Source organism: Glycine max, chromosome 16 (assembly GCF_000004515.6).
Source record: "Glycine max cultivar Williams 82 chromosome 16, Glycine_max_v4.0, whole genome shotgun sequence".
NCBI lineage: Eukaryota > Viridiplantae > Streptophyta > Magnoliopsida > Fabales > Fabaceae > Glycine > Glycine max.
The window spans coordinates 27,100,086-27,244,264 of record NC_038252.2 but is presented as its reverse complement, the minus strand read 5'-3'; the positions used below and the strand labels follow the sequence as shown (position 1 = coordinate 27,244,264).

At 33.4% G+C, this 144,179-nt stretch overlaps 6 protein-coding genes and 1 long non-coding RNA gene across 19 annotated transcripts; 3 read left to right on the top strand and 4 right to left on the bottom strand.

The window, feature by feature from the left end:
* Positions 1 to 16,678: 16,678 nt before the first annotated feature.
* On the bottom strand, positions 16,679 to 23,091 carry LOC100782154 (prolyl 4-hydroxylase subunit alpha-1-like). Of its 5 annotated transcripts, XM_006598670.4 has the most exons (8): positions 22,735 to 23,086; positions 22,562 to 22,649; positions 20,598 to 20,695; positions 20,395 to 20,492; positions 17,911 to 18,040; positions 17,624 to 17,811; positions 17,422 to 17,511; positions 16,679 to 16,975 (listed from the first exon to the last, which is right to left on the bottom strand). In XM_006598670.4, the coding sequence occupies exons 1-7, from the start codon at positions 22,944 to 22,946 to the stop codon at positions 17,438 to 17,440; spliced, it is 888 nt and encodes a 295-aa protein (XP_006598733.1). In that variant the 5' UTR covers positions 22,947 to 23,086; the 3' UTR covers positions 16,679 to 16,975; positions 17,422 to 17,437. The 5 variants fall into 5 exon arrangements, with proteins under 5 accessions (XP_006598733.1, XP_014623910.1, XP_006598732.1 ...); XM_014768424.3 differs by lacking the exon at positions 16,679 to 16,975 and having other exon boundaries at positions 17,249 to 17,511; positions 17,911 to 18,004; positions 22,735 to 23,091; XM_006598669.4 differs by lacking the exon at positions 16,679 to 16,975 and having other exon boundaries at positions 17,249 to 17,511; positions 22,735 to 23,084.
* Positions 23,092 to 48,707: 25,616 nt separating this feature from the next.
* Positions 48,708 to 51,934, bottom strand: LOC112999771 (uncharacterized). 3 transcript variants are annotated; one of them, XM_041010452.1, is made up of 7 exons: positions 51,726 to 51,934; positions 51,174 to 51,434; positions 50,193 to 50,283; positions 49,480 to 49,531; positions 49,215 to 49,385; positions 49,074 to 49,139; positions 48,708 to 48,989 (listed from the first exon to the last, which is right to left on the bottom strand). In XM_041010452.1, exons 3-7 carry the CDS (start codon positions 50,252 to 50,254, stop codon positions 48,822 to 48,824), a joined length of 519 nt encoding a protein of 172 aa, XP_040866386.1. In that variant the 5' UTR covers positions 50,255 to 50,283; positions 51,174 to 51,434; positions 51,726 to 51,934; the 3' UTR covers positions 48,708 to 48,821. The 3 variants fall into 3 exon arrangements, with proteins under 3 accessions (XP_040866386.1, XP_040866385.1, XP_040866387.1); XM_041010451.1 differs by having other exon boundaries at positions 50,193 to 51,434; XM_041010453.1 differs by having other exon boundaries at positions 50,193 to 51,434; positions 51,733 to 51,934.
* Positions 51,935 to 54,153: 2,219 nt separating this feature from the next.
* On the bottom strand, positions 54,154 to 57,392 carry LOC100499944 (RNA-binding (RRM/RBD/RNP motifs) family protein). 5 transcript variants are annotated; one of them, XM_014768412.2, is made up of 10 exons: positions 57,256 to 57,392; positions 57,152 to 57,171; positions 56,548 to 56,664; positions 56,263 to 56,286; positions 56,127 to 56,150; positions 55,754 to 55,853; positions 55,494 to 55,643; positions 54,921 to 54,990; positions 54,605 to 54,815; positions 54,188 to 54,518 (listed from the first exon to the last, which is right to left on the bottom strand). In XM_014768412.2, exons 1-10 carry the CDS (start codon positions 57,256 to 57,258, stop codon positions 54,494 to 54,496), a joined length of 744 nt encoding a protein of 247 aa, XP_014623898.1. In that variant the 5' UTR covers positions 57,259 to 57,392; the 3' UTR covers positions 54,188 to 54,493. The 5 variants fall into 5 exon arrangements, 2 of the variants coding, with proteins under 2 accessions (NP_001237888.2, XP_014623898.1); NR_147698.1 differs by lacking the exon at positions 54,188 to 54,518 and adding an exon at positions 55,209 to 55,403 and having other exon boundaries at positions 54,559 to 54,815; positions 57,256 to 57,313; XR_005888905.1 differs by lacking the exon at positions 54,188 to 54,518 and adding an exon at positions 55,234 to 55,403 and having other exon boundaries at positions 54,743 to 54,815.
* Positions 57,393 to 98,405: 41,013 nt separating this feature from the next.
* On the top strand, positions 98,406 to 100,961 carry LOC102665616 (uncharacterized). The gene is made up of 3 exons (XR_001385466.3): positions 98,406 to 98,660; positions 98,746 to 98,865; positions 99,186 to 100,961. It is a non-coding gene; the product is annotated as an uncharacterized lncRNA (long non-coding RNA).
* Positions 100,962 to 101,359: 398 nt separating this feature from the next.
* On the top strand, positions 101,360 to 104,143 carry LOC100788736 (uncharacterized). 3 transcript variants are annotated; one of them, XR_005888983.1, is made up of 3 exons: positions 101,360 to 102,428; positions 103,115 to 103,228; positions 103,696 to 104,143. XR_005888983.1 is itself a non-coding variant. In XM_006599236.4 (2 exons), the coding sequence occupies exons 1-2, from the start codon at positions 102,138 to 102,140 to the stop codon at positions 102,749 to 102,751; spliced, it is 333 nt and encodes a 110-aa protein (XP_006599299.1). In that variant the 5' UTR covers positions 101,360 to 102,137; the 3' UTR covers positions 102,752 to 102,956. The 3 variants fall into 3 exon arrangements, 2 of the variants coding, with proteins under 2 accessions (XP_006599299.1, XP_040866249.1); XM_006599236.4 differs by lacking the exons at positions 103,115 to 103,228; positions 103,696 to 104,143 and adding an exon at positions 102,710 to 102,956; XM_041010315.1 differs by lacking the exons at positions 103,115 to 103,228; positions 103,696 to 104,143 and adding an exon at positions 102,812 to 102,956 and having other exon boundaries at positions 101,363 to 102,428.
* A 26,805-nt stretch (positions 104,144 to 130,948) lies between these two features.
* On the bottom strand, positions 130,949 to 131,836 carry IQD56 (protein IQ-DOMAIN 56). Its single transcript, XM_003548775.5, has 2 exons — positions 131,540 to 131,836; positions 130,949 to 131,270 (listed from the first exon to the last, which is right to left on the bottom strand). The coding sequence occupies exons 1-2, from the start codon at positions 131,762 to 131,764 to the stop codon at positions 131,070 to 131,072; spliced, it is 426 nt and encodes a 141-aa protein (XP_003548823.1). The 5' UTR covers positions 131,765 to 131,836; the 3' UTR covers positions 130,949 to 131,069.
* Positions 131,837 to 134,626: 2,790 nt separating this feature from the next.
* Positions 134,627 to 136,679, top strand: LOC100527004 (uncharacterized). The gene is given in 5 exon segments (NM_001250234.1): positions 134,627 to 134,715; positions 134,874 to 134,934; positions 135,032 to 135,208; positions 135,456 to 135,654; positions 136,408 to 136,679. Coding segments are annotated over 4 exon segments (624 nt in total). The 5' UTR covers positions 134,627 to 134,715; positions 134,874 to 134,875; the 3' UTR covers positions 136,597 to 136,679.
* The last annotated feature ends 7,500 nt before the right edge of the window (positions 136,680 to 144,179 follow it).

The window sequence follows — 144,179 nt, the reverse complement described above, 5'->3', positions numbered from 1 at the left end:
GTGCTTATACAGGTTAAAAATAAAAATAATTTACTTTTAATGCTTCTGCGTTTTGTTTCCTTCAATTTCATACTATTTTATGTCTTCTACGTTTTTGCTGCTTTAATGTCAATCAACATTTATTATTTTCGTCAATGTCAATCAGCATTTATTATTTTCGTCAATGTCAATCAACATTTATTATTTCCAATGAATTAATATTTCAAAAAAAAAAAAAATGCGCCGCTGCAGTTACTTTTGAACATCCAATCCCATTTTGAATTCAAATGTGTGACTGTTAGAGTGAAAGCCTTACATCTAATAACAATAATAAAATAAAAATAATAAAAACAAAAATATTTTTTTGTAATTAATAATAATAATTTATAATAATATATTATTATAATAATAAAAATGATTAGACTAATATTGTCAATTCATGATTGGAGACAAAAACAAAGCCTTCTAGACCGTGGTTCAACATTTATAATTAATGATAATAATTTATAATAACAATCATATATAATAATTTATTATTATAATAATAAAAATGGGTTATATTATTTTAGATACAATCATAGATTAATAGAATTTTATAACCATTCGATATTAATACGATTATATTATCTCACTTACGAGTACTTGATATGTTTCCAGATTTGTTGAAATTAATTTGAATGAAAAGTTATACTAAAATAAAGTTAATTTAAATATGTTGCAGTGTAAATTTCAATGGTTATGAAAATAGTGATAAATTTAAATCTAAAGATGGACTGCAATCATGCATTCATCTTTTTTGTAACCAAATCTGTTTGAGTCAGTTAATTTAAATAAGTTTATAGTGTTTGCAGTAAGGGAATTTTAATAATTATAAAAATACAGATAAATTTCCATGTAAAGATGAAGTGTAATCATATATCCAACAAATTCTATTTTTTTTTCTTTCTAAATTATATGTATCTTTTATAGAAGAGAAAACTTTCATTTTAAATATTAAACGTTACATATTTTATTGACGTTTAATTAATAAACATATTTTATTCGTATTTTTGTTAATTTTTATTTCAAATTAATAGATACTTAACAATCAATTTTAAATATTACAGTATCAATTTTAATATATTATTAAAATAGCTTTAATTTTGTATTTTTTTTGCCGTAATCATTGTCAATTTATTGACATTTAATTAATAAGCATATTTTATTCTTATTTTTGTTAATTTTCATTTCAAATTAATAGATACTTAACAATCAATTTTAAATATTATGTTAGGATATAGAAATAATCATAATTTTCAAATTAATAACCATATTCTGTTAGGATATGAAAATAATTATAATTTAGTTGATGATTTATTCCTAATTAGTAGGTATTTAACAATTAATTTTAAATATTACAGTATCAATTTTAACATATTATTAAAACAACTTCAATTTTGTATTTGTTTTTGCCGTAATCATTGTCAATTTATTAACGTTTAATTAATAAGCATATTTTATTCATATATTTGTTAATTTTCATTTCAAATTAATAGGTTCTTAACAATCAATTTTAAATATTATGTTACGATATAGAAATAATCATATTTTTCAAATTAATGACCATATTCTGTTAGGATATGGAAATAAACATAATTTAGACGTTGACTTATTTCTAATTACTAGGTACTTAACAATCAATTTTTTTTAAAATATTACACTATCAATTTTAACATATTATTCAAATCAGCTTCAATTTTATATTTGTTTTTAACATAATCATTGTCAATTTATTAACGTTTAATTAATAAGCATATTTATTTGTATTTTTGTTAGTTTTCATTTCAAATTAATAGGTACTTAACAATGAAATTTAAATATTATGATTGGATATGGAAATGATCATAATTTTCGAATTAATAAGCATATTCTGTTACGTTTATGCTATGTAATTTTTGTGTGTATTGCTTTTTTTAATTTATGGTGGAGGGGATTCAATCAAAAGGAAAAAAAATGCAGTCAACAATTTGAAGGCACGGGCTCACACTACTAATATTTGATTGTAGTCATGTGATTCCCAAAGGTTCTTTAATGTGCCTTCTTCTCACATTTTTTTTATTAATTTTGTAAGATTTTGGTTACCATCTCTAATGTTCTACGAATTTTAATTGTAGATTAAACGTGGATGGAAGGTTTATGCTCTATAATTTGTGTGTGTATTGTTTTCTTTAATTTATGATGGACGAGATTCGATCAAAAAGAAGAGAAAAAAAAGCAGTCAACAATATGAAGGTACGGGCTAACACTATTAATATTTGATTGTAGTCATGTGCATCCCAGAGGTTCTTTCATGTGCCTTCTTCTCACATTTTTATTAATGTTGTAAGATTTTGGTTACCATTTGTAATGTTCTATGAATTTTAATTGTAGATTAAACGTGGGCGAAAGGTTTATGCTCTATAATTTTTGTGTGTGTATTATTTTCTTTAATTTATGATGGAGGGGATTCAATCAAAAAGAACAGAAAAAAAAAATGCAGTCAACAATTTGAAGGCACGGTCTAACACTACTAATATCTGATTGTAGTCATGTGCATCCCAGAGGTTCTTTCATGCGCCTTCTTCTCACATTTTTATTAATGTTGTACGATTTCGGTTACCATCTGTAATGTTCTATGAATTTTAATTGTAGATTAAACATGGACGAAAGGTTTATGCTCAGTAATTTTTATGTGTGTATTGCTTTCTTTAATTTATGATGGAGGAGATTCAATCAAAAAGAAGACAAAAAAAAAAAATACAGTCAACAATTTGAAGGCACGGTCTAGCACTAGTAGTCATGTGCATCCTAGAGATTATTTCATGTGCCTTCTTCTCATATTTTTGTTAATGTTGTAAGTTCAATACCTTTGGGTATCAAACAAATTTTTAATTTCTTTTTAATTTTGACTAAACAATTTATGATTTGTTTTGATTAATTATAAACTTATTTCGTTGACTTATATTTTTTTCTCAAATCTTTTTTCTGCCTCTGTTTCATGATTTAGTGTTCTTGATCTTTCATGACTTAGTGAGGTACATATTATCCAATTATGTAATTGTTTGATTCACATCTTTTTATTGTGCATCATTTCTTTTATTCTAAACAATATATAATATTAACATGTTACCTTAAAATCATACTTTATTACCTACATGTAACTCAATATCAATTATTCCAACTTTTCAATACTCAAATATGAGTATGAGCCCGGGCGTCGACACGGGCAAAAGGCTAGTGGTTTATAAAATGTTGGCCTATTGTTTGGCTGGTTTATGAATCTTCTATATATGCCCTTATGCATTACGAAGTTGTAAAATGAAATGAATTAAACTCCTCTTATAAGTTAAAATCAATTTACACACTTTAACTTTTACAGAAACTTTCTTATTTAACTTCTCGAAAATGTAAGGTGAGGTGAGGTATGTAAGTTCATCTTAACTTATAAATAAAAGAAGTTTGATTCTTTTTTTTGTGTGTGCTTCACTTGATGTTGTTGCCCTTAATTTATTATGGCTTGATGTTTGGAAATGAAATGATCTTTCGAAGGAGAAGCTCTCCATAAATGCATAGTTGCTCATTCCTGCATTTGCATTGTGATAGATAAGATTCAAAGAATATCACGAGTGAGCAACAACCATGGCTTAATAGTAAGATATTTTCTAATGTTAGAACATGAGAAGACTTGTTTTCATAAAATTGTAGTTTTAAAGGACTACATTGAATGGTTGAAAATGCTCTTTCGCTGTTGTGAGTTACAGTGCTTATAGTCATTGTTATCTTCTGATTTGGGCTATTTCATCATGTGTTATCTACTTGGAACCATGTTTTTCCATGTCTACTCTGGTGTGAAAGAAATAGGTGGTGTTTATGTGAATCCTTAATTAGTAATTTGTCGTGATGTGAAACTAAAACTTGTCATCTTTTCTAGCTTTAGTTATAATTTATAATTATAAATGCATTAAACATGGATCTTGTCTTGTTTTAGTGTTCAACATGCTTTTTGGGAAAAAACAAGGATTTATTTTAACAATACGAAGTGCACGCTAAGCCCAGACTTGCATGCTAAGCCCAATTAACGTAATTAGAATTCTAGAGTTATCATTGGGCTTAGTGCGCCTGTTCAACTTAGTGAGAATTGTAGGTGAAATTTTTCTTGCAAATTAGCAACCAGGCACGCTTAGCAAGAATGTGTGGCTCGCTTAGCCTATACTTGTACGATTAGCCCAAATAGAGATATTTTTTAACTTAGCGCAACGTGCAGGCTTAGCATAGCTATCAAAACAACATATGCGCGTTTAGTGCACACAGACAAAATCAGACAACATCCATCAACATACTCCGATGGATTTGTGTCATCGGAAATACCCTTTTTTTGTATAGTATTAATGATAGAATCATATGCTTTCATCATGTTTAGTACTTTTAGCATTTATCATACTACTTGCTGTTTGGAAAAACTTTTTATGATATTAACTTTTTTTTCTTTTCAGGAAAGTGATGAAAGATGTTAGTTTTTCACCAGAAGAAATTTGTCGTATTCCTTCATGAATTGATCAAACTTTTTCACCTTCACCAAATGATCAGACTCTTTCACCTATTCAAGTTGATCCTACTCCTTCTCCTTCACCTATTAATTTTGATCCTACTCCTTCACCTCATGAAGATGAAGTTAATAATGTGGAGGCGCAAAGAGGAATATGTAGGTTGAAAAGTAAGATTTGGCAGCATTTTAAAAAATTAAAGTCAATGGTGTGGACAAGGTTGAATGCAAGTATTGTAAGAAACTTCTTGGTGGGAAATCAAAAAATTGAACCAAGTATTTGTGGCAGCATAATGAGATTTGTGTTCAATACAAGATTTTATGAGAGAGATGAAGGGCCACACATTTCTTACACCTAAGGTCGTGCAAGGAAAGCAAATGTTGGGTGCGAGAACTTATGAAGCAAAGAGTGCAAGTGGAGAGCTCAAAAAAGCAATTATTATGCATGAGTATGCACTATCAATTGTGGATCACCTTGGCTTTATGAGATACTTTGGTGCCCTTCAACCTGTGTTTTAGGTTCCTACTAGAAACATAATTAAGAAGGATATAATGAAAATCTATGAGAATGAATGAGCAACATCTTTGAAGTTGTTGGATAGTCTTGATGGAAGAGTGGCCATTACATCAAACATGTGGACTTCAACCAATTAGAAGAAGGGGTGTATGACTATTACAGCTCATTACGTTGATGGCTGTTGGAACTTATGATGTGATCCTTACTAGGATTGGATCGTTTGATACAAGTTACAGAGTTTCTGATGACGCCACTTCCAGAGAGGGAAGATAAGTCAGGGTTGACGCCATAAGGATTACCTTGATAAGTCCGATATTGGTTCAGCGAGGAACCCAAAAAGAAGTTCTCACAAAATTCTATCAAATGCCAAAAGTCCTTCTATTGAAAAAAAAAAATTCATACATATAGTGTATCTAAATGAAAAAATAGAAATAGACATGAGCCTTCAAATCAGTTTGGGCCAAAATTACAACGAAAAAAATTATAAAATAAAAAAAGAACATATTTGGCATGGGCCTTCAAATTAGTCTAGGCCTTCAACAACAATTAATATTCTTAGTAGTGCCTCTGTCTCTGGGTTTTCATCCTTCTTCACTTGGGCCTTGTTAAGTATGTCTGCTATCATTTGTTAGAGGGTATCCACTGATTGTTTGGTCTTACTCCTGGTCATAGGTCCTTGTATTTGGGAAATTTTAGGATTCTCATCAACTTACAAAGTCAAATTTTGAGGTAATAAAATCATTTGAAATTTTTATATTATTAGGCCTTTATATTTTATAAAATGATTGAATATGATTATATATATATATATATATATATATATATATATATATATATATATATATATATATATATATATATTGTTTTTTATATTATATCTCTCTTTTTTATGTTAGGTTCATTTATGTTCTTGCTCCTCATACAAGTGATAGATTTTGCAATGTATTGACTAATTGTTTGATGGATTAGAACATTGACACAAAATTGTCCACTATCACCCTAGATAATTGTACCACAAATGATGTTATAATTGATAAAATTAAGGATAAATTTCACTTAGGTAGTTTTCTTAAGGATGGGTCTTTACTTCACATGCGTTGTTGTGCACACATCCTTAATTTGATAGTAAAAGATGGGTTGGAAGTGATGAAATAAGGTGTAGAAAAGATTCAGGATAGTGTGGCATATTGGACAATAACAACTAAGAGGAAGGGAAAATTTGAGGAAACAACTAAACAATTGAGAATCCCTTACACTAAGAATTTGGCCTTAGATTGTCCAACTAGGTGGAACTCAACTTACAAAATGCTTGAAATTGTCATAGGGTATAAGGATGTATTTTGTTGATTAAAGCAACAAGAGTCTCAATATACTTGTTTTCCAAGTACTTTACAATGGAAGTTTGCAAAGGATGTGTGTGGGAGATTGAAGTTGTTCAATACTATCACTGAATTGTTTTCTTCTACTAAACATCCAAGTGCTAATTTGTATTTTCCAAATATATGTGAGATTAAGTTGCCAATCAAATGATGGATTACCTCTTCTAACCCAATTATTCAACAAATGGAAAAAATATGATGATCAAATTTGATAAATATTGGGGTGTGATTCATAATGTGATGAGAGTTGCCACTATTTTAGATCCTAGGTACAAGATGGAGTTGCTTGAGTATTATCATGAAAAATTCAACAATTGTGTTATGACTTAGTTTCTGATTACCAAATGAAAATGAACAAAGACTCTTTTGGTAGTATTGTTGGTGATGTTACTGGTAGTGAAGTTGTTGGTGATGCATTATCTAAGTTTGATAATTATAAGAAAAAAAGGGCTAGAAGTTCTTATGTTAAATTAGAGTTAGACCACTATTTAGAAGAAAAGGTTTTACCAAGAGTTGTTGAATTTGATATTTTAATGTGGTGGAAGTTTAATGGTGTCAAGTATCCAACACTTCAAGCAATCGCTAAGGATATATTAGCTATTTCGGTATCTACCGTAGCTTCAGAATCCGCATTTAGCACCGGTGGTCAAATATTTAGCCCACATCGTAGTCGACTTTAATGAACTACTTTAAAGGCTTTAATGTGTGCTAGAAGTTGGTCGTGGAGTGCTGAAAATATTGGTAAAGTTTTATTCATATAGGTTGTTAAATTGATATTTGTGTTTATTTAACAAACAAATACTTGTAATGTATTTTTATAGGTTCTATGAGCTATAAAGTTATTGCTAAATGTGTTACTTTAATGAAAGATATGGTTTCAGATGATGAAGGTAAACAATGTTCTGAATTTCTAATTTTGTTATTGTATAATAGAAACTTTTGTTATAATTTTTTCTTCTTCTTTTATGCAAGTGCAATGATGGGTGCATGTGTCACTAATTTGGAGGAATGATCAAAATTTATTTGCTGAACAATGTAAATTGTTTCTTTTTTTTATTATTATGTAACTTGAAGGAATGAAACATCTTTAAGTTTTCTCTTTTCTCTAAATTAGAACTTGAAGGACAACCAACATAGTATATAAGTATCTCTATTTTTTGCTAAATAGAATCATATGCTACTTTTTTTGGGACAACATATATTTAGATGATATTGTATTTTGGGATAAATTAAATATGCAAGTCCTTAATTCCTTATGTAATACCCAAATTTTATGATTTTAATTGAATTGATTGATTTGGTTTTGTAATTTTTAAATTATGATCCCATATTTTGAATTTTGGCCCCATTTTTGAATAACAAAAGTTATAGTATTTTTCTTTTTTTTTTTAATTTTAATCAATACTAGCAAGGGGTGGGGAGGGATAGGGATGGGTGTGTACTTTTTAACCCCGACGGGGATCAGGGGTGAGGTTGAGAATCGATTACAAAGTTGGGGGCAGGGGTGGGAAATGCAATACCCCCCTACCTCGACCCATTGCCATGCCTATTTAAAATGGAAGTCAGGAGCAGGGGTGAGAAAACTACAAATTTATTTCAAAAGAAAGAAAAGCTTACAAAGATTTTTTCTCAGAGCTTCTCTCCCTAACTTCTCTCCGAACTATCAGTGTAAAAGGGTGTCTCATAGTGTAGTCAAGGACTCCTTTTATAGACTTGAAATTTATTGTAGCTATAGTTCAAGTAAATGTAACCTAAACTATTTCTACAGAAACAATTTACAAACAAAATTTAATCTTCTCCTAAATTAATACCAAAGCAGTCATCTTTGTTCTGGTAAAAATCATCAGAAGAACTTGTTGAATTACCGTCTTCTTTATTTGATGAAGACTCTCCTTCTTCTTGGTTTTGAAGTAATTGAAGAACTTCTTTTAAGTTCTTGGTCAGATGTTCCTTTGACTTGATCCTGCTAGGAAAGCGACTAGCTTGGATTTCTTATCAAGAAACATTGAAGTCTCTTAATCAACTGGTTTAAGGAATTTTGGGTGAACTTTAAACTATATTCTGACCTTATTTGGTTCTGCTTTTGATGTGTCAAATTGATTCCACCACTTGAAAAATGCATGTCTTTGCAAGGATGGAAGTTGCTTGTTGTTTTCTGTTTTGTTGTACATGTATTGCCAGGAAAAAATCTAGGAAAGCGCAAAACTAGAAAAATATTTTAAGTTTGATGGAATTCGTGATTCTTCAAAGTTAAAAAGCATGTTGAATTGTGAAAATCCATGTTGAACCTGCTCGGGAAAAATCTCTGGGATTGGTCCAAAAAGTCCCACCACTGAAGGAACCAATTTGGAAAATTGTATATCGTGTTAGTCTTGAAGTAGATTAACCACGAGTGCTTGTATTTGTTGTTTTGATGGCAAAAAATTTTGGTCCAAGCATCCATATAGTCCCAATAGGTATAACTGATTGGATCAAAAGGTATAAAATTTTTTTGTATTCATTTAGTTGGATCCAAAATGTCTAGGTTGTAAAACTTTAAAATTTGGATTGTAGAATGAGTGTTTAAAAGGGTTTTTGGGTCTTTGAAATGTTTAATAGATACTGAGTTTGAATCTATTAAAATGAATTCATAAAGGTTCTTGTTTTGTTGTTGTTGTTGGTTTGAAATGGAATCCAGTAGGAAACCTTTTGTGGCTTTAAAGGGATTCTTGTCCCAATATTCTGGCTCCATCTGCAAAACAGTTGAAAATTTGTTTTTGAAATATAATGTTAGAAGGTTTTGGGGCTGGTGTTGCTTGGGGTTATTATTGTTTTCTTTTGGAGTATTGCAAATAACTTTTGAATGCTTTGGTTTTTGGATTAAGGTTTTAATCAATTTCAGATTCATCATCTATTCAGAGAAGTTTTCTTTGGAGTTTGTAGGCAATTTCTTGAAGGGCCAAAGTGTTTCATTGGGAAGGCATAGTCAGCCTTGGTTTGTTTGAGTTTGGTTTTTGAAGTTCCTGAGTGGATGACTCAGATTTGATTTCAACAAGTTGGGTAAATGACCCTTCTGTTGTTTGATTTCTGGGTGATGACCCAGGATCTTTGAGGGTGAAACTTTTTTGGGATGGCTCTGGTAGAGCCAATTTGAAACCTTTTCCACTACTTCTTCCTCCTCACAAGGAGGCACCAGATGCCTTAGGTGGCATGACAATTTTTCTATAAGAATTCATAGATAAGATTGTGAGGTAGAGAGTTTGAAGTGCCCTTGAGATACTCTATCTCGAAATCAAAAACACTTAAAATTGTTTTCCATCTTGCAAAAATCTATTTTGAGGCAAGATGATTTACATCTTTTTGTAAAATTTCTTTGGTTGATTTACAATCAACCTTGATAACAAAATTTTGATTTAACAAATTAGATTGAAATTTTGAAATGCACAAAACAATTGCTAAAACTTCTTTTTTAATAGTTGAATATTTTTGTTGTGCAGGACTCCAATGTTTTGATATATATGCAATGACATTTTCTTGGGTATTGACTCTTTGTTTGAGGATACCACCATAACCTATGTCGGATGCATCTGTTTCAACAATTTTGAATGCCTACGGAATTGGGAGATACAAACATTTTATGGATTGAACTTTGAGCTTAATATCCTTAACGACCTGGGTGTGAATATCATACCAAGGAGGAGGATTTTTTCTTAGCCTATCATGTAGTGGTTTGACAATGTTGTTCAAGTATGGTACAAATTCACCAACATAATTTAAACACCCTAGAAATCTTTGTAACTGGATTTTATCTAAGATTTGGTTTGGGAATTTGTTGGCAGACTTTATTGACCTGTCTATTGGTATAATTGTTCCCTAGTGAATATTGTGACCAAGGAATCAGATCTTTGTTTGAAAGAGATTGATTTTGGTTTGAAACTGCAAGACCATTTGGTTTGATGATATTAATAAAGGTATGTAGGTCTTTAAAATGTTGGTCAATGGTTTGAGAGAAAATTAAGACATCATCAATATAAACAATGAAAAATTTTGAATATGGATTGAAGATATCATTCATGATTTTTTGGAATTTTGAAGGGGCATTCTTCAGACTGAATGATATAATATTCCATTCATATTGCCCGAAAGGAACCGTGAAGGCAGTCTTGTACCTTACGGATTAAACAGTATACATATATCCTTACGGATAGAAAAGAAGTAGGATACACAAAATCAATATGAATTAGAGAGAAGGTCTTAATTTTGGTTGATCTATGGTATCAGAGCCTAATAGGAAAGTAGGAATGTAATCCGTAAGGATATATGTATACTAATTTTATGGATTTGGAAGTATGAACAATAAATGTTTTGTATAGTATGTGTTTGAACAGTATTCGTAGAAGTACAACAGTCTGATATTTTAGTTGAATGATATTGTAGTAGTAAGTCTCGTGGTTGAGAAAGAGCAGTAAGGCTAAGGTGTATTGTTTAAATAAAGTATTAAGACATAATATACTAGTGGCTATGGGAGTGAGGTTCAAATGTATTGAATATAAAAAAGTTAATTTTTTTTCCAGATCTAGGAAATTTAGTAACATATACCCTTATGTAAATCTTTCTATGGAATCAAATGAAGGCAAAGATACTGGAGCATGAATTTTATCATGTCTCGTCTTTTGCGTTTGCTTTCCCGTATTTCTTTCCGTTCTAGTTCTTCATCGTCATCCTCAACCTCAGACCCAAGAAACTTAAATATGCTCACTGAGCAAGACAATCAGACCCACGAGGTCACCCTAAGCACAATCTCTTCGACGAAGAAGTCCGCTTCGAGGATATAAACCAAAACATGGATGACTAGAACATCCCAGAAATCCCTCAAGATACATTACATGTTCCCGAGGCAATTAAAAACAAACACAGTTTTGATTATGTAATTAGGACTATAGAAAATAACATTCCTCTAGGAAAAGACATAGGGGAAAAATTTCATTTATTATCCAAAAATTCAATTTTTGAGCATAACAGAAAATACAAATATCTACACATAGGATGTGTCCAGGTGGCAATCAAACCATTAATTGACATGGGCATAGATGCCACAGTTTTGATGTGTCTTAGAGATATTAGGAACAATAAATTTGAAGATTCTTTAATAGGGACATAGAAACTAGCCTAGGACAAGGACCAGTCTATTTCAATTGTTATCCAAACAAAACAGTGAGTCTGATGGATCAAAACATCCTTGACTCTCTATTCCTTAACATCCACTTTCATGGCCTAGACATAAAAAATGGTTCAATTCTAGCAGCCTTGATTTACAGAATCCGGTACAAAGTCATGAACACTTGTGCATCGAGAGTTCTTCTCAAACCATAAAAAGGAGAGACAACTTTGTTTATCACTTATATGACAAAGGCTAATGTTTCCCTCCCCAAAATTATAAAATGGGATGAGGTAACTCTTACTGAAAAATGGGTCATGGACAAGGTTACACCTTCAGTCCCCAAACCTTCCCTTACCATAGAGCAAATTAAACAAGATAATTCTGGCAAGATGGAAATAACCTGCAATAGGAGAAATTGATGTTGGGTAGTACAAATCAACATCGATTTTTAATCAAAATTGATGTTGTAGGTATACCTCAACATTGGTTTTTGTAAAAACCGATGTTAATTTGTATAGATTTCACTTTCATTTTTTGTTATTTCTTACTATACAACATCATTTTTTAAAAACCGATGTTGTCATTTTTATGTTAACATTAGTTTTGTAAAATATGACACCATTTTTTGGTCTCCTTGTGTTGCTCATTGCTTGAATCTCCTTTTGAAGGACATTGCTAGGTCGCCTCATGTTACAGACCTTGCCTCAAAGGTTTCCAAGATAACTGTGTTTGTATATAATCACATGGTACTCTTATCTTCATTAAGGAAAATAGAAGGTTGGACATAAATTGTACGTCCAAGAGTGACTTGGTTTGCTACTACTTTTCTTACACTAAAAAGTATTAATGATCACAAGCATGACTTGCAAGCCTTGGTAGTGGACAAAAATTTTGGAATGATTATTTTATGATAACAAAGCTTGTGGCTTACCTTATTCGTTTACTAAGAATTGTAGACGAAGATGAAAAACCCTTTCTTTCTTATGTTTATGAAGGCATGCAAAGGGAAATAAATGCTATAAATGAGATGTTTAAGAAAGAAATAGATGCATAAACCTTATGCATATATTATTAAGGCTCAATGGGATAAGCATTTAAAGCTCAAACTTCATGCAACAACTTATTGGTTTAATCATGCATTCAGGTACAATGAGAAGTTTAATAATAAGAGAAGGGTCATCGATTCAGTTGTTGATTTACTTGAAAAAAGAGGTTTGTGTGAGAACCTGACTCAAGTCATTAGTGAGATGGAGATGTATCAAGATCGACAAGAAAGTTTTGATCGACCAAGTGCTCTTCCTATAAGCAACACAATCCGGCCTAGTAAGCACTAACTTGTATTTATATTTTATACTTAAATAGTTTTTGTATATTTTATGTTTTATGATCATATAACTAATTAGTAATTACATTTCTTGATGATCAATGGTGGTCATTATTTGGAAGTAGTGCTCCAATTTTGAAAAAGTTGGTGGTTCGTATCCTTAGTCAAACTTCTTTTTGGATGTGAGAGAAATTAGAGTGTCTTTGAACACATCCATAGTAAGAGAAGAAATAGAATAGAACAACAAAGATTAAATGATCTGATTTATGTTACTTATAATTTGCCTTTGAAGAATAGGTATAAACATTTCTTTATGTTGTGATGCTTCATTATAAACATGTTCTTTATTAATTATTACTTTCTTTTAAGTATAATTGAATTTTGCTTTTATATTGTGATGCTTGATTATAGGAATCACTACAAAAAGACATGTTATGTCCTATTGACTTTGAAGCAATTGACTAAATTGATTTTTGGGTAACTAAGGAAGAAGCATCTCCTGAGCTTGATATTAATGACCTTGAGAATGCTTTGTATCATGAGAATGCAATTACACTTGGTGCATCAAATGCCAATAATGAAGGTTATTGACTTATTGTTATTTGCTTAAATTTATTAAACATGTTTCATTTGTTAAATATTGTTTTGGAGTTAAAATCTTATTGTTTGTTATTTAAATAGGTGATAAAAATCTTGACAATATGGACTTTCAAGTTGAAAGTGGTGATCATGGTGGTGGTTCGATCGGTGTAGAATCTAATGTTATTCCAACCTTATCAGAGTGTGATGGAATCAATCTAGGTGATTATTATGATTTATGATTGAAAATTATATCAACTACTTTTACTTGTAGTTGATTTTTTTTAGAGTTGTAGTTGCTCATGAATTTTATTTGATAATGTTGATCTTAAATATTATGATTTATTGGATTTGGTTTGTAGTTTTGTTATATCTTATGACTTGAGTTATGAGAGTTATAAGTTATTATGAAACTTTTAAGTTAGGTTTGTTTTTAATTTTTTAAATTTATGCATATACTGTTATTTTTTATTTAATATGACTTAGTGAATTATATTAAAAATAAAAATATATATATTAGTTTATTGAAACTGGTTCAACTATGATTAAATCATTGAACTTTGAACCAATGTCTTTAGTAATTTAGTTACCGATCCGATTTTAGAAATCTTGATAATTTATGTATCATTTGATATTTAATAATATATTTTTTATAATATTAGTACATCTTTTTAATATCTAAAAATAAAATATTCATCTTGATTATAAAACAAAAAAAATAAATTATTTAATACTTATTATAATTTCCACATTAAAAATCAATATAATTATAATATAAATTTGTTCAATTTGACTTGATTTTTTATAATAAGATTCAAAAATCAAATCAAATTATAAAAAATATACAATTTTTTAGATTTTTTTAGTTAAATATTTTTATTATTATTTTAAATCAATTTATCGATTTACAAAGAATTTATTTGGAATTTAAAGACCCTTACTAGCATATAACTACCAAGACATTTCAAATAACATGCATGGGTTACTGGGAATGAGACGTTTCAAATAACACACATAAGTTACTAGGCATGCCAATTTTATATAATCCATTTGATATCTACCTATGAGAGAATAGTCCTACATCTTTGCAAAATGATACCAACTTCTGACAAATGGGTCTTGTTGCTAGAGTCATTATCAATCACGTGTTTGCAGTCCATTAAAGTTTCTCATTAATTACATAGATTCATTCCACTAAATTTTATAAAATTTAAAAACAATTTAATATTTATGAAATAAATTAAATTTAATGTATAATATATTTTTTAAAATATAAAAAAATCTGTAAAACTACATATATCTAAATCTACAAACAAATATTTATAATAAAATAATTAAAATTTGTATAATTTTATGAAAAAAAATAAAGGAGGAAAGGGTCGTAACCCACTCTTAAATTCCGTAAATTTGTCCCTATCTGTGAATATCAGTATATTTTTTTATATCAAAACTTATGATATTTTCTAAAATTTAAGTTACATAACAATTTGAAAATATCATATAGTTCTTAAAATTTTGAAATTTAAATAACATAATAATTTACCAACACAATTAATATATATTTTTAAAAATTCAGGACACTATAAAGATATGTAGAATAATTTTAAAATTTCAAATTCCTTAGAATAATAAAATAATAATTTATAAATAACAAAATATTTCTAAAAATTAACACGCTACTTCACTTTTCATTAATTAGACACTATTGCTAGTTTGGGGTTATTAGAGCTTTTCAGTGTCTGTCTGGTTTAGGGTTAGGATAAAATTAATTTTGAAAAAGTTGAGTGAGAAGTTGTATTAAATGGTGTGTTTTACATCAGAAAATAGAAAAGTTGATTTTGAAAGGCAAAACAAAGGCTTGAAAGATATTGAAACTTTTAACAAGGCTTTGTTATTTACTCCAATGGAACGAATTGGAGAGGCTCTGACAAGTCTATCTAGGTGGTCGTCGGTGAGTAGGTATCGTGGAAAAGTGGCGTGTGGCAGATGTGGCGGCGCATGCCCTTCTCCCTGAGTCGCCGTGTAAAGGCGCCCCCTTGGCCAACCACCAGCCTCAACCGTGGCAGTGGAAACAAAGCTCTCAAACAAGGTTGAGAAAGACACTTATTTTATTAATATGTTTCACACGAAATTAAATTGATTATTTTATATTTATGTATTTGAAAATATAAAAATATATAATATAAGAAAAATAATATTTTTATTAAAAATGGCATGGTTACATTATGGAGTAACATAGTTTTAAGATTTTTTTAATAAATCTTAAAATGATATATCAAGTCTTTTATTTAATTTACTATTATATTATTATTTATTTTGTTCAATTTATTCTAAAGTATTTATTCAATATAAATATTTATACATAGGGATGACAAGAGAATGTGAAAAGTTTGACTCTCCTTATTTCCTTTCTTGTAAAAGATAGAATAGACAAGCGGACCAAAAATTCATCAAATTTTTAATAATTTTAATTTTATTTATATATTCATAATTTAATTTAATTATATATTTTTCTTATGGAAGAAAATGATTTAGTTTGATTATTATCTATTGACAAAATATCATATCATATTAAATATTATATGTAGTTTTTTATTAATATACTAATATTTAGTTTTATTCATTTATAATTTGAGATTTTGTGTGTTTCTTATTTTGTTAAAAATATAAATAATTTAAGTCTATTATTATAAATCAATTACACGTTAATATGCCATTATGAGCTAAAAATCAATTAAATATAAACTTATGAATATAATACATAAAAAAGAAACTAACAACTAATATAATAATACTTTTTAATAAGATTAAACATCTTTATTTAAACAAAAGAAATCTTGAAATAAAATAATAATTTTAATTTAATCATAAAAGTTTAAATAATTTTTAAAAAAAATTATTACATGACTATATATTTTTTATTTATTTTTTAGCCTATTTTAGTTGTGGATCCTGTACCATCCACCTTCGAACCGATCCTGGGAATAATTGTTCGTAATAAAGAAAATGATGAAATAAAGGAAACAAGGAAGAAAATACAAAAAAAAAAAAACACTCTTAGAGTGTGTTTGGATAAAAAAATTTTAAATTATGAGAAATTTTAAATTCTAAGAATTTTAAATATTTCAATTGAAATTCTTTTATTTTCAAAATTTTATGTTTGAATAAAAAAAATTAAAATTGTGAGAGTGAAAGAAAATAAATGTAAAGATGAGAAAATATATGATTGGTGTGCTTCCAAAGACAAGAATAATATGCGGCATAGGAAGTCGTAGGAGAATCGCGACAAGATGGCCTACACCACCACACTCGACCACAACATTTAGTCAACGACACAAGGCATGACTCAGTCCCTTCGCGCCGGCGAGCACCTCCGTCGCATGATAGATAGCAACGGCTGCTCCCTTGACTTGCGGATGCATTTCTATGTGTCCCCCTATGCCCACACTCGATCAATGCTCCACGAGTTCAAACGGTTGAAGAAGAGGATCGTCGCCTGAGGGAAGAGTCGCAAGTTCGAGAATAAGATTTCAGAAACTTTCGGGTGGAAGAGAAGATGAAAATTATAAAGAAAATATGCAAATGTTTTAGAAAATTCTTTCGTTAAGAAGAAAATTTCAATTTCTCACCTTTTATAAGGAAATTGAAATTTCACATTTTTAGTTGTTTAAAATCCTATTTTAAAATTCCAAAAATTTAAATTCTTCATAAAAAAATATCAAAACAATGAATTTTAAATTATAAAAATTTAAATTCTTTAATAAATTACTTTCATCAATTAAAATTCTTTATTCAAACGCACTCTTAACATATTTTTGGCATGTACAACCGTCTCAATTAACAGTAATGTGAAACATTGTAAAATAAACATTGTTGTCTAACCTTAACTGCAAAGTTATATTTATGTTAATACAGTAAGAACAAGTAATGGGAGATAGATACCTATAGTAATGCCTATTTAAGTTTCGTATTCGTTGGCATGCATCCATTTGGTACATGACCACTTATTACCCTTAATCACTGGACAAGCACCTGAAAATTATCATAAAAATAGATATGCTTGTTAATTTATCTACTCTAAAATCGAAACCTTCTAAACATAGCACAACTAAGAAATAATAAATAAATAAAAAGAGCAACTAACGATGAAGAGTCAATGGGTCTAAAGTTGCATCAGGCTTCATGCTCCAGAAAAGTAAAGCATCACCCATTTTTGGCTTAATTGAAAGTCCTGTTTGTCCACATTCAGAAAGCTCATTCCACCAAGGCACAGAGCTAAAATTTGCATTCGCAATTGGGAACACTGTCTCACCCCCTCCTTCAACATTTGAACTGTATCATTAGAATACAAAAATTGGACTGCATGAGCATTTGTTTTCATATCCAACACAAATTGAGGTTAACAAATAAGAGGCAACTGAAGTCACTTACAGGTACATCAACATTGTTGCTATCCGTTGACCCCCATTCACAAGGCTAAATTCTTCCTCAAAGTAGTCGACATGAGGTTCATAATATTGTCCTACTGCATAACGGATAACATGAAGTGGTTCACCATGCTCTGCATATCGTGGGATACAACTTATATAGTGGTTTTTAAGTGTATAATGAAAAATAACATAGTATCTAAGCATCATCCAAAAGGCAAAGAGAACTAAACAAGTTCCATCTTGTTTGCTTGGTGGAAAATTAGTTTTAAAATATCTCTTATCTTTTGCACTTCATATATAAATGGAGTAAATAGTCAGACAACACGACGGTCCATTGCTTTAAACAAAGCAAAGGCAAAACGTCCAAGAATGACAATGTCTAGGTTTGATACAAATTCAAACATATCTCATTGAAAAAAGAAGCATAATCTAGAATTTTACATATCCATTCAATTAATATTTCAATTTCATAAAGCAAATTAGTAGCTAAAAAAATATTGATCTCATCACTGATGTGATTTCAAGGATTTTTTTTGCATGATTTTTGTTTCCTTTTCATAAAGGGAAGAAAAGCCTAGAAATGCACAAAGAATTTTAAGCCGAATAATGAAGCACATAGACAACTTGAACTCCAAATAATTCACAGAAGTTAGTATCATGCTGACAAAAATATTCATTAAAGACAAATGCATAATTCACAAACTAAAGTGATTGATTGACCATTTAAGCAATTAAAAATATTTTAAATTGCAATCATTAATTTTATGAATTCTAATGTTACCTTAAATATCACCCAATTATTAAGAAATTGTCATCCAATTATATGTTACCTGATTCGTAGCATTTCATATTCCATTTGCATTGCATTTCATTTAGTTTTATTTGTACATTGTGGCGTTTAGGACTTAGTTTTAGTTAATTTCTCTACTTTTCTATCTTTGATGGAATTGGTTGCGCTTTAGGTGTTACTGTATTTTTAGGTACCAATTTCAGAGTAGAAGGCCACTTTTTGCAACTTAGTGAGGCATTTCGAGAAATTGAGATGGATCATTGGAGTTTGTAGATGCCTTGAGAAGTCTTACAATTTTGAGATACAGTTAACACCTATTACTCACATTGTTGGAGTACGCAATATGGATCACAACCGTGACTAGTGCCAAACTTTTATTCTATCCTAATCGTCGGCTTGCGAAAACATGGATCATGGTCGTGAGATATGGATAACAATTGTGACGGGTGACTTACGTGAATTTTAATTATTTTTAAGATTTGTATTTGTATTTAGGCCTGAACATTTTAGCCCATTAACTTTAAATACCCTACTGAACATTAGGATAGATCGAGTTTCACATTGTGATGCTTGATGGCTAGGAAGAGAGCTAGAATCTTGATCCTCTTCATCTTCTGTTTTGTTATCTTCTTGAGTATTCCTTTTTGTTTCTAGGGTTGGGCATAGCGTATGAACATCTGATGAATTAATTTTTTGCTATCCTTGTGTTGTTCTTGTTCTCTTTGATTCCTTTCTATTGCTTTATTTATGTTGAATGAAATTGGCCTGCATTAATCATAGGGATTTGGGGAAGTACTGTGAGAGCTGAACCCATGATTTCGGAACTAAAGGAAGGAACTTAGGTGTAGAACCAGGAGAGTAGATTAAGCTCCTAGAGGAACTTAGGTGTTTACAGGATCTAATTAAACATGGTCTTCATGAGAGTAGGAATCAATTTGGTTAGATACACTGTATGTCCCGAGAAAGAATGAATGTTATCTTAAGTTAATTTATCTTTAATAGGAACTCCCAAGAGTGCAAGGGTAATTTAATTAATTATTATTTTCATAGCATGAAATCCGATCCAAGAAAATTTTAACAACTTGAATTTTAATCGTTATAAATCGCTTTCATTCTCTATTATTGATCTTACATTTCACAATTTCCCACAAGCAATTCTTATTTAAAATATTTTTCATTAATTCATTTTAATTTTATTTAAATTTGTAATTTCACTTAACAAAGTACACTGTCCCTGTGAAAAGAACGATATTGTTACTGAACGATACCGTGCACTAGCAATTTTTCGACATCATTGAAACATAAGAGGGTCTCATACCTTAAATATAAAACTCTTTTGGTGACGTTGCAAATAGTGTAAAAAAATTCTATATATCAATCAAAGTTAAACTTATTATATTAAATTATTGTATTTTTAATGTAAATATGAAAGTTTAAAAATTTATTCCCTAAAGTATATATTATTCTTAATTTTATTAGGGTTACAACCCAAATTTTATGACTTTTCTAAATCACAAGGGGGAACCAGGGAGGTTCATGAAACTTTGGGTACAGGAGGCAAGGATGGCCTTCTTGGCACTCATTATTTACTTTAATACATAAGTGAAGCAAAAAAAATTAACAAAAGCAATGAATCCTTAGTTTTATCAACAATTAAAACTCGTGAAAAACTGGCAAAAGGCAGAAAGTACATACCTATGGGTATAAAAGTAACATCAGCTATTCTCTTCTCAATATTCCTCACAATTTTATCTTTTCCTCTTTCCACAACATATTCGGTGCTTGTCCGATAGCTGAATGCAAAAGAAAAAAGTAAATATAATTAGATACTTATTTTCAATATTGAATGAACTCAAAGGACACTTGACAGAAAAGTATAAAGGAGGAAATTATCCAACCTGGTTTCTATACCCTCTCCAGATTCATTATCAATAACTAGTGACTTTAGCATGTTTGGTGTGGCCGTATTAATTAGATATTCACATTCCTCCTTGGTCTGTGAAGATTAATCAGCCAAATTTCAGTATTTCAAGATGGAGACACTGAAATATTAGTACTACAATTGAGCACACAGGCCTTAAACACAGTATAACCATTTAGAATAACACCGCGTTTCAATAACTTAGAGAAGTGAGCCTAGGTAGTCCATTTTTTCTAATATTTCCTAAACCATGACTATAAATAAGTAAAAAACTTCACCTTTGGTGATCACGGCGCGGGCTTGCAAGTGGAAAAGGATAAACAGAACATTTGTAATGAAAATTCTTGATGCTTGTTTTGTATAAGAAAAATGTGGGAATGCTCAAAGTGAAACACTATTTGTACTTCACTTCATAATTTTTTTATTACTCCTCCAATACGATAAAAGTGAGTTGGGGGGAGGATAATGCCATATACTCTATCCTGTGGAAGCTCAAAATACCTACAAAAGTCACAATTTTCGTGTGGTGGTTACTCATGGATCAGTTGCCAACCAAGTCCATTTTGATTAAGAGGGATGTCATGTTATCTAACCATGACAGTTTCTGTCCTTTTTGTTTGTACAGGAGGAGAATGCCAACCATGTCTTCTTTTCCTGCCCAAAAATGATGGAGGTTTCATTAGAGTATCGGTTGGAGGTGGTGATTACGGTGATCCCGCCACAAGCTACTCAATATTTTTGGCAACATGCATGCAAAACTGGATAGTCCTATGTTGACCATCGGAGGCTCCTTGTGTGGTGTTCGTGGTATCTTAGAAATCAATGTGTCTTTCATGATAAATCTTTTGATAAGGAAGCTTTGAAGCAACACTATTTATTCACTGTGTGGTCTTGGCTGAAAGGGAAAGATAAATCTTTTTTAATTCGTCTTTTATGCCGTGGAACATCAACCCAGTCTTATGCATGAAAGATAGCTGAGTTGTGTTTCCCAAACTGGTGATTATTGTGGTATACAAATTATATTATTGATGTAAGGGGTGGTTAGTATCTATCTAAGACCGTGCAGGAATGTAGGTGGCACTAAATAGCTACTAACCTCACTTTTGGTGCTGCTTGTTTTTTTTATATGGGTTTGGTACCCCTTTACCTAAATCAATATCATTGCTTATCCCCCCCAAAAAAAAAACTATAAAAAAGTGAGTTTAAAAAGATTTCAAACTCCCTTATTGAGCATCGATAAATAAACACCCAAACCTTCCGTACTATCTGCCATATCACTCCATTTTTACTCTCCTTCACACTTTCCACCTCACAATTTTCTAGAAACTCAGACAAACTAGACCCACATCCCTGCTTAACAAGTCTAACATGTACAAATCCAATGACAAGCACAAGATCATTAACAATGACAAATTCTTGCCTGAGCAAAGTACCTATAGGAACAACCAATCAAAAGCTCTATATATCATTTAGATAACCTCCACATAGACTTCATTATTGTTGTTTTCAGAGCAAAACTTAGGTGCAATTTTTTAAATGTTTTTAGTATTATTTTTCATTTAAAATTAGATTTTCACTTCAATTACATACAATCGAATTTATAAAATTGACTTCTGTTAAAGAGAGAAGAAGAAAGAAAAGAATACCGAATTCAAATCCCTCTCATAAAAAAGTTAATAAATTAATCATTAATATTTATCGATAAAAAAAATATATACTAATCTTTTATACAAACATTTATAATTTATAATGCAATTCTAATCAAAGAACAAACAACGTAAAGTGACAAACTATATCTAATTTTTGTCTTTATTATTATACTTTCTCTTCTAATCTATCGTATCCGTTTTATGGAGATACAAAACCCATTACACCATTGAAATTGGATTACAATTAAAGCTAAATAGGGAGCCACAGGCATGAAAGGAAAAAAAAACTGACCAGAAAGTTATGATAGAGAAAAGCTCTCGGCTCCCAGGACATTACTTCTACCCACCGCTTTACCCGGTTGTTTTCACCTTCGCTGCTGCTTCAGCTCAAAAAGAAATAAAAAAGATCAGAGAAAGCGAACGAAATGGAAGTGAATGAGGCAGAGAGAAACAGAGTTCACATACACGTGAGTGTTGCGAGGGACGGAGTTGAGATCGTTGGGTTTGGAGAGAGCAGAGGAGGAGTTGACATGGGGAGTGGAGAGAATGCGGAGAGCAAGTGGAATGAGAATGAGAAACGAGCACGTCAGAAGCAGCAGCAGCGTCAGCGTCCCCGGCCACGACACCCTCCACCATGATTTCCGAAGCCACACCTGAGACTGCTTCGCTTTCACCATTTGTGTTGGTGATCGTGAAACAATTGTGCAATGCGAGAGGAAGAGAACAATGTTCAACTGGTGAGACTTGAAATTGAATTGAATGAAGGAAACAGAAGAAGAGAAAGACTTTTTTTATTGGTTTTTGTTTGGCCTCTGTTCTGTGGGCTCTGCTTCCGTTTGCGTGCCTGGTTTTCCTTTTCCTTGTTGGAATATTATTATTAATTGGAAGAATAAACATTTCTACGCTTCGAATGGACCTTTTGTATCAAGACGTACGGGACCCCTTATGTACGCACGGGTCGCTCCGCGGCTATAATTATATTTATGTCGTTATAACACTCAACAATACTATGATGTATAACTAATTGAGAACAAAAATGAATATGAGTAAAAAATTTATGATCAACACATAGTAAAACAACTATTATATAAGAGACGGTTAATTAACAAAGTCATAATGTTCGAGAGATTGTTTGTAACACAAGCACGCCCATAAAATAAAGTGTCAATTTACAAATATTAACAAAAATCAAAATAATATTAAACTTAATTCATAAATATGATCAAAATAAAACATAGTTAATTATTAGATCAGGGAATTCGAAGACAATTTTCATGCCAACTTTGAAGGATTATGTTTCACAAAAATATTTTCATCCAACTCCAATTTTAGTTGTCTTTCTTTAGTGATTAGACACAATCCGACATTCTGCAATGTCCTCCAAATTCAAATAAGTCTAGCCTTTGGTTTTCAGAAAATAATACATGATGTTTGGAACATCTTGATATTAAGAATAACTTTATGTGAGAAATAGATGAAATTTAAAACTTGGCAGATAAAGATTGGTTGAATGAATAAGTAAATTGGAAAGTAACTTACCATGCTTGTAGTAAGAGAGAAGCACGTTGAAAGTGACGGGATTTGGCACTTGATGTTATAATGAGTGTCATCTTGCGAATGATTTTGGATGACTATTGCTCTTGAATATGGTCAGAAAGAATACACTCTGACCATCCATAATGGGTTAACGACATTTGATGATCTCCAGTCAGGTGATAGAAATCCATCGGTGCTGTCCACCCTACTACAATGGTTGGGTTGTCTAAATCTTGATTGTAGAGAACGATATGCAAAATTTCATCCTTGTCAAGCAAATGCCAGTAACGGTCAAGCACGTCTTTCCACCTCACAACAAATGACCTATTAACTTCACGGTAAGTCTATATTTGGAATAGGTAAAACATTAGAATGAGAATAATTGGTTAGTCAGTTGTACAAAATAACTAAAAAATGATATGTTAATTAAATCAAAATGAACATGACCTGACCCTTGGCATTAACAGTGTTTAAAATATCCTCTGATGCAACCGTGACCTTCAGCATGATCTTGGCCATTTTGTAGCACTGTTCGTGTTCTTCATTTGTTAATTATGACAAAATTCACATTCAAGCATGATCTTCGGTATTTATTTAAATAGAGATTATTATGCAATGATATAACAAAATTAACATTCAATTAGTAGTCATGATGAACACCCGTTCATTCTTAGCGTCACATAAGCATGTACATCACACACCTATTTTGCATGTTCAATGTGGCCAAAGTTATGCATACCATGAATTGAAACATAATGATAACATAACAATGTCAAATGCAATTTAATTAACAATCATAATTTGTTGAAAATGCAATTTCAAATGGTAAAAGAACAATGTGGCCAACTTTCTATTTTTTGTTTCATAGTGTTATGATTATAAAAAATATATGCTCCATTAACTATGAAATGAATGATGGTAGTGCCTTCGTACAATGTATTAGTAGACAATGCTAATACCAATCTGACAAAATAATCTTGTGGCATGATGAAACTCCTTTGATACACAGAGCTATAACTACCTACACAATGTTCATATAAACCAATTGGGTAAAATAGAAACTATTTTTTGACAAACATTGATTTTCTAATAACTGTTAGGCCATTCAATTAGCCTGGCTAACATAATTTGCACTTGGCTACTCCTAATGGTTTTTTTCCTAAATTCAAACGTTGTAAAAATTAGCATGTCTCTATGTCACTGTTCATACTGTTTTCGTTATCGACAATTGGTATTAGGCGATTACCAAAGAAAGTGCATGCAGAGAACATTAATTTTTCTAATAATTGTTAGGCCATTCAATTAGCCTGGCTAACATAATTTGCGCTTGGCTACTCCTAATGGTTTTTTCCTAAATTCAAACTCGGTAAAAATTAGCATGTCTTTGTGTCACTATTCATACCGTTTTCATTATCGACAGTTGGTATTAGGCTATAACCAAAGAAAGCGCATATAGAGAACATTAATCCTAACATAATATTGGGTCTGTGAGTGGCAATACAAATGCATTTAGTATAACGCAGGGGTTTGGACATTCTTACCAGACAGGGTGGCTAGAAGCGTTTCTAGTGCATTGTTGAATCTAATACGTATTATGAATTCGTAAAGTCATTATGAATTTGCAATACGTATGGGTCGATAGCGATTTTGTGCTGATTGGGCATTACATGAGTGTGAAAAAAATAATTTGTACATAAGTTCTGGCAATTTTGGATATTAATATGACAAATTTAGAATTACTTAATAAGGAGCTGCTATGATTTATTTGGAACATTGCTTAATGAAGAGCTTGATATAGAATGGAAATGTGAAAGAGACAAACACATGTAGTCTTAAAATGAAACCAAATAAACCATATCTAAAATCTCATGTTGCAAGGTTAGGATAATCAAGTTGTGACAACTTTTGTATTCAATGAAATTGTGAAAAAAGTATATGTCATTTCAACTGTTAGAACCTTACCAACTATCATACATTTTGTGTAAAAAGTATATGAAACTCATGGATATGAAACTCATGGTTACACAATTATGATGCTCTTACCAACTGTTGAAAAAATGTATTATGATTGAAAATTAAAGGCTGCATCATTACACTGTCATACCATTTAACCACAACAAAGAATTTAATACAAAGTAGACTAAACTTGAGTTATACAACATTTGTTTAAGACACTAACTATAAACATTGCATTAACTATAGATGCATTCAGTGTAAAATTGAAACCTCATGCTTGAACAACATTAATTGATTAAAATATTAGTTCAATTTACTTATTCATGCAACAGTCAAGTATTTATTCAATGAGTAACACTGTCAAATACAATTTTGCACACAGTAACTAAGAAACACATGTAGTTTTAAACTGAAGCTGCAATAAATGAACCATATATAAAGAACTCATGCTGCAAGGTTAGCAAGATGAAGTTGAGGTCAATTTTGTTATGTATCAAATTGTGAAAAAAGTAGATGTCATGAAGCTGTTACATTTCATGATCTGTTAATAACCCTATAGTTAATTGCACATGATGTTAATCTGATTGCTATGGAAATGTATTTATATCAACATAATTGGTCATCATATACACAACAGAGGTATAGCCATGCTAATTTACTGGGTTACATGAAGTTTGTTATGTTCAAATATCACATATGCAAATTGATGATACCTTGTAGATAACATGACTCAAAATTAAAATCAGCACCATTACACAATTATAGCTTTTAACCATAAGAAATGATTTAATACAAACCGAAAAAGAAAGAAACCAACAAAGAATATGGTGCACAGAGCATCAACAGATATATACAAAGAACCTTACCAAGTGAAGTCAATTTCTTCAAGCAACACGGGTGGACAACCTCTATACAGCGGAGAATGAAAATGCAGGATTTTGGTTAGGTTGTGAAACATGCAACTGAAATGCAGAAATGAGAAATTCCTTACCAACTGAAGTGATAAACTAAAACATTTCATGAGAGAGTCTAAGTATAAAGATTGCTTGAGGTATAGATGCATTTAGTGTAAAACTAAAACCTGTTGGTTGAATGATGTTGCTGCATCAAAACATTAGTTGATTTTAATTAGTTACACAACAGTGATGTTTTAATTCAATTAGGAACAACAAACTCTTACCCACAACAAAGTAATTTAATACAAAGTACACTACACTTGAGTTACACAACATCTGTTTAAGACACTAACTATAATCATTGCATTAAGTATAGATGCATTCAATGTAAAATTGAAACCTCATGTTTGATAAGCATTTATTCATGAAAATATCAGTTCAATTTACATATTCATGCAGCAATCAAGTAATTATTTAATGAGTAACACTAACGATACAATTTTGCACATAGTAACTAAGAAACACATGTATTCCTGATGTCTTCAATGAATGTAGAAACTTTGGTGTAATTGCTTCAAAAGATTCAATTGTTGCAGCATTTGTCATGTCAATTGAGTCACAGCTGAAATACTCCTTTTCTTCACCTGGGATAATGTTTAAGATATAGTCATTGATTTGGTCTACAACCTCATTTGTTGCAGCAAGTATAACTCTGGATTTGAGAAATTCCTCATCTTTATACTTCTTCTAGATATCTAGGTAGGTATGGTTTACAATTTCTTCAATAGGATTGGTGAAGCTTGTTATTAAAAGATCAGGTGGAATTTCTATCTCATAACAACCATCATCACCTTTGCCTAGTTTCCCATCACCAACATCTATCAGCCACTGGGAAAAGCTCTTGATTTCTTGTGCATTTGTCAATGTGAGGTTCGACTGCAAACACATATTTTTTGTCAACTTCAAGACAGTATAGTAGTCCTACAGGTATGAGGAATCTATAGTAGCATGCACTATGTCTAATCTACTTCCTCTAGGAATGACAGGAAGAATTTTCCTGAAATCACCTCGAAATACTACAACTTTTCCTCCAAATGGAACATTGTCAGAATTAGACATACACATGATGTCATTCAATGTCTTATCTAATGCCTCAAAATAATACCTATGAGTCATATGAGCCTCATCCCGTATAATCAATTTTGTTGCCTTTAACAATTCAGCCTGTTCTATACCTAGGTATATATTACACGTTCAGTTTCGTAATGTAGGCACAGGAATAACAAATTTTGAATGTGCAGTTCTGCCATTTGGTAATAACAACGAGGCTATCCCACTTGATGCAACAAGTAACATAATATCACCTTTTGAATGTAGTGCTGTCTTCCACATAAAGGTCTTCCCAGTACCTTCATAGCCATACAGGAAAAACATTCCACCAGTGCCTCTATTGACAACATTAATGATAGTATCAAAGATATGCTTCTGTTCATCTGTATTTGCATATGAAAAAAGAAAGGTAGCTACTCCATGAGCCATCATTGTTTATATTGTATTAATACTACATAGTCAATTAAAAAGTACACCAGTATTTGCTAACCTGTTAGAGAAGAAAAGTATGTTTCAAGATTTGTAACTCTTTAGTTTCCAGCTGCAAATCTTTGGACACAAAAAAGAAATAGAGTATTTAAGTTCTGAACAATAATTGTAACTAAAAAAAGAAGTCATGGTTTAATATATGTTATCGGGTATGTTTCTTATCCTTCTCTGCTAATGAAGGATACCATCAATTAGGCACTCCCTTGTTTCAGACCATACATGATTTGGTCTCTCAATGTTGTTTGATAACAACATTGTTACAAAGAGTCTTCAAGGAATTGGCCAAAATCCCAATGGAATGCTTCTCTTAAAGCCTCAATATAATCCTTATCATCAACCAAGAAACCCATAGCAAAGCAAGCTTCTCTAAATGTAGAATACAATTGACCATTGATTGTACAAATTTGTTCATAAGTTATTGGTCCTTTAACCATAGTCAACATTATCCTAAGATAATACAATCCTCCAGTACTTGGAGGCACCCATTTAAGCCTTCCAATTGTATAACCTCCTTTACATGGCTTTCAACATCTTTTATTGGCAATGTATGTAAATTTTGTTATGAATTGCAGATTTGTAAGATGTTTTGCTTGCTGGAAAATGCCATTAGCTTGCAGCCAAGAGTTAAACATGGACTTTTTAACAATTGGCTTGGATAGCAAGGCATCAATGTCATCACTATCTTCAAATATGACTGAATTCTCACCAGGCAAATAAAAGTACAACCTTTCAACAACAGGTGATCTCTTGTGAATCTGGAATGAAAATATTCTCCAGCAAGCTTCACAAGGAGAAATATATCTACCATCAAGATAATGCTTAATTTCATTAACAGATTGTTCAGTTGTTCCATCTTCATTTTCAACAGGCACAAGAGCTGCGGTTATGCGATCATAACCTTTATTAATGTACTTCAATAAATACTTGATAAACATTGATTGATGGCACCATTCTATGTTGAGGTGAGCCTGATATTTCAACAACAGGTATGGATTGTAAGGTACCACGTATCTATTGTCTAGTGCTACACCATTTCTGTCAATATATTTACCATCATTACGCCTTTTATAAATAGGATAGTCGTCTTGGTTAACAATAGTCTCAGCTTGCTATTTTTTGGGAAATATCTAGAACACTTTCCATCTTTCATGCATGATGACTGCCTTTTTGCATTACCACATGGACCATGCATCATATGTTTCTTGACACACTCATAGAGTTGTGGTTGTTCAATAGAATCTGGTATCTCAACTGATATGATACGATCAATATCTACAGGAGATGGATACTTACTGCCAGCATCCAGAAACAACAAGATATGAGCATATGGCAAACCTTTCTATTGGAATTCAATTGTGTAAATATCTGCAATTGGAAGATGGATAGGTTAATCAAAAGTATACATGCAATGATCAGTTTAGCACTAAGAGCATTAAGAATGGATAACTTACATGCAAGCATATTTCCTAAAAATTTTCTGTCATTTCAGTTGGACATTAATTGTTCTAGCTTCAGTTTAAAAACTCTTGTTAGAATGTTTGGCTGATCTTATGCAGATAAATTAAGAGCTGAAATAGATCGTTGAATCTCAAGCCAGTATGAATTGCAAGTGAATGTTAAGAAAAAATCTGGAAATCCAATAGTGCTACAAATGGTCATTCTGTCAAAGTACAATTGATCCATGTATCTACGTCTACCAACAAAAGATGAAGCCAAGACAATACGCTTTCCACAATTGGCATGCTAATTTTCAATTGGGTGTTGTGAGTTTTTTAGAGTATTATATTGAACACAATGTAGCTGCTACTGATAGGTTTTGGTAAACAATAATTGTTCTGCTTCCATCATTTTATAACCATCAACAATGAATTGCTGAAACAATCTTCTAGACCTCAGTAAAGTTTGTGCTTCATCTTTTTTAGAATGCAACCTAAAACACAAGAACTCTTTGATAGTTAGTCTGTTTCTCTTCCTTTCATAAGAATCATCCATATCTCTATGATTGATATCATTACGGTACCCATCTTCACCATAAGGAAACAATAGAGGATATTGCAATCCAAGATAACCTGGATGAAGCTCATTGATTCTTTGTGATCGTCCACTTTGCTTTTCAAGTATTATGTCTCGATTTATAGGTTGATTTGCAACACCAACAATACTTGTAATCACCTCTAAAACTGTGGGCAAATTATAAATCCTTCCATCCTTTTTCCTGTCTGCAATCAATTGTAGGTTAAGATTCTCTGTCTAATAGTTATCATATCTTTCTTTCGCCATCCTAAAAGACTTAGCAAAGTGTCATACCCTAATTTCGTCTGGGGATTATCATTCATGGATATTTTGATTCTCGCTAGCCGAATTGAGTTGTTCGACACCAATTACTGCGCAAAACGAAAGATCATTCGATGTTTTGGTCAAGGATGCGGAAAATACCCAAGGGGAGGGACAAAAAGGTCATTTCAGGCATTTTTCTGGGCCCTAGCTCACCCAAGCTACTTTTTGGCTCGCCCGGGCCCCCAAATAACTTAGGGCTGAAGTAACAAGCTTGCATGAACGAGCAAGGTTACTTCAGAGTGAAGCATCAACTCGCTTGGGCAAGCTGCAAGTCCACCAAGTCTCCCTTTTTGCTATAAATAGGCATGAGGGAGGCTGAGTAAAGGGTTCCAAGGTTTAACATTGAAGGATATTGAGAGAAGAGGGAAAGAAGAGAAAACAAGGCTGAGGCGCTACCGAATTGCAACCGTAATCGACTTCTACATCATTCTTCATTCGGTGTTCTTCGTTCGTCATTCAGTTAGTATTTGTTTTAAGGATTTGGATACGGTCTATGCACCCTTAGGGGTCCTTGTTGTTGCTTTGCGCACCTTCATCTCATTCTTCTACCATTAGTAATATCTTTTCTTCTTGTAAAGTAAATTTCAACTGATCATTTGTGCTATAAATTTTCTTTCAAAGGGATAGAAAGTTAATGAACAAAACCAAGATAAAATCAACACATTACTGACTTTTTCTCCATTAAAGTCACTTGAGATCGTTTCAAGGTTCAACGCCTTAATGACTCTCTCCTCTTTTCAAATTTAAAAGATCATTTCAAGGTCCAACGCCTTAATGATTCTCTCTGCTTTTCAAAATTTAAAACATTGTTTCAAGATCGAATGCCTTAAACGACTTTTGTTCGCAATTAAAATCAATCTTTCAAAAAACATAAAATCAATTTAACACACAAACTTTCAAACTTAAAGAACTACATAGGTATGAATTCCTCATCGCGCCTGAGGATACATAGAAGCAAGGGCAACACCCTTGCTGACCTTAAAAAATATAAAAAGGGAAAATACACAATTTTGAAATCATGTTTTGCACACTTGATTAAAGGTTGTTGTCCCTTGTGATGGGCGCGTGGGGTGCTAATACCTTTCCTATGCCTAAATAACTCCCGAACCCTCATTTTCAAAATTCGCATACCTTTGTCTTTTTTGTTTTTCGAACGTTTTCCTTGAATAAACGTTGGTGGAAACTACCACGCGTTTTTCTTTTTGGAAGATGCTCCTTTGGCTTTTTGCCTCATACTCCCGTCGAAGGGTAGGTTGCGACACAAAGACATTGTATTCATCAAGCATATCTTTTAACTTCGACACAAGCTCTAAATCAAGTAGATTTTGCCTTGCACAACTAAAAAAAATGTCATCAGTAATATAAACTAAATAATTTGGTCCATCATTTACCTGTGTGACAACTGAATAAAAAACGGCATTTAGCCATTCAAAGCAAACAAAGTCAAAAAAACACAGTTTACCTACTTGCACCAATTCTGTTTTCAATTTCATTTTTTGTATCATATATATACAGTTGGGAAAATTGTGGTGGTTTCCCAGCCATTGGTAACAGGCTTCCAATCAAATGGCATGATTGTCCATGAATTTTGTAAATTGTTGGACCTTTTCCTTTGAGCAGACTTGTATATATCTTAGCCCCAGGAGAGTGAAATGTAAACATCATATTATAAGCCCTGATATATTGTTGGTAATTTCTATTTTTGTGTGATTCATCATCACATAGTAGTTGTTGCAAAAGCATTGGAGGATTCTTGAGAAAAGGAAGTTGTAAATTTCCCATGTTGCAACAAAGACTATATTTGGGATTAGTTTGCTTTCTATTTTTCCTCGTCCTTTCTTGATACCACATAGCAACTTGGCAATATGGACATATTTGAGAAGGGTCGCCTAGATTAACATATCCTACAAAATAAATGTTATTTAGGTTAACACAGATTACATTATGGTTAAATTTCACTAAGCCAATGCTATCAGTAAAACCTATGCTAATGTCATCAACAGTATTATCAACACAATCTGATAGTTCATTCTCATAATCTGGTACAACATCATCTATTTTTGCATAACCACAAACAGTTACACCAATATCTGTATTACTTTATGTGCAATTCATTTGATATAGTATTTCAAATTATTGTCACATGCATCTTCTGCATTCTTATGTAAACATGATTCATTAGTATGATGAAGTGAATTATTTGCGTGTTGAGCTCCAAAGGAATGATCAAGGATTTCATTATCCATGTGTCCAGTAGAGGCTGAAGATGCAGCCACAAAGTCATCGTACAAATTACTATGAATGCTAAATATGTTATTGATAGTTTTCCACTCTCTGGTTGACACATGTTGACTGATTGGCTGAGAATTAGTGGTATCTGCTAATGCCATTTGAAAAGTTTGTTAACTGTTGCCACTTGTTCCAGTTGCATTAATAGTTCCTGTGACATTCATAATAAAAGCTCAGTGTTCACAACATATGTAGTAATACACCTTATAACAACAGTACAACTTGAGGATATTAGTGTACAAACGTAGAACCTATATTTTCATTGAATATGTGTGCCTTTTTGGCTTTATTATTCTGACTTCTTCATATATGTTTTCCTTGCAATATTAGCTTTCTTTTTAATCTTGCAGATTTAGCATAACCTATTGTGATAGAACCCTCTTCTTCCATGAATGGTTAACTAAAAATGAAAGTGCTTGAATAATGGCCTGAAGATATCTTAGCACAATATGATAAAATGAAAATGTTAATTCATATTTGAAGATTGCCAAATTTTCTCGAAGTTATATTGCTTTAAGAATGAACTGAAGATATGATATTCAAAATCACGGTTACATCAACTCTAACTCACCTAGTAGTTGTGACATACTGATTTTAAAAAAAATTGGCGGGAAAAATGATAACGACATGGACTAATTATATAATATTTTAGCCTAAAAATTTGGCAGCAAAAAGATATCACATGTTAGCCTAAAATGAAATGATTTGTGTGTAGAATGAAAGGTATGAATTAAGTATGTTTACCTGGGAATTAGTGGAACAATGACTTCAATTTTGTAATGCCTTGTGTCATTATATTCTACCAATCGATGCCCATTTTCTATTTCCCATCGAGGCATATTATCCATGAATCCAGATTTTGGCCCAAACTACACACAAATCTTCCTTTACAGTGAAAAACACCATATGTATATATTAGTGAAGACCACAATAATAACTTCAACAATCCAACTAAATGGTTATATATGAAAGATTAAAAACACTTACCATCCAAATAAGTGCAAATCTGCAATCCTTTTATGGGCATTAAGAATTAGGAATTTGAAATAAACATCTTTTGGAATTGGTCCAAGATTAATCACATACACTTTTTCAGGCCTGACTCTATTATAGAACATGTAATTTTAATCTTACACAAATGCATCTTTCACCAATGACAAAAGCAATACACATTTGGCGAAAATTGCAACTGTAGTAGATACACATTAAACGAATGTATACCTTATTGCAAAATTGGACATGGTTGGTAAGTTTGGATTCAATATTATGATGCTCACATTAGGCACCGTTTCAATATACATTTCACATGTTTCATTAGAACGACATTCCACATTAATAAATTTACAAATGTATGTTGTATCATCAAGCGAGAATGACATTCAACATTAATATTAATGCCTACCATGAGTCAATGCAACACATACTTGCAGTTTGCTATGTTGAATTTCCAAGAAATGAGCATCAACATTGCCATCTCTCACTAAGTCTATTATAACTTTGACATATTCATAACAAAAAACACATTCAATAGTATGCCTGCACAATAATACAAAATTGAACATTAGACACTATGTATTAAAAGAATGTAATTTGAAGAAAAGTGAATCATACTCTCCATCAGTGATGTGAGCAAATATCCTTTGAATAATGGTGCCATTTTTTAGAAAGTTTTGCACTGATGATATTGCTGAAATCCACTCAGCTATGTCTTCATTACATAAAATACCCAACAAATGTTATCACAAACTTGCTCATAACATTATAACCAAATAAATCCTATTAGAATAACACAACTACTATACCTATGCAATATGCAGGAATTTCGGATGATTTACTAGACTTCTAATGGAAGTGGTTTCAAGCAACATAGTTGATTCAATGTTTCAGGTCCCATTGATGTAACAACAGAGAATCTTGTTATTTCAAGCATATGTTCATGATTTGCCAAGCATAAATGAGCACAGTTCCTTCGTACACTAACATTGTGCAAGATATAGAGCTTTTCTTCTTCCATATTTAAACTAAGGAGATTCCAAATATCTTCTCTTACAAATGTTTCAATCAATTCACCCTTAAATAATATAAAAATTGAACATTCTGTAAGGCAAACAAAGTTTTCCATAGGTATTGTTCAAATAAGATGTAAACAAAATAAGTTGATACCTGGCTATCAAACAAAACCACTAACGTTGTAAATTGTTTTCCATATCTTATTCACTTGAGCCTTCACAGCCCAATAGGTATTAGAAGGAGCAATAGACTTCATTGGGATTAGCATGTATCCTAAAATTGTCATCACCTTAGCACAACCGTATCACGAACATAGGTGTCTTGGGTTTGTAATGAAATCAACTGCTATTATTGGCAATGTATGAGAAAATGACCTCTGCTCTGTTCTTGCTGCAATTCAATTTCCTTCGGCCAAACACTGTCTAATGCCGATATTGTTAACCTGTCATTTCATGTGCACAAAAATTAGTAGGCTCTAGTATTAGCAATTGTGTGCAATCTACACCCATTTGGATAAAAGATCTTCGTCTGCAAGAGGGTTCTAAACCATCACGTCTATCACACTATTAGAAAATACACTTTCAACATCGGTTATTTACGACATTCTACATTGGTTTTAAAACCAATGTTAAAAGTACCGATGTTGAATGTATTATTGTTAACATCGATTTTTAAAAACCGATGTTAACATAAAAATGCTAACATTAGTTTTCTAAATAACCGATGTTATATATAAAGAACTACAACAAAATAAGTGTATACATGATGAACGTTGACATCGGTTTCGATATAAAACCGATGTTAACTAATAGATTAACATCGGTTTTCTAGAAAAACCGATACCGATGTGAATGTCCATCATCTATATACTTATTTTGCTGTAGTTAGTTATATATAACATCGGTTATTTATAAATAATTGATGTTAACGTTTGTATATTAACATTGGTTATGTATAAATAACCGATGTTATTAGAAATAACGAACATCGGTTTATTGAATAATCGATGTTAAGGTGTATGTTGACATCGTTTTTTCTAAATAATAGATGTTGTTTACTATATTAACATCGGTTTTTATTAATAACCGATGTTGTTTTCAAGTTTTTTATATATAAACTTTTTGTTTTTACAATAAACCCAAAATTGTACCTGTAAAATGCAATTTCAAACCCAATTCACAGCAAATAAACATTTTATTCTGCTTTCAAGCAATTTTAATCACAATAAACAATGAATAATTGATTTATTATTAACAACTATCAACAAATGAATTCGATATTCTAATAACATAGGAAATGGCAAAAATGTTAAACCAAAGTAAACTAAGCTAAACTTAATGTCCCTAAATCCTAGCTCTGAGCTCTAACTCGGAGATAATATTGTGCCCACTTGATCTAAAGTGCCTTTAATCTCTCTAGCTCCAATGGTCTAGGATCGTTAAAATACTGCATGATGAAATAAATGATAAGTTAATAATGTAATACAAATTATAAAAAAAATCGAATTTGTTTGAAATAAACGTATCGTTTCCCAGTTATTCCTGAAACTTCCTAATATGATGGTGGACATCCAGTGCATGACATAATAGTTGCACTCAGTGCTTCCTTTTTGTCTATTACACTAAATACATAATGAAATTTGGATATTAATTAAATAATTAGTGTACACACACATAAGAAGTATATATAAGTTGAAGTTTTATGTAAATGACGCACCTTGACGACAATCCACCTAGCAGCAGCCTTTGATTTAGGCTGTGGAGCATCATCAAGACCTTTTAAAGCACTGTTCCAGACGAGTAACAATTAAAAACTGGTGTTGTTAAGGTATTTCAATGCAAATGTATTGAAAAAAACACTGACTTGTTAATTATCCCCTTAAGGTAGTTGTCTGGCCTGTTATGCAATGAACAAAACCAGACAACTAGGTGTTCCTTGGGTAAGATGACCACCATCTGCCAGTGTCCACTGTAGTGGAGACGAATATGGGTTAGTATATTAGTAAACATTAATTTAGTTCAGTTATTTTGTGTGACTTACCCATTCAGGTAGGCTCCAAGGTAAACATCGCATTTTAAACTCTACATCCAACTCTTTATGTAACTTTTAGCCTCAAACTGCGATTGCCCAGACCTCTGAATGGACTGTGGCTCGAGGAATCCATACAGATCAAAATTCCCCGCTTGCATACTTGTTTCAGTCAGATGCCTGTTTATGTTAAGTCAAAGTTAAGTATTTATGAATTGAAAGAAATAACTTAGGTAATTAAAAGTAATCTAAAATGACTTACAGAATCCACAACTGTAACACTAATATGCTGAGACATTGACCACCATATGCAATTTCAAAGAGGTCTTTGAGCACGTTGAATGAATTAAATCAAAAAGAAGAAACATATAGTAAGAGTAATGTACCTGCTGTGATAAAGGCTTAACCAGATGTGTTGGTCAAGCAAGGAAGGCGTGAATTGCCTGCCCCACTAAGGAAACCTCATCAGTGGGTATAGGAACTGGAGCATCTGGATCTTTAACCTCCTCCACACCCACCTTTACTTGGCCAGGCAACAAATGAGTGCTATGAACAACAGTGGACCCCTCATAAACTCTTCCCAGGGCAACCAGGCGGGCAGAATTTGCTTCGATATACAAGCCGCACCTGTCCGAGTCAGCTGTCTCAGGATCGTTTCCTAAGGGATAAAAAAACTCTCCTTTATGCTTACTCGAGGACCTAAGGGACCAACCAAAGGCTCCGGAGGCAGTGCAAGTCCTTGAGATTGCATCTGGGACTGAAACTGGGATTGCATCTGGCTGAACGATGCCATGAGCTGCCGAGTCACTTTTTCTGTGATCGACTCCTCTAGCTGGTCCTTGATTTGCTGGGTCAGCTGCTTCAATTCTTCAGGAGGCAGCGAGGAAGAGCTGCAGGACGTCTGTGGAGTCGATCCAAAGTATTGTTTGATGGTGACACCGGCTCCAGCAGCACAGACACGTCCAGGGTGCTCTGGACGTCCAATAGTAGTGGTGAGAACATCCTGACGTCCATGGGGGACGAAGGATCCCTGTGACGCCTGCTCCTCAAAGGAATCCTACATAGAAAAGACAAATTTTTACATGGCATTCACAAAATAAAGAAATATAATTCTAATGGTTAGTTGAAAATGACTTACGATCTTCTCAGTGATTTCCTTTGTGACCTCAATCGTCATCTCTCCTGTTTTCTTGGTGCAGGTCATCTTCCACTTCACGTGGCATCTGACGGGGGATGGAGGGTCGATGACGCCATCAATGCTTCCTGACAGTGCAGCTTCCTCCAGCTTCTTCTTGGTCTTCTCAGTCAGGAACTTCTGCTCCAAATATTCATAACCCCCACGAGACAAAACGTGGGGGGCAGTGTTATGTTTCTGGATGGCCTGTGCCTTTTTCTGCACATCCTGCAAAAATAAAACAATAATCTTTCAAATTGCTAGAATGAATTATAAAAAGTTAATGTTTTTTGAAAAACAACTTAAATGGCAAGGTACATACCTCCCAAGAAGGATCTCTACGAGTCTGGCAAAGCTAGGCCCATTTTTCCTTGCTTATGTCTTATTTCTCATAGATAGTGTCGTCCACACCATCTTGATCAGCTGCAAGGGCCCATTTCCTTGTGAGATCTGATTTAAACTGCCTCCATCTCTCGCTGACAGTCTGAAGTAACTTCTTTTTTGTCCTACTGTCAGAAGCCTCTGGGATTTCAAATTCCTCCTGACAATAACAAATAAGATTTATTTGTTACAATAATGTATTTTTTGGCTATTAATTAAAGAACATCAAATAAGAAAAGAAAAATACCTGAATATCCTCCCAAATCAAGTCCTTCTGAGCAGTAGGGACCTCCTTCCAGTTCTCGTACGTGACGCCCACCTTATCACGCGCCACAATCCCCAAATATGTTCTTAATTTATTCCTGTGGGGACCGTCGGCCTTGTCGGTAGCAGGATCAACGTGGACCACTGGTCTCTCAGCACCAGGTGGTCTAGTAGACAAGGATTGTAGACGTGTGGCTTTGCGTGTCCGCTTCACGACAGACAACGAAACTGATGCGTTTGAAGGAGGAGGAGGAGGTGAGCCAGGTGGAGAAGCCTTAATCCTTTATACAAAAAACCAGGGTTAATAAACATTACAAAAAATAACTGTATGACTTATGTAAATCAATCTAGCAAAATCAAATATATAAATAGAAAATTACATTAGACGATGTTAACTAATTCTCCTTCATCATGATCATTACGATTAGCATGAAAGTCATCAGCTTCTTCTTCTCCAACAATGTTAGGAGTGATTTGTGTGGACAAAGGACTAACATAGGTGTCCATGTATGAATCATCATCTTCTACATTAACACCAATTGTTTTGTCCTATAGAACCACACACCACCTTTCATCACAAAGGTCTTGCACATAAAATACTTGTCTAGCTTGTTTTGCCATGATGAAAGGGTCATTGTGGTAACCAAGTTTCTTTAGGTCTACCAACGTAAATCCTATATCATCAATGCGCACACCGGTGTTGTTGTCAACCGATTTACATTTGAAAACACAAACAATAAATTTCACATAGTTAAGCTCCCAAATTTCATCAATGAACCCAAAGTAAGGGATGGAAGCTACATAGGGATTGACATCATGCACACTTGCGAAGTGTTGAGATTCAGCCCGTAGGGTGACCTCGCTGTTCTGCACTGTACTTTTTTCGTCTTGTGCTTTTGTGTAAAATGAATACTTGTTTATGTCGTATCCTTGCCAAGTTATAACATTTCTTTTACGCCCATCTGCTAGCTTTCTTAATGTTTCTGAAGCTTTTTCATCTCCAAAGTTGTATCTTTAAACCAATCACAAAAAGTCTTGTTATGCTTTTTCAACACCCAATTCTTTGACATTTTTGGATTATTCTATTTGACTAAAGCTTCATGTTAAGTATGTATGGCAAAACTTCATTACTGTTGTTCAAGACATACAAGTGAGCTTGTAACAAATCTTCTAGACTTGGAGTGATCACATGCAGTCCTCTTGAACCCTTACCACTCACTCTATCATTATGCTGAGACTCAAGAAGGCCAATAGGTTTAGCCTTCTCAATGTATTCTGAACAAAATCCAATGGCTTCTTCTACAATGTACCTCTCAACAATAGATGTTTTTGGATGATATAGATTCTTTGTATACCCTTTTAAGATCTTCATGTATCGCTCAACCGGGTACATCCACCGCAAATAAACAGGACCACAACATTTGATTTCTCTAACCAGATGCACAATCAACTGAATCTTGATGTCAAAGAAAGCAAGGGGAAAATACCTCTCCAACTGGCACAATATAATTGCAGCCTCATTTTCCAGCTCATCAAACTTGACAGGATCAACGACTTTGCTACTTATGGCATGGAAGAAAAAGCACAGGCGAGTTATGGCTAACCTGACTTTGTTTGGCAAGATGTCTCATATAGCCACGGCTAACAATTGTTGCATCAACACGTGACAATTGTGAGACTTTAACCCTACAAGCTTAAGCTCCTTCAACTACACAAGGCACTTAATATTTAAAGAGTATCCTTGTGGAACCTTCACCTAACGAAGACACTAACAAAAACTTATCTTCTTCTTTTTGGAAAAAGTATGACAAGCTGGGGGCAAGTAAATTTTCTTCCTATTAGACCTTGGATGCAACTGTGATCGTATCCCCATCTCAGCTAGATATTGACGAGTATTTAAGCCATCCTTCATCCTACCTTGAATGTTAAGGAGCGTCCCAATCACACTGTCACACACATTTTTCTCCACATGCATAACATCAATAAAATGTCTAACGTCTAGATCAGACCAATACGAAAGATCATAGAAAATAAACCTCTTCTTCCATTTGCAAGTCTTACTTTTATCCTTCTTTTGGGTCTTTCCAAATACAATATTCAGGTGTTGAACCCGCTGGTATACCTGCTCACCAGTCAATGATATCGGTGCAATACCGTGCTCTTGACTTCCATTAAAAGTTTTTTTGTCGTCTGTAAGGATGATTGGGTGTTAGAAAACGGTGATGCCTACTATAGAGTATTTTTCTTCCATGTTTTAGTTGTATGTAGCTTGTGTTTTCTTCACAGATGGGGCATGCATGATGACCCTTAACACTGTAACCGTTGAGATTCTAATATGCTAGAAAGTCATTAATGGTACAAAAAAGCATTGCACGTATTTCAAACGTCTCCTTGCGAAATGCATCAAACACTAAAACCCCCTCGTCCCACAACTTTCTCAGGTCTTCAATCAACGGACTTAGATAAACATCAATGTCATTTCCTGGTTGTCTTGGGCCCGATATCATCATAGACAACATCATGTATTTTCGCTTCATGCATAACCAAGGAGGAAAATTGTAAATTACTAGCAGAACTGGCCATGAACTGTGTTGAGTGCTTAAGGTGCCATATGGATTCATTCCATCACTGGCTAGTCCAAGTCTAAGATTTCTTGGCTCTTTCCCAAAATTCGGATACAAGCCATCAATATTCTTCCACTGCGAGCAATCAGCCGGATGACGGACCATTCCATCAGAAATCCTTCCATTTGCATGCCATGTAAGGTCTTTTGTATTGTCCTCGTTAGCAAAAAGACGCATAAACCTTGGAATGATTGGAAGATACCACAAAACCTTCGCTGGAAGGCCCTTCTTTGAGTTTTCATCAAAACTGTTTTCCTCTTCATCCTTTACTTTGTACCGTGAAGTCCCACAGATAGGGAATTTGGACATTTCTTGGAATTCATGCCTGTATAGTATGCAATCATTAGGGCAAGCATGAATCTTCTGATACTCCATGCCTATCGGACACAGTATCTTTTTCGCCTTATAGTAATTTTTAGGCAGCGTGTTATCCTTTGGAAGCAGATTGTGCACTACCTCAAGCAGTGAGGTAAAACTTTTGTCACTCCACCCATACTTGGCCTTCACATTAACCAGACTTAACACCGCAGACAACAGGGTTAAGGAATTCTTGCACCCCGTATACAAAGGCTTCTTTGAATCACTCTGCAATCCTTCATACACTAAAGCATGTGCTTGTTGAAAAGACTCTTTTCCAAGGTCACGAATCATGTCCTCCAAGTGATCTCCCATTTCTACATCAAAAGGTTCATATTAGGACCCACTCTGCATGTCTGTCACTTCACCATGCCATATCCACGTCGTGTAATTCTTCTTAATCCCATCACACAATAGATGCTCTCGTATGTCGTCCAGTAGTTGTCATCTTCCGTTCAAACAGTTGATGCAAGGATAATAATATTTTCCTTCTTCATTTGATCGACCTCTTTCTGAAGCAAATTGAAAGAACTGCTGAACACCATCCACATATTCTGGGCTCATGCGACTTTGATTCATCCAACTTTGATCCATCTAAGCAATTCCATGCATGAAAATCTCACTTTTTTATTTATAGGTGTGGCTCTATCCCATTTAGGAAGACTGTCTTTTATGTTAGCTTCATACGTCAGGGTTAGCATTATTTTGAAAATTTTGACTAAATTTCGGCAGCATTTCGCATTAGTCTCTAAGTACACGACATGACATCGGTGAAATTAATTTCCCGATAATCAAGTATGCACTCAGAGAACAACTTGAAATGCATTGTACCAAAATTTCATCAAATTAATCAAAATAATAATAACCTTAATGAATGAATCTAACCTAAAAATACTAGTCTCCCCAAACTGTCCAAACGGACAATTCAAGACTAAATACAATGACTAATGCAAACTGTCCGCAAGAATCATTGCATTCAGTCTCAAACGGGAATCTAAGGTTCACTCAACATGAACAACAATTGTTTATATAGCAAATTACGTTGATGACGTACAAGAACATACAAAATCTAAATTTTGATTACAGACAAATATCGACATCAACAATTGTTTGTATATCATATTACATTCATGACATACAACAACATACAAAATGTAAATTTTGATTACATACAAATATCGACATCAACAGTTCTTTAAGTAACTAATTTGGAATTCTGGGTTTGGGGGGTGCTTATGCTTTATTATTGTAGTTGGGTATATGTCTTCTTTTGTGAATATGTTAAAGGTATGACAGATTCATTTAATTTGTGATTCATTGTTATCTAAGGCTTTTGAATTGGAGAGGGACGATCTTGAAGCAACAGTCTTGTTTGGCCATTGTTGATTCAATTTTATCTGTGTTGCTATGCCAGCTTCATCATCCGAATTTGGTCACTCTATTAGGATTTTGTGACCACAAAGACTAGAAACTTATTGTATATGGGTGCATGTCCAATGGATCTTTCTTATGATGACCTATACTCTAGTGATAAGTAAAAGGAACCACTAACATGGAAACGGAGGCTAAAGATCTGCACAGAAGCAGCACATGACCACACTACTTTGACACAGGTCCTAAGTGAACCATCTTATATCATGACGTAACACCTTATAAAATTGTTTTCGATAGCAACATGGTGACCAAACTCTCAGACTTCCAACTTTCCTTATAAGGACCGCATTATGCATCAAAGCAAAAACCATAGACAATGTGTGTGTGTGTGTGTGTGTGTGTCCTTGTGTGTCTCTATGTGTGTGTGTGTGTCTGTGTCTGTGTGTGTATTGGTCATTAATTGGGTATATTGGTCATGAAATTAGGATGGCTGCAATTTTTGTGTGGCAGTAGTGTTGGGGTAATTAACTATACACGTTCCACAGTGAGATATCATGCTACCATACAAGTATGTTGTATATATATATATATATATATATATATATATATATATATATATATATATATATATATATATATATATATATATATATATATATATATATATATATATAAAACAAAAACTAAGCTATAGTTAAAATCAATTCTCATTTGTCAAGTATACACAAATTAAAATATATACATCATTGATATTGGAGAAATGATCATCACCTGATACAAAAAGAGAAGTTGCTTACATGAATCACAACCAATTTATCAGCGTATGAATCACTGATAAGAAAGAAATCAGTGGAAGAATAGTGGTGGTCACCTAAAAATTCAGTGGAAGAAAAAAGTCAATGAAATATTTTGCAGATAAATTGATCTATCTAGTTTGGCATAGGAAAAATATTTGTACATGAAATTTGTCTGTTACACACATGTAGGTAGGAAATGCAGGTAGCCATGATTTGAAGGAAAGAAGGAATGAGTTTGGGCTAGAGGTTTTCAACATTAGCAAATACCTAGATTTATCTTTTAATTTCTGCAATTTCTATTTGTGTAAGGTGCTAGTTTTTTGTGCATGGTACTTAGAGATTGGTTTAGTGGAGTGGTTGATTAGTTAATGTTGCCCATATTTGATTCCCCAAAAAACATGAGATTTCATTGTACATGTCTTGTTTCATATTTTAGCTGGCTCAGTTTAGGCGTTGTTGCTGCCATCTCTGTAATGCCATATGCACAACACATAGCACCAAGAACCAATTTTTGCACTGAGTGGCTGAATAATTTGGTTTGGAAAGTATATATCTTCATTGTCATTGTTTTGGTTAGTCAGAAAATGGAGGATGGGAAAGTTTGCACAATAACTATATTCAATTATTCATATTCTTTTGGTTTTGGTTTTGTCATATTAAAACAGAAAACTAGCCATGATTTATATAGTTTCTACACATTGTCCAAAGTCACCACCAATAGAATTAGGACTTAAGAAACAAGCAAAAGAAAACTGCTTAGTTGGGACAAAATGCTAATTTTCACTACCCACTTCCACTATTTCATAGAATTCCATGGTGTCAAAATTGAAAAAATCAAATTAGTCCCATAGATTAACTAAACCTTTCAATTGTTGTCACTAGCACTAACATTCCTAGCTGGATTCAAGTGTTCAAAAAACATGTCTTTTTAAGTAAATGTCATAATCATGGCTAGTTACCTAGCTAGGAGCCTGCTCGGCATTGTTGCCAAATTAACTAGTTTTCTCTAACTTATGGTCAAAATTGAACTTACTATACTCAATACTTTAGTCTCCTTCAAACTGCCAGACTGTTTATGCATGTACTTAAAATATCTCATGTTATGTAATTAAAGTACCACTGGTACTACTACAGTTTAATAAAATATCTACCTGAAGTGACTTGGAGGATGGATACATAGGCATTTAGCCTTTTAGCATCATCATGATGGGTGGTGTGCATTGGGCAGTTAGCATGTTCATTACCTGTAATGTTGTTTCTCTCTATCTGAATTTTCTTTGGTGGTCATTGAACAATGATGAACAAAACAAGGCCATGCAATGCATACTTTTATCTAGAGGCTAAAAGCATCAATATATTTGTACCTCTTGAGATAGAGGAAAGCAGTCCAGGTTCTCTCTACTCAAGCAGCTACCCCAAATTTCAATTGGTTGCTATATTTACCATAGTAAGTAGGTAGTAGATACCTAAGGATTATTTATTTTTCTTTTGTGATATTAAGACATGTTTTCTAATTTCTAGTGAAGAACTTGGATGGATGTATAGGATGTGGAACCTTGAAAATTACTTTTCAACGTCCCACTCACTTTGACATTGCATCAAAGTAAGTTTCTCCCTTAGGGGTCTTTTTGGTCCTTTCCTCAACACAATGCCTAATGCTAAAGCAACAGTTTCAAAGTTCAAACATTCAGCATGTACAAGTTATCAGAACTCAAAGGGTGGAAATGGACTGGAAGAATATCCCAAGATCATTAATTTTCATTTCCCTTCTTTGTTATACACACATTTGTATGATTATTTAATGCTTATGAATTGTTATTTAATTCATTGTTATAAAATAAATACATAAACCAATGAAGTCAGTCCATAGAGGAACACATTTTTACACTTTCACAGCTACTTTTTTTAGCAACCGGCTTAAAGCACATAAAATACCAGTAATTTCCCTGCTTGTAACCAAGGTGTTTATGTCATACATGCCTTCAAATGTGTAGATAGGTTCTATGTCATAGAATGCCTGTAAAATTAGAGAACAAAAGCATGAAACATATGAGGAAACAAATAAAGCATTTTAGTGTCTTTACATATATGCCTGCTACCACTCTTAAAAACCATTTGCCTAGAACCTAAGTGAGGCATGAAAAATATAGTTGAAGATAAAAATAAGATTGATTTCGTGCGAATATTCTTGAATGATCAATACACACTTACACACACTCAGTTAAATGATATGTATACAGAGATTGTTAATAGAGTACACTCACAAATAAGGGTAATCATCTCAATTTCTTAAGATACAATGAACCTGAGTTGTACAATGAAATAAAGCTAATTGTAAATTGGGATAGTGATAAACACCAAGGAGAAAAAAGATAGAAAACAATATGTAATCTTGGAAATAATAGAAAAATGAGCACTGGAAATGATTTTATTAATGCCAACCAGAGAAAACAATTCTTCTACAAAGGCCACTCCGAGATGCTACTCTCAGTCCTGCAAATTAGTGCCATCAGAAATTAATAAAATTCCATAAGATTATTCTTCAAGTTCAAACTTCCTAATGGCATCCATGAGTTAAAACATCCGAATGTGCACATCTCATGCAGTTAAGGAAATAAAAAAAAAAGATTGTCAATAACAATTCAGAATATGCACAAAAAAAGAAGTTTTTATTAGTACCTTAGAAACCAGAAATGCACACAAATTGGGAGAAGGTAAACAATTGTGAATATTGACTATGGGATAAACAGAATGAAGAAGTAAAAAGCAAATTAGAGAGGTCACAATGCATTACTATCAGACACTCATCTCAAACTAAGAATCATGCACAAAACAATACCCAAAACTTCAAACATTTTAATCAAGCAAATTACAGAGGTCACAAACTCACAATGCACTGTCACCACATATATTAAGTTACTATCACTAAGAAAGAACCGATTAAGGTTCAAAAATGGATGTCCCATAGGAAACAGTACCAAACCCACTGCACTAATTAAGAACTTACTAAGAAGAGCAACAAACTAAGGTAGAGCTCATACCTTGTTAACTGGCGGCGGCTGAGGCGTGCTACGGTGGTAGCTTGAGCCGACGAGTGCAACTGCGTAGTTGAGTGGAAGGACAGTGGTTCGACCCTTGGAGGTCAACGGCGCTGGTGGAACGATACGACGGTCCGGGTTTTTAAATAGTCCTCATGTCTATTTAAAAACCAAAGGTCACCACGACACTGCCAGCAGAAACCAAAAAAATAACAGGATGCAAGATCAGAAAAATCCAGTGACTATTTAAGACAAAAATACACTGACTATTAGACAATGAAGACATCAATCTTACTCGAACCCAACAACGACAATGACAGCAACAATGGCAGTGAAACGTACCTCAGGTCATCACGACACTGGCAGCAGAAACGAAAAAACCTACTTGGGTTAACCACGAAAAAAACCTAGCTAGGTAAGTTGCAGATGAAACCTACTTGGGTTAACCCGAAACAAACACACCTACTTGGCAATGAAACCTAGCTAAGTTGCAGAAACAAAAAAACCTACTTGGCAGTCAAATGTACCTAGGTAAGTTGCAGATGGACAACCAAAAGGCGAGCTATCACAGTCTTCAGTGCAATGGAGAACAACAAGCTTTGATGGAGAACAACCTTAGGATGTAGAGGGTACACGCATGGAGAAGAAGAAAGCGCGAGCAAAATAGGTGGCGTCTAATATAATTTAAATTGTAAGTTCAACATCAATTTTCAATAAAAAAAACCAATGTTAACAAATTCATGTTAACGTTAACATCGGTTTTATTCAATAAACCGATGTTAACTGATCATACGTTAACATCGGTTTTCAGAAAACTGATGTTAACGAACTAAGGCTAACATCGGTTTTCTGAAAACCCGATGTTAACTAATTAATGTTAACATCGGTTTTTCCAGAACCGATGTTAAAGTCACTTTGTTAACATCGATTTTATTCAAACCCGATGTTAAAGTATACACAATATTCACAATTATGCCACGACGTTTATCTTAACATTGGTTTTTTAAAAAACCGATGTTAATAAAGTCTCATTATTTACCATTTTGTCACCGCGTTTTTCTTAACATCGGTTTTATCAAAAACCGATGTTAACTTAACGGTGTTAAATGTAAATTTTACAGTAGTGTCAGTGTAGGGAAAACATTTGTTGACATGTATCTCACTATTAACCCATTGGTAAAATATTAACATTTCAACTACCAATTCAAATACAATTGGTTTGGTACATTATTATATTCATGTTTGTACCGCATACAAACACTTGACCACAATCTATAAATTGTGAAAAAGAGTTTTATATGTCAAGAGGCTACCACTTGTTACGTTTACGTTTTATTCCCCATGGTCTTATTGACTTTTTATATTATATGTCACAAGATACTGCATAAACATTACTGAATTAAAAGTATTGTTAAATACTGAGTTTGTAGAAAGTTAAATTTTATCACAAAACAACTCTGGTATATGAGAAAAACACCTCTACTACATTAGAAAGTGAATATTAATTAACACTGATGAAGTATTGGTAATGAAAAATTGATAACTTTTCATAGTCAGTAATTAACATTGATGACTTTCATTTGAATTTGATCATAATACAGCTCTAGTATATGAGGAAAGCACCTCTGCTACATTAGAAAGTGGAATATAGGAGAAACACGTAGGCTCACATCCAAAACTCAACATTTGATATTCAACAAAATATATTTTATATCTTAATAATTAAGCATGCTACATAGAGCATAATTATTAACATATTACAACACCACTTAAAATAGTTGTTTTGGTGAACCATCACCATTAATTTTGAGATATTACAACACACAAAAAGCAATATTAAGGAACCCAAAAAATAAGCAGGCTTCAAAATCCTATTATCCAATCAAGTTTTACTAAGACTTGATATGCTTGGATAACTTGGAACAGGATAACTGAATCAATGACAGGTCTTCAAATGGTACTGATTCCAATTGAGATTCAGAGATCATAAATCCTCTCTTTGCAGGAGTTACTGACTTAGATGATTCATGATCAAAATCTCCAATAGCTAATAAGGATTGCTGCTATGGCAATATATAAATACAACAGATGTTACCTTCAATGTAAGTTAAGTATTAATAAACATAGATTAAACCATAACTTACAATGTAGGCTATATCATCTCCATGTTTCACAGACGAATCTGACATTTCAAGCTCAATTCTAGCAAGCTATATTGAAAAAACAATAAAATTAGATTCAGAATTGTCATTTTACAAACCACAAAGACTATTAGTTATGTTGACCTCATATGTAGGAAGTCTCTTCAATAATAACATAATTAGATCTTCATCCTCTGAAATTTGTGACATAGAATACCGGGTATTGTTTGGTATAGCCTTAAATCTAAAAGCTAACTTTTTGCCAAGTATCCTATCAATAGCCTCCGGAATGTCCTTCGAATCAAATTCACCTTCCTGCCAAGGGTTAACATGAAGTTGAAATTCAAATATATAAACAGCACAAGCTGACCATGATGATCAACTAAAGCTATTAGATTATAGTTTGCACCTCATCAATCATCTGTTGTTTAATATCACTTGCACGTTCTTTAATGAGTACACTGCACTCACAATCCCATAAAGTAAAGTTAGTAGTTTCATTTGGTTGGCCAACTCTCACTTCCAACCGAAACCTATACAGTATAGCATGATTTAACTTAAGTTATCATAGATCATTTAAAGACACATGAATTGGAAACATATACATAACATGTCTAATATAAGAAACACAAGTTTAACCACATAACCTAGCCACAATTGTTGCACTTTCATTTCCACAACATTGACAGGTGTATGAAAATTTGTCACATTTCACTTTCTTGTTACATTTTGGGCAACTCTCATATATCCAACCATTGCCAACTAAGAACTTGTTTATTGTGGCAACAGTAACACAAACACATTCCTAGCAAACACATAAAACTTTTAAACTCGCATTATTGGTAATCGTGAAAGATAATCAGTCATCAAAATCAATCTTGGCAACCATTAACATGTACCTTTTTCAACTCACAAAGTTCGCTCAATAATTTAACTTGAGCATTATAAAGAAATCTATCCTCTGAAGTAGGTTGGGAAGAATAAGAGATTTGACTCAACCTTTGACTGCAAGTCACAACGCTTAGATGACTCGGATCTAATTTGCAATAGAGTAAGAAAAAGTATAATCGCTACTCATTTTCATTTTTATTGAAGAAAGAAGTCTGGTTTCATAATCGCTACCCATTTTTATAATCTTCAATGTCCTTCAAATCTTCATTGGTAAACAGCCTAGAACCATACATTGAATTTTGAATGGACACTCCATAAGCCCCTACATAAGTAATATCATTATTAAGGCAAGGACAATATAATCTAGAATTTATCTACACAAATCATAAGTGACATAAAGACCTTGTGTTTCCTTAATTTTTTCCAAATGAAGCAAAAGTATAACCGGTACATTTTCATGTTTGTCCAAATAATCTTTCAGCAGGAACGCAAAATCCTCCCATAAAGTACAATTGACAATGATACCACTATTATTAAATTAAAAAACAAAACATAGCAGTAGTCAATCACGTGGATCATTATAAATATTTCTACTTAACATTAACAATGATCGAAAGTACCACTTATCCTTCATAGTGAAGACCACCTTTTTGGGTTTTCCATCCAGGCTCCATTGCAATACATCAACTAACTCCCTTATAACATCTGCCTATAAGCTAAGGTTTATTAACTTTGGAATCCATGACAATGGGAGGATTGAATAAGAAGTAATAAACATACCTATTAAGTAGTCAGGATTGGCACTGCCAGTAAGAACATCATCAAATAGTGTAAAATCATACACCATTTCTGGTATCATTGGAAAATCTTACTCTTTTACTTTTGTAGAATTGACAAAGTTCAGTTTAAAGGTATGCTTTGTCGGTCTAAATTATCCAGTATTCTTTTCAACTTCAAAATTTTGTATCATATATGTCTTACCCACTTGAACAACATCATTCCACTTACCAAGATCAACATTTTTAATTTGAGCAACAATCTTATCAGCCTATGCAAATATTAAAAATTAAAAATTGTGATATCAGATGGAAATTATATACATGAAATAATTTATATTATAACTTCTCATCCATCAAGATCATTTCAATGTTAATCCTTGCAGCCCTTTGAATAACCCACATATTAATCACACACACACACACACACACTTACTTTCCAAGTCTCCTTTTGAGCAGTGATGTCCATAATGGAGTTCGGCTTACATGCCATGATCAACTACTAACATAGATAACCATTAAAGCATCAAGCTTGCAAATAAAACAAACTTTTTAGAAGGAACAAGACATCAACAAGATAGTGAATAGGATACTGCAAATAGAAAAAAGAAAGAAACCAAAAAAGAGTGTGGTGCATAGAACCTTGCCAAGTCAAGTCATGTTCTTCAAGCAACCCAGGTGGACAACCTTTGTTCACCTGAGAATGAAAATGCAGGATATTGGTTAGGTTGCGGAACATGCAACTAAAATGCAGAAATGAGAAAGAACCTTAACAACTGAAGTGAGGTTGTTTAACCAACATACGTCGAAGTGAGGTAAAATTAGAAGCTTGCGGTATATCCAAATGGAATCCAGAAAATGAGGTGAAATTGAAAGTTCGCAGTTTATGCAAAAACAAATGGAATCCACAAAATGAGGTGAAATCGAAAGCTTGCGGTTTATGCAAAAAATGGAATCAAGAACTAAAGTGAAATCAGAAGCTACTCACAACTCACAATATTGCATCAAAAGCTTGCATTTCATAGCCTCTTTCTGACAATCATTTCATCAGAGTATAGAATGGGCATAGCCTAGAACCTACGAACCGTAGACTGCAATTTTGAATTTGAAATGTTTTGAAAGTTGGTAGAGCTGAAAGACTGGAAGGAAGAAGCAACGGGAATGTTGCGTGCATTGGTGATGGAAGATAGTGAGGAAGCTAAAACGCGACAGGAGGAAATTAAAAATTGGAGGAAACGGAAGCACTGACACGTGGAAATAGTGGACGTTGTTTTATTACTAACTAACGTATAGACTTTAACTATGTTTTGCCTCCTTTCACTTCAAACAAAATTATACTGTCTATCTGCACCATTCAAATAATCATAGTGGTGCTCTTATTTGCCCTCCCAATAAAGTTAATGGATCTCGTGGTTACGTATTTGAATTAATAATAAGGTTTAAGTATCTTTAGTTTCTATATCTGAAAAAAAAAATCTTATTCTTTAATCTTTTAGTCATTGTTGTTTGAAATCGCTTAACATTATTACATTTACCCTGTGTTTGGATGGGGGATTTAAAAAATTTCTAGGAAATTCAAATACACAGCATTTTGATTGTCTTGATTTAAATTCCTTTCATTTTGTAAATATTTTGTTTGGATGAGGCAATTCAATTTCTTGTATTTTAATTTCCTTGTTTGGACAAAATAATTCAATTTCAATGATATTCAAATTTTTGTTTTTAAATATTTATTTAAAAAATAAAATTTCAATATTGAATGAAAATAAATATGAGTCATTTTTTAAATAGCTAAATATTCAAAATAAATTTAATCCTATACAATATATAATAATAATAATAATTTAATATTTAATAATTAAATAATCAAAATAATTTTAATGCTAAATAATTTTGAATCTTACACAATATTCTTATAGTAACACATAAAAAAATTTGGATTAAACAATACTACAAAATTAAAAGATGAATGATATGTAATTCCTTATTGATAGTTCGTGTCTACAATTAGGAAAATTTAGGAATTTCATAAAACTCGCCATGTGAGTCATTCTTGCTAAGCAAGCAAACCTAATTAACAAAAAAAAAGATTGGAACTAGCTAAGCCAGATAGATAAGTTTCACTTAACCATAAATGCTAGCTGAGCGAAAATGTTAGTTGTTGCTTCTTTTATTTTGGTTATAAAGTTCCAAAAATTATATTTTATAGTCATGTTCTCTTCTCATTAATTGTGAAAATAACATAGAGATAGAATGTTTGGTACTACAAAACTTTAAAAGGATTGTGGTAATGTTGTGATTTAAAAACCTAGAACTATATTAATAATATGTTTGGTCTAAGAACTAATGACATGTGACCGAGTTTAGAATGTCTTGTTAAACTTATGGAATTGCTAGGTAGATTCCTATGTGTGTTGTTAAGAATGAGAATAGACTCGTAGTACCATATTAGTATGATGAATAGTGCATACATGACATTGTATGTGGGTAGACACGTAACTTCAGAATGTTTGATGGACTCTCAACCTAGTGTAGGGGTTTTCGTGGTAGCTAATGAAAATGGACCTATAAATTAAACAAGTAAGCGAAATCCTATAAATGTAAAGTCATGAAAACCTTATAAAATAAGTCATTACACACACACTTGTCCAATTTCAACGAATATTATATTGCTTTAGAAAGTTATGTTTTGTAATTTTGATAATATTTCATTTTATATATTATTGTCTTTCAACATAATGGCTCCAAACATTTCCTTTATTGACAATTGTTTCGGAAAAAAATTGAATGGAGACTGAGAATTAGTTATCCAAATGTGGAAGCAGGCCTAATACAACAACCCAAATGAATTTAAAAGTATCGAATTGATATTGCTCGATGAAAAGGTTATTAGTCTTTATTTGTGTACTTGATATTCGTCTCAATTTATCGGCAAAAAAATACTTAAATTTTTGGATCAACTTAATATGTAACTTAGACAAGCTTGTGTTTCTATATATTATACTTAAATTAAATTATTTCTTAATATTTTACTTATTATATGTCAATAAATAATTGAATAAAAAACATCAATCATTTTTTCAGTTATATAATAACTATATTATTTAATACAAAATCACCCATAAAATTACACAAACAACCTGTTTATTCCGTGCAGGTCAAAAACTAATACTTATAAAGGGTAGTACGTCATGTCTAAAACATTTTAGATTACTTAAAACTTAAAACATATTATACTTTTTTAAAAGAATTGCTTTAATCAAGTAAATTGGCAGAACTTATAATAAGCAAATATTGTAAGGTCATATCCCTAGTAAACTGGCCGGCCAACTCTTATTCCTAATTTTAAAGTATGTGATTCATTTTAACAGACATTGATTAATGACGAGACTAAAATGCTTAATAAAATATTCTTTCAAGAATCGTGCAAATAAAATTAATTCGGGGATGTTTGAGAAATGATAACATTTTTCAACGCTAAATTCACCAGCAGATAATGGCTCAAGGGTAACGTTTACAATAGAGTTATGGTTTGGGTAAAAATGGGTGTTGAAATCGTAGGCAGCATCACATGCATAAACGTTTGGGGCATACGCAGCCACGGAAAATTCTTGCCGAAGTCTCAATTCCCTAAAGCAAATTCTTACATGCTTCAAATTGAAATTTTCACACTTTTGTCCCCTCTAACTTCCAGTGACTTCGAGAAAAGGCACACTCATATAGTCACACAGAAACAGCAGCTTCCACCAATAAGCTTTATACATTGTATATAGGGCGCAAACTGATAGTCACAGCACCATAATAGTCAACAAATTTTTGTAAACCCTGTTCAGGTATATTTTAGTAGAATGCTAAGATAAACATCACCTAGATCCACGAGCATACTTCCTGTCTGGGCTACCATGTGGAGAATAAGGAAGCGACCTAGAGCTATCCCTCCTAGACCTTCCCCCATAGGGTGAGCGCCGGGGTGAATAATCTTGGCCACCTCTGTACGGTGAACGCCTTGGAGACCTACGGCGTGAATAATTGTCACGGTCAGGACCATCGCGATACCTTCCCCGCTCACCACGAAAGCCTAACAAAATCAAAGATACAATTCAGTAAAAAATTATTGAGAACTTCAATAAAAGAAACACAGATTAGATTCCCAATTTATGATAGATATCCCTATTAAACTTACCATACTCCCTAGTGTTTTTCAGTCCAAGATAGTGCCCTGGGGTTGGAGTTCTTGCACGTTTTCTTCGTGACTGAAATGAAAATACAGGAGTTAATCTTTTGTGCTTCCTTGATAAAGAACATAAAACATCCAAATACCACTAATAAACTTGAAGGAGTGACATCTTTCTTGCTTTTATAAATTCTACAGAGTAAAATTTTAGACTATATTAAGAGAATCTTTAATAAGAAAATTCCATCCCGATAACCTAGCTTCGGAGAAGATGGTTAAATATTTATATCCACACACATGATTAATGCCTGGTGTGAGATACCATAAAGCCTGATTAGAAAGTTGTTGGTGAATGCTGAGGTTGTAAAGTTGTTGGGCAATATAGTTGCTATGTTTAGTTGATCAGACGCATCTGATTAGCTGTTTCACTAAAGTTCACATGGATGTACTGATCATCTTTGATCGCTGCCAACATAGCTGATGCAATGCATTCTGAATATAACCAGAAAACCTTCAAGTCAAGAAAAAAAATGACAAGTACAATTGTTTTTTAACAACTACTGCCATGGAAAAATACATTACCCGCTCAATTGTGATGTAACGACCCTCTAAAACTGATTGATTGAGATACTTGATACAGCGCTCCGCATCCTCAGCAGATTCCATTGTAACAAAAGCAAAACCACGAGAAATCCGTGTACGGGGCTCCACCACAAGAAAACATGAAGAAACCTATGGAAGAAAACAACCATTGACAAAAATGCCATAACGGGAGGCTCATTGGAGGGATAATAATAAAATTCAGCAAAAAAAATTGAACAGTAAACCAGTATGATACTCACCTTTCCTTCCTTGGAGAAATGCTCCTCTAGGTCTCTTTCAGTGACCCTTGAAGATAGACCGGTTACATAAAGTGTGTCACCAGGATTTGAAGGCTCGGACCTACAAGATGTTTTAAAAGATTAGAAGTTAAACCACTAGGATTGAACTAGTGGTGAGGAACTTGGATAGCTTGCATGAGTTCATATTTACAAATCATATTTGCACCATTGTACCCAAGAGAGAAAAAAAAAAGATTGTGACTTTATCAGCACATCACTATACAATAGTTAACATAAAAACACTTAACTCTTTCAGAAATACTTGTGAGATTAAATGTAAGCCTTCCAAGTAAAGTATTACAACAGAATATGCACAAAATTGAAAAAGACTAACCTTCCATGAATGGGTGACCTTGACCTGTAGAAGTAAACACCCATAAAGTGGTAGAAACAGAAGACACAAAAGGAATAAGTTTCAAGTACTTTCAGAACAACAAAAATATATACAAAATTGAAAAAATAAAACCAACCTTCCATGAATTGGTGATCTTGACCTGAAGAAGTAAAGACCCAGAAAGTGGCAGAAACAGAACACACGAATTGAATAAGTTTCAGGTACTTTCAGAACAACAAAAAAAAAAAATATATATATATATATATATATATATATATATAAAGGAAAAGGAAAAGATTGGTATCTACATATTGCTGTAATTCTTCTCATAATTTCAGTAATCATAGTGCACAATTTAAAACCTTGAGTGGCATAGTCACCTGCTGTAACACTTTCAAACTAAACAACAATGACCACTAACCTGCCATGACTTCTAGAACGGGATCTTGGCCTTTGTCTAGGCCTAGACCTCGACCTAGATCTTGACCTAGACCTAGATCTCGACTGAGCTTTCCACGGGGAAGGGGACCTTGAATTCCTGAAATACCATCACGCTCAGAGAAAATAGCTTCAAAGCAAGGACAATCCATAAAAGAGTTTTTAAAAAAAAAAACATAGCTTCGTTAACCCAGCATCTAAAACTCAAAGTGGCCACTTTCCATCAAGCAGCAACACAATCTAATTCCAGCAATACCCTAAATACATTGTATCAACAATGCTAAGGCAAATTCTCAATTTCTAATCAAACTTCTGAACAACACAGGACTACATATTCCTTCAAATGATTGCATTCCTTCAAATGATTACAGGAAACTAATAATATCCATCAAACAAATTGCGAATTCATTTTATTTTTCTTGTTTTAAAAAACTATACAGGTACGAATAAGACCACAAAAGAGTGTCCATCGCAGATCATGTTAGAAAAGAAGCGTAAAATCAGATCAGCTAACTATCAATGGCCGAGGCATAATTGGGGAAATGCACGAGAGGAACATCAAATCCAAAGAGAGTTTTAGGGTTTACCTTGCAAGGGGAGAATCAGCCTGCAAAGTGAAGTTATAAAAGTGTTAGATTGTGTTGAAGGAAGAATTTCGAAGCGTTGTTGAGGTTTCAGATAGAGAACTTACCATTTTCTGGAAGACGAAGGATTAGGGTTTTGGAACAGAGACAGTGCCCAAATGAATTGACCTTGTGTAATCAGCACGGATGTTATCTATAGGGTAGGGCTTTCAACTAGTAAGTTTAAAGGAAAATTGTGTCACTATTTTTTCATGAGATTTAAGAAAAACATTTATATCTTTCTTTCTGTTTTTAAAACCTATCCAAATCTTATAAATATTATTTAAATATTAAATACTAATAAGTTATGTGTGTTATTTTTTTATTATAAAAGATTAAAATATATTTTCTTCCTTATAAGTATGGAAATGCTCAAAATCCGGTCACACTTATAACCAATGTGGAAAAGTCAAAAACTTGATATTTTCTACAACGATATACACGTAAGTTCGAATGTACCCAATCTTAGTTTCAGCTCAAAAATTAATATATTTAAATTCTGCAAGTATGTAAAATAGATTTTTTTTTTCAGTGATGAATTTCGAACATTTTCATATTTATGAGGATGAAAAATATATTTTTCCCTTTTTTAATCAAAATTGTCAATACACATGACTTGTTACTATCAAATGTTTGGACGATATTTAGAAGTTTTGTGTAGGTTTCAAAAATAAAAAGGAGACGTGTGTAATTTTTTTAAATCTTAGGGAAGACATATTTAACTTTCTTAATCAAAATTGTCAATACACATGACACGTTGTTAGTCGTTATTTACAACTAACTTTTGTATTGAATAGTTACATAAAATTAGCATCTTTCCTCCAATTTATGGTTTTTTTGTAGGAATTGTACATATTTTTAGGTTTATTATGATTTTATATAGTAGATACTCCAATTTTGTGAATTAATGTTGAAACTACTTGAGTTTCAAGCTAAAAGAAGAGAAGGTTCAAGTAGCTAATGTCTCGTAAGCGAGGCCTATGCGCTTAGCGAGTGACATCCGCTAAGTGAGGCATACAGCTCGTTTAGCGTGTTGGAAAACCCTAGAAGAGGATTAGTCATAGATGCACGCACCGCCAGCTCGCCCAGCGAGTCGTTTGTCCTTTCTCGCGCTTAGCGTGCCCAGCTCGCTAAGCAAAAAGTCACTTACTCTCGCTTAGCGAGCCAATCTCGCTAAGCGAGCCTTCAGAAGCTGAAACGTCAAAGAGCTTTTAAAACACTGAAGTTGCCGGAAACTAAGAAGGACAGGGGCTAGAGAGTCGAAAAACAGAGCCAAGGGAAGAGCTGAAGGACAAAATTCAAGTCAACAAGAGGGCTTAGGTTAGAGGAGTGAGATTAGAGTTTTAGACGTTAAAGAAGACATCCTCAACCTTTCTTTGTCATTTTCTTTCACCCAAACTTTGTTCTTCCTTGTATTATGAGTTTATTCCTTGTAATGGAAGGCTAAACCTCTTAGTTGGAAAGTTCTGTTGAACCCTTGATGTAATACTCTTTCACTATCTACTTAATGTTGTTTTTCTGTGTTCGTTGCTTCTATCTATGCTTATTTTTAGATGCTTATGGCTTAATCACCCATTTGTATGTATAGTTAGGATTTTTAGCATTGGGAAGTGCTTTAAAGCCTTATAACTTGGTAGAGCAAGCTAGAAAACTGTATGTCTAGGAATGGAGTGCAGCGATCTAGTCCATTTTATGATGTAGACTTAATGCAACTCTTTCAGGCTGAGTTTGTTGAGGGATCAAGGACAAGGTTTAAAGAGAGTTAGACTCATTAACTCGAGGGATCTTGGTTTAAGTAATCTCTCAGCATAAGAACCCTAGAATAGCATTAAATAGAGAAAAATACATAAAAACATCAAGGAAAATTCAGTGGAACGACCCAACGCTTTTTTACTTGACTGTTTTTACCTCTCAAACTTTAGATATTTAGTTTATAGTTAAATAGATTTTTAGAACAAAAATGCAACATTGATATTTACTTGCTTTCAGTTTATACAAAATGTTTGCTCACCGAAGATACATTTTTTGAGTGAAACAAATTCCCTATGGATACGATACTCAATATTACCGTTTTATATTACTTGTGTGAATCGGTACACTTGTCAACTAGCAGTAAACAAGTTTTTGGCGTCGTTGCCGGGGAATTTCTTTCCACTTAGATAGTATAGTTCAGTTTGTAAACATTTATTCTTTATTCTTTAATTGATTTTTTTAATAGTTAGCTAGGATTTATTTTCTCTTGATTTGGTTAATTGTTGCTTTGTTTAGTACTTCTTGTATGGGAGGTAATTCTTCAGCGGGTAATTTAGCTCCATTAGATTTGGAGATAAAAGCTACTTGCAGGAGAAACAACACAGAAAGAAGGAGGAAAGCTTCGCAAGAAAGGACAGCACAACCAAGTTTGGAGGAAACTCAATCATTTGAATCATCTTCAACATTCCCAGATTTAAGAGAATCCGAAGTTGGTGTATCTGAAGCTAATATCATGGCTGAAGATCAACCATGAAGGGTGACTCTTGAGGACTATTCTAGCTCCACCGTGCCGCAGTTTTTCACAAGCATTGTGCGGCCAGAAGTTCAAGCTCACAATATCACATATCCTCGTTCCTTGATCCAGCTGATTCAAGGAAATTTGTTTCATGGTTTACCAAATGAAGACCCGTATGCACACCTGGCTACTTATATAGAAATTGCAGGTGTGCCGGAAGATGCAGTAAGGCTAAGCTTGTTCTCATTTTCTTTGGCTGGAGAAGCCAAGAGGTGGGTGCATTCTTTCAAGGGAAACAGCTTGAAGACTTGGGAAGAGGTTGTAGAGAAATTTCTGAAGAAGTACTTTCTAGAGTCCAAGACAACTGAAGGCAAGGCAACTATCTCCTCATTCCATTAATTCCCAAATGAATCCCTGAGTGAAGCGCTTGAGAGATTCCGTAGCTTGTTGTGAAAAACACCAACTCATGGATTCTCCGAGCCGATTCAATTGAACATTTTCATAGATGGTTTGAGATCGCAGTTCAAGCAGTTATTGGATGCTTCTGTTGGAGGAAAAATTAAATTGAAGACCCATGAAGAAGCAATGAAACTTATTGAAAATATGGCAGCTAGTGATCATGCGATTTTGCGTGATAGGACTCATGTACCCACAAAGAGAAGCCTACTGGAGCTTTCTTCACAAGATGCACTATTGGCGCAGAACAAGCTATTAGCTAAACAGCTAAAGACATTGACAGAGACACTTAGTAAGCTACCAACTTAATTGCAAGCGACTCAACCTTCCCATTCAGCAGTCATGCAGGTTGGAGGTTGTAGCATATGTGGAGGAGCACATGAATTTGGTTGTTGTATAACCCTTGATGATGCTGTAAAGGAAGTGAATTATATGGGCAATTAGCACAGACCAAGGTTTAATGTAGGTGGATTTACAGGTTACCAACAAGGTGTCAATTTTAATCAGAATCAAGGGCAGTAAAGATCTCATCCTGGTAACCAATTCAACAAAGATCAGGAAGGACCATCCAACAGGCCTCAGAATCAAGGGCCTGGAGATGATGAGTTTATGGTTATAGTCACATGTTCCAGTACTCCATCAATACCCATTAGTGACCAACCATCATCAACAAACCCATTCACAACATCTAAATGTTCTTAAAACAACAATATGGGGTCCACTAGAAGATATCGCAGCATAATTCCAATGGTGATAGAGAGCTATGCAGAAAAGAAACAACAAACATCACTAATCTAGGAAATGTTAAAAACTGTTAATATTTAGCATTAAATCATCAATATCTTGGTTTCCTTTTTGTAACTTTTCAGTCTTTTTACTTGCTTGGAGGTCCTCATTACTACAGATTCAGTACTATGCCTCTATTCACATGATAGTTTTATTTTATGGCTTAAGCAGATCTGGTGAATCATGTTTTGGCAATAGAATTGTTATTTATTGTTTTGCTTGCACAAATGCTTTGGATATTTATCAGAATAGATTATGAAAATATTGATTTCTTGATATGTCTATAGAATGCGTTTGTATTTGACAGTTTCTTAGTAGTTATCACTTATGAGTCTTATAACCTATTCAACTTTGATAACTTAATGAGTTTCCTTTAATCTTTCTTCTAATCATGTAAGTTTTTAATATATTTCTCTAACATTGTGTTGGGCTATTAGTTTTAAAAATTAAGTGTACAACCTTAGGAGAGTGCATAAGTTCTAAAAAACTATTGATTTGTAATACGTTGTAAGAGGTAAGGAAAAATGCTTTTAAAGTATGTAATTATGTACGGACATGACAATGTACTTAGTAATGTTATCATGGAGTACCTTGCTCAGTGAACTGCAAGATATTACTCAGTTGTTATCATGGAGTACATTGCTAATAAATTACTGGATAAAATAGAGAAAATGAACTCCTAGGATTCAAAGACACTCTCCCAGGTAAGAAATTGTAACGAGTTAGATTAGAAGGACATTTCCAACACAACATGAATATTAGTAATGCAAATGCGGATTACATAAGACAAATTAACTTTGAAAATACCACTTATTTTAGTAGAGTTGCCAACAAGATTTGTTACTATTTGTCTAAATCTCCTAGGATCTCCCATAACAATATCTGGAAATTTATCAAAAACAAACACCGCCAGCTATACTTCCCAAAACCATATTAAGTTTAAAAAACTTCGTACCCCATTGCCCGGAGGCTCTTTGCTATGCGAAGGTATGGGGGAGGGATGTTGTACGCAGCCTTACCCTTGCATATGCAAAGAGGCTGTTTCCGGATTCAAAACCATATTAAATCTAAGTCAAAATAATTGTGAATTGGAATCGCAGTAGTGACATCATCACCTAATTATATAGGAACACAAAAAGGTGAAATAGAGATGAAAATGAAATAAGGTCGTCAATTAAAGAAACATGAAATAGAATTATGAAATTCTACAACTTGGATAAACCAAAATGACCTTTAGGCCTTCACAATTGGTTTAGCAATAGTTACACGTACCTCTAAACCTACGTTCCGAGACTTCACAGAAAAAAGAGAAAGGACATCATCAAGTATGGAATGAATGTCAAATGGAACAGCTTCTAGCTCTAACTTGCCAGCTTCAATTTTAGCCCGATCAAGTACCTCATTTATTAATGCTATTAGAGCCTTCCCACATGCTTGAGCAGTCTGGGCATAATCACGTTGAGTTGAACTCAATTCTATCTTTAGAAGAAGACCAAGCATTCCTACAGAAACATGGAGTTTAATGGCAGCATCACTAATGAGAAAGTAGAAGGTATGAAAGAATGTGTTACTTTTTAGAGGGGGAGAGAGAGAATCTTGAAGTTACCTAAAATGCCATTCATGGGTGTTCTAATTTCATAAGAGACAATAGCTAGAAGTTGATATTAAAAGAAAAACCAAATTTAGTGATTGTGAGTAATCAAAGGAACTAATGAACTGTGCTAATAGTATGCCAGGAAAAGAACCCGTGACTTGGCAACATGAGCTCCTTCTGCTCACACTTTTAATTCCTCCATTTGATGGAAATCATCGTCTACTTTGACAATGTGATTTCCAGCACCATATAAAATATAACCCACTAATAAAATACTCACAAAGAATAAGAATGTTCTGGTAAGTGTTATCCAATTTGTTGGTGCCTTCTGGTGATACCTGTTGAAAAACCTGATGATATGCATCTGCTGACCAAACATTGAAACTTCGTGTAGAAAATATACAACAGCCAAAGGCACCTACCTATATATCATTGTATGTTTCCTATATACATCTCCAAAATCAAGCTTACTTTCATGGATAAGAGACATATCACCTTCTTCGTTTTGGTTTCCATACATGATTAAGTGGTCAGTAGATTTTATGATATCATATACATTCACCAAAATTGCTTGGTGACCAGCAAGTTGACCAAGTAAATTCTCCACGAGGGACTCAACGTCAAAGGATCCTCCAACATATCTGCTTCCAATTAAAATGTTTATTGAACACATGATGGCATAAAGAATTTTATGGGAAACATAGAGTCATTAGATTGAACCATGGTTACAGACTCATCCTCCAAGTTTTCTATAGAAAGCAATTTTGGAATTCAATTTACAAATCAGAAAGGCCAAGAACAAAAGACTGGTAGCACAAAATAACTACCACAATGGAAGTGAAACAAAAAATATTGATTCATTATGCTTATTTCACATAAGCACTCTATCCTATATAGATTGTACATCACAAAGTTAGTTAATAAATAACTAACTAACTCTATGTAACTAACAAAACTAACCTATTTGAATTAACTAACTAACAGATTGTTCATCTTAAAACTTCTTTGTACTTTGCATCTTTATCTTATACAGGGAGTATACCACCACATGATATAAGTTAAGAATGGATACCCCTTAACAATCAATATTAATTTTACTTAATAATCTTAATTGAACATTTGTGCATGTAGATTCAGTATATCCTATCATCAACTAGACCTTTATTCTCACGATTCAATGAGTCATCATTTTTCTTTGATAGTGCAACCAACAACTATCATGTGCCTGTCATTATTATTCTTTGATAGTGCTAATATCCCTTAAAATTCAATACAAAAGTCATCTTCAACTTCTAGGAATTCATTCTGTGAAAACTCCAACGGGTTTCTTCTTCAACTTCAAAAATGCAAGTGTCTCCTTTCATGAGCGTGTTATCACGAATGAATCTTCCCCATCCTATCTTAAACCCTGCATACAATGTATTTCGGTTTCTAAAATAATTCACTCGCACTTTCCAAAATTTTCTTTCTGAATTCCAAATATAGATGTGTTTCAATGCTTCAGGAATGTACTTCCTGGTAAACGCTGTAGCAATAAGCTGCATGCAAGATAATCCCAATTTATATCACATTATTATGTGTTCTAAAGGGAACTGTGTCTTAGGGGTGTGTGATTTGACTCAGATAAACATCCCTAACAAATTATTCTGCATGCAAGATCTATTGACATACATAAAACCAAAATTTATGAATTGTGGTAAGTTTTTGGGGGAAATGGGGAATATAAAGGCCAAATCTATAATGTTGTTTACATGTTCTTCTTTTCAAAACATTTGGTCAAATCAAATTTGTCACTTTTGAGGTTTTAACAACCAAACGTATGTGTATGTTTGAGAAAACATATATATCTTTTTGAAAAACTTGGATTCATGGAGGGATGAACTGACACAAGTTTTTCTTTGTGTACTCTTATTTGTCCTTGCCAAAGTTGGGGTGACAACTTGTCTTTGTATTGTTTTCTTTGTCTTACATGCATTAGAAAGTGTGCCTTTGTTGCTGAAAGGCAGATCTGTTTACATAAAAATGAAATTTAAGAAATGAGATATTTTTGGGGTTAGGATGAATATAAAGGCCAAATCCACAATGTTGTTTACATGTTCTTTCTTTCAAAACATTTGATCAAATCAAATTTTTCATTTGAGGTTGTAACCGCATATTGAAATGCTCATGTAATACGAACCAGAAAATATCAAAACAGGGAAACAAAGAAAAACAATACAAATGAGAAGAATTAAGAGCTTTATTGATGATAATGGAGTGATTACAGACTTAGGACACAATAAGCCTAATTCTGACCAGAGCGAGGCTCCTATAAGGCAGCTAGAGCCCCCTATTCATTCTGACAGATCTAGTAATAAACTTTTGATACCTCTCTCCTCTAACTGCCTACTCCTTATAATGTGGAAATGATTGGTTGCTCCCCTCACTCTCAGCCACGTCACTGACTGCTAGCCACTATTGACCTTCTTACCCCTTCTAGAATAAACTTGCCATATCTTGGGTCCACCTTTGGCATGATGAATTAACTGTGACTGTGGATTATTTACCTGGGCCCTATCAATACTTTCCTCTTCAATTTCAACCTTGTCCCCAAGGTTGAACTTAGGAAATTGAGTTTTGAACATCAACAAATCCTCCCAAGTCGCCTCTTCTACTGCCTTCCCCTTCCAATGCACTAGTAACTGCTGCACCACCTCTCCCTGTTTCTGCACTTTCCTGGAAGCTAGCACCGCTTCAGGTTCTGTTGTGTCAGTCAAATCTCCCTCCATATGATCTGGGAGATCCTCTTCCTCAAAATATTGTCCTACTGCCTTCTTTAACAACGAGACATGGAAAACTGGATGAACTTTTGACCCTTCTGGAAGCTTCAACTTATATGCTACAGCTCCAATCCTTTCTAAGATGGGGTAAGGCCCATAATAACGAGCAACTAATTTGGCATTAATCCTAGTAACAACAGAGTTTTGTCTGTGTGCTCTGAGTTTCACAAACACCCATTCTCCTGGCACAAAGCTTCTGTCACTGCGCTTTTTATCAGCTTGATTCTTCATCCGGTCTTGTGCTCTTTTTAGCTGAAGTTTTAGTTGCCTGAGTGCTTCATCTCTATCCAGGAGATCCCGCTATACAGCTTCCACCCTTGTTTCACCTTGTCCCCACCTTATCATAGCTGGAGGTGGTCTCCCATAAACTATTTCAAAAAGAGTCTTCTCGGTAGCACTATGGAAGGTGGTATTAAACCAATATTTTGCTCAGTGAACCCAGTTCATCCATGTCCTAGGTTGATCAGAGATAAAGCATCTAAGGTACGTCTCCAAGCATCTATTAACCACCTCTGTCTGCCCATCAGATTCTGGGTGATAGGCAGAGCTTACCCTCAGCTGTGTTCCTTGCATCTTAAATAATTCTCTCCAAAAACTGCTCATGAACACTGGATCTCTGTCACTTACTATAGAAACTGGAATGCCATGCAATCTGACAATTTCCTTGCTAAAAACTTCAGCTAAACTTCTTGCAGTGTAGGGGTGTTTGAGGGGAATAAAATGACAGTATTTTGATAACCTGTCAACCACTACAAATATAGCTTCATACCCCTTAGACTTGGGTAACCCAGTAATAAAATCCATTGAAATATCCTCCCATATGCATTCAGGAATGGGTAATGGCTGCAGAAATCCTCCAGGGGAACATGCTAAATACTTCTGTCTTTGGAAGACATCACAGCTTCTGACAAACTCCTGAACCTTGCTTTTTATCCCTATCCAATAAACATTTTCAGCTATCCTTCTGTACGTCTTATAGAAACCTGAATGTCCACTTTGAGGAGTAGCATGGAACTCTTGTAACAGTATAGGGATTAAAGTAGAATGTCTGGATATCACCATTCTATCTCCATAGAATAAAATTCCTTGCTTGTACACATATCCAGGCCTGAAATCAGGATTCTGCTACAGCTCTGCAATAATCTTTTGCAACTCCTCATCTTGACTTACTTCAGTCATCACATGTTGCTTCTGGTCCCATTGTACCAAAGTAGTGATGTTGCTTAACTCCATTCCTTCATTAATTCTGGATAACGCCATCAGCCCCTTGGTTCAATCTTCCTTGCTTATACACAATCTCAAAGTCATAACCAAGCAGTTTGGCTGCCCAGTTTTGCTGCTCTGCAGTGACTATCTTTTGTTGCAGCAATTGTTTCAAACTTTTCTGGTCAGTGGATACTGTAAATTTTTTTCCTAGTAAATATGGCCTCCAATGTTGTATAGCCATCACCACAGCCATCAACTCCTTTTCATAGGCAAACTTGGTCAAATTTCTCACTCCAAGTGCTTTGCTAAAATAGGCTATGGGCTTCTTGTCTTGCATCAGTATAGCACCTACTCCTGTGCCCGCTGCATCACATTCAATCACAAAGCCTTTGCTGAAGTCAGGCAAAGCTAGCACTGGAGAGGTGGTGAGTTTCAACTTCAATTCTTCAAAGGCATCCTGAGCTTGCTTTCCCCAAATAAAATTGTTCTTCTTTGTAAGCTCCGTCAAGGGTCTTGCTATCCTCCCATAGTCCCTTATAAATTTTCTGTAATATCCAGTGAGTCCTAAGAACCCTCTCACCCCTTGTACATTTTTTGGTACTGGCCACTGTGTGACACTTGCTACTTTACTAGGGTCAACAGCCACCCCTTCCTTAGATATGATATGGCCTAGATAGTCCACCTTGGTTTGAGCAAACTGGCATTTTTTTTTCATTTGCCACCAGTTTATTATTTGCCAGAACCAGCAACACTTCCTCTAAGTGTTGTAAATGATCTCCCCAACTTTGGCTATAAACCAAAATATCATCAAAAAACACAAGGACATGCTTCCTCAAAAGCAATTTGAACACTTCATTCATGAGACTCTGAAATGTCGAGGGAGCATTCATGAGCCCAAAAGGCATCACAAGGAACTCATAATGCCCCTCATGAGTTCGGAACACCGTCTTATGCACATCAGACTCCTTCACCCTGACCTGATGATAGCCTGATTTCAAATCCAGCTTGGAATAAAATTGAGCACCATGAAGTTCATCTAGCAACTCTTCAATCACAGGTATAGGGAATTTGTCTGGTATGGTTACCTTGTTAAGAGCACGGTAGTCAATACACATACGCCATGAATTATCCTTTTTTTTAACTAGTATTACTGGGCTAGAGAAAGAACTGGTACTGTGGCGTATGATTCCGGCAGCAAGCATTTCCTTCACCTGTCTTTCAATCTCGTTCTTGTGGTGATGGGGATACCTATAAGGTCTGACATTCACTGCATTCTGCCCCTCCATGAGGTTAATAGCGTGCTCTTTTCCTCTAATGGGGGGTAGACCAGTTGGTTCTTGAAAAACTTGTGAGAACTTGTGGAGCAACCTTTCCAGTTCTTCTTGTTGCCCTGGTGTTAGGATCTGATTCTCCTTCCTTTGTTCGTGTTTCTCCATCCCCCAAAATCCACCATGTACCTCCTGTTTGGACTTCCTTAAAATGCTTTGCAACGCCACCATAGACTCTCTACAGTTTCCCAGGCCTTGCAGGGTAACCCAGTGCTTGTCCATCCAAAAACTCATCGTTTGTTTCCTCCAATTAATGATTGTATCCCCCAATGTTTTGAGCCATTCCATACCCAATACTACATCAATACCTCCTAGCTCAAACAAATGTAAATCTGGGCTCAAAGTGAAATCCCCAATGCTCATTTCCAGTTTCTTACATATACCTTTGGTAATGGTCTGGTACCCATCACCTAGCTTAATCCTCATCTCCGGGGTATCATCTACTGGCCAATCCATCTTATACACTAATTTCTGGGAGATGAAATTATGTGTGGCTCCACTATCCACCAAAATAAGCACAGGAACACCACGCACAATGCCTTGAAACTTCACGGTGTGATGATTTTCTTGGGCAATGTGATGCAAATTCAGTATGCTACACTCCCCACCTTCCTCCTCATCCGTATCTTCCACTTCCACTGCCAGGATTTTCGCATTAGAGTTTTCTTCCTCCTCGTCCTCTATCACCAGTACCCTCAACTGCTTGTCAGGACATTGATGCATTGGATGAAAGGCTCCTCCACACTTGAAACACAGCCACTTCTGTTTCCTTTCCATTAACTCTTGATAGGATAAGTGGGTAAAGCCCCTGTCACGAGGCCCATGTTTTTTTTGTCTCCATGGGTTGACCCATCTCTCTTAGGCCCAATAGCTGGCCCTTTGGACCCTCCAACTTCCTTTCCTTTTACCAACACCCAATCAGTACTGCCCCGTCCTCCACTAAACGAACCGGGTCGTTGTGACCCATTTCCGAATCTGGAGCTCCGATCGAAACCCGACCCGTTTCCTCCTTTCACTTCTTTCTCTACAGCACGTGTCACTTGCAATAATTTGGAGCGGCTCATTTCCCCCATTGCTGCCAAGCTTCTTACCTTCCCTCTTATCTCAGACTTCAAACCATGTAAGAAGTACCCCAAAAATTGCTTACCTGGAAGTTTGGGTATCTGAGCAATGAGATACTCAAATTCCAAGATGTACTCCTCTACTGTCCCCTCTTGCTTCAGCTCTGTCAGCTGCTCATATACATCACCGTCACCATGCCCCCCATACCTTTCCAGCAGCGCCTCTTTCAGATTCTCCCACGTTAGTTCACCATCTTCTCCAATCAGCGAGTTGAAGAAGTGAATGGTGGGTCCTTCCATGCATAGCTGAGCCAAGTTCACTTTCACCTCCGGAATGGTGTCTTGAACCCTGAAATAGACTTCTGCACGCGAGATCCACCCCGCCGGATCCTCGCCGTTGAACGCCGGCAGCTCTACCTTCTTGACGGATTGACGAAACTCCGTCATCGCGTCACCTTTGAGGTTACTGAACGATCCACCGGTACCCTTCATCTTCTCCGGTGACCCCTGGTCCACCGTCGCCGTACTTTTCCCCGTACTTCCTTCTCCGACGTGCAATGTCTTACCCAAACATTTTTCCAGCAACGCGAACAAGCTCGCGTGGTTCTCCTTCACTGTGTTCTGAACATCATCTAGTGTTGAACGAACTTCAAAAAGCTCGCTCTCCAACGCTTCAACCCTAGCTTCCATTTGCTTGAGCACGTTAGTTTTCTTTGGTGGCATCCACTGGCTCCATCGTCGGAATATCCGGCAGGTCGGACTAGTTTAATACGAACCAGAAAATATCAAAACAGGGAAACAAAGAAAAACAATACAAATGAGAGGAATTAAGAGCTTTATTGATGATAATGGAGTGATTACAGACTTAGGACACAGTAAGCCTAATTCTGACCAGAGCGAGGCTCCTATAGGGCAGCTAGAGCCCCCTATTCATTCTGACAGATCTAGCAATAAACTTTTGATACCTCTCTCCTCTAACTGCCTACTCCTTATAATGTGGAAATGATTGGTTGCTCCCCTCACTCTCAGCCACGTCACTGACTGCTAGCCACTATTGACCTTCTTACCCCTTCTAGAATAAACTTGCCATATCTTGGGTCCACCTTTGGCATGATGAATTAACTGTGACTGTGGATTATTTACCTGGGCCCTATCATCATGTAATGTGTATGTTTGAGACATCATATTTACCTTCTGGACAAGACTTCGATTCATGGTGAACAACTTGTTCTTCTCTTCTTTGAGGCATAGCCTCTCCAATCCATTCCCACCAAAAATTTGAACATTGAATTGATGGAATCTGTTCCCTTCATGATATGTGAAAAGCAAGAACTCATCAAGCACCACTGAGTTGTCTTTCAAAAATTGTGACCAACCATTCTTCGTATACACATTATTTCCTTTCTTCAAAATAGTTACTTGCCATTGGTCACCGGAAGGGCCAATAAGAACTACATTACTTGACAAGTCTTCATTCAAATGCTCAAGAAACTCCTTTTGGACTTTCTGCAAGTTATGACAAAAAAATCCATTTTCTGAACTAGTTTCTTAGCATCCAAAGAAACAAAAATAATGTAGCATGCATGAGATCAATGAGAGAAGAGCATAAAGAAAACAAGAATTAATCAACAGTAGCTTGGTGTTGTTGATGATAGTGAAGAAGACTGTACGATAATCCATCTTCACCTCTCCCTTTTGTTTCCTTGTAAGATTATTGGAATGAAATGAAAAGTCTCTCATTCATTGTCAAAGGGACCATTGTAACAGACTAGAAATAGAATTTGAGATGATAAAGGTTCATGTATGGTGCACACACAAAACTGTAATGGTAGTAACTATAGGGAACGATTAATATTAATGTTGAGAAAATCATACATGCATTTGTTAAAAGAGGGTTTGGACTTGGCAGTTCTTGAATTGTTAATAATAAGTGTTAAATTGACATGTTGACAGGTCTATGTTGAGCTGCTTCTGCCCTTGTTGCATCTGTTTCTCAAGGCTTGCCAATTGCACTGTTAGCCTTGTGACCAGTGAATTTATGCTTTGCATATGGACACTTAGGTCTTTCTCAACTTTAATCATTGAAGGTCAAACTTGTCTTGTCTTACAAGGAAGTTGTATGTTTCAAATAAATTTTATCAGCACAAGATCACCTAGTGAAATAATTGTTTCAATTTCAAGTCACAATTTTTCAGTCTTCGTATGAAACCATAATGGATTCAATGTCCAGGGAGCTAACATATAACTTTGAAAGACAAAACATACCTTGTAATTCATTGTCTATGAACGAAATAGTAATAAACAAATACATATTACTGCTAACAAATAGTAATAAACAAATACATATTACTGTTGGAATAAATGTCAATTATTTACCAAAGTTGTTTATAATGTTAACAATAAACCTTTTAATGAATGAAAAAATTTAAACACTATATCATCTAAATCATGTGCCAAATCCCATGTCTTTAACAGTTAAAAAATAAGCTGCCTATTTCTTTCGAAGTATTGTGACGGCCTTGACGTCTAACGTTATTCCATCAGAAAACCACTACAAAAGTTTAAATGAGGACATTAGTAAGGACAACAAACATTCATTTATAAATATTGTTTAAAATTTGTTGGACAATGTAGCACTTATTTTACCACATTATTCAACTACCTATTTATGGACTATCTATTTGGTTTTGTGCCATGGTATACAAGAGTTGCTTGGTAAATATGACTAAAATGAATGTAAGCTAATATAGTTCCTTTGCAGATTAGGGACTCTAATCGTGCCATTCTGCTGGCAATTGTGGTACAACATCATTGCAAAGTTCTAGACTCTGGTATTGCTAAGGATGACAAAATATCAAGGAAGGATCTTGGATAAAGCATTTGCGTCTAGAATTCATATTCTTCTAACTTCAAGAGGTGTTTCAATGGGAGACAAAGATTTTATCAAGTTGTTGCTTGAAAAGCAAGGAAAAGTACATTTTGATAAGGTTATTTCATTATTTTATTTGATTGTTTATTAATTAAATTATGATGTCCTATAATCGGGGCCATGGATGCAATGTGTTGTAGTTGTAGAAGTAGTATATTATAGATATTTTTCCCTTCTATATAATGTTTTGGTGATTATGATTTTGTAAATCATGTTATCATAATTTAGGATTATTTTATTTATTTTTATTTTATATCTTTCAGGTGTGTATTAAACTTGGCAACCCATTTACATTTGCAGAGATTGACTTTCAATCTATAGAAAGCAAAATCCTAGCACTTGGGCTACTTGGAAATCCTGTCAGCTTTTTAGTTGGCTTCCATCTCTTTGTGGTCCTTGCAATACGCTACCTTGTAGGGTGGACAAATCCTCATCATTTTAGGTTTGTAAATTTCCAAAGAATAATTATTTTAAGATGTTTTGCTTCTTTTGGTTTGATTCATTTAATTTCTTTTCTATGCAGGGTACAAGCTCAACTTTGTGGAGGGTTGGAGCATTGCTACTAAATTTTTACATGGTCTCTCTAATGAATGATTTTTTTTATCCTGTCCTTGAATCTCAGTTTTGTTGATGTGAGCACTGGTCATCAGGTAAGCAGTCGACTACTTAGTATGAAGTCAGCTAATGCCTTGTTGAAGTTTCCAGCAACAGGTAGTATAGTTTCTGCAGAGACTGTTGTGTCAGCTATCATAATTTTTTACCTAAGACCCATGGCATGTGATGAGAATCACAAGTCACCAGACTCAGCCTTTGCTTTGCTAGGAATTAAATCACAAAAATAACTGCTGATTCTTCAAGGGATGCTGAAGTCAAAATGGCTATTCTTATAGTTAGTGATACAATTGCTATGGGTGTTGGCCCAGATTGAAGGTATTGCTCTTCATTTAATATTATATATATAGGCATGTGCAAACAAAGAGACATACGTAGAGCTGAAAATCAGAATTAAAGTAGTTTTTGTACTTTCTAGAGGTCACGAGTTTGATGCTAAACTAAAAAGCAAACTTGATATCAGTCAATGTCAAAAGGGGCATTGGATGTACTGAGTGTTTTGCAGCAGTCTTAGTTGAAGTGTTTGAAGATAAAAAATATGTTTTTGGCAATGATCTGTTGTAGTGTAGTAGTGCTGAGTGTTCTGTTGACTGCAAAAACTTGTGTACAATGTATCTGGCTATCTGGCTGAGGTTTCATATTATTGGTTTTTTACGCATCCTTTACATAACACATGTGGTTTATAGTATTGCCGTATTTTATGTTGTAATAGGATTATACATTTTCTTGTTGTCTTATTTATTCTTCATTCTCTGTCTTTCTCAATTAGTATGCACTGTCTTATGGTTAGACACTCCTCTTTTATTCTTCTATTTGTGCATGTTACTACTTGATTCTAAAATAGAATCGCTTTGGGCTGGAATTTTTGGTATCAAGTTGAGTCCTTAAAAGAAAAAAAATGCAAGTAAGCTATTACTACCAGAGTTGTGGCCTATGATTTTGTTATTTCTGAAATGGCTGCATTTATTAAACTCTATTGATTTCCCCTTGTCAAAATAATTGCAATAGAATGGATACATTGTCATACATTAAAAGAAATAATTTTGTTTGTTCACTTTGTTGTTAGTATCTTTTCCTTCTGTGGCATAATAAAGTTATTTTAATTTAAATTATTTGTTTTTATGAAAATTACTTATTTTTCAGAGTGAAAATATTGATGACATGCATGCTAGCTAACATTTTTTGAACCAAACTAGATATTGAACTCGCAAGATCTCTGGGTCACAATCGATTAGTTAAACTGGTTAAATTTGTGGTTGAACTGGATAATATGATGATGATTTTGACTAGAGACACAACAAAGCCTGTGAAAATAGGTATGTTTTAGGAAATTTTGAGGCATACATCTGCCCTTGACATACACTAGCTAAGTTGGCAGACTCATGTTTTTGACTGATTGTATGTGAATTTCCCCAAATCTAGCCAAGTTTCAAAGCAGAGGAGTACTATGTTGTTACTGTATGATTAATGAACGATGTCCTTGCCAAACTTGGTTAATGTCATTAACGTCTTGCTTTCTTGTGCAAGCTTTGAGTTTCATTTCAAACTTTATTGGCTGATATTTTAAGAAAATCAAATAACAAGGGAAAATTTTCTATAAATAACAATAATATATCTAGATCACTTTTGTCCCGTCTGTCCAAAAATAAAAGGTAATTAAAGGGTAATGTAATTGTAGAACTTGAAAGTTTAAGTATAATTTGCTAACCACAAAACTTGAGTAGCTATAATGATACTATAATCTTAGTACACATTATTTGGATCATAACATCCAACAATGTTATTTTTTTACTCAAAATAACCATTTTGTGTGTGTTTTTAGGTTCCTTCACCCACCTAAGTGGGCACAGGATAGGGAAAGTGTTTGGTAGATTTCTCTTTGCATTCAAATCAAAGGGTGGCCAGTCATGAATTTTTTAAATATTCAATTTACAAACCATGTGAAATAAAACCTATGACGAGGTCTTATTATTGTCCAGAACAAGTTTATGAATCATAACAGTATACAAGTAAAATAAATTCAGCATTTGAAGCAATTGTCTCACATGCATACCTCCATAACAATTGATAATGAGCATGGCCCAAATTTCTGAATGGTGCACAAAACCAGTCCCTCTGAGTCTTACAGACCTGCACAAAATAAACAAATTTAAACAACGATAACAAGACACATAACAATGATACCACATGTAGGATGGGAGAGGTCCACAAATTTGCTGACATGAGAAACAAATGTGGAGCCTACTATTACGAATAATAAACTGGTTCCTGGCCTGATCAATCAAACTGACCCAGTCCAGTGTACTTTTTAAAACGATGGCATCAACTATGTCAGATAAAATAGGACAAAGCCAAAAATACTAAGTATAATTAGATGACTATACTTAAACCATGAACCTAATAATTATTATGCCATATGTAGGATAAATCAAACATATGCATTAGAATTGTATGCTTCTATGCATTATCCATAAAAAGAACGAGCATATATTTATGTATCCAACAAGAAAACTAGAAGTAATATGGATTTAGAGTCAGTAGAATCTCAGAAGAACCGATATCAACAGCTAACAAACACAAGATGTGTATATCACCAAGCAAACTTGGTGGCAGTTTTATTTTTCAACTAAAGGTACCTTAGAAAGCCTCTGAATTCGTAAAGATGCAGCTTCCACTAACATCATTCAAACAAGGTATATAATAACAACCATATATGGAATTTGAATGTATGACATTCAAATCTGAATCCCATTCCCATTCACATGCATAAGAGATTAAACATGATATGATGATCAAAATATTTTACACAGATTACACACCAAGAAATTTCTTTGTAGACTATATTTGATTTTCTGGATTGTCTGAATATTGTTAACATCTTTAGATTTTATTCATCATTTAAATATCCTTGGACTATTATAATTCTTCTTTTGGTCTAAAACATCAATGAGTAGTAGCAAATTATAACTTACTATTGTTGAAGTTGAAGATAACAATGAGGAAATGAGATCTCCTGGATGCACTAAATTCCATATTGCTTCAAAGGCATCTTGGATTGCTTTGATAGCCATCCTTGTAACCAATCTAAGGAATATTGATAAAACATCTCTCTATTAACATCTCTCTTCCTACTATCTATATATACACTCCAAAAATGGCAAAAAATGGGATGTAAGTTTGATAATTTTCCTACATATACAGTTTTTGCATGTGTATCATAAATTGACAATGGATATAAATGCACTCGATTCAACTAATTAGTGCAAACATTTAGAAGAAAATAACATACATGCTCACAAATACCACACATTTAAATATAGATATGGTTAAAATATCATAATTAAAATTTAAGAGTATAATCAAACATATGCATATAACAAACAAAGGTTTCTTAAGTAATTTTATTTTTTTAATGCTGGGAAAGAAAGGTTGCTCAAGTATTTGAGAAAGTGTGGGCTTGAATATAAGGGCATTCATTCAGTTATATTTCTATTAAATATAAAAGAAAAAAATCTGCAATTCAAAATTTAGTAATTTAATTCTTTACTCGTACTAAACCATCCATAATTATATCTTTTATGCACACAAGGAATTAAATATATATTGATGTGCACATTTTAAATACTCAAGAATTAAATATATATTGATGTACACAAGGAATTAAATATATATTGTTCTTTATCATAGAAAATACTGTACTTATATTGAATAAACATTTTGCACATTAGAAGAAAATGTCTACATGTTTCAATAAAATAAAGTCCTCAGAAAATGATCCAAATAGAATTTGCTATAAAGTAGAACATATCAAATTGATTGATTACCAAGATAATACCAACAATATTTGTCTGTTTTTCAGAGTAGACTGGTATTCGGCTGTGACCTTTGCTAATTATTAAGCCCCTTGTATGCCAAGATAATACCAACATTATTGTAGTTTCATGAAGTGACAACTCTCCACCTTTCCCTACCTGATAATGAACTTGAGCATCTCATAATAAAATGTTACTTAAATTCTTGAACCAATAAAATCAACTAACCTCATTAGCATGTAAATGGACTAAAGTCTTCAGCTCTGGTTTATCTTGTTTACATTGTCATACCTGCCCTGCTCTATCTAGCAAGTGTAAAGCTTGCTTGACTTCAGTTTGCCGCTTCTAATCTAATTTATAACAAACAAGAGCCTAATGAAGTCCATTACCCTCTTCCTTGCAATCATATATCATATCCAAAGGGGTGTTGAGTGTTGACAAAGACAACAACAACTAAGAAGGTAGCCAATTGTTAGTATAGTCAGATAGCATCGATCTAACATTGACTACAAGTTGAATTAAATGTTTTTAATTTATAAATAAATACATTTAAATCATGTAATTGTAAATATTAGGCAAATTTCCATATCTGGGGTTCCTTTAAAAACTATTTCCCCAGATGGGGTCCTTTTGAAAAATATTACACAGGGGGGCTGTTTTCTACGTAAATTGCATGGGGACATGCAGCCAAACCGCCATTGCCAATGGCGAGTTTGGTCTCAGTGAAGGACTCACCACTACGAGTGGCGATATGTCCATGCAAGGCACAAATCACCAGTACGAATGGCGATACACAAGGCAAGGGAACCGCCAGTCAAACTGGTGAGTTTCATGGTCTGATGGTGCAGGCCTACGTCGCAGGCAGTTGTGCTTTTCAGTGGCTAGGTTGCAGGAGCTTTTTTAGAGAAAGGGGAGTTGCAACTGCCATTGGCGAGTTGCCTGCAAGTTGCAACTCCCATTGGCGATTTAGGCCAGAAAAAATAGCCATCAGGATTGGCAATTTTGTGCTTATAAATACAAAGCCTCTTCTTTCAGTTGTGTGCTCACGTTTTCAGCTTCAAATCAGAAATAAGTATTTTAGTTGTGTGCTCACGTTTTCAGCTTCAAATCAGAAATAGCTTAGACAAAAAATTCTTTCCTCTTTCAGCTGTAGCTGTGTGTGCTCAGTGGCTTTGAATTTTCTGAATACACAAAGAAGAGCTTTGAGTTTTCTGAGTGTGTAGGGATTTATCCGCATAAAGTTTTAAATTTGTTTGCTTGAACTTAAATATTTGAATCAGGTTTGTAATTTTGAAATTAATAATTTGTGTTATAATTTTTTTAACCTATATTTTTATAGCAGTTAGAAGGTATAGTTTTTAGTAATTCTTTAATTAAATTAGTTTTATATTTTTATTTCGTAATGTCCCGTAAAATAATTTGTATTATTTTTTTTAAGTAATTTTTTTGTAACAGTTTCAATGTATAGTTTTTATGAAATTTTTAATTAAATTAGTTTTATATTTTATATGATTGTTTGTGTGTATAAAATAGAAGAAATTTGTCATCAAATTTTTAATTGGTTTGAAATTTGGTTCTTGAGGGTTAAATTTGTGAATAAAGTTCGTAAATTTTTGTCAAATAAATTATATTATAAAATATTTTTGAAGTAATTTTTGAGACCAGTTTGAATTTATAGTTGTTAATAATTTTTTAATTAAATTAGTTTTATATTTTATATCCCTTGTTTGTGTGTATAAAATAGAAGAAATATGTCATGATATTTATTTAAAGAAAAAATATTTGAGTCCTGAAAAAAGTTGGTAAATATGAAATTTTTAGTATATTTTTAATTAGATTAGGTTGGTGTTGATAGTTTGTTAAAAATAACATGTTCTTATATATATTAAAAAAATTGTAATTGATAATACGTTCCTTTTTTGGAAGTCAAAATAATATGTTCCTTTTTCAAAATTAATAATTTTTGTTATAATTTTATGTAAGTAATTATTTATAGCAGTTTGAATGTATAGTTTTTATTAATTTTATAATTAAATTAAATTTATAGTTTATTTTGTAGTTTCCAGTAAAATAATTTATATGATAATTTTTTTAGGTAATCTTTAATTAGAAGTAGATTTTTGCTTTAAAGGTTTTTTTTAAAGTAATTTTTTTATTTCTTAGTTTGCAGTAAAATAATTTGTATCATAATTTTTTTGTAGTAATTTTTAATTAAAACTAGATTTAAGCTTTAAGAATTTTTTTTTAAGTAATTTTTTTTATTTCTTAGTTTCCAGTAAAATAATTTGTATTTGTATTATAATTTTTTAAAAGTAATTTTTAATTAAAACTAGATTTCAGCTTTCAAGTTATTTTTTGTAAGTAATTTTTTTTATTTCTCAGTTTCCAGTAAAATAAATTGTATGATAATTTTTTTAAGTAATTTTTAATTAAAAGCGAATTTCAGCTTTCAAGTAATTTTTTTTATTTGTTAGTTTGCAGTAAAATAATTTGTATTATAAATTTTTTAAGTAATTTTTAATTAAAACTAGATTTCAACTTTCAAGTAATTTTTTTAAGTAATTTTTTTATTTCTTAGTTTGCCGTAAAATAATTTGTATTATCATTTTTTTTATTTCTTACATTTTACTATTTTGAATTTATTATAAATAATTAATTAAAATATTGTTTTTGTAGGTACACGATGAATTCGGTTATAACAGTGTTGTATTTCAATGGAAGGGTATATGAAGATAATGATGGTGTAATATTTGAAGGCAGTAAAAAAGCGATTCAGATTAAACGTGAAATTAGTTTCAATGCTTTGAAGAAAAAATTGGAGACAAGGTAAAGTTAGAAAATACTGAAATTATTTCTGCTATCAGTTGTGATTTTTAGTGTCAGGAAAATATATTGCCTTGCAAATTTGCGATGACGAAGACGTTGAAACGATGCTGGAAAGTTTTAAACAACAACAAGAAATGTCAGTTCTAGAATTGCACATAGAAAAGGATGTGGCTGGTGGTTCAATGTTTCATTCTGCAAATTCCCTTACATCATGTGGAAATTATGTATCTAATGATACACACAACCGCCAACAAATATGAGCAATTTAAATCTTGACGAAGATGATGACATGATGATGATGATGATTATCTTGTGTCTAACTCATACGTTGAAGAGTCGTTAGACGAAGATGACAGTGTTGACGGTATATCAGATACAGACAATGAAGTCCCGACATGATTCCACCAGTAAGAATTGTTCATCCAGCAGAAGGTATGATTTCCTCTTAAAAAATACTTCACTCAATACATTTATTATTTCACGAAATTGTATTTAATGCCAAATAAGTATGATTTGAATTTTTTTTGGACTATAAGGTGTACAAGGAATTCAGAATCCATTTTGGAATGATGCTTTGCATTATAATAATATCAACTGGATCATCCTGATGAGGAGGACATTTGTGGTTTGGAGATGCCATCCACTTTTAATGTTGGCCAAGAATTATATGTTGGCATGGAATTTGATAGTAAAGATGCGATCAAGAATGCGGTCAAACAATATGTTATGAGGGTGCATCAAAGTTTCAAAGTGGTTGAAAGCAAATGCGACAAGTATGTGGTTTATTGCTTGAATAGAAATGCAGATTGTCCTTGCCCTTTCTACATGAGGGCAATTCTATCTAAAAAACTGATTCATGGAAAGTCACTCAATGGGGTGGACCACACACATGTCTCAATATGACCATGACCCAAGATCACGAGAAACTTGATTCAGATTTAATTGCCACTTGTGTAGTAGGTACGTATTTTATGTTCATATTATGTTATTGTTTAGCCTTAATTGTCATTTAAATTTTGTTATTCTATTGACAGGCATGGTCAAGAAGATCCATGATAAAAATTTCATTGATTCAAGAGAGGATTAACAGTCAATTTGCGTACAAGGTGTCGTACAAAAAAGCTTAGTTGGCGAAACAGAAAGTCATTGCTATTGAATATGGCGATTGGGATGAGTCATATGCGAAACTTTCGTCGTGGCTAACACACATGCAAAATCATTCTCCTGGATCGTATTTTCAAATACTACATGATGATTTTATCGTTGGAAATACGGTTAGTCGCGAACACCGCCAATTTCATAGAGTTTTTTGGACTTTTGGCCAATGTAAAGAGGCTTTCAAGTACTGTAAGCCAATCATACAAGTTGACGGCACACATTTGTACGGCAAATACCGTGGGACCCTCTTAATGGCCACATCACAAGATAGAAATGGTGGCGTCCTTCCTCTAGCATTTGCGGTGGTTGAAGGTGAGACGTTGACAGCGTGGTCATGGTTTTTGGCACACTTGCGTGAACATGTCACTGATAAAAATGGTATTTGTCTCATATCTGATCGACACGCAAGTATAAAGTCCACTGTCGCTAACGAAGCACTTGGTTGGCAACCTCCCCACGGTTATCATGTCTACTGTGTGCGACACATAGCAAGCAACTTCAATCGAAAATTCAATAATGCCAAACAAAAAGAAATGTTGAAGAAATTGGGTAAGATTTCATATTTGATGGTCACGTTTATTTTACTTTCATTTATACTTAAAATTTTTATTCATAACTAATTTTATGCAGCCTACACTCCATGCAAGCACATTTTTGATCAAAATTTAGAAAAATTTCGTGAACTGAGTCCAGCCATAGCAACATGGATTGATCGCATCTCAAAGGAAAAATGGACGATGGCTTACGATAGAGAAGGACGTCGATATGGCCACATGACAACGAACCTCTCAGAATGTATCAATAAGGTTTTAAAGGATTGTCGCAACATTCCCATAACAACATTGGTGAAATCAACGTACAGTAGGTGTCGAAAGTACTTTGTTGAGCGTGGCCGCCAAGCCCAAAGACAGTTAAATGAAGACCAAGTATATTGTTCAAAGCTTGTTAAAGAACTGAGGAAAAATCAAGAACAAGCTTGTACGCATATCGTTCGCGTGTATGATATCCACTCCACAAGATTTGAAGTAGAGGAGAGCTTCAACCCTATAACGCAACGTGGCGGACAAAAGTGGGCAGTAAACTTGAATGATCGCCATTGTCAATGCGGAAGGTATTATGCGCTTCACTATCCATGTTCACACATTATTGCAGCTTGTGGTTACGTTAGCATGAACTACTACCAATATATAGATGTTTTTTATACAAACGAGCACATCTTAAAAGCTTACTCCGCACAATGGTGGCCTCTTGGGAATGAAGCGGCTATTCCTCCTTCTGATGACGCATGGACACTTATCCCTGACCCAACTACAATTCGTGCGAAAGGTCGGCCAAAATCAACAAGGATAAGAAATGAGATGGATTGGGCGAACCATCTGAGCACCGAACAAAATGCAGTAGATGTGGAGCCGAAGGGCATAACAGGCGTCGCTGTCCAATGCAATCTGAGTGTGGGAGTTGTTCAAATCGTTGATTTATGTATGTTAGTCGAGTGATTTGTATTTGTTTACGTTCTGTTCAATGTATTGAATTTCTGGGGTTCAATGAATTCGGTAGTTTAAAACATTTTGCCTTTTGAACATTACTTACTTTTGGGCTTCAATGAATTCGTTAAACCATAACCACCAACCCTAAAAATAAACCACTAAACCTAAACCCTAACCACTAACCCTAAACATAAAACACTAAACCTAAACCATAACCACTAACCCAAAACATAACCCACTAACCCTAAACATAAACCACTAACCATAAACCCTAAACATAAACCACTAACCCTAAAAATAAACAACTAACCCTAAACACCATCCACCAACCCTAAAAATAAACAACTAACCCTAAACCATATCCACTAACCCTAAACCTCATCCACTAACCCTAAAAATAAACCACTAACCCTAAACCCCATCCACTAACCCTAAAAATAAACCACTAACCCTAAACCCCATCCACTAATCCTAAAAATAAATCACTAACCCTAAACCCATCCACTAACCCTAAAAATAAACCACTAACCCTAAACCCCATCCACTAACCCTAAAAATAAACCACTAACCCTAAACCCTATCCATTAACCCTAAACCTCATCCACTAACCCTAAACCATAACCACTAACCCTAAACACTAACAACTAACCCTAAACATAAACCACTAACCCTAAACCCCATCCACTAACCCTAAAAATAAACCACTAACCCTAAACCCCATCCACTAACCCTAAAAATAAACCACTAACCCTAAACCCTAACCACTAACCCTAAAAATAAACCACTAACCCTAAACCCTATCCACTAGCCCTAAAAATAAACCACTAACCCTAAACCCCATCCACTAACCCTAAAAATAAACCACTAACCCTAAACCCCATCCACTAACCCCAACTCAAAACCTTACACTTAAACCCTCAACCCTAACCCCAACTGATAACCATGACTCTAACTCATAACCCTAAGTCCTAAAACTAACTCATAAACCCTAACCCTAACTCTGTATTTGTCAACTTTAATTTTGCTGTATGACTTTATTTATTATTGTAGTTTGATGCGCGACATAAAAATAGTCATTATGGTGTCCGCGATGGTGATTCAATAACAAATGGTGATAAAAAACGCAATTCCATAACAAATTCCATAACAAGTACAATGAGATACCATAAATTAAGTCTGAAATTCAAATTACAAAGATACAAAACAAATTTCAAATAGAGACATCAAAATCAGTCATTATGGTGTCCGTGATGGCGCGAGGATGTGCCACATGGTCCATCCCACCTTCGGGCTTGACGATCCGGATTTCTTCTTGCGCGCAGTCTCCGCCCTTGTTCCTCAGCCTCTGCAGAAAACTCGTGATGCAAATCAACACCTAATAAGTCACCCATAGCAGGGATTGCTCCGGGTACATCCCATTGCTGACCTAATGGGGCATTAGGTGTTGCCATTGGGGCATCATGTTGCTGCGAAGGGTCATGGTCGGCCATGAAAAATGAGGCTGTGTTTCCGCAACACCACCAAACGAATGTTCGCTTGCAGACATATCAGTGTCATGGCCTTCGAAAGGATACTGATACATCTGCGAAGGATACTGAGCAAATGTTGGTGGCGTGTAATACATTCCATGGCCACGCTGCTCCATATGTTGGGAAAAATCTTCCGCTTGAACAATCTCCCTTCGTCTGTCAAAACCTCGAGTTTCAACACTTGACTGAAGCATGTGAAACTGTTGTGGGGGAAATCGACGCTCTGATGCTGGACCATGTGCCACAGGCTCAGTGATCCTCTCTTGCTCTTGGGATAAAATCGCTAACTTTTCCACATATGGCACGAGATCATCAACTGTCCATGTGTTTCGCCCTTGTGGTGACACCATATACTGCAATGTCTCGGTAACTTCACCCTGCAATTATTAGGGTAAGGAAATTAATGTCGATGCTTTAAAAAGTAAATTGAAGTTAAATAATTAAAAAGAAATAAATACCAATGTAGTCGTGTTTGCATTGTTTGGGTCGATAAACATTTTTGTTTTGCGCCTATACCACACCATGTAATCCGAGTTAAAACTCAATAGGCCCTCTTGTCGAGCATAAACGTCGACCCTAAACTCAGCTCGATTATTCCACTGACTGATAAATGGGGCCAACAGCTGGAACCAATTTCATCCATTTTGCCTTTCAGTGTTAGCCCGTGGACATTCCATGGTTGCGAAGGAGACTCCGGAATAGGTTGTTGCATTCCAAATTGTCGCAACACTCTATCCGGTTGGTGCCACTCTACAACATGGAAACAAATGAGTGCACCACTGCGCACCACGCCATACTGCCAACCAAACAAATGGGAGGCAACATCGACATAACAGTTGTTGTGTAAGGCTCCCACAGAAACTGCATACAATAACACAATTGTTAATTTATCTTAAACCATGACATTTTATTTATTATTTAACAAATACATGATGATCTTGTTACCTCATGTCTTTCATGATATCCAATTTGCGACGGAAAACTATTAGATCATCATTGCCAATATGTTGGTTTCCACGTCGCAGCCACCTACAAAAAAAATATGAAATAATTAGTGCCGACGCGTTAATTATTGATTATTTTCAAATGATTTTTTTTTAAAACAACTAACTGTGTCCGAGTGGTTTGTTTTCTATTATAGGAGGAGTTCTCTTTGGAGCCAAAGTCGTGCACGTTCCCATGCCCACATTTGGATTAAGATGCACATACCTCCGATTGATTTTATTTTGTAATCGGTGGCGCTGCAATCTCTCTGTATAAATAAGCAAGCACGGCAGGTCCCCATGCATACGTGTTGCACTGTTCAAAGTCCCGTAAAAATTGGAGGTACCTTAGGAAACTTTACTGCTGCTTTTGTCAACAAATAGAACTCCTCCTATGAATCTGAGGATCCATGCACGGGTAAACCTTTGTAATTGTTCTACGTTACGTCATGATATTTATTTCTAAAAAATGGTGAGCCAGCCAACTTAATTTGACCACACTGCCTTGAAGTTCACCTTCCTGTGGTCTGACTCCCAATAATTCTTCACACAATTCAGCCCAATCAAGATTAGTCTGACCAATTAATGGTGCCCCCTCAGTATGAAGACCTAACAAGACTGACACATCTTGAAGAGTAATCGTAGCCTCTCCGCATCTCAAGTGAAACGTGTGTGTCTCGGGCCTCCATCTTTCAATCAAGGCTGTAATTAATGAAGAATTAATTTTCAGGTGCCCATTTTCATTATCCAATAGAATCCTGATTGGCGAAGCAGAGGAATAATTTCCTCTGGTATTTCTTCTTGTCCTTGATAGATGGGTACAACTCGTCTGATATGTAGTTTTCTGTCTGCTTCCCCATTCCAAACATGTTCAGAAACATGTTTAGGTTGCAGCCATAAGACGTCTCCTTCTATTGGACCAGACTTAATGTGTATACTAGATGAAGATGATGACGAAGATGCCATTGATGCTGTAAAGTTAATATAATACAAAAAATTGACAACAAAAATTTTACATTAAAAAATTAACAAATTTAATAGCTACAAAAATTTAAATAAATGTTCTAAAATACTCTACAAATAACAAAATTACAAATTTAATAGCTACACAAATTAAAATAAATGACCAAATTAAATACATAGATTTGTTACACGTACAAAAATTTAACACAAAAAAACATAAAATACTACCTAAAATAGTCTACAAATAAAAAAATTAAAAATTACATACCTAAACAAATTTAAATAAATTACCAAATTCAAATACATAACAAAATTAAAAATTTAAACACGTACATCAATTTTACACAAATAAACTTAAAATACTACCTAAAGTAGTCTACAAATAACAAAATTACAAATTAAATAACTACAAAAATTTAAATAAATGACCAAATTAAAATACATAACAAAATTAAAAATTTAAACATGTACATAAACTGTACACAAATAAAATTAAAATACTACCTAAAATAGTCTACAAATAACAAATTTAAAAATTAAATAGCTACAAAAATTTAAATAAATGACCAAATTAAAATATATAACAAAATTAAAAATTTAAACACGTACATAAATTGTACACAAATAAACTTAAAATACTACCTAAAATAGTCTACCAATAACAAAATTAAAAATTAAATAGCTACAAAAATTTAAATAAATGACCAAATTAAAATGCATAATAAAATTAAAAATTGTTACACGTACATAAATTTTACACAATAAAACTTAATTTACTAACTAAAATACTCTATACATAACAAAATTAAATATTAAAATACGTACATAAATTTAATTAAATGACCATATTTTTTTCCAATTATTAAAATTTAAATTAAATAACAAATATTATACACAAAAAAATGGTATTAAATCAAAAAAATTTCATGGAATAAAAAATTTAAAGAACGTATTTTAATATATATATATATATATATATATATATATATATATATATATATAATTAATAAAATATCATATATTTCAATAAAAACTATAAATATGTCAATTAAATAATATTCACATTCTAACTAAACCTAAAATATCATATATAAAATACAAATAATATCATACAAACCTAATAAATCTAAACCAAATAATAATAACATAATAACTAAAATTAACCTACAAATAATTTTATCACAAATAATAACATACAAATTTAAAAAATCTTAACAAAATCATATTAATAAATTTACTACAACTAACGTACAAATCATAATATAGCAACTCAAATTTGTAACATAACTAACCTAACATATATCTATATATATAACGTGCAAATCATAAGAACCTAACTTAAATCATAATATATCACTACAATTAAAGAAAATAATATATATCAATTTAACTATAACTAACCTAACATATATCTATATATATAACACAACTAATAACATATTATTTTTAAAACCTAACTTAAATAATATTAACCTATCAACTAGAGTTACCAAGTTAAGAACCACTTACCAAGTACAGAGAAGTCACACGTAATATGAAGAGGAAAAGATGAGACAAACCACGTATAAGGAGTGAAACAAACCACAGCCCTACAAACATTAACAAAAATGAAGAACGCAGTAAATATATATATATATATATATATATATATATATATATATATATATATATATATATATATACACAATAAATATTTATCATTCAAAAATACTTACCAAAAACAAAAGACAGCAACAAAATGAAGAACGCAGTCAGTCTAATGGAGAAACTTATGAAAAACAATAGCAAAGCAAAGAAGGAAGTGCAGCTGTGCACTCTCGGAGCTCCAGCTTTTATAATGGAAGAACCAAAATTTTCAACAAAGGCAACCCGCCAGCCGTGCTGGCGATCCGTGGGCAAGGCAAATCGCCAATGGTAATGGCGATTTGGCCTTGACTGACGCACTGCTGCACTGCCATGGCAGGACTAGCCCTGCGTTCTGCACCCTCAGCTATTGGAACTCGCCAGTTTGATTGGCGGTTCCCTACGCTTTCTGCATATCGCCAATATTAATGGCGATTTCATGACTGCATGCACGTATCGCTAGCAGCATGAGCGATTTGCTCACTGTGACCAAACTCGCCATTGGCAATGGCGGTTTGGGTCCTGCATGGCATGCACTTCACGTTAAAAACTGCCCCCTGCCGGAAATAATAACAAAATGACCCCATCTGGGGAAATAGTTTTTAAAAGAACCCCAGATGGGGAAATTTGCCTAAATATTATCTAAATTTATTTAAAAATATAATTCTAATTTCTGTGTTAAAATTTACCATCACTATATTCCAAATCATATCATTACTTTGCGCACTCTGCTTACCATATTTTAATTAAGAATATGTGCTCAAGGTAATCTTAATTATATATTTTATATTAGAATATTCTTGGTGAGTAAGAGGAATGAATACATAAATATTTAGAGGAAACTAGAAGTGTGAGTAAGAGGAATGAATGGAAAACATACTTGCACAATGAACCAAGCTGTGTATGACAAGCAGCTTCCAAGCAAAAAAAGAGTGCCACGAAGCATGTTGGTTTTTGATGCCTCAAATGTACTGTGAGTCTGATGACTACTTTGACCAATATAGAATTCGCTGCAACATTTCAATTCCACATAACCAAAAACTAACAAAAAAAGAAAAAAAAATGCAATCTACATTGTGCAACATTTTACTCAATAGGTGAATATTTTTAAAATAACATAAGAAACTATTGCGGCCATTTTAATCAATAAATGGGCTTATACCCAAAAATGCAGATTATAGTATTGAAACTAATTACATGAATCCAGATGCCATGAAATGGCAGTTGCACAATGAAGGACAGAATGACATGGCAATCAAACTACTGGAGAAACGATAAAACTTTAAATCAAGTGAAGCAAAATATCAAGTATAGATCAGTAGTAAACTTAAAAACAGAGAAGCAGTAGATCTTACTTGATCCTTTAGGATGGATATTAACTTAAATTGTTGCTTCAGCAACTGAAACTCTACTCTTTTAGCTCTAACGGATTCTCGTAGATTCTACATAGCAATCCATGCATCATAGAGGCTTTTCTGATACAACAAATAATATTTAGAAAAAAAAATATAAAACATAAACAAAAGAAAACTAAGTGGAAAACAAAACAATCACTAGCAAACAGACTGATAAATATAATATTAATAACCTTTCTCTACTCAGTTAAAATAACACTAGTGTTCGTGATCATATGCTAAAATGGAACTAATATCAAACTAAAATGACATATTCACAATCTTCAAAGAGTAATGCACAAGCAAGTAAATTCTTAATAGTGCAATTCAATTTCAATACAAAAATATTTGAAATTAAAAAAAGAAGGAGAAAGACCTCCGCATTCAATGTCTGCGCAGAGAGAGCAGCATTAGCTCTGGCGTTAACAAAACGCCACTGAAGGAGTTTGTTATGGAAGAGTCTCAATAAATAGGCATCAAAGATCCGGTTCTCCGCTACCTTCCCCCTCGAAACATCAACAGCGAAGCTCAAAATAGAAGGTTCACTACCACCACCGAACCTACTACTCAAGCCACTTAAGACGCCGTTTTGCGCTCGTGACGGACTAACTCCTCTCGAAGGAGACCACAGTGACGACGTCGCTAGCTTACTCGAAGTTTCCATTTGGCGCCGTAAATGGTTATTATGCTTTTGCCAGAACCTCGCTGGAACCACGAGTCCTCGAGAACCTCGAATTCCTTCTCCAGAGGAACTTCCAGAAGTTACGCGCTCAGTATCAGAAGCAATAGACTCAGCCTCGTGCTGAAACTGAAATCTGTTAGTTTTGTAGCTCTCTGATCTCAACGTCGTCGCGTCGAGAGAACCTCAAACGTCCGCCATGACATTCTGTAATGACCTAGCCACGCTTGCCGGCACGTTAGTTTGTCTTGGCGCGAAAATTCTTCCCGAAGGAGGAATCTATGATTTTCTTCCTCATCTCACACACAGCCAAATGCGGAACGCCAAACACACACATGTGAGAAGAATGCAACGTAAAGGATGGATTAGGGATTTTGAAATTGTGTGAAGAGTGAAGGAGGGTGTGAGCGTGAGAAGAAAGAGAGAGAGAGACCAGTCACAGAAGTCGAGGCGACGAAGCAGGCTGCCCAATAAAAGAGAGAAAACGAAAAGGTGTAAACGTTCAAAGACAGTTTTGTACAAAACCGTCTTTGTACATAACTCAATTACTATGGTTTTTTCAGAACCGTACTTAAACTCGGAATTTTAATGTACTTAATTACCATACTGCCACTATATCATTTTCAAAGACAGTCTATGCCAACCGTAGTTATTAGCGCGTTGTAATAAACTATTATTGTAGTAGTGAGTGGGAAAACAATTGGCAACTTCACATACAGCTGCACCCATCTGCAAAACAATTGGCAGCTTCCTATAAATTTATTTTATTTTTACTTACTAATCATGTATAATAAATTTATAAAAATTTAAAATAATTACTTTAAAAATCATATAAATAATTATTTTTTATTAATTGATCATGTAAAAGAATTTACCCTAACAGTATATAAACATTAAACTTTACACGTATATAAAATCATATTAATATTTATTTAAGAGTCTTGTTAATAATATCATAAGGGTACTTGTTAAGAAATCAATAAGTAAATTTTTTAAAGTTCAAATAATACTTTTTTATACTTTCTAATAAAAAAATAGCTCGTGTACTTGTTAAGAAATCAATTGCTCGTGCAGACTTTGTATAACCATACTTAGACAATTGTTCATATTCCCTATTTCAACATTAACTCATTTTTGTATAGCTGCATCTTACTTAATTCATTACTGAAAACGGGAGTAAATATTTGGACTGGTACCTAAAATTTTCCAATGTCAGAAGCTGTGTGATTTCGTTGAACAATTCTTCGTTAAATGTAGCAAACACTTTCAAATCCTTCACTAATATTTCTATAGCCTTGGATCAGTCATGCCTACGAAAATTTAAAACAGTTCAACTAAACTTGTCAGCTAGTAGTAGAAGCCTAGAACTAGGATGCAGAGAAAGAGAGAGAGTCAACAACAGAATCTAAATGTGAACTTGTTATGATACAAAAACATGTTTTTACATCGGTTCTAGAGCACATTCAAAGACGGTTAAAAACCGTCTTTGTTGTCAGTGTCGTAGAAAATTAAGATTTTTTACGATGATCCCAAAAACAACCGTCTTAGAATATACGTTCCTTTCTATGACGGTTCTTTAGAGAGCCGTCTTAGAAAGAGACCATTCTAAGACGGTCCTTAGCAAAGAACCGACTTAGAATGATCTCTTTCTAAGACGGTTCTATGAAGAACCATCTTAGAATCCTCAATATATTAAAAAAAATTAAAAACCCATTGAATTAATTATCTGTAAATAATTATTATTAAACTCATAATCAACAAACAAATTTAATGATATATTGGGTGGGGACGCGATAGGTGGGCATTTGAATTGTGTAATCCAAGAAAGTGCATTACATTGTGACTTGCCCAAGAAAGTACGCTGCATTCAAGAAACCGAGACCCATTATTGCTTTTCAAGTGCTTAGCCTCCAAGCCATCCATAAAACAATTTCCTAGGTTAATATTAATTTGGCCCAACTTCCTAGCTAACTACTAATTGAACACTAAATGCATCTTATCACGTGATACTTACCTAAGTGCATTAACTCTTATTATTTCCAAAGAAACCACCTCACGGATTAAATTCAAAATGATGTTGGTGTAGTAATTATGAAGGTAAAATAACATAAAGGTAAAATAACATAAAATGCTAGTTATGAAGGTAAAATAACATAAAGATAAAATAAAAAAATAAAGGTAAAATAACATAAAATTACCAAGGTCTTGCAGATATGCAGTTAAGCATATAGAAGAAGCAAGTTAATGATAAAATACAAACTAAACTTAATGAGAAAATACAAAAGAAACATGAGCCAGTTAAAATCAAATTAGTACTTGACCATGGCTTTCAAAACCACATAACAACAAGATCGACTTATTTGCGGCAGAGATCACGCTGCATAAAAAAAATCAACAACCAAATGAACCCAATAACAAAACAACAATCTACACAAATCAAACAAAACTCAATCCATCCATCCATCCTTAGATTCAATTCAGAAGCATGACATCAATCAAGCCCATCATCCACCAAAACCCCTCCACTACATCTCCCATTTACATCAAACTCAGTACCATCAAAAGATCTGTTCTCCGATCAAGTCAAGTAAAGCGGCATATCAGCCACAAAAACCAACTATCCAAGCAATCAAGCAAGAAATCCAACCATACAACAAAAATCAATCATTGAAGTGAGAACATTATGAGAACCCCTTTGACTATTCCAAAACAAACGCAAATACCCTATCCCCCTTCCCACCCCGAAAAAAAACAAAAACTCATTTCAAGTCCAAAGTAGTGAATCAATAGACAAACAACAGCAGAATCCACAAAAAAGGATCAATCAAAGCAAGTTCAAAAACAAAGAATCTTTCAACTAGAATTCGAGAAATATAACACAATAAGTAACAACTAAAGTGAAGATCCAACATATATATATATATATATATATATATATATATATATATATATATATATATATATATATATATATATATATACTTGTCCGGGTCGGAAAAGGGAGTGGAGCAAAGACCGGAGAGGTGCGGCGATGGAGACGGCAGAAAAGCCATGTACCTGTCGGCGGAAAAGCCTTCGGAGACCACTATGCAGCGGCACGCGACGTGGTTCTTGTGTCCGTTCGTAGGCTGCAAACGGAACAAGCTCCACCGGCGATTTCGGCCACTGAAATCGATGATTTGCGTGAAGAACCACTTTAAGCGAAGCCACTGCCCGAAGATGTACACGTGCGAGCGGAACTCGGCCGGAGTAAGATCGGACAATTTGGTGATGCCGTGGACGGCAGAGGGGTCAAGCTTAGAGGGGGTGTAAATAGAGAGGGGTTTGGTTTTGGTGAGGGAGAACAGAGGAGGCAAGACTCGGCGGTGTGAAGAGAGAGTAAGTGAAGGGTTTAAATTAAAAGGTTGAAGACCAAGAGTCACTGAAATAACGACGGTGTTTTAATAAAACTCGTCGTAACTTTTATAAACAATCCACATTCTTAGGCGGTTTTTAATAACCGTCTTAGAATGTCTGTCATACAAAGCTTTTTAGTACGATAATTACAAAAATGCCACTGATTCGTTTTTTAAGACGGTTCTAAAAGAACCGTTGTAAAATGACTGTCGTAGAAAGTCATATTTCTAGTAGTGTATCATTGCAAACATGAAATAGCACTGAGATATTGACATGGCTCAATCAAACCCAAAACCACAACCACAACAACCTTTTGTATGTGTTGCTTTGTTTTAAATCTTTCTAGCTAGCAAGGACATAACCGTAGTGTGGTATATATGTCTGAGTGAACCAGGCTAATATCAAAATAACTACTTCATATACTTGTGTTTGTTCGAGACTGTTGGGTTTGCAGAGAAGAGAAGAAGCCAAGAAGGCACAAGGCAAAGAGAAAAGAGATGAGTGTTCCTTTGAAGGTTGTGATGAGTGAGCGTTGAGAATGTCTTGTTGGGATTTAATGTGACACCCTCTACCCCTCACATATATACTAATAAAGGAATAAAAATTCAATATTAATTACAAGTATTTTTAAAACATTTTTAAATACAAGCCTTTCAAAGGGGTAAAAGGCTCACATTCACTTTCTTTTACATCATATTCAAACTTGTCCAAATAAATAATAATGTCATCTCGACTCAAACAAGGCCGTCTAAGCTTCATACAATTAATATAGAACCTATATCATAATGTCACATCCTATCAGAGCGTTGTGTTCTCATGTCCTCTAACATAAGGTTCTTCATAGTCATCCACCTATTCATCTGCTCCCCCGAACACAAAGTTCAAGATCATCACAGGATCTAAACAGAAACAGCAAACTAGGAGTGAGTTATCACATTCCTAACTACTAGAGAGAAACAAGACAACATATAGTAACCAAATACAATTTACTTAGCATATCTCACATTACTTCATCACTTTGTGATTCAAAATTCACCTTTCAATCATCAATCACAATACACAAGAATCACACACTCCGATCAAGACATAATAACACATCAATTTCATAATAAACAATTAGCAAACGTATGTAACAGTTATGCTAAGACTCAAGCCTATATGCAATGTGGTACCATGTCAGTGAAAAACCTCGTCGAGCGCCTAGGAGTACATGACAAGACAAACCACACACTAGCAAGTCAAGTCACTTTCACTAGGTAATATCATAGGGAGACCATTCAGGGTCACAGTGTTTTGCGAGAATGCTCCAACCATATGGGATCAACATAGGCTTAAAGGAGCACTCAAACCGTGTGACCCCCAAGGCCTACACTCTGAAGAGTTCGTCAGGGCCTCTCCCTCCTGATTCAAGTCCAACCCAGAAAACATTTTAGCACACAGACTTTATCTATGAACTGTACAAAACACACAACTCCTCAATTGTTTTCAAAATAGTTTTAACTCGTCGCCCTAAAAGGGACTTAACATTAATTCGTCGCCCTTAAAGGGACTTAACATTAACTCGTCGCCCAAAAAGGGACTTAACATTAACTCGTCGCCCTTAAAGGGAGTTAGCATTAACTCGTCGCCCTTAAAGGGACTTATAGTCGTGAAATTGTACAATTCATAGTTAATACTCAATGCACACAACATCTCAATCACATACATACACAATTTATCACATACACTCGATCTCAATCACAATGGTATAATCTCAAAATAGCATGTTATCACATCTCATGAATCATATTCACTTTACCTATGAACTATGCAATATACACAACTACTCAATTGTTTTCAAAATCATTTTAACTCGTCAAGTTCTCACAATGGATCCCATCACAATACTCGTCGCCCTTAAAGGGTCTTACAATTGTGTGATTGCACAGTTCATAGTTCATAACTCAATACACACATCTCATCTCAATACACATGTATTTCATCATCCGTCACATGTTCAATTTATCACATAATCACAGTTTGAATCATCATTTCATAACCTCAACATAACAATTTATATAAAAGATTTTATCACAACATGGGGTGTAAAACCCCTGAAATAGTTTCTCACAATTATATCAAAATCAATTAATCAAATTCATGGGTTAAACACAAAGACATCAAGAACACTCAAGTTTATCAATCAATTTTCATCAGGACATCAATTGGTACATAGAACATAATAATATTGTATTTATAATCATAAAGAGAAAATTATAATTCAATAAACATCCCAAAATAAACCCAAATTTAGTTCTCTAAGGATCCCTACACATGTTCAATAACCCCCAATTGCGATAAACTCATTCCTTACCTCTAAGCGGACTCACATGTCTTCCGACAGCGACAGCGACAACGACATCTCTAGCGGTTTCCTAAGATTCTTCCAGTTTTTCCTCCGACTGGTCTGATAGAGTTCCCAGACGTCAGAGAGACGGAGAAGAGATTGAAGCCTCCACTTGTACTGTCTTCATGCGATTCCTTTTTCTCCCTCCACGAATATTATCTCACAAATCCCAACGGTGAAAGTGTGTGCAATTGAATTTCTAACAACATATACAAATTTCATGAAAATCCAACGGTTCGTAGTTTTAATGAGACCATTTTGGATTTCTGCGGGAAAAGAGAAAGCTACGGTGCGAAGGATATTTCTCTTAGCTCCGACATATTTTTGCAATTCCCAATAGTGAGAATTCTCATAATTGGGTTGCGAATGTGGTACTCAAATTTCACAACGATTCAACGGTGAATGAGTCCGAGATCGTTATTTTTCTGAGACAGGTTTGGTGGACTGCGGGAAAAAGAAAGGGTTTTGAGTGGAGAAGGAGAAAAATGAAAATGAGGGAAAGAAGAGGCACCGTCAGTGTCAAAACTGACCTAATGCTATTTATAACTAGGTTTAATCTATTTATTTATTTATTATTTTATAAAAACAAACTTTATTTTATTCTCTATCAAACAAATAAATAAAATACCCTTTTTATTTTCTCTCAAATCATTATTTTAATTAATAATTATATCTCCTTATTTATTTATTTATAAAATCTCATCATTTTTTAAAACTTTATTTATTTATAAATAACAATCCTTTTTAATCTAGTTTACAAAGATTGGGATGTTACATTTAAGATTTTTCAAGAGGGTCTCTGAACATTGCATTAAAAACCCCGACTACCAAAGCATAAAGCTAGGACACAACATTTAAATCCATACTTCTCCCTCCATCCCACTTTTTAATTTCCCCCTTTTCTTTAACTCATAAGTTGGTCACATATATAATGATGTTGCTACTTTCCTTTAAGAATAAATTAAGTTATATTAACGTTGATGAACTGAAAGTGTAAATTTTATATTGATATTTAATCACCTAAGAAGAGTACATGAATCCACCGGTTATTCGGTTCCATAACAGATCCTAAGAAGAATACATAGATCAGAAATCACCTAATGAATTCTGATGCATTTATTTGATCAATCATTATGGATACAAATATTCTTAAAACTCTTCTTGATAATATAACATATTTCTCATGATTATATTGATATTTTATAAGGATCCTCTAAAATTTCAACAGATTGGTCCCACTCCACGCTAAGAGTTTGTGTAGATGGCAAAGCTGGCGGAACAAGCCAAGCGCTACGAGGAGATGGTGGAGTTCATGGAGAAGGTCTCCTCTTTCGTCGAGAACGAGAAGCAGACCGTGGAGGAGCGAGTGCAACCTCCTCTCCGTCGCCTACAAGAACGTGATCAGTGCGCGTTGCGCCTCTTAACGCATCATCTCCTCAACTGAGCAGAAGGAGGAGAGCCACGACAACAAGGACCACATGGCCGGAATCCTCAAACTCCTCGACACGCGCCTCGTCCCCTTCACCGCCTCCAAGGTCTTCTACGTCAAGATGAAAGGAGACTACCAAAGGTGCAACTCTGGCTTTGTACCATGGGTCTCCTCAAGGTCGTGATTTTGGAAATTTTGTTCAGGTAAATTCCCCAAATTCTTATATATATATATATATATATATATATATATATATATATATATATATATATATATATATATATGTTACATCTTTTCTATATTTTAATCACCTAAAAATTCGGGACCACACACCATAATGTAAATGCTGATGAGTAATTAGTGACATCATAATTGCAATGGTTGATGTTTTGTTGTATTCTACATCAATAGAGTTTGATACTTTGCACCAAAGCACAACCTTATTTATTGAACTACAATTGTTCATGATGCAGGTGTCACCATTTTGGGAACAATTCCAAGCTTAGTAAAAGCTTGGAAGAGTACGCAATGTATGGAGGGCTTGGATTGGACAAAGATAAAGTAATATCTCAGTAGTGTAAATAATCAAGTTGCTACTAAGAAAAATGAACTGAACTATGGTTATATGTAGAAAATGGTTGTCATTTTTGACGAAAATGGAGTTCCTTACGTAAGAAAATTTTCTGGATAGTTTCAGTTCTTTGGTCATGATTTTTATTTACTTATGCTACCATTTGTGACAACATTACATCATACCCATATCTGGGTGCAATTTTGTTATTTGCATTTTCACTAGTAGATGTCCAAACTATTAACTATCCAATGAATTTCACCATCTTATCTTTATAATTGCAAAAGTATGGATGGGCTTAGATAAATTATAATTTAGGTTGTCTTATTTATTTGATCTCTTTGACTAATATGACAGCCAGATGATGTTGCTTGTGTTGGGGAAGTGGGCTTATTTCCTCTCTCTCTCTCTGGGAGCATCTGACAGATTGCATAATGATGAAAGGTTTACTTTAAAGGAATGCCCATTTATAATTAATTAGGTAGAACTTCAATTAATATGCTTAGAATGATTTTCACTTTTAGATACAACTATCTTCAAATATTAATTCTTTCATGTGTGAAGGATATCATTTCTCCTCTGATCAGCATGTTATGATTACTTATATGCTAGAGGCTTTTTTTTATGGCCCTGGTTCATAAGCATTTGTCTTCATTGACAATTAACAAATTACACACTGAAAATTAAAACTAATTAGAGTGAAAATAGAGAAATGTCTTTCATTCTGAACTTTGGTTGTTTTATAGTTGGTTATCAAATGCCGTCAATACCCATCCAAGCTTTTGATGTCCAAAATACTATAAATCAGTATGACCTCCATTAATGATTTTCAAATAATCCCTTCTTTGTGAACTATATAATAATAGAATAAACTAAATTTGTAATTTTAACTACTCTCATTCTATTATTATGGTTATAATTTGTCATGTCTAATTGTCTATAATGATTTTCAAATAATCCCTTCTTTGTGAACTATATAATAATAGAATAAACTAAATTTGTAATTTTAACTACTCTCATTCTATTATTATAGTTATAATTTGTCATGTCTAATTGTCTATCATTGTAAATTTATTAACAGGTTCTTAGGAGACATGGAGATATAGGTCCTCTTCTTAGACTGATACTGTGAGAATACTATATCTTTCATGTCCATGGCCCGCATAAACTTGGTAAGAATGGAAGATACTCTAATTGATAGTGGATTCTTCAGAAATTCTTAAAATCATTAAAAATGCTTTATCTTCATAGCTTTCATGTCCATGATCTACAAGTACAACTTAGTAAGTAATACTCTCTAACTGATTTAGATATATCAGATTCTAAAACTTACACGATTGTTGCTCTTATTTTTCCATTCCTGGACTAGCTGTTGTTTTAACTTTTAGCTTTCAAATTTCTTATAGTGGTGAATTTCATAATTTAAGACTTCTAAAGATTATGGAGGAGATGATGAACTTGGTAGTTAGGATATCCAAAAATTTTGTAAAACATCACACTGAAACTTATAATCTGTAGCGCTAGCTATATGATTAAGGTTCTTTAGCTTTCTAATTTAAATTGAGCTTGAACTTTGAACTTGTTTCTCTTATTCTAATCTTTGATTTTAGATTAAACAAAAATATGAAAAGAAGCAATACCAAAATTCCTGTGCCTACAGTTGCAGCATAGTCTATGCCTTCACATGTTCTATTTCTTTTGTAGCTGTCTGTTTTCTGTTAACTTACTTCAATTGGTCCACATATTATTGCCTATTATCTATGTTTGTTCTCTTGAATATTTCTTTTTTGATACCCAGATTTTTATGTATTCTCGCTTTAAAAGATTATTGTAGTGAGTGATAAATTGACTCATCAATTGGCAGTTATTTGTGGGAAGAATGGAAAGAGAGGCAGAAGGATACATGTGGAGTAAACCTTTCATCAAGATTCTTGAATATGCATTTTCTCTCAGGCCCGGTATTACATGCTAACATTTTCATGACTTTCTGATTAGAAACTGAAATGATCATTCTTTAAAAGATTTCTTACCATTAATTAACAGTCGCCGCAACAAGATAACTCGTTTGATTGTGGTCTCTTTCTACTTCACTATATAGAGCTCTTCCTGGATGAAGCTCCATTTAATTTCTACCCATTCAAACTAACCAAGTTCTCCAACTTTGTAAGTGATTTTCTAAGCTTCAACTTTTTTTTTTAAATACTTTGTCTTGATTTTTTTTATAAATTAAATATTGCTTCTCTGTCAACTATTTTAGTTCCTCACCTAGTCAATATATTATGTCATAAAATTTCAAGAATAACTAGTAAATTCCACAATGATTCATATTGTTTCTTATATGGATTTAAATTTAACCTATCATAACTTGAAATTTTTCCTCTGACTACAATGAAGAGCATCACTATTCACAAAATAATGACAACAGAACTAACAGTCTTCGTTCTGCAGTCAATCGGGACTCATCAAATTCCCATTTTGTCCAGGAAATGCAATTCACTCTATTGTCAGCACCATTCCCTATGGATCCTCAATCTTTTAACCCTTCAGACATGGTTCTTAAGGAGCATTTTGAACCGAGGGCTATAGCTGGAACTTCACTGGGACATTGCCAATCTTTGGACCAGCAATCATCTGATCGTTATCTCAATGGTTCAATTTTTTCAATGAAGGTATCAACTTGTGTTTTTGTCTGCACTTGCATGTCTTGTGAGTTTTTTTTTTTTTTTTTCTAACTTTCCTTGGAGCATGCAGCTTCATCTTCCTACATATTTTATTGGATATAGCATGTCTCCTAGATTTTGAATCCTCATGCTTCTATAGACTTCTGTGATTCTAGTAGTTGATACTTGCACTAAACATCTAACTTAAATTTGTCATAGCCATGCACGATTATCATTAGGATCATATTTTAATTTATCCAAGTATAATAACAAAAGTTTATGATGGATAAAGTACAAATGGTTATTAGTCTACAAGTGACTATGAGAAATATCTAAGCCACAGTTTTGTATGATTAGGGGGTCAAATTGCCGAGTGTTGAACCACACAAGTTAACTCATGGTGCTTCTCTGATATAATGAAGAGTATGAAAAGTCTAATGCATACACCCTTGTTAGTGTTCCAGAGCTGACTGCAGCTTTAAGTGGCTTAGTTAATGACTTTTGGCCATCTATTGGACCATGTTTTATTACTTAAACCCCTGGAATAATAAGTAACCAGATTTTTAGCTAATGGATTGTGAATTTTTAATTTTAATTCCTTGGATATCTTTCAGAGAAGGTAAAAGATTATACAAACTCTGAAGGTTCAATTTGATGTCGTTTTAAAAATGGGGGTGAAAAAAAAATCAAGGATGAGCTTTATATGAAAAACTTAATTACAAACACATCCTTGAAATATTACACAATTATATGGGGATATCAAACTGACTGGGATAAATCATTTTCTAAAAAGATTGGTTATTGATACACAGAATATTGGTTATTTTGTTATGATTATGATAAATTAATGGTGTGTAGAGTTGTAATAAATTAATGGCAGTTGAAATGGGCTTGAGTTGTATAAAGACATTTAAATTAGATGCTCTTAAATCTATTTGTCGAAGAGATGATGTTGATACTTTTACTGATCTGTGCTGCTGTAATGCCAAAATTGAAGTGACTAATCAATTTATATTTTTATTCAATGCTAAAGTTGTACTATTAAGTGTTTGATTCACCATTAGTGTTTATCTTAACCTTTGCCTGAAATACAGGAGTGTCTAGAAGTAATGGTTATTTCAATGTGATTGGGGAAAAAACTTTATTATATGGTAAATTCACCCTTGTTGCCCACAAAGTGTAATTTGTGAAATTGAGCATGAATTATATATGGGTCAATGTGATGCAGAGTCATCATCTCTGTCTGGGTGGTTAAGTTAGTTTGTTATTGCTCATTTTTATAAAAAAAAAAATCAAGCAAAAAAAAAAATAAACATTTTCTTAGAAATTCTACTTTCTAAAAAAATCATTTTAAAAAGTGGATAATCTAAAACAGTTAAAAATAATGATGAAAAATATCAAATAACTGTATTTGAAAGTTTTTTTTTTATAGTAGTGTTTAATAGATATATGTTGTCAATGTTTAAAAGTTTAACAAAGTTTTGTCTACAAGGTTTGACAAATTTAATCAAGTCTTCTGCTCATACTAATTGTCATTTTTGAGTTCAATCTTCAAAGAAATTTATGATGATATACATTTTTTCATTATATTTAATAAGCTTGCAAGAGGAGGCAACTTACTAATCTACATGTCTTCTTTTTTTAAAAAAAATGTAAATTATTTTAAATTGTCAATCAAACACAAGTCATACTTAATTAAGATGACTTTTAAATATTTATAATTGAATGACAATGTATATTTTTTTTATCCATAGGAATTGAAGATAATGTTAAAATATATTTATTAAAAATATAAAAATGAGTATAAAAATTCATTACACTATTAGATCATACAATATTTATTAAAAAAATAAAAATTTAATATAAAAAATATTAACATTTTCTTCAATAAATAATGGTAGAGGATCAGTAAGTTGTTAATTTGAATGATATTGAACTTGATCCTCCTAAATATGATCTTGAGTTTAAGTTTTATGTATGAAAAAAAATATAATTGGATGAAGAAATATCACTAAAGATGTTTAATCAGATTTTCAACCAATATTAGTTATCTATAAAAACAAAGATTTGATAAATCTCTACACCAATGTTACAAGTAAAAAATTAAAAATAATGGTAAGAGGTCAAAAGTAATTTCACGGTTAGGATTAATGGGTGCATGAAGGGAAGAAGTGTAATTGTTGGAACTGACATGGGCACATTTGGTTAGGGTCAAGAGTGGGCAGAGGGGCAACAAAGAGGTTGGGCATGATGATGGCGATACTGGTTGTCATAGAGGAACCAGAAAAGACCACTCCCATTAAATGAGGGAATCTCCCTCTGGAATAGACTGGCTAGCTGCAACATTACAAGCCAAGGTAGTAGTAGTAGTCCATGAAACTGTGTCTTAGAACTGTCAAAAACACCATTTCTCTTTATCCCACTACTAGAAATATGTTATTTTAGGACAGGCGTTCTACGACGATTCTTTTAGAACCGTCTTAGAAAACGAATTGGTGGCATTTTTGTAATTATCGTACTGAAAAAGCTTTGTACGATACACATACACATTTTAAGACGGTTATTGAAAACCACCTTAGAATGTGTGTTGGTCATAAGAATTATGACGGGTTTTATTGAAGCACCGTCGTTATCTCACGGTCTTATCCACATGATGTGGTGTCCCTTGGCATTCAAAAGCGCCAAAAGAAACCTAACAACGAGTAGAAGCAGTGATGAAACCTCGACCTCTAACCCCAGCACCAAGGGGTTGTGCCTGTCGCCATCCCTTGAACAATGAGCAGAAGCGGCGATGAAACTGCGGTGACTGAAGAAGCACAACCCAAAGAGTCCCTACCGAACCTCTTTTCTTTGTTTCCTAAAATCAATTTTCAACTCCCTTTCCTCCCACCCAAACCTCAAGAACCCAACCCTGAGGCTCAGGCTCAACAAGAGCTTCCGAAGCCTAGCCGTGTACAGTTTCCGAAAACTCAAGTGGCGATGGTTGCTTCTTTGCCTCTGCTAGCTGAACCTAATGCTGACCACTCTCCCGCTGCTAAGACAACCAATCCTCTTATACTGTGGCAGGTAGGTTGTTTCCATTTCCCCCTTTTTTGAATAAAAAATCGCATTCATATGTATCATCATATTAGGGTTTGCTTCTGTGAAGAGCAAATAGTCAAATCAATGATGACAAAGTTATATTTATGTTTTGGTTTTTTGTTATACACCTGTTCTCTTAGTGAATTGATTGCTAGTAAAATTTCAGTTGGTTGTGCTAATATTAATCTCATGTCCTTTTTCCCTTTTAAACTGGGCTTGGATAGGTTCGAAAAGTCATTATCTAATTTTGATCTTTTGTCATGTAGAGTATCCCGACTTTCATTGGTATATATCTCACAGGAATTTGAATGTACGTGAGACCAGCTGCATTAATTAACTTGTTTTATTTTTGTTAAAAATAATAATAGGCTTGAGCAGTAGTCAGCGTTTTTCTTTAACATTCATATTTTGAGGATGAAGTGCACAATGGCAATTGGGATGAGGTGGAGAAATACCTCTCTGGTTTCACAAAGGTGGATGATAATAGGTATTCTATGAAGATATTTTTTGAGATAAGGCAGCAGAGGTATCTGGAGGCTTTAAATAAGTAGGCTCATAACAAGTTCACATTTAGATTCTGTTGTTGACTCTCTCTCTCTTTCTCTGCATCCTAGTTCTAGGCTTCTACTACTAGCTGACAAGTTTAGTTGAATTGTTTTAAATTTTCGTAGGCATGACTGGTCCAAGGCTATATAAATATTAGTGAAGGATTTGAAAGTGTTTGCTACATTTAACGAAGAATTGTTCAACGAAATCACACAGCTTCTGACATTGGAAAATTTTAGGTACCAATCCTAATATTTACTCCCGTTTTCAGTAATGAATTAAGTAAGATGCAGGTATACAAAAATGAGTTAATGTTGAAATAGGGAAAATGAACAATTGCCTAAGTATGGTGATACAAAGTCTGCACGAGCAATTGATTTCTTAACAAGTACACGAGCTATTTTTTTATTAGAAAGTATAAAAAAGTATTATTTGAACTTTAAAAAATTTACTTATTGATTTCTTAACAAGTACCCTAATGATATTATTAACAAGACTCTTAAATAAATATTAATATGATTTTATATACCTGTAAAGTTTAATGTTTATATACTATTAGGGTAAATTCTTTTACATTATCAATTAATAAAAAATAATTATTTATATGATTTTTAAAGTAATTATTTTAAATTTTTATAAATTTATTATACATGATTAGTAAGTAAAAATAAAATAAATTTATAGGAAGCTGCCAATTGTTTTGCAGATGCGTGCAGCTGTATGTGAAGTTGTCAATTGTTTTCCCACTCACTACTACAATAATAGATTATTACAACGCGCTAATAATTACGGTTGGCATAGACCGTCTTTGAAAATGATATAGTGACAGTATGGTAATTAAGTACAACCTAGGAGTGTAGAAAGACAACCTCAAACGCAAAGGTTTGTAATTGTCTTCTTCTCATGTCATCTTGGTGTTAAATTATTTGTTTGTACTTTAGATATATGGACCATATGGTTGGGTGAAAATGCCTGGTAAATAGCTGATTAATTATTACTTCTAGGTAAGAGTTTATTTTTTTTGTTTGAGTTAAACGAATCAGAGACATGAAAGTATGATGAAGTAGATGGAATTCGAAACTTTAATTTGCTGTGACCATTGGATTTGTATATATAAATAATATTGGAGGCTATAATATTGTTCCCCTACAAAATGAAAGGAAGCTGTAATATTGTTCCCCTACAAACAAGTTAGTAACAATGCATGACCATGATAAGACATCAATGTAAGACACAGCATACCACACAGAATTACAGAGGGTTTTATTTATTTATTTTAAACGAATTTATTTATTTATGCAAATAACATTTTTATATATATGCTTGAATCCTTACAATTTCTTTTATACTTGTACTATCTTTTATAAAAGCAATTAACAAAATAGAAAATGTGTTTTCCTTTTTTGGTATTTTATTATAAAAGATAAAAGATAAATGAAAGAAAATTATAAGAAGCCAAATTAATTAATGCACGAATAGCATTATTCTAATGGATACTTTGTTTTATTTTGTTTGTGTGATGACAAAAAAAAAAAAAAAAAGACCAATTCTTGATACTTTTCCCACTTTATAACTCTTTTATTCTCTTCTTCATTTTAAATATTTTTAACTAATTTACAACAATTAAAAAATTTACTAAACTAATTAATAAATAGTACCGAATTATAAAAAAAATTATCCTTATTTAAAAACCAACGAATTTTTTAATTTTTTTTCTTCGCTTTAATTGTCTTTCTAATATTCCATTGCTTTTAATATAGTAAGAATTATTGATATTCTGTAGTTTATTATTATTGGAAAAGTGGAAAAATTTATAGAAAAATGTAATATATAAGTAATTAGAGATTAAAGATATACTTAAATAACATTTAATGTTTCATATATTTTATAAAATGATTTATAAAAATAATAAAAAGAAGCTTTTAAAACTAAAAGTAATAAAATAAATTAATACAAAAAAATTTATAAGGACAAAATTAATATTTTTCAAATTTTACACATCTCAAACATATTTTACCCTTTTACTATTAATAATATAAATAATAATTTGTAAATTGATTAAAATCAATGTTTATTTAATTTTTAAAATAATAATATATTAATTAGAATAATTAAATTAAAGTTGTTAAATTTTAAAAATATATTTTCAAAAGAAAAAATACATCAAATTAGAAATTTTGTAAACGGGAATAATTTATATACATGTGGTAGAAAAAATGTATCAAATTTTTTAGATAATAATATAAAATTTTATTAGAATAAATGCTAATAGAATAATTATATTAAATATTAATAAATATTTATATACTTGTGTTAGAAAAAATGTATTAAATTAGGAAATTTTGTATATGAAAATAATTATATACCTGTGTTAGAAAAATGTATGAATATTCAAATAATAATAATATATAATTTTATTACCTTAAATAATAATAAAATAGTTATATTAAATATTGATAAGTAATAGAATGTACACAGGGACCCCGTAAAATATTTAAAAAAATGTACCTAAAAAATAGAGATATATAATACTGTAATTATAATACATTAAATAAATAGAATATCATATAATATAAATTTTCAAAATCAATTTAAAAAATTGTAATAAATCAATTCAATCTTAAAACATTTTTAATTATTAATTTTTTAATCTCATACATCATTTAAATTATAATCATTTCTAAATAAAAAAAATCTCACTTAATAATATCATGATGAATTAAGAAAATAAGAATCATTAAAATGAATTGAATAATACTATTTAATAAATTTGGAGAAAATAAATATAAAATTGTAATATGATATTAGAATTAAACTTTCTTTCATACGATAAATATAGTAGATTAACTGATCAAACTGATTATATTAAGCTAATTTAATTTGCAAATTTGGCTGAGTTAAACTAATACAATTCAATCATATTTATCCGAGTATCGGTTACCTGACTCGTAATTTCTTTTTCTCTTGTTTTCTTCCATTGTCATTATATGGTGCACTGAAGGCCCAACATGTTCTCTCCATTTTCACCTTTTTGCTTTTATTTTCTCTCTCTTCTGTTGTGCAAAGTACATGTTACTTATCTAGTTTCAAATAAATAAAATAAATACTTTGTAAGAACTTGTATTTCTTCTTTAATTTTATTTTGTTTTTGCTTACATGTATAATTAGTGGCGTAGTTTGCTCAAAAAAATTTGGAGGAATCAAAATACTTAAAATCATAATGTATAAATTAAAGAAAAAAAAATATAATTGTAGTATCTAAAAGTAATTGAAATCTTCATTTTTATTTGTATAAGAAATTTAATGGTTTTAAGTCCCTACATCAATCAAATAATGGTGTTATTAAGCTCTTATTAAAGATTAAAAACACATATTTTTTTGTTAAAAAGTATTAAAATGTATAAATTTTATATAGGAACTAAAAACTCCTATTTTTTTATAAGGACTAAAAATTAAATCACGAATCCATTGCAGTTTATTTTTTGCACCCCTTAAAATTAACAGAATTGTGATTTTATTATTTTTTTTCATAATATAACACAATTATGATTCTATTAAACAACAGAATCATGAATATGTTCTACTGTTTTTTAAAATTATAAATAAAAAATAATAAATATATTTGGTGTTTTTTTATTGATTGAACTACAACATTGTATTTATTGAATGAACACTAGTTTTTTCTGAGACGTATTGGCTGAACACTATTTTTTTATGATACACATACCAATTGTATTAAATATAGACGCAATCTAAATTGTTTATATTATCGATGTGATATCAACCGTTGATATGACTAACGAGAGAACAATAGATCTCTAATATAAATAGCAATAGGACTTTGATGCAACTTAGCGCACCTTTGCTTCTTGATATTCACTATATTACTTAAAACATGGAGAGTGTATATGTTGTTGTTGTGTATTGCGATGGTGGCATACTTCATCATATGAAGGGGTATTGTTTGAATGTCCCAGTGGTCCTAAAGTCATCACAATAGGTGAGGACATGTTTTATGCTTTAAGAAAAACAATTATTAATGCCATAGGAGGTTGCAAAATTTTACTTAATTTTGTACCGTCAACTTGTTTACGTAGGTAATGGTTGTGTTCAATATGAGTGTATGGAGCTTAAACATGACAATTATGTGGGGACAACTATGTAGGGAAAATGTTTGTCGTCTTTTCAAACACGACAATTATTCGCGCTAAGCATGCCCTTCTAGGCTTAGCGGGAAAAAGTTGAAGATTGTGACAGTTCGCTTAGCACACAAGACAGACCCAATGTGTTTTCTCGCTTAGCGGCTAGCTCCAGCTTAGCGTGAAGAAGGCCCATGAAGAACCCCAAAGGCATGCTTAGCGTGAATATCATGCTAAGCACGTGATCACCGTCATACTCACTAAGCCAAGTTGTTGCCACGCTTAGCACGTGCTCACATCGTCATACCCGCTAAGCCCATGAGGGCGTGCTTAGCGCGAGGTCGCGTGAATTTTAAGCTACCTTAGGCCTATAAAAGGAGTAGGAAGAAAAGGAGAAAGACACACCGAGACTCAGAGTTCTCTATTGAATACATCCAAAGCCTAAGCTTCTCAAATAGGGGAAACCCTCCATCTCTATCCATTCTCCTCTTCTCCTCCATTATCCATCCCTCTTCTTCTTCCATCCACATCATGTAAAATCTTAAAGGGTTTCCTAGACTATCAATTATAGAAAACCAACAGGATCTTGAGACCTATGATTCTCACAAATAATAGATAAACAAATAATGCATACCTTTTCTCCATAGGAAGACTTATATCTTTCTCCATAAGGACTTCTCTGCGGTGTACTTTGATTTCCTTGGAAAAGGAGAGAAATAAGATTTCACTTCCTTAGACCTTTCTTTCTGCCTCTCTCCATTCGTGATGGCTATAGGTGAGAAAGAACATTTTTCTGTTAGGAAGGGGACCTTATTTCATGTTAGTGGGTATTAACCCTCTTTTATTACCACTACTCCCATTAATTAGCAGTTACCTCTAGAAACTTCTCCTAATTAACCCAATTACAATTTAGTCTTTAATTATTAATTGTTTATTTATTAGTCCCTACATAAGTCAAATGCCTCTCACATGAGACATTAATTCTAACATTCTCCCACTTGGCTCATGTGACATTAATAAACATTATGGACTAAATAAATAAGTAGATTAATCAACATAATGCGCATTAAAAAAAATGACTAAATTGTTCTATACAGTGGGTACATCATAATTTCATGATTAAGAATAAGAACCGATTCGAGTCATGGCGGTTGTACATCATCTAATCGACATAGTCCCTTCCATGCACTACAAATTAGTCTTCTCCTTAATATGACCATTAGTTAGGAGTACATAATTGGTCCAACATAATGTCTTCATTCAAGACAAAACCTGTTAACATTACTCTAACACAAACATGCATGCAAATATAGAGAACAAGTAATAAAAAACATATCATAATTAAGCTCAGAGTGTCACTAAAATGCATAAGATAAATTATACTTAATGATCATCAATAACAATAATGCACATACTTTCAACATGTTCTATAATGTCTTGGGCGATAATCCCTTATTCAAAGGGTCAACTATCATAAGGTTTGTGCAAATATGTTCTATTGACACTCTTTGTTTCTGAACTTCTTCCTTCACGACAAAGTACTTCAATTTCATATGCTTAGCACCCTTAGAGTACTTGTCGTTCTTACAAAAATATTGTTGCGAAGTTATCACAATGCATTTTCAGCGGCCTAGCAATACTGTCGACAATTCCAAGCCCTAAAATAAAGTTCTGCAGCCAATTAGTCTGAATTGTAGTCTCAAAACATGCTACAAATTCTGCTTTCAGATGCAACAACAACTAATGCATACAAAATTACTTCCATTTGTTTTTCATTCCATATCATTTTTTAGGGCATTGTGTGAGACTAAATTTGTCTCCTTTCTAAATTAGAACATGTGATGCTAAACACTTTTCCATCTTGAATCTCTCTAGTACTTTATTGATATATGCTTTCTGAGATAAGCCTAACAATCCTTGTGATCTATTACGGAATATTTCTATCCCTATCACATAGCTTACCTCACCCATATCTTTCATTTCAAAGTTACTAGAGAGAAATTTCTTAGTCTCATGAAGAAGATCAAGATCGTTAGTTGCAAGCAAGATATCATCAATATACAAAATTAAAAAATAACCTTACTCTCACTGACCTTCAGATACATACACCGATAAACAATATTTTCCTTAAATCTAAAGGAAACAATGGTATCATTAAACCTCAAATACCATTGGCGGAGAGCTTGCTTTAAGACTGTATATTGATTTCTTTAATTTGCACACCATGTGTTCATTTCCTTCAACTGAGAACCCCATTGGTTGGTCCATATAAATATTCTCCTTTAAATCTTCATTAAGAAAGACAGTTTTCACATCCATTTGATGTAGCTCCAAGTCATAATGAGCTACTAAATACCATGATAATCCTGAAAGAATCCTTTCGTGAGACTGGTGAAAACGTCTCTTTATAATCAATGTCATCTTTCTGAGTAAATTCCTTAGCAGCAAGTCTGGCCTTGTAACATTCAAGGATGCCATGAGAGTAACGTTTATTCTTGAAGACCCACTTACAACCAACTCTCTTACAACCCTTTAGTAATTCTACAAGGTCCTAAACACCATTATGTTCCATGGAATTTATCTCTTCTTTCATGGCATTTAACCGCTTATCAGAACTATCACAGCTTACAGCTTATGAAAATGAAACTGGATCATTATTATTAATGCTTAAGTCTCTTTCTGTTTCATGTAAGTATACCACATAGTCATTCAAAATAGCTGGTCTCCTTTCTCTTTGAAACCTCCTTAATGCTACTTCTTGTGGTTCTTCCATAATAGGTTCATTATGCATCATGGGTTCATTATTGTGTTGCTCCTTTTCATTAATTTTGTAACAACAACTGAAAGAAGCAATCACCTTACTACTAGAGGCACAAGCTAAAAGGACTTGCACTCTAACTTCTTTAATTTTCAATTCTCGTGGAACTGTACTCCCACTGATTTCATCATTTTCAATGAACCTTGTATTTCCAGTTTCGACAATTCTCATACTATGATTAAAACAATAAAACATATACCCCTTTGACTTTTCTAGATAACCAATGAAATATCCACTGATTGTTCTTGCATCCAATTTTCTTTCTTGTGGATTATAAATTCATATTTTTGCCTGGCAACCCCAAACATGCAAGTGTCTTATACTAGGTGTCCTATTTGTCCATAGTTCAAAAGCTGTCTTGGGAACTGCCTTACTAGGAACCCTATTCAACAAATACATGGAAGTTTTCAAGGCATACATCCACAAAGATACGGGTAAAGTCAAATTGAATAACATACACCTAGCCATATCCATTAAAGTTCTATTACGTCTTTCTGATACACCATTTTGTTGTGGTGTACCAGGCATTGTGTATTGCGCACAAATACCATGTTTCTGAAAAAGCTTAACAAATGGACCTGGGTGTTGCCCAGTTTCATTCTTTATTAATCTTTCTATCCTTTCTCTAGAAATGTGACCTAAACGTTTATGCTTCAAGAAAGCAGATCGTTCATTCACTAAACTACGTTTAGTGTCAACATTATGATGCAGAGTTAAAACAGTTCCAACATACAAACTGTCTAATTTCAATTTATATAAACCATCACAAGAATACTAGTACCAATGAGATGATTATGCTTAAGTAAATTGAAATATCCATTACCAAAATGAAAAGAGTATCCAGTAACATCAAGTTTAGATAGTGAAACTAAATTCCTAGATAAATTAGGTACATAAAGAGTTTCCAGTAAATCTAAACGATGTCCAGTGTCAAGTTTTAAACAATAAGTCTCAATTGTTTCCATTGGAGCTTTCACTTCATTCCCCATGAAAATGAACTTCTCATTTAAGCTTATGGTTTGGATTGTAAGGAATCTCTGCATAATGTTAGAAACATGAGTCATACATCCAGAATTAATCCACCATGTATTATGGGGAGTTTCAGTTAAGTTTGATTCAAAACATATATGAGCATTAAGCTCACCTTTCTTTTCAAACCAAAACTTATGCTTTAGACAATCCTTCTAGAAATGTCCAGATTTCCTATAAAATTGGCAATTATTGTCCTTTGATACCTTTTTTTGGATTTGCAAATAGTATTGATCTTTAATGACCCTTTGCCTTTATCATGTTTCTTCATAAATTTCTTTCCAGCTCCTTGATTCCCTTAGTGGCTTACATAATGGAATGAGTGACTTCCTTGATTCTTAAGTCTCGCTTCTTCCTGAACTAACATACTGCGTTATTCATGCATATTTCATTTATCTTTCATGGTATTATAGTTCATTTGGAATGGGCCATACTCAGACGATAATGAGTTTAGAATAAACTAAATAAGAAAGCTCTCATTCATATCCATTCCCAAGGTCTTAAGTCTTGCTGCAATGTTTGTCATCTCAATGACATGTTGATACATAGTACGTGAACCATCAAACTTCATGGTGGCCAATGTACTAATTAATGTCCCAACAACAGACTTATTAGCTGTTTGAGAGCGTTCTCCCACTAATCACATAAACTTTTTTAGCACTTTCGATTTTAGGGAGAGTTATCTTAATACTGTTTGCAACAGTCATTCTCATTTACATTAGGCTGAGTCTGTCCGATGTTTTCCAATCTTTATAGTGGGTTTCTCTTCATTGCTACTAGCATCAATAATAGTAACAAACTTCTCTTCCAACACAACAAGATCGTGACCCAAAACACCGCGGTGAAATTGGACTTGCTCATTTCTGTCAAAAAAGTTAAGCCCATTAAAATTGGCACAGATGATACATAAGAATCCAATTAATTCAGAACATGTATTACATAATAAAATTCACATAAGTGTTTTGAGACATAAAATACATGTCATACGTATGTTTCATTCAGATAACGGTCAATGTATATTGATGTTCTCCTTTGAGTGATACACCAACACACAACATACAAACATAATGATGCTAATAAAATTTTAATATTATTTGGTAATTAAATATGCATCAATTAGCAGTATCTATTTCCTTTGTGTATATAAATAAAACTAATGATACACACAAATCGCCTACAATTATATTCATTAATTATAAGAACAACTAATCAACCTTTGGGCAATCCATAAATGTCTTATAACAATGAATTTCAATTACCCATAAACCAACAATCATATAATTTAGCATCCATTATTCTATGAGTAATTGAAATAATCATTAATTTGGAATTAAATAACCTTACAAATTTTGCCACTTTGGTGACTAACAAATTCAACATACATTTAATTCCAACCAATTATATATGACCTGCATATACTTACTGCTATTAACAATTCATAGTCATTCTATTAATCTCATTCCAAGCCATAAAATAATATTCACATTTAGTTGTGATTTGCATTCAAACACTTTCAAAGAAATATGTAGCATATATATATATTTATTGCTACCAATAATTTCAAAGCATTCACATTAATTTAATTGCAGGGTATAAACTTTCAATCCTTTAATCATGTTTAATAATAATTTTTGGGAAAAAAAAGCAAGTGGGACTGAGAATAGCAAAATGGGGTTTGCAAATAGCAATTTCAAAATTTCCTTCTAGGCCAACTTAATTGATACCCTTTTCAATATAAGATTTCATACTTTCAGCAGGAAAAAAAAATCCCTAAATTTCATGATCAGGGTTGATGCATAATTGAAAGAAATTAAATTATCCCTAAATTTCATAAGTAGGGTTCATGCATAATTGGGAGAAATTAAATTATTCTTGGAGAATCATAAATTTCATAACACAAGCTTTGATACCACATGTAAAATCTTAAGGGGTTTCCTAGACTATCAATTATAGAAAACCAACAGGATCTTGAGACCTTATTTCACGTTATAGGTGATAGAGAATATTTTTTTGTTAGGAAGGGGACCTTATTTCACGTTAGTGGGTATTAACCCTCTTTTATAATCACTACTTCCATCAAGTAGCAATTCCCTCTAGAAACTTCTCCTAATTAACCCAATTACAGTTTAGTCCTTAATTATTAATTATTTATCTATTAGTCCATGCATAAGTCAAATGTCTCTCACATGAGACATTAATTCTAACACATCAACCCAAGTGTAAAACACCTTAATTACTGGCGCAGTCCAACTTATCCCTGCTAACCCACAACTAAAGCACCATGACTCTTTGATTCCGAAATGCGACTGAGGGCATCGAAAAGGACACATCACACGCCCTAACTCCACGAAGGGATGGATGGAATAGGCAGGCAGAAACCGTTGACCCTAATCTTACCAAGATATACAGGTATTCAATCCAGAATGGGCACAAAAACTGTTCAGGAAGTGAATAAAGTAGAAAGATACACATTAGTATTGGACTTAACCCCAGAGGAGAAAGAAGAACCTCCGCTTGTCCTAGAGCTAGCCTCAGAGTCATAAGTTTATGTTAACCTCTCATGGAAATGAGAGGCTAAACCCCCATTGTTGGAAGCCTAGCAGCCAATGCCCTTGTAATGTAATATTTCCTTATTATTTATTGAATGCAATGCCAATTTTTATTGTTTCTTTCCTGCACTTTATTTTCATTGTTATGGTCTAATCATCCATGCATCTGTTTAGGGATTAGGCATTGGGAAATGTTTAATTTCTAAAGAAATGGGAAAGAGCATCTAAATAAATTATTGTTATGGATAGAGTGGTATTGTATAGCCTATGCATACATCTCTAAACTTCATGCAATTTACTGTTTTATCTCTACAAAGACATTTAGGAGAAAGAATAGATAAATTAGACTCTTTAACGTGAGGGATCAAGGTTGAATATCTTAATAGATGTGGGTGGAAATTGGAATAGTATTAAATAGAAAAACACATTAACATTGCATCTAGGATAATTAGGCATGCTAGGCCCCAACATATTTGAATTCTGAAGTCATCTTTGCAATCAAACTTTTCTGCTTTTCGTGTCTTTTACTTTTATTTCTTTCTTTCTAATTTTTATTACAATTCTATATCTCTTTCTTGCAAATTGGGTATACCTTAACTCAAGTACAAACAAAGTCCCTGTAGATTTGACACTCGGACTTCTAAGTAAACTTTACTACTTGAGACAATTTGGTGCACTTGCCAATGAGTTAACAATGTCCAACAAGCTTTGTGTGTCTGAGCTACACCCAACTGTTACCCCTCCTACAATAGTTGCAAAGCTTGTTGTATGACCTGATGATGACTCGCGCCCTTTAGCATAGCTTTGAGGTCCAATAAGCTTTGTATAGCTTTTGACGCTATCCAAGATCAATCTTGCAATAACAATTACAATTAGTAACTATTTTCAGTGACAATTTAGGGAAAAATATAAACAAAATCCAATTTGAATTACCTGGCAAGAGTAGTCTCCACCTGGTACATAGTCTACTAGTGGTTTCCTAGGTTGTGGTTGTACTCTGATGGGTGGTAAATATACAGGACCATGTGGTGGATGTCCCTCCTCCGATGGAATGACATAGGGATGGGAAACCTTGTAAAAGCAAGGCAGATAATCGTAGGTGCAAGCCCAAGGACCCCAGGTGACACAACATCGTCAAAAGGAATGATATGTTGTTGTCACTCCACTCACGCATGATCACAAAGCTAATACGTAGGATGAGGATGTGGTTGGAGTGGAATTGTTTGGACATGGACAAACTGCCTTAACACCCTCTCTAAATGATAAGGTCTTATGCTAGTCCTGCATTTGATGAAGCTAGAGAAAAGAATCTATTGTGTGAAAGGCCTCACATCCTTATGTATATCGACACCACATGACAGTATTCATCTGTAGGTCATCTAGTCTCTCCTTAATCGGAAGGGCTCACCTAGTACCTCTCAATACCTTCCATTTGGTGGCTATCAGGTCTTCCACGACATAATCCTCTTGTCACTCTAAGAAGCCAACATTGGATAGATGCGCAAACACTTGTGAATGTAACAATATTAATTACAATAATAAAAAATAATTAAAATACTAAAATAATTTACTTGCCATGAGTAATGTCATATAACCTCCAAACTGCTTGTTGTTATACTAGCTTGCATAAGAGAGATAGTTGTAGAGGTATGTCAGTGCAGTAACTCCCCATGCATACTCGTGACAAGCATCCAGGTTGGCGATGTACTAGAGGTAGGCAACATAAATGTGAGTCGAGGACTTGTCATCAAATATTGTACTTTTGATCAAGTGCAAGAGATAAGTCATGGTAGCCTAAACGTATGAGTTTGACTTTACATAGCGGTGATAAAGGTCTTCTAGCCATGTCAACCTTACCTTGGCACCTGCATTTGTCGCTATTGTAGCCTCTGTCTCTGTCAAAATGCCTAGATAAGTCATAAGCAAGATCCTCACCACTTTTTTGTCAAAATGTAAGGAGACATGATCAATGGATCTACCTATCAGAGGTAAATGTAGCAGACAAGACATATCATCCAAAGTGATGGACATCTCTCCGACGGGTAGGTGGAAGGAAGATGTCTCTTGGTGCCACCTCTCAAAAATGAAATTCATCAAGTCCTTGTTTGTGACAGGATACCACATCGTAGCAAGAGCTGATAACCTAGACTTCTCCACATAAGTCTTAACTTGGGGATGAGTAGCGGGCGCTAGCACTTGGGCACCATGGCTGACAAGCTTTAACTCTTGTCACTCCTAATTGATCCAAACATGACTAACTCCTAATTGAGGTCCAATGATCCTACCAGTAGTTGGCCCTGGCCTTGGTTGTAGCTTTGGCTTTGCCAGCTATTGTTGTCACTCGTTATCATGGCGTTGGTGTGTTGACACAATCACTCTATGATGTCTCTCTAAAGCATCTTTCTCTCTAAAGCATCTTTCGTATGAGCCATCTAAAAAAAAGGAAAAAATAAGTCAGTATTCCTTCAATAAAAAGATTATATTTAACTAAGAAAATAAAATATAAAAAAACATTATATTTGCCTAAAAGTAATATAAAAAACAAAACACACAACGAAATCGTGATTCTGTTGTGCATTCTAATGAAACACATAACAAAATTGCAATTTTGTTATGTATTTTGAAATAACATGATTCCGTTGTGATTTTCCAAACCCAAAAAACATAAGTAACGGAATCACGATTCCATTGTGTCAAAAATATACGACGAAATCATGATTTTGTTACCAATTTATTCTAGAAAAAATATAAACAAAGTCGAGATTCCATTGTAACCCATGGGTACCGATTTCATTCCTCCCCAAGTTTGACGAGGAAAACCCATTTTGACCAGTTTTGGGGTCAAGTTTTTCCTAACTTGGGGATTCGGGGGCAGGGTCGGGGCCGGGTTTGTTACCCCTCACCTTGTATACGCCCCACTACGTATATTTTTATAATTTTTAATAATTTAGTTATATATTTATATATAATTCTATTATTATATATACTATATGTAATTATTAATTATATAATATGTAATTATTTAATATTTTTTATAGTTCCTAAAAATGTAGAATAATTATTTTAATAGCTGAATAGATAATATAATACTAATTATAACAAATAATATTGTAATTTAACAAAATATAATTTAATTCTCAAATATATTTATGCTATTTATTCTTTATTAAATTATATATGTATTGATTGAATTAAAATGTAATTAATAACTTAATCTATGATTTATTTAACGAACATGAACAAATAATTTTAAAAAATGTGAGATGGGTTCTCCGCGGGTTTTTCTGAACCTGATAAAACCCGATAGGGATGAGGTTGAGTTTTTTTTTTTTTACTTCCACCTTTTATAAACCTGAACCCATTTCGTCTTTTGCGGGGGCGAGATGGAGATAGGTAAATCCGTCCCTGGCTTGCCATGTTGTCATCCCACCCTCTTGTCATCCCAAATGTATTGACATATCAAGTTACAATCTAGTGCTTAGTTAACTTTTTGGTGTCTTTTCAATTATTTTGCTATCAATATGGTTTGCATATGCTCTGGAGGTATCTTGGACGTGGCATGTCATCAATGACGTACAATAACTACTTACTTATTTTCTTATCATTTACTATTATACAAGACATTTTATGCTTATAGGTACTTAACCTCATTATTTACCTCTCACACTTACGAACTTGATCCTCAAAAGTGTCTATATAGGTGTATGTAGGTCTTGTTGCTCACCAGAAATCGTTGTTGCCACTCATCAAAGTCACCATCTTCGCCTAAATTATTCACTTACCAGAAACCAAACTACATAAACTAAATCTACCCTAAGCACAAGGTAAAGGCTAACAAGTTGGTTAGATATTAAGATATTAATCTCTTGTATTAATTAAATGCTCATAAATGACCTAATTTTAGTCTGAAAAGCTTTATATTTTAACTATGGAAAAGATTTTTGTGGTGTGTGACTCAAAATCACACAAGGCACAAGTGGGAAGGTGTTAAGTGGTGCTGTCATAACTGTTTTCAGTTATTATAATTGAATTGGTTTTGGTATCAAAGTATAGCCTTTATTCCTAGGACTAGCATTTAGAGTGTATATATGTTTGATCATGTTACTCATTTGAAAGGGCTAAAACCATAGTAGTTGTAGAAAAACAGAGAGAGTTCAACAGAGAAAGAGAGCTAGGTGATTGAGAGAAGTTTTGTTAGAAAGAAATCAAGAGAGATCAAAGCTAGTTGCTGCTTGTATTGAACTTGTAATTTCTGCATGATCAATGTGATGATGAAGAGCTGCATTTTCCGTGGATGTAGGCACATTGCCGAACCACATAAACTCTTGGTGTAAATCTTTGAGTTCTTACTTGGCCGTGCTTGTTTTTTGTTGTTTTCTGGTTTTGTTTATCTTAGTGCAGGTTCTAAGAAAAACGGAACTGCTAGGAGACCACAACAGTTTTTAACCTTAGTTACTCCTAATTTCACCATGGTTACCTCCTCACCTTTAACTTTGCTACACTTCGATTGGTTGATTGAAGATAAGAGGTACGAGTCAAGTCTTTTCCCTTAAGTGAGATTCTTTGCTTCATTTAATTCTTAGAAAATTAATATCCTAAGTTGATTTATAATGACTTTAGTTAATAATTACTATCTATTTCTCATATCTATCTAGAAATTATTAAGGCTTATGTACGTAAATTAAAATTTTCTTATTTAATACACAACTCTTGATGACTGTAGTAGTAAGATATTAAATAAGAGTATATTTGAAAAACCAGTGTTGATTAAATTTTGATTTTTTAAAACATCAATTTTTTATAAAAAAATTCCATATTTTTTGGATAATTTATAAAATTTGGAAAGGCCAAAAGCACCGAAAAAACAACTACTCTACCCTCTTTCCACAACACCAGAAAAACACGTTAAGCCTCTTGCGCCGAGATGAATCCAAGTTTACATGATGGAACAATTATTTTTGAAAATAATGTGGATTGTAAATTTGATATCAATCCGTAAATAGGATTTGTAGATTTCCACGAGATTTGAGGGGAGTTGATTATCATGGATTTTAAATTTTGTACTAACTGCTAAGCAATGATCAACCGAGTTTGTTGTTCCCACTCCTGAAAGATTCAATGTCACTAATTGAACCGTGTGATCCAGTATTACAGTGATATATATATATATATATATATATATATATATATATATATATATATATATATATATATATATATATTTTGTTTAATATTATGTCACTCAACAACCTCCATTGCAGTAGTGAAATGCGTTCCACACTTGTCTCTTGTTTCATGTTGTGTTCGAACCTCTGCAGTCATTTTGTAGAATATTGTATTCAATTAAACATATGTATAGAATAGATATATTACATTTGTTACTATAATATCAATGGTAAGAATCACTCCTTGCTTGTTCCTGTTGAAAAAGGCATTTTTTCCCAGTATTTTATTGAAATGAGTGCATCAGGTAAGAGTCACCCAGAATTCGTGGTCTAGCGGTTCATCCAGTAACCCAGAGTCACACTTTGGTTGCCACTTATATTTCTCGTACTTTAGTTTTTATTATTCTAAAACTAGTAGAATGGAGAGACATTTTTAATATTACCAAGCAAACACTAGTAATATATTGAGATTCTCAGCAAAAACTTATTTAGAAGAGAAATGAAGCGATTTAGCATTATTATAGTCTCAACTAATATTTGTCTATAATCTAATACACAATTAATTGTTATTAATTTTTAAAAATCCCAAACCTCTCGATGTATTATACTCCCTTTGTCCCAAAATAATTATTGTCCTAAATTATTTTACACATATTTTTGGACAAATGGCCTCAATAACTTAAGGGGTGAATTAAGTTTCAAAATTTTTCACTAACAAACTTTTAACCCCTTCTAAATGATAGACTCAGAATGCAGAAGAAGAAACAACAATCAATTTAATAATGTTCTTTAAACATGTAAGACAAAATTGATTATAATAACATAAATGAGATAAGAGAATAGAGAAATGCAAAGTCGATTTATATTGGTTCAGTCACTTCCCATGCCTACGTCCAGTCCTCAAGCAACTCACTTGAGATTTTCCACTATCTCTGTAAATCCTTTACATAATTTGAACACACATTGGGATCCCTCACCTTTGTGTTCAAAGATTCTCCAAGAGACAACCCATCTCTTTATTACAATTATCACAATCCAAGAGACAATCAGTCTCTTGATTATAACTAACTTTCTGATATGAACAGAAATATTTCTCTCCTTTAGAGTGAATGATACAAATTGAAGTTCCTAGAGAAATTTCTCTCTTTTAGAGATGATAATACAATTTGAAGTTCCTGGATGAATTCTCAATAGATTTGTAAGTGTTTTCCCAAGAGTTGTTGAGAGAGCATTTAACAATTAAATTCTCTTAGAATATCCCTCTCTTGCTTTTCGAAGTCAGACACACATATATATAGGCCCTTCGTGCCTTTTCAAAATGGTTTGAAGAGATATGTCTTTTCAAAAGGTTTTTTCTGAAATTCTTCACTGGTAATCGATTACAGGTTTCAGGTAATCGATTACACAATTATATTTTGAAGGGTCATGACTTTTCAAAGTGTTTTCTGAAGTGTCGTGGCTGGTAATCGATTACAAACATCTGGTAATCGATTACATGATTCAAAATTCAAATTCAAAACCCTTTTTAAAAGTTAATTTTCAAAATTATCTTTTGGTAATCAATTATACTGCCTGGTAATCGATTACCAGAGCCTTGGAAATTTGAAACAATGTGTTTTGAGGCAAAAGCTTGATCAACCAATGAGATTGTTTGAGGCCTTTTTTTTCTTGATCTTGTTTGCTTGACCTTGAATTAATCTTGAAGCAATGCTTATCCTTTGAATGTTTGTTGAAGTAACCTTGTAAGCAACCTTGTTTGATTCTACTTTGGCATCATCAAAATCCTGTATTCATACATTCACACATATCAAGAAAAAAAAATAGATAAAAGAAAATAATAATTTTACAAAATTAACCTTACATCATCATTAATTCAATTCTAGATTTTGTAATTCATCATTAATATGTTTTTTTAAAGGCAATTCATCATTAATATATAAGAGATACAAATGGAAAAAAATAATTAATGTTACATTGAAAAATCAAAATGACAATTATTTTGGGATAATTCTTTTTGCTTACACGACAATTATAATATCTAGGATGGAGGGAGTATAGAAATAGAGTTTGTTTAAGACCATAAACACATGGTGAGCCAAAACTAATTAATAATTTCTCTATTTAGAGAATTATTACATGAGCTCAAAACCTAAGGCTAGAAGTTTTACACCGTCATAGTTACTCAATTAGAGAGATTTTAATGATTTTAGTGAGACTTGAGCCCCCCCCCCCCCCCCCCCCCCCCCACACACACACACACACATATAAAGATGAAAAAAATTAACTCGGATAAATCCCATATGTCGACCTACATTAAATCCACCCAACTATTTGGATTCACCTATTAACATTAATAAATGCAAGACTAAGGAGATGAATCTCAAATACCCAAAGACATGTTATGTTAGTGTCATAGTGTGTGTTTGGAGATGGATCTCAGATATGATTTTTCACATCAAAATGAATACAACCTAGTTTTAGTTTTTTCTTACTAGCCAACAAAGATATATTAATATAGATAGAAGAAGGGGTACAAGTGATACCCATCTAACAATAAAGGCCAACCAAGCACTAAAGAACTTGTCAAAACAGGCCAAAAAAGACCTTGTTCCCCAAGATTCTCGAGGCAACAAGCAAAACTAAAACATGTATCCCTCCATATATCAATCCTCCCTAACCAGTTTTGCATATATTTAGAGTGACCTCAAAACCTATATAAACATGACCAGTTACTACCCTCCGAGAGGAACATAAACACTCCATTACCCTCTTCCCGACAAACACATAAAAGGTTGTCCTCACTAATCAAATAAGGAGAAGTGAAAGTTCTAAGATTTGCTGAGAAGCCATGTCCATGACTTGGTTTTAGCCATATGCAAAACCTTCTTAGCATCCAAAATGTCATTCCTAAAAATGATATTATTCTTGTGATTCCACAAGCTCCAAACAATTACAAACCAAATAGCTTTCAGGTTACAATTACCACTTCTAGACAACATTGGTAGAAAGTGATGATCAAAGTGCCACTGTGGTCGACAATGTTTGGCTATGCTGATCCCGAGTGTAACATTCCATTTTTCATAAACTAATTTAAAAAGGATTGTTATTTGTAAATAAATATAGTTTTAGAAAATGATGAGGTTTTTATAATCAAATAAATAAGGAGAAATAACTATATTAATTAAAATAATGGTTTGAGAAAAAATAAAAAGAGTATTTTATTTATTTAATTGATAAGGAAGAAAATATAGTTTCATTTTATAAAATAATAAAAATAAATGCATAGAGTAAATAATAGGCTATGAGTATCCTATCTATAAATAGAGGCATCTTAAGTTAGTTTTCAAATTGAAGATACACTCTACACCTCCTATTCCTCTAAATTTCGTTTTCCCCTTTCCTCCTCCCAAAACCCTCTTTTTTTCCCGCATACCACCAAACCTATCTCAGAAAAACAAAGATCTTGGACTCATTCATCGTTGGATAGTTGTGAAATTTGAGCATCAGTTTTGGAACTCATTTACGAACACTATCACCGTTGGAAATTACGAAAACATGTTGGAGCTGAGAGAAATATCCTTTGCATCGTAGCTTTTTCTTTTCCGGCAGAAACCCAAAACTGTCTCAGTAAAACTATGATCCTGGAATCTTTAACCTTTGGATTGTCATGAAATTTTTGTATATGGTTTGAGATTCAATTACTCACACCTTCACCGTTGGGATTTGAAAAATAATAATCACAGAGAGAGAAAACTGAATCGCATGAAGACAGTACAAAATAGAGGCTTCAATCTCTTCTCCTTCTCTCTAGTGTTTGGGAACCCTATCAGAGCAGTTAGAGGAAAAACTTGAGGAATCTCAGGAAACCACTAGAGATGCCGCTATTGCTGTCATAATACACACGTGAGCCCGCTTAGAGGTAAGGGATGAGTTTATCGCAATTGGGGATTAGAATGAAGTGCAGCGATCCTTAGAGGATTGAATTGAGTTTATTTTGGGATGTTTATTGAATTTTTCCTTTATGATTATAAATACAATATTGATGTCCTGATGTGAATTGGTTGATAAAATTGAGTGAGTTCTCTTGGTGTTTTCACTTTTCATACCTATGATTTTGATGAATTGATTTTGATAGAATTGTGCGAAATTATTTGAGGGGTTTTACTTCCCATGTTGTGATAAACCTTTTGTATAAATAGTTATATTAGGATTATGAAATTATGATTGAAATTGTATATAAGTGATAAATTGAATATATGATGAATTGTAGAATAATATATTACTTTGAGATTATAATATTGTTTTGGAGATTGACTATAAGTGCAAAGTTGAATGTGTTAAATTGCGAGATACACGTAAATATGAGTTTTAGTTGTGAGTAAGTGTGTGGTTAACACCTGATGTGACATTACTTGTGATGTGAGCGGTGAATTATACAATAACTCGACCAGTGTTTATCTTGAGAAAAATGTTGATGTGCAGTGTTAACGGAAAAATGTAGATTTCCTATTTAGGAACCAGTGTTAAATTGTAGCGCAATGTGTTAAACGTGTTTGAAACACAAGTGTGAGGTCGTGGTATTATATAATTCATGAGTAGTGTCTATAAATAGAATATGTGATGAATTGTGGAATAAATGTTGCTTTGAGATTATAATATTATTATTGAGATTGAGTATAAGTGCAAGTTGAACATGTGTTAATTTATGAGATACATGTAAATATATGATGGTGAATTGTGACATTATAAGATGTGAAATTGTGAACATGAGTCTTATTTGTGAATAAGTGTGTGGTTAACACTTGATGTGACATCACTTGTGGTGTGAGCTGTGAATTATACAATAACCCGATCAGTGTTTATCTTGAGAAAAGTGTTGATGCACAGTGTTAAAGGGAAAATGTAGGTTTTCTATTTAGGAACTAGTGTTAAATTATAGTGCAATGTGTTAAATGTGTTTGAAACACGAGTGTGAGGTCATGGGTGTTGTATAATTCATGAGCAGTGTCTATAAATAGAATATGTGATGAATTGTGGAATAACATGTTGCTTTGAGATTATAATATTGTTATTGAGTGAACATGAGTTTTAGTTGTGAATAAGTATGTGATTAACACTTGATGTGACATCACTTGTATTGTGATTTGTGAATTATACAATAACCTGACCAGTGTTTATCTTGAGAAAAGTGATGATGCGCAGTGTTAAAGGGAAAGTGTAGGTTTCTTATTTAGGAACCAATTTTAAATTCTAGCGCAATGTGTTAAATGTGTTTGAAACATGAGTGAGGTCGTGAGTATTGTAGCAGTGTCTATAAATAGAATATGTGATGAATTATGGAATAGCATGTTGCTTTGAGATTATAATATTGTTATTGAGATTGAGTATAAGCGCAAGTTGAACATACGTTAATTTGTGAGATACATGTAAACATGTGATGGTGGATTGTGACATTATAAGATGTGAAATAGTGAACATGAGTTTTAGTTGTGAATAAGTGTGTGGTTAACACTTGATGTGACATCACTAGTGTTGTGAGGTGTGAATTATACAATAACTCGACCAGTGTTTATCTTGAGAAAAGTGTTGATGTGTAGTGTTAAAGGGAAAATGTAGGTTTCCTATTTAGGAACTAGTGTTAAATTGTAGCGCAATGTGTTGAGCGTGTTTAAAACACGAGTGTGAGGTCATGGGTATTGTATAATTCATGAGCAGCATCTGCATGCAAAATTTTTTTTAAGGGTTGGACCTGAATCAGGAGGGAGAGGCCCTGGCGGACTTTTCGGAGTGTAGGCATTAGGGGTAAATACACCCAGTTTGAGTGCTCCTTTAAGCCTGTGTCAATCCCACATGGTTGGGGGATCCTCGCAAAACAGCATGACTGGTCTCCCTATGATTTTACTTAGTGAGAGTGACCTGACATACCCATTTTGTGGTGTGTCTTGTTATGTATTCCTAAGCGCCCCAGGGTGGTTTTTCACTGACATGGTACCACATTGCATATTGGCTTGAGTCTTAACATAACTGTTGCATAACGCTTGCTAATTATTTATTATGAAATTGATGTGTTATTATGTCTTGATCGGGGTGTGTGATTCATGTGTAATGTGATTGATGATTGAAAAGTGAATTTTAAATGAAAAAGTGGTTGAAGTAAGTTGTATCTCATTTATATTATATGTATATCTAGTTGTCTTGTTTCTCTATTAGTTAGGAATGTGATAACTCACTCCCTGTGTGTTGTTTGTGTTTAGATAATGTGATGATCTTGAACTTTGTGTTCGGGGGAGCAAATGACTAGGTGAATTGCTTTAAGGAACCTTGTGCTGAAGGACGTCGGGACACAATGCTCTGATATGATGTGACATTGGGTATAGGTTTCTATATTAATTGTATGAAGTCTTGAATGACCTTGTTTTGAGCCGAGATGGTTTATTATTTATTTGGACAAGTTTAATTATGATGTTAGAAAAGTGAATGTGAGCCTTTTACCCTTTTGAAAGGCTTGTATTTAAATGTGTTTTAAAATTTTTTAATTAATTTTAATTTCTTACTTCTTTTATTATTAGTACATATATGTGAGGGATAGAGGGCGTCACATCGAGCCACGAGTAACATCTCGACCAAATATCTGAGGCAAAGGGGCACAAGAAGAAAATGTGTTGGGTGGTTTCCTCCTTTAAATGGAAGAAACAACAATAGTAATTGTCACCTTGCAACCTAATATTCCTCCTCTTCAAGTTGTTTCCAGTTTGAATACGATCCTATAGGAGTTTCTAAACAAAAATAGGCATGTCGAAAGGTGATGGCACTCCTTACAAGCTTTTGAACATCTTAGTTGAATCTAAAGAAATTTTTTCTTCCAAGAGAAAAAGGTAAGTGCTCTTTACAGAGAAAAATTATCCAAACTACACTTTCTCCTCCAGTTATCCTTTGCATGTTCATTTAAAGACACCATATTCATGGCAGTGATAAAATCATGCAACTAAAGTCTCTCATGTTGGAAACAATTTCGCCTCGAAATGAACTTTCAACGTCAAAATGCCATCCACCTAGGTCCCCATGTCCCTAATTGATGCATTTTTCTTCTTTGAATTCATAAATACCCTTCCAAATCTCTCTTTCAAAGTGTTCTCCCCGAGCCACTTATAAGTCCACATGTGAGTATTATTTTCGTTTCTCACATACTCTCCGTATTAGCCTCAAACCACCCTTCCTCATGTGAGCCTTCGTAACTTTTACAACATCTTTCCACTATGTTGAGGCTTTAAAAAACACCCTAAGCTTTCCACCATCTCATAAGTTTCCATACCTAGCTCTCAAAATATTACACCATAAGGAGTTTAGTGAAGTGAAAGATCTCCACCTCTACTTTCAGATAAAGGCCATTTATATCTTCTTTATGTCTTTTAGCCCCAACCCACTAGCCTCCTCAGGCAAGCAAATATTGTCCCATTTTACCTAAGCTAGCTTCTTTGCATCAAGTCCACCACCCCAAATAAACTTTATTTGGATTATAATTATCTTTTTAGCCAACAAGGATGGTAACCTAAAGCAAGATACAAATAAGAAGGGTAAGGCATAGAAGACAAAATTGATGAGGCAAACTCTACCCCTAAGCATAACTGCCTATTCTTCCATTTAGCAAACCTTCTATTCATGTTGGATAATACGGGTTCCCAAGTGCTCTTTTTGGTAGGATTAGCTCCCACTAGGATTCCTAGGTACATAAATGAGATTGAAGACACCCTACAATTCAACAATGATGCAAATCGATTTAGATTCCTCGAAGTCCAATGAGACTACTCTTATTAAGATTCAACCTAAGCCTGAAAAAAAATCTCAAACCACCTCAACATACTTTTCATGCACACCACATTCTTTATGTTTAGTTCCTAAAAGAAAAACGTATTATCCACAAATTGGAGCAAAGAGACATGTACCTTTTCTTTCCTAACCTTCACCCTTGAGAAAAGGTTTTCCTCTTCTACTTGTCTCTCAAACAAAATCTAAGCATCCTCAACATGAAATGTAAAAAGTCCCAGTTGATCCAGTCAAAAGCCACTTTTCTTTTCTTGCTTCATCAACCACCTCACTAGCCACAAGGATGCCGTCTAGCATATTCCCCCCTACAAAGGCACATTGCCTCTCATCATTGTCCAACACCCTTCTGATTCTCCTAGCTAAGAGTTTTGAAATAACATTGAAAATACAACCAATGAGTGATATTGGTCGAAACTCACCTAGGTGAAGCAGATCCTCCTTTTTTGGGATGAGGGAGATGAAAGGTGAATTTGTACCTTTCGGTAGCACTTCCCTCTCATAAAACTCTGATAGAACTCTAAGGAAATCCTCCTTCAGCAAGTGCCAAAACTCCTTGAGGAAATTAAAGTTAAATTTATTTGGCCTGAGACACTTTCCCATATCATAATCCCTTACGACCTCATTAATCACCATCTTTTCAAACTTTGCACAAAGCATATTATTGTCTTCTCCGCTGATCAATTTGAATGGGATCCTATCAAGTGTTGGCCTTCTCCAAGTTGTCTGACTAAACCTTCCTTTGAAAAAAGCAAACACCTCTTGTTTGATAAATCTTAGGTCCTCCTCCCATACATGATTCAATTACAACCCTTTATACAAGAAACATCCTTTCTCCCATTGATAATGGAGTGAAAGAATTTGGTGTTATCATCCCCTTCCTTGATCCACTTTTTTTTAGACTTTTGGTGCATAAGAAATTCATACTTAGTTGACACTTTCCAAAATTCCTCCAAAAGCTTCCTTCTTAGCACTATCTCTTCCTCACTGAGGCCACTTTCCTCATCCTTCTTATCGACCTCATTCAATTCATTTACCACCTCCATGTTGAGCTTGTTGAGATCACCAAAACACTCTTTATTCCATCTTTTCAATTTCACTTTCAAAAGTTTCAACCTTTCCTTTATCACAAAAATGACTTTCTCTTCCACTTGGAAGTCCCTTCCGTGAGTCTTCCACAAAACCCTTGGATTTCGGATTTAAGAACCAATAATTGAGCATCCTAAAGGGTTTAAGGCCCCAATCAAGATCCTTGTTCCTTGAAACAAGAGGGAAATGATTTTTCACACTTCTATCAAACACAAGTTGAGAGCAAGCATCCCAATTCCCTACCCATTCGTTGGACACAAGGACTCCCACATTGATATCCATATTTACACGAGTGCTTTTCTTTTCCTCTTTGTCTTGAATCTAGAGGTTCTATGGGACCTTACAACATTGACTCTCCAAAGTTCCTCTCCTCCCTGCATGGACATTGCTTCTTTCTATGTTTTGGAGGCCAAGTTTACCATGTACATGTGCAACATATGTTTCTTTATTCTCGTTGTAGGGCTCAAACTTAATAGTAGTATTATCAACCTCTTCATCGTTTGACTTATTGGTCCTCACTAAGACACCTTCTAGCCTATCAACCTCCTGATCCTTGCATCTAACGTTCCTTGTGGTCATATATGAATTTTTCGATTTCTTTCTTTGTAAAAGTATTTGGGTTTAACAATGACCCAATTACCTTTTATTAAGCGTTCCACGTTTGGGCCTTGGTCCAGGCCCACATCTCTAAAGCTACACTTGCCCTTCTACCACTCGCCAAAAACACACGTAGGTCCACCTAACTTCTCCTTAAAGACCCCCTTAGCTTCTTCGCCCACTTCCCTTATGTTGACTTTTAATGTAGGCCTCTCTAGCCCTATCAAACCTGTGATAGTAGTTTCACCAATGTTGTTCCCCTTACCTACTTCCTTTCTTATTAAAAGACCATCATTTCCCCTTTTTCTCATTAACTTCCCCCTCCCCAAATGTTGTAAATCTTAGAGCTAAGTTGAGTTTCAACCAACAAATCCTCCTTATCAGTCCCCTTAGCACTTATCCTCTGACCCTGTGGAGTATCTCATACAATCTCATTCTCCCCCATGTACTTTGATTGGTCCTTTTTGTCCAAAGTATTAGTAAAGGTCCCAATCACATTTAATGTAGCCTTTTTGTTGTCATTCTCATTGGGGCAAGAGCCCAAGATTAGCATAGACCTCGTACCACTAGCTATTTTCAATACGACTTCACCAAAAGAGGTTGTTGCTCTAATCCATCCTCCATCTAACTCCATACACTTAGCAACACTCTATTCATCATAGTAGTAGGACTCCTCTCCTCTTGAATCTATGCCAAGAATGGAGGATTCTCCATCAATTTCCATCACTTTCTTCCTCATGCAACAACACTTCAAATTTTGATCTATGTTATCTTGCTTATGAAGTATAGTGACAACATTTTGATCAGAAATTTTGCTTTGACGACCCTTCTGAACAACCTTGCCTCTTCATCATTTGCTGTGAAGGTGCCTAAGGTTATTACAAACTGTTTGAAACATTCTAAGTTCTAGAACTGTAGGGGTAGTCCAATATAGTTGATCCAAACAAACCCATTCCCCATACACAGGTCTGGTTTACAAGTTTGAACAAATTCGAAAAGGTGACTAACCTAACTAGTTGTCTTTGCTAGACCATCCAAAGTATGTCCCTCCTCCGACATCAGAGTACTTTGTTCTCCCCCAAATAGAAAACCTTTATCACTTCCGATCCTTTCAAAATGAAACTCTCCCTCACAAGTCCATCTTCATCAGATCTCTCAATAAAACCACCGAGCTTCTATGGAGCCAACTAGTGTCTCCCACCTCTAACTTTAGATCCAACCATTTCCACCTGTCTACCTCTAAGTCTCTCCCCTTCTTCTCCTTGGATTGCAAAACCTTCTCAATAGTCTTCTTCCCCTTAGCCACCTTGCTTATGAGGACGTGCCAAGCACCATGAAGTTGTCATGCTTTCCTTTCCCCTTCTTCTTCTTTGTCCCTAGGTCTATCTCTTTCCCCTTCTTCTTCTTTGTCCCTAGTTCTATCTCTTTCCCCTTCTTTTCTACCTCATTAAAGTTGTTACAAGTGAATCTGGGGAGGTTAACATAAAGTTTTTGTTCTCCTATGCGTATAGAATCCAACTCACCCTCTAGCTGCATAGAATCCTTTATGTGCTTGAAATAGACGAATCCATACCTCCTTCCTGTTTCGTTTCTTCTTCTGCTAATAAACATTATCCATATTTTTTCCATCTACTGAAAGTCTCCCATAATTGATCAACCCCAAACCCTTCTGGGAAATTTGAGTAGTAAGTAGTTACATCGTTGTGGTCTCTCCAATTCTTCCCCTTGTTTTGTCATTTCCCTCCCTTGCCTCTTACATTCCTCCTCTCTCCACCCTCTCTCACCTTTCTCTCTCATTTTATTTTAAAAAAACTTCTAACAACCTAGTTCTAGTTATTGTATTTTTTTTACATCATAAGTATGATTTTTTTTTTGTTTTGTGTGTAGAATGTGTTTCCAAGCACATGATTATTTTGTGCATCGGGGAATGGGCTTGACCCAATTTAACTTTTTTTATGGGACAAAGTATCACCTAGTCACTATGAATTTTGTATAGATCCTACTACAACATAATATTACACACACACACAAAATCACTTAATTTGAATCCCATATTATATGTAATTTATGGAACAAGGATCATAAATAACCATAACCTAGGTCAAAGCCAAAGCAACCCAAAAAAAAACCAAAGCCAAAACAACCCAAAAAAAACCAATGACAGCATGTATACATTCCCTACCCATATAGAAACCTATTACGAAGCCTAATAGTTGCATCAAGCACCCTACCATCCACGTTCTTGACCTACCAAGCACTCATCGGCAAAACAAAACCAACCTCAATCAAGCCATTGATTCTTGTAAGAGAGTTTCTATCGGGCCCTCGATAATTTGGGCAATTTTGATATTATTAATTTTTTAACTAATCAAATTACATGTTATATTCTTATTAATTATTTTTGTTTTTTAAATTAGTCCTTGATTTTTTTTTAAATTGTAACTTTTTTAAATTAAAAAATATGATTAAAGATAACTTTAGAAATATGAACCTTAAAATATTTTGTTATTTTCAATATTTTTTATAAAAAATATTTTGGGATTTATGTTTAAAAATATCTTATTATTGTTTCTTAAACATGTGTTTTATTAAAAATATTAAAAGTAACTAAAAAAATTAGGATTTAGACTTTTAAAGTTATCTTTAATCATATTTTTAATTTAAAAAAATTAAAATTTTAAAATTTTTAAAAATAATAATCAAGGATTAGTTTAAAATAATTAAAAAGAAGATGACATATAATTTGATTGATTAAAAAATTAACAGTATTGAAATCCCCAAATTATTGAACTCTCTTCTTGTGAATGTTTACATATAAATTAAAGTAAGAATAACTTTGGACAAAAAAAGAATAAATTTGGACACGGAGAAGACTATACATTTTGACTTTGTAAATTAGTAGGTCGTTCCTTATCAAAGCTACCTAGGAGCTGCCTCGCACGAACCCTGACTTGTAATCGTACAAGTGCGTGCATACACTGCATTGCTATACGTGATTGTTTCCTCACCCACACCCCACGAACTAATGCTTGCAGCTTCACTAGGCTCTTCAAAGCCTTATATGCTCGTCTGGCCTGTCAAATTAATAACCAAGTTAATTATATGATTGTATAATGAAGATTAAATTATCTTCTATTCTAGTTAATAACCAATATTGGCTTAATGATCGATGCGAGTTTTTGGATAATTTGTACGAAATTATAGGTTTAAATCTTATTATTGCTAACCCGGTTGACATTTAGATAACATGAATATGGTCATATGTTCTAACATTAGTGCCACCATTATATATATAAAAAAAAATGTACTAAGTATAATTAATTGCTGGGATAAGATGGCATACAAGATGTCCCCTGAAGTAAGCTTGGATCTTAATGGCCGAAGCATCTTCCTTGGTGATTGAAGAAATTGGTGTTGGGAAACTGAACTCTTCATTCCTAAGCATGGCTTCTTCGCATTCATTGGTGCAAATACTTGTGCGAGGGAGAACGAGAACGATGTCTTTGTTGGATGATCTGAGGAATCTGCCCCGAACTATATTTCTGAACCATTTTTGGGGTACACCCATTTTACTTGTTTTCTCTTGTTTGGAATAGAATGTGTTTGCATAATATATATGATGTGATGGATTTAAATGTGTCTCGCCCTCGACGCTTTTTGTGAGGAAGTGGCGTAAAGGAAAGGGAAGAGTTGTGGGCAACATGTTTGAAAAACTTTCTTTTCTTTGATGTCCGAATTGTGAAGCTGAAAACGTGGCGGGATGATTTTCTTTCTGACCAGTCCAGTGTGAGGTCAAAGCATTCCTAGCAGGAAAAATAAATTGTCGCTATCAGAAATTCTTCTCACCGATTGATTGAGTCATTGCTTTTTTTAATCCGTAAGAATTAAAAATAATATCAAATAATTTAAAATAATTCATATATTTTATTCAACTAATTGAGTTACCTTTTATTTATCAATTGAGTCTAATACTCGTCTAATATAAATTGTTATGTTTCAAATTTCAACTCTAATCCAAACAACATAACCTCCAGCAATGTCCACAACTATGAACCCCAACATAAAAATCTCTAGTACTTAACTTAATATGCTTTAAAAGTAATTAACCGAATATTTACAAGCAAAGCCAAGATTAATAATTACCACGAGCCTTTTTAACGTTTCAATAAGTGACAACACTATAAAGATGCCTTACTGCGGAAGAACAAATTAACCTGATTTTGAGTTCTGACATCCAACCAACAGGATGCTTGTTTTCAACTCCAATAGAAAAAACATGATTGCCTAAAGATGAAGTTAAAGCATTGAAGAAGGAATTCCAATATCAATATCTGAGCCATGCATGAGTGCATTTGCATTTGAACTCAGAACAATAATTTCATCATGTTTCCGAAAATAGGATGAGACTTGAGAGTTGAGAGGCATTACTGGGCTGGGCAACAATATTTAAGATTAGAAGCTATGAATAGATTGAATCTTACAAAGGATTAATGCAAGACTCTAACGGTTCAACAAATTAATGTGAATATTAAAATTGATTTCTCCATATCTATCTTCTCTATCTTGCAATCAACAACTTTCTATATTTTGATGAGCTCATGGTTACAAATTGTTGCACTCAGATTCCATAAATATAATATAAATACTACTACAGCATAATTTTGGAGGTTTCTGTAATCACAATTGCAATTGTTCTTTGTGACTGCATGTAGAAGAGTTAGTCTTTACTTTAGTATACATTTTCTAATTGGAAACTGCAATCCTACGAAATCGTTGCTGAACCGGAATTGGTTTCAAATAATCAAACGAATTCCCAGAGAACAATGGGCCAATTGGTAAATAAGGACCAAGTCCTTGGTATATATTTAAGACTTCTTTTTTAGGATATTCTCATATGAAAAATTAGGAATTAATATTTGACTTAAATGTAATTTTAGTTAATATATTTTACTCAATCTATAATTTTGATTAATCTATTTTACTCAATCTGTAATTTGGATTCCTTATTTTAAAATATAAATATTTGATCTTCGTATTTTAGAAAATAGGCAATTTTGGTTTTCGTATTTTTAAAAATCTACAATTTTGGTTTAATCTCTAATTTTACCTAGTTTTATTTATTTTATTTCTTATTTTGTAATTAAATCAATTTTTAATGATATCAAAGAAATATGTTAGGTTTACAGTTCAATTGGACTAAAAGAAAAATTAAAATAAAAAATAGATAAAATTGAGAATTTGATGAAATTTTTTATTTTTTTAAAATAAAAGGATTAAATGTTTTTATTTTAAAATAAGAGGACTAAAATTATGTATTTTTAAACATAAGAGAATCAAATATTTTAATTTTAAAATGAAAAAACTAATATTATGGATCAAATAGAATAGAATAATTATAATTACATTTAAGTCTTAATATTTGAAAGTTATTTAAATGTATTTAAGAGATTAACTTCCCTAAATAATTGTTCTTCCATAAACACAGGTTGAGAAGCAAATCTCATGACATGATGATTATCACAATTCTAAGGAGTAAAAAGGACATTTGAGCTGAAATAAAATTTATATCCAATTCAAAATTAATAAATTTTACTTGCAGTCATGATTGGGTTAAATTATAATCAATTTCTATTTGAATAAATTATCCTGTTGGAAACGCTAAAAATATTTTATCCTTTTAAAGTTAACAATAATATTATTATCTCCTAAAGTAATAAAATTTATTGAGACATAAATTATGGGTTTACGAGTTTTTAATGCTTTCTTTTCATTTTTTCTTTGATTTTTTATTCTTTTTTCTCTTATAAATAATACTACGAGTCTGTTCTTAATAAAATAAAATCCAAACACATTTCATATAATTTTCATTGATCCATTAATTAAATTACATTATATTTCTGCTATATATCATTTAATTATAACCCATATGATAAATTTGTTAATTTTTAAAATAATTATATTAAAACAATTGAATGATGATTTGTGTTTAAATGATCCTATAAATATTTACATGATCACTACATAAACATTAAATTATTTATATAATTTATTTAAAAATAATAGGAATAAAATTTGATTTAAAAAATAAAAGAATTCAAATTATATCTAAGTCTACTTTAAATCAAGTATGTATCTACTTTTTATGTTTGCATTTTTTTTATGCAAATTTCAATGCTAACTAATATTCTAAGAATATTGGTTAAAAATTTTAGAGAAATATTGTTATTAGAAGAACAAATATTGTGTTGTCCATAATTTTTTTTATACATTCTTGTATTATTTATACATTAAATATTTTATTTATTTAATTTTTTAATCAATTTCCTTAAAGAGTTATAGTTAAGAAGATTTTTTTTTAAATCCTAATTTATCAATCACAACTAACCCAGAATTTATTAATATTAATGTTCATAATTGGATGATGAATACCAAGGTAGTTCGTTGGTCACTACCTGCTCATAGCGACACACACAGCTGCTGGCTACGGATACATAAAATCGTTCCCAGATTCAAAACCTGGTACTCCAATCTCTCAATCATTGCATTCATAGCATAATTACCATTTCCCATTTGCACACAGCTTATTCTCTACTAATTTTACTTTGTACTTCGGTTCTAACGCTGTTTTGCTTCACGTTGTTGTTATCACACGACATGTTTGTGAAAATGCTTAACAGAGATGCTTTTCTTGAGCTGGGGTCGCCCCTCTCCCCAAGACCAAAAGACTTGCATCAACAAGTAACACTCGATTTAACATCTTTACTGGGAAATTGAAACACCTGTTTTGCCAAGTTCATTATTTTCTGTGGCTCATGCCTTTTTCCCGTTTTACCAGGTCAGGTACTTTCAACTATGATGACAAATATAAAGGAGCTACTGCTAAATCAGTGGCTTCCCTTAAAGCAGACGAGGGACTCTCCAAAGATGGATTTTTACTAAACGAGGCGCGAGTTCTGGTTGGTTCTGGTATTGAGACCTTTGAAAAGGGCAAGAGTGCTCTTAGAAGTTGGAGGTATGTTAATATATAAAATAAGGAAATAAGGGTGTATTATGGTTTTAATCTGCTGAAATTTTGAAGTGGGTGCACCTCAATTTTCTCACTTTTTGATTTTTAAACATTCAAAATATCGTCATGTGATCCATGTAGTGAACCTCACCTAGTGGGATAAGATTTTGTTGTTGTTGTTGTAGAGAAGTTTGCTTCTTTTAAGGGGTGTGTGTGTGTTTACATAGATTTAATGTGGGAAAATTCCTTGCAGGCATTTTGGATTGAATTGGGCATTTGTTGATCCGAAGACACCAGTCCAACAAGGAGTGAAGTTCTGTGTTTGTGTCAAGGAGTTCTTCCCGTGGCTCATGATGCCTCTTCAGGTTGTGTATGTAAATGAAACTGGCACTGCCAAATACCGTACTGCCTCCTTTGGTTTTGGAAGTGGAACTCTTCATGGTCACTTGCTGGTAACTGTCTTTTTTCCCATCTTGATGCTTTTATTTTCCTCTTCCTCTTTTTAAGTTGGGTCTGTAGCCTTATATACTATGCAATTGCATAAATATATAAATAGCACTTTACACATACAACTATGAGTAACATTTTTGGTTATGTTCACTTCATTGCTGCCATGTCCCTATTATATATTTTGGGTAATGATGTATAAAAGAGTTGAATTTTGATGTACTAGAAGGATGAATTTCTTTTAATACTTTCATACGAACTTCCTTGTAATCTTCAAGTTTAACTGAACTATTTTTTAAACAATTACTGGCGTCGTATGTCAACATGCTCTTGATACTATTTGCCTCTGTAAGGGTTCTGGTATAATTTATAAACTTACAATTAATGTGCCATGTAGCATGCTTCCTTCTGCAGTCTTTGGTATAACTTATTTTTAATGGTGGTATTTTGTGAAATAAAGCAAAGCAAACCCCATCCCATTCCTCACTTCTTTCATAACCATTGTTTTTGTTGTCAATAGGTTTGTCTGATGCTTGATTATATTTGTATATTTATGTACTTCTATAGCAATTGTGTATGCTGAACTACACAAATATGGGGCAACTAAATAGTTTTAGTATGTTAATCTTTGTGGAAATAGTTTCAATGAGTTTCTCTTACCTTGATTAGTACCTTGTATATGAACCTTTTAGCAAACAAGCTACTAAAAAATGGACAAGCCATGATCATTTTAAATGTTGTTATCTTTTTGGCCACAGGCAGGGGAAGAGCGCTTTTCAATTGAGATTGATGAGAACAATCAAGTTTGGTATGAAGTTCTTTCTTTCTCAAAGCCTGCTAGCATTTTATCATTAGTTGGGTATCCATATGTGATGCTTAGGCAGAAATACTTTGCTAATGAATCTGCCAAGGCTATGCTGAAACATATCAATTCTTCAAAATCCTAATGCAAATGTATATGTTATTTGTAATTGAAGAAGATTTGAATCTTTATTTTCCTTTTGATCCCCTTTTTAATTAAATATTCTGCCTCTTTTTCCCTTTTGCAAAACAGTTCTCTAAAATTCCCTTCATTAAACTGTGTTGTTATGCTGTTTCGTTTGCCTTTGGTGGTGGGCGGGATGCTGTCTTCCCACTACCTTTTTACTGTCCCCTTGAGACTCTTTCTCATAAAACTGTGTTGATGTGCTGTTTTGCTAACTTACTGTGATAGATGGGAAGCTCGATTATTTCCTTACCATTTTACAATCCCATGTCAAGTGGTAAATAAATTACTGGATGTTGCACATTTAGTGTGAGTTAAAATGAAATGAGTTATTAATTTTTGCTCTAAATTTAGCTTTGTTTGTAAAATAAATCAATTTTGTTTGAAATTATGATTAACAAGTGACTTTATAGTTTATACACAGTAAAGAAATTGGCTAAAAAGAAGCATTTATTAATTATTCTCCAGCCATTTTTCACCAAAGTAAACAGAACACCCTGGTTCACTGTAGGAAAACAGTAAAACATGACATCTCTGCATTATACTTATTTGTATATTTTAAAATGAATGTTAACCCTATAAATAATTATCATTGTGGATAATGATGCTACATTTTTACTATAAGATACAGAATTGCTTCAGATACGGATTGGGTGTTTCTCCTATTGGATAATCATCGTTATAAATATATCCTGTAACAATCCTAGGACAAAGTTCTGTTAGGCTCCATAATACACCATGCTATTGCTAATTTGGCTTCTGTAACAGTAGCATTGCAAAACAAAAATGATCGAAGTTTATATTCATTTGGAATATTCAGTTGCTTGACCTGTTTGTTTTTGCTAACATGTCTATTTCATATCATTTTTGGTGCAACCTTTCTTGTTAATCAGCAGATCATAGCTTTTATCTACTAGCTGTCCCTCACTCTTGACATATGCTAGGTGCATAGAATACATAAAAAATGTTATTAAAATATCCCCACTTCATTCTGATGGTAATTTTCCCATTCCCCGATGGCACAAGTTTTGATTTATCAGCAAGTTTAACTAGGATTTGTAATCTTTCATCTAACTCAGAAAATAGTTTTTTTTTTCCTACTTGGACGATTACTGCAGCCTGTATCGACAATCATTGTCATTTTTATCAGGAATTGCATGATTGGCCATTAGCATTGTCTTCATATTATCTTCATTCATTGCAACTTGAGCATGGTTCTCTCTAATATTTGGCGCTTTAACATGACATTCTTGGCTATAATGACCATACTTATGGCCCAAAATATAGGATTTGCATTCAGATTCATACTTGTTGGATTTATATACCTATATCCTTTTGTGCCTTGACTTGAGTCAGATTGAAGATTCCTTCTTTTAAAGTTTTGACCCATTTGATTATGGTCGGTCATTCTTTGCATAGATCCCTCATTTCTCACATTTGCTTGAACTTTTAATGCTTGCTCAATAGTGCCATTTGACCTTTCATTCATCTGCATCTCACATGACCCCAAAGATGCTTGCGAATCATTCAAGGTCATTAAGCTAAGATCTTTAAACTCTTTTCAATAGATACTACCACAATCAAATTGACTGGTGAGTGTAATCATAATTTTCTCGTTGGCTTCTTTTTCCATTATGGAATTTTCCCTGATACTGAAAGGAATTTCCCTGTTGCGACTTATGCAAACCACAATGGTTGGAGGTGGGACATCTTAAGGCTTCTCTTACCCCCTACTCTATGTGATCGTATTGCGCCTATTCCTCCTCCTAAGGACACTGTTGATGATGTTCCTCTTTGGAAAGGCTTGAATGATGGTAGCTTCTCTTTAAAGGGAAGCCTACATTTATCTCACAAACTCGTCTGATAATGGCCTACTAAATTGTGATAATTTTAAAATGCTTTGGAACTGGCATGGCCCTAAGAGAATTAGAGTGTTTCTTTGGCACCTTGTGCATGGAAGGTTAAGTATAATGAGTTTAGAAAAAGGTGTAAGATGAAAATATGAAAATAATATTGTTAATATAATAAAAATAGAGTTTAATGCACATACAAACACAGTGTAAAACAGTTTTACGTTATTATTCAATCACAAATTATCGTTTAAGTTATTTTAAAAAAATCAATAAACTTATTATACATGATAGATTACGATTAGATGACTTTGTAAAACTTTTTACATTGTTAGAAGATAACTCTTTTTCTCAAAAATATTTTAGCAATTATAATATACATCTAAGAGATTTATCATAAACTAAATACATTTTAATTATTCTTAAAAATATTAAAAATATTCTCAATAAAATTATTTTTATTAAGGGTACATTTTGCTTTATGAAAAAAAGATTAATGAACGTTGGATATCTAGAGAGATAAAAAGATACAAGAGAGACAAATGTAAATATGATAGGTATTATAATATAATAAAAATAGAGATATAAAAAAAAATGGGTGTTGAACTGTTGATGAGAAGTTTGTAATGAAAATGTGTTCCTATATCTTATGTTTTCCAACCATAGAAACAGTAAATATGCGTTAACAAAAAGCCAGTAGAATTTGTTAGTGTACATTAAATTCTTTCTTCTTTTTTTTTTTTGTCAAAGTGCGTTACTAATTTATAATTAATAATTACCTTTAAATATACTGATGTAGTTTATGTTAGAAAATGTGTGAGAGGAGATTATGATAGAGTAATTTTACTCAATAACTTTTTAATTTATTTATAAAAACATACTCGGTTTATTTAGATGTTTTAGCTAAATCATGAGCAATTAGGATCGTTTGGTACTATAACAAATTCATGCAATATGTAGCTCTCAAACTCAAATCCTTTTTCCCGTATGCAAGCTTGTAACAATTCGCTAGCAATCTACTTCGACAATCACATTTTCAATATTCATCTCCTTCAACCACTGGATGAGGTCATACAATGTTTCATTCATTTCTAGTTCAATGTTTCACTCATTTCTAGTTATAAGTATTTTTTATTTGTGGAAAATCAAAGGCAAATATTAAGGAGTTTACATAATTCATGCATCATGCCTAATTAACTAGGCTAGACTGTTTTGGTAAATACAAGTGATTAATATTGATTATAAAATTATTTTCGATTTTACTAAATTTTGCTAAGAATAATTGTTTAGATTTAGTATTAAAAGCTTATAATTTCTAAAGGCTCAATCTGGTCTATATACATTTGGTACCACAATACTTAAGTACAAACATACATGTGTTTAGATATGTACCTAAGTCAGGGAATGATGTTTGTTTTTGGAACTCCTTTGGTTGTCATTCCTATGCTGGGTGCTGATAAGTCAGCATTACGAGTTTTCTTTTATTTTTTTTTAGTTTTTTTAGAAGTTCTTGTAGTTTCTTTCTTTCTTTTTGTTTGGACTTTTACCCCTTTTAGTTATAATAATTTTCCCATAGTAATTAAACGATAATTGTGAAAATTAAAAGCTAAATCCCCCCTCCCCCACACACGCACGCACGCACCCACACACAATATATATATGAAAATTTTGCATAATTTACGTAGAATAATCTTATAAAAAATTATAAAATCAAATATGATTTTAGTCTCTTAAAGATATTTCTAATTCAGTTTCAGTTTTCTAAGAATAAGTATTTTTATTCCCGTTCCTCTAATTTGGAAATAGTCTACTTTTAAGCATGGATAGGTCTAGGAATGTATTAAAGGAGATCAATTTTTTTCATAATTATTTAAATATTTTACTTCTAATAAATAATAAATTTTTAAAAATATTTATTATTAATTTTATGTATAAAATTAGAGATATGAACTACTACTAATTTTTTTAAAAGAAAATACCAAATCAAAAACCTGCTTTTCTTATATATTTATTAGTACTTTTTATTTGATTTGATTTTTTTTCTCATACTTGCCCCTTGATCCGTCCTTGTTTTTAAGTATTTATAGTCTATAACCGCTATTAAATGATAATTATAACTATTTCAAGGACAAAAAGTTAAATATTTGCAAATTGAAAGATGAAAATAAGACACTATTTTTGAAGATTAAAACGTAATTCCAAAAAATTTAGAAATATTAAAAACATATTTTATCCAAAAATATACGTGTCCTCTAAAACAAACTAAATTATTGAATGCTTGAAATTTTAGGAACTGATCTACGTGTTTAATAAAGTGGATACATTATGAAGAGAGAATGAAGCCGTTTAACTCAATTTTTACATTCATTTAATAATTTTCATTGTTTTGATACCAAAAATTCCAGATGACAGTCAACCTAACTCCTGTCTGATAAACTTCTCATTATACACAAGAGAATACAAGTAAATAAAAAAAATAAATTTTTTTTCTATATACTAAATTAATCAATACATAAATTAAATTTGATATTTTAAAATTAAATAAAAGAATTTTTATAAATTAATTTATATATAAACTAATTTTAATTTATTGTATTTTTATTTTATCCTATAAATACTTATTGAAAATTTATTCAAACATGATCCGAAGGTCAGTGGCAACTGAATATCCAACAGTATAGAAAATTTGTATGAACTGAAAATTCAATTCTCATTCGATCATAAATCAAGCCATAGACATGCTTGATTGTAGCAATAGAACATTTAGAAACATAAACACCTATGTACACAAGCTCCCATCATATACTACCAGAAGTGCAACAAATAGCACTGTTATGTTCTTGATTCTTGTCATTACACAAATTAAAATGAGCAGATCATGGAAAACAACTAGTTATTCAGGCTTTTCATCTCAACCAACTCGTGCCAGAGTCATTCAGCTAATGAACCAATAATTACTCAACAGGGCAAAGTGATTTTCTACAAATCAAGATCAACGCTCCATTTGTATGCCACTTAGTAGTGTGTCTGCACTCTGCACTTCTTCAGGGAGAGGGATCCATGCAAAAGCCTTCAACTGTTGCTAGACATGACAATGGGCGGAGACGGGTATTGTCTCTCCAATTCCTGACCCCGACTCCCCAACATATCCTCATACCCGATACTTGATAGGTTAAAATTTATTATCTCATTCTCGTACCTGTTGGGTATCGGGTATCTCCAACACCGTCCCATACCCGATTCAAATTAGAAAAATAATTTTTTTAAAGAAAATATTAAAAATTTGATTTTAGAAAAAATAAATTGATTGTTAAACATTTATTTTTAACTACTTATATATCAATAAATTTATTATAGCGCATATGTTTACAAAAATCGTTAAGAAAAAAATATTATATTATAAAAAAATTAAAATAAAATTAATTAGTAATAAAAAATTTAGGCCTTTTAATTAAATTATGTAAAAATTCTAAAAATTTTAAGTGACAGGACGGGTCCGGGTTCAGGTCGGGACGGATGTAGTAGTCCCATACCCATACTCGACTTTTGGTTATCGAAGAAAACCCAAACCCGAACTCATATCCGATTAACTCGAGTATTACCCGTCAAAGTCGGGACAAATTCGAACAGGTACCTACGGATAGGAGTTCTCTTACCATATCTAACTTTTGCCACAACAAAGCACATATCAGTAAAGTGATCAAAACAAGTATCACTCTATATCAGTAAAGTGATGAAGTGATTATAACAAGTGATAAGAAGAGAGCCATAGAGAGAAATGATACATGTTAATGAAGTGTTTGAAGTGATAAGTTTTTTTATTATCAACCAAAGAGAACATATATATTAATTATAAAAGGCACCAGAAGTACCTAAGAAACTATTGCATGGAAAGGTAAAAAAAAGTTCCTAGATGCACACGCATTATCGGTTATTAAGTATTTGTGTATGCATGGACACAAATACCTTATAACCAAAGTCATCACACAAAACTATGAAAGACATGACAAATGTATATCAGAAACAAACAGTCATCCTAAATTACCCACCTTTACAACATTGTTACCCAATGCATAAAGTGCCACTTTATAATGAATTCCACTGACCACATAATGTCTAACCACCATACCCGCCGCTCTTCCTTCGAATACAAGATCACCAAAAACAAGTAGTTATCTGTGTCCCTTTTGCATAACCCGTCCCTCTTTTACTATCAAGCACCCCTTGTAACTTGTTCATGTTCTCTGTAACTAGTATTAACAAATGCAATAATTTGCACCTTTTATTTGTAAATCATTCCCAACTTACCTTGATGACAGTGCCATATTCTGATATAACTTAAACTAATGTACATCATACACTTTATCTGAAATCCTTACAACAGGTTCCTGGATTGCAGATCCATGCATTAAAGGGGATTACAGATTCTGGCATTTTTTCCGGCAACCAACATCACATAATCAAAATTATATTATCCAAAACAGAATTTACATCTAGCACCTCATTCTTGAACACCACCCCACAATATCATCCAGAGTTAAACTTCTTGGACTTCGATATATGTGCATGTTGTCTATAGTGCTCAGCTGCTGTGTCAGGGAGAACAGTATGCAGATCTCGAATTCCACACCAGATCAGAGAAGGGAGAAAATCACATGAGTAGTTGTTTCTTCCATTTGATAACAGAATGGGCACAAAAGCTCCATATGAAGAATATAATCTTATTTGGTACACGCATTTTTCATATATATCCCGGAATAAAGATTTGTCACAATGTTCCTCCTGACTTCCCATCACCCTATGTGCAAAAGATACCAAATAGTCCCCAGATGCACATCCTTTCCACCTCCACCTATCAATTCCTTCCCAAAATGGGATTTACCTCACGTATTACTCGGTGTAAGTCGACATAATTCCTTTCTCACTAAAACCATGTTTGAAGTGATTAGGTGTTAAGGTATCACCACTAAAACAAAGAATTCACAGGCATAAAAAACAGGTATGGGACCACTACAATATCCAATTGCCATAAGCAAATATATCTTTATGCTTTCATTGAATGAACTCAGTATTGTTACAGCTCAAACAGAACAAACAAAACAGCTTTGTTGAAGTCATGGATTCATCCATAAATATAAATTATTTGCAAATCAATCAGCTCCTGAAGACATGAATGGAAAGTTCACTAAACATCACCAAGTTTAGAAGTCAATTAAGTACATGTATGATAAGATGGACACAACATTACTAAAAATGCATACATGCATATGTCCATATATATAGATAGGATAAGAAATTAAAATGTACCTTTAAACTCCTAATCAATTATTGTGAAGCTAGTTTTGTCCAATTCTCAGCCAAGATGAGTGAGAACACATGGACTTATCCATGCAAGGATCAAAATCAATAGACACAATACTACAATAGTCTAAGTTGTAGACATGAACATCAAAGATATCCATGAAGTAGATGCAATTCCCTTGATACCCCATTAACTCTTTAGCAGAAACAGAGAAGCTACAACAATTACCCAAAACAAAGGCTCTATCCCCCAAGTGTTTCACATCAACCCAAGTTCCCCACTCTTCATCCAACTTATAAACCTTGAAATACTCCACTGCAGCTTCCCGATCAGCTCGTCCAAGGTAGTTCCTTCTTCTTGGGGGTTCACTTCCGTAGTACCTATCAACAACAT

Bases quoted from the DNA above. Each gene is read 5' to 3' on its own strand.
- LOC100782154 (XM_006598670.4), bottom strand. From the start codon at position 22,946: ATGGTGAAAGCGAAGCAGTCTCAGGTGTGGCTTCGGAAATCATGGTGG. The intron at 18,041-20,394 runs GTATGTACTTTC...CACGATATGCAG, and splicing joins TGTTACTTTTATACCCATAG to AGCATGGTGAACCACTTCAT. The intron at 17,812-17,910 runs GTAAGTGACTTC...CTAATGATACAG, and splicing joins GCAACAATGTTGATGTACCT to TTCAAATGTTGAAGGAGGGG.
- LOC112999771 (XM_041010451.1), bottom strand. From the start codon at position 50,254: ATGTATGGTTCTAGGCTGTTTACCAATGAAGATTTGAAGGACATTGAA. The intron at 49,386-49,479 runs GTGCAAACTATA...AACCCTTGGCAG, and splicing joins AACAACAGATGATTGATGAG to GAAGGTGAATTTGATTCGAA. The intron at 49,140-49,214 runs GTCAACATAACT...TTTTCAATATAG, and splicing joins AGAGACTTCCTACATATGAG to CTTGCTAGAATTGAGCTTGA.
- LOC100499944 (XM_014768412.2), bottom strand. The intron at 56,665-57,151 runs GTAAACCCTAAA...ATGGTATTTCAG, and splicing joins GCTGATTCTCCCCTTGCAAG to GAATTCAAGGTCCCCTTCCC. The intron at 54,519-54,604 runs GTGATGTTTATC...TGTGACTATCAG, and splicing joins AAGTATGCTCGTGGATCTAG to TTTGCGCCCTATATACAATG.
- LOC100788736 (XM_006599236.4), top strand. From the start codon at position 102,138: ATGAGCAGAAGCGGCGATGAAACTGCGGTGACTGAAGAAGCACAACCC. The intron at 102,429-102,709 runs GTAGGTTGTTTC...TTTGTCATGTAG, and splicing joins ATCCTCTTATACTGTGGCAG to AGTATCCCGACTTTCATTGG.
- IQD56 (XM_003548775.5), bottom strand. From the start codon at position 131,764: ATGGGTGTACCCCAAAAATGGTTCAGAAATATAGTTCGGGGCAGATTC. The intron at 131,271-131,539 runs GTATGCCATCTT...TTAATTTGACAG, and splicing joins CTTACTTCAGGGGACATCTT to GCCAGACGAGCATATAAGGC.